This window comes from Eschscholzia californica, unplaced genomic scaffold (assembly GCF_041429995.1).
Source record: "Eschscholzia californica isolate CP2 unplaced genomic scaffold, dmEscCali1.0.p SCAF_1, whole genome shotgun sequence".
In the NCBI taxonomy this organism is placed as follows: domain Eukaryota; kingdom Viridiplantae; phylum Streptophyta; class Magnoliopsida; order Ranunculales; family Papaveraceae; genus Eschscholzia; species Eschscholzia californica.
The window spans coordinates 74912870-75057048 of NW_028238198.1; the positions used below are offsets into that span (position 1 = coordinate 74912870).

Below are 144179 nucleotides of genomic sequence, written 5' to 3' on the forward strand. Positions count from 1 at the left end.
CAAATTCAGATACATTTGATCTTCCCAGATGATGTTGCATACTTGCATATCTCTTCCAAGATGATCCAACACTATTTATCTGGTAACAAAACACCTTCGAACTGTCATCAAATTGGGCTGTCATGTTGTTTCAAGTTTCTGCGTAACCATCAGAATTCTGTTAGCAATTCCGCGTTACCAAGTGGAAGGATAATTTTTCCACTGGCAAGTCTTGAATGATTCGTAATATTTTTTTTTTTTACTTTTTGTTTATTTATCGTGAAACTATTTATACGAGACAAGTTATTTTTGTATCAGTAAAGTGCTTTTAGGGAATTAACGGCTCATTTCACAGCATAAGAAAGAGAACCACTTGCATGTGGAACTTCTTTGTTATTTAGACAAATATGGTGTGAGTGTTCCATCCTGCCATATTATGTATCTTGCAGGCTCTTCGACATGGTACCGTTCAGAGATGACTGGTGAAGTTGATATTCAAAAGGTGTTTGGGATGTTGGTTTTGTGGTGGTGATGGGCTGTGTGCTGTGGGCAAATTGGTGGTGCGGGTTTGATAGGTGGTCTTGATTGAGGGATGGAGTCGTTTGAATCAATATGGTTGCAGATTGTGGTGGTTTTCTTAGCGTTCTTAGTAGCTCTGTTGAATCAATCTATTAGTCTATTGATGTCATTTTTTACGAGAGAAATCAATGTAGAAGGTTTACAAGCGCTGTTGCACGCTTTGTTGGGTGTTACTGAGCCTCTCTCACCTTAAAACTTCGCTCAAGAGGTAAAGGCCTTTGCCACACTTATAAGTTGGCCTCCCACGATTGATGTGGGATTATCCAAAAATGAGTAAGTCCTCCACTTCTCGTCTTCTCCCTTCCTTGCCTTTGAAAATGTATACAATTGATGTGGAAGAAAGTCTTTGGGTGTTAAAGGAGAGAGGAAATGATAGGAAGATATTGATGAAATGGGCATGTGTTAGGTAGGGTTGGTCATTCATGTGCAATGGGTGCCTCCTTAGCTGGTGAAGTTGAAATGATGACATTACCACTAACTACTCCACTGGATATTATTATGAAAAGTCCTATGGAAAGTTTTTCTTTTGTTGAGCTCAAGAAGAAATGCAGGATAGAAGAAAGCAAACATGAACAATGGGAGATGCAAAGAACACTATGATTTAGTTTCTGCATTTTCTTTTTCTAACTTTCAATTGTTCTTCTCTGTTTCTTATAACACAAAATCACTCGTGGGATAATAAATTTCCAAATAAATCTGACACTTTTTATAAACAAATCAGGATCGAACCTGGTTGGTGGTATACATCTCCCTCCCTCTCTCTTTCGAAGAGGAGTTTACAAACAAACAAGCAACTGGAATTATTGCCTCATTAGACTGAACTGAGTTCTTTAGAACAAGGCCACCCACCACCACCACCACCAGGAGCAACCTTTGACAAACTGAACCCAATTAATTAATACGTACGTGTGAAAACCTCTCTATCTTTGATGTCTCTGTGTAAACTTGCTCCCTCCCTCTCAAATCAAATTCAAATAAAAACCCCCACAAAACCACCACTCCTACCCAGATACATATATATATTAGACCATATATAATTATGTATTTACTTCCCCTTTCCAGTTTTTCGCTTTCCCTCAGCAGAAACTGGTTGCCTCCCATTTCGGTTCAATGGTGGACCATACCCGTTTGTTACTTTTCGTGACGGTGATGGACCCGTGGCAATTGAGCTTCTATGTACAGCACTGTCAAAAACAAAACATATAAATCAATTTTACAGAGAATGCTAAGTAAGTCCACCCTTTCGTGTAAATAACAATGGATTGCTGAGTCAATGGCAATGGCACCCCCCCCCCCCCATTGAGACGTTCAGAAGCCAAAACCAATACATAGGGGAGGGGGTTCTAACTTTAGGGTAAGCCCGTCTGTCCCTTCATGTAAATAAAAATGGATTATTGGCCAATAGTGTCTTAGTTGTTCGCAACCAATCTATTTGGAAGTCATAAGTTAGGTTATATCTCTGTGCCCGTCCATTACCTAAATAACAACGAGTTAATGAACCAATGGCCTTTCAGTCGAGATGGTCAAGGCTCATAAGCTAACTAATCTATAGGGAGGTGCAAGTTAGAGCTTAATAAGTAAATGTTCGTTTGAAGTTTCACTGAGAGATGAGAGATGGGCTTACCTTAGCTCTGGACTCTTAGTCATCTTCTGATGGGGTTTCTTGAACTTCGAACTGATTCCATTGGGTATACTACTAGTGACCTTGGGAAGATTGAATTGCCAAAGCATATCTGGTTCAGAAGAGTCACTAGTAGCAGCTTCAAGCTCATCTGAATCATCGGTAGTAGCCATATCAAAACGATTTCTCTGTGTATCATATTCGTGGTGATGGCTTTCCTTTTTGTTTCCTATGAGTTTGCTGTTATAAGGTTGTTCAGGGTATACTTTAGTATCGACTAGATATCTTTGATAAAAGAGCTCTGGTAACTGCCCATTGTCACCTTCCCACTGTCTTTCACTTAATGAATCTTGCTTGTTAACCATAACCTTATCGACCCAATCTCCATTTCCCCTTTCTCTATCATCTTCCCTCTGGAAACTAAACCCAGGACTTTTCACCGAGTTCCAAGTAGGTGAGTTTAGCTCTTGAAGATCAAAAGCTGGCCTCTTTGGTGTAATTGATGTGGAATTACTACTCCAAGACTGCTAGAAAAGAGCAATCGTTAGTAAATATTAGTTGAAGGGTGGTCGAGGTCGAGATTCCGATTTAACATAATGCAACAGAGAAAGAGAGAAAGAAGGTTACCTCTAAGTTGCCTACCTCCTCCATTGGCTGCCTATGGTTGTTGTTGCCACTCAAGATATCTCCTCCAGCTGGTTTATTAGGATATAAAGGTGATGATCCACCAGCCTTTAGGATTCGTCTTTCAGGACTATTGGGTATTGAAAGCTGAGAGTGCTCTGATCCTGCCTCTTTCCTTGCCAAAGCAGCCTTAAGAGTAGCAATCTAAACAAGAACCCAAGAAAATTGAAGAAACATCAATAATAGGTGGAGATTTTTCTATTAGTCAGAGAATAATGAGGCGAGAAATATGTAACCTGCTCTTTCAGCTCCTTGACATCTCCACTGTCTTTGTTTTTCCGGGCAGCACCGAGCTCGACAGTGGCAACCCGCTCAGCAAATTTTAGAGTACTAATTGTTTCGCCAATTGCGTCCATTTCAGGGCTAATATGCACAAACATAAGGGTCTTGGCTTGCCCACCTAAAAATAAAGCATAACATAATAACATTTAGACAATATTTCTGCATAACAAGGGAGAAAAAGAAAAAGGATCGAAAAACTCAATTTAATATTTACCGAGGGAATCTTGGAGCAACTGTGTAAGTTTACTGTTCCGATAAGGAACGTGTGCGTTCTTTTGGGCGAGAGAAGCAATTACGTCTCCTAAAGCAGAAAGTGATTTGTTGATATGCTGAGCCTCCTTAAGTCTATCTCCTGTTACCTCAGATTTGTCGACTCTCTCACTTCCAGCTAGATCAACCAAATGCATACATCCCCTTTGAACACCCCCAGATGTCAAATCTCTTCCTTGAACATGAACAGTCAAGCAACTACAAGTAGAAACAAAATTAAATGAAAAATGTGAGCTCTAATTTAAAAGAAACCAGTCATGAATGAAGTAAACTTATAAATTGAAACTATACCTGTGAGAACGACTACTTCGGTCATTGAGAGCCGTAGCACCCACGGCACGATTTCTATGTCCAATATTCATCAGTTCAATAACATCAGAAGTTGAAGCAACAGGAACAAGGTTTGCATCAGGTACATTAATTCCTTCACGAGAACTGTTACGAATTTCTAATGTGTTTATGAGTTAAGGATCATTTAAGGAATACGAATAAACTGAAGTTACATAAAGTTAATAATGAACTAAAGAAGTGATAAAGGATATCTTCTGTTAAGTCCATCAGTAACAAGTAAATCCCTAACTTGCTCATTATAAATCTCGATCATCTGAACAGACACATCATAACGAAAAGTATCCTTTCTTTGATCTGATAGAAGAAATAAGTCGCTCAATGCTCTATAATTTACACCCAGGCTTTGCTCGGTAAGCTCTTTAGGTCCACTCTGCATATCGATCACAATAATCAACTAGGCGAATAAAAGGATATGCGCCAAAAACGAGATAAGCAACGTTACGAACATAACTAATCAACGTTAATCACACACTATCATTAAGATATCTTACCATGGTGTAAGTTTTTCCTGATCCAGTTTGGCCATAAGCAAAAATGCAGACATTATAACCATCGAGAACAGAACGAATCAGAGGCTGGGTATCTGAAAATACCTCCTCTGCAGAAGAGAAAATACTCGTAGGTTAAGAGAAGACTTAAAGTTCAAAATTAGACCAAAATGTAGCACAAGGGTTCAGCTTAGAAACCTTGAGTAGCAGCTGGACCAAAGACTTTGTTGAAGTTGAATGACTTAGTTCCTTCTTTTGCATATTTTGAAGGAGTAATGATTGAAATAGTTCCTTCTTCTATGCGATCCACATTGCTTGATCGACTTTGTTGTCCGGGCAAAAAGGGTCTTACACGGCAATAAACCCTAATACTTCCTAAAAAAATAAAAAATAAAAATGACGACTGAATGAGTTTTAAGGAACTAGAGCAATTATTTCAAGACATTGGTTTCAATAGTTAGGGAACTAGAAGTTCACCTTTAAGGTCTTGCACTTGATTGTACAGCTTCCGGTTTTCCTCTAGAACTCTGTGATATCCGGAAGCAGCATAAGCTAGACCATGCAGGTGCTTGCCTGTTGACAAAGGGATAATAAGTAAATAATCTGGCTAGGCAAGCAATGGAAACCAAACTATATTGTTTGAAGCCTTACCAAGACTGCTGAATTCTTCATGGTACTTCATCTGCATATACTGCATACCCGCTTTTGTCGTACACAGAGTATGCCGTAATTCCTAGAAATAACTCCTTTCCATCAATACAAACTCATAGTATGAAAAACTAATACAGATGATTTAACAGATAATTCATACCTCAAGATCCCTTTTTTGTTTGTCAAAGAGACCTTGCTGCTTCAAAATCCGGCGCTTTGATTCCTCATGATGGATGGAGATCTCGCGAGCAGATTCCACTTTCTTAAGCTGTATAGCATGTTGTTCTTCTTCTCTCTTAATCTTTTTATCAACAAGAGTAGAAACTTTTGAATGAGATTTGCTGCTATCAGGTGCAGTGAGAACCTTTAGAGATGTTTTCATCTGTTGAAATATGAGGCATGAAGTAAATAAATGTGAGAGTCCATAGGAGATCAGCAGTACTTTTTCTTTATTTTCTTCCTCGAAAATGGGGAGCTATAATTCGGTAAGCACCAAAACAGCTAAAGGAAGCTTACCGATTCATTGTGGCTTGTAAGGCGTCGCTCAAACTCCTCCATAACTTTGCTAAGCATGGATTCCACCAGCTGTAATGAACACAGCAGCAAATAATTAGTGAAAGATTCGGAGCGAACTGCGTTCAGTCATAAAGACCGAAGAAGCGATAGAGAGATAATCAAATCACACATAATAACACAAGAGATTGTCTGATTCAGTCGGATAGACCTACTCCGCAGCGGAAATGTCTAGATGATTTCACTATCTATGCAGAACATGATTACAAAAATTTCTCCAGGACCTTGTTCTTATAAATAACTCTATGACTGTTCTCACCCTCCTTCATTTCCCCAACACCGAATAACAGAATACAACCCTAGACATTGCCAATTGCCCTTATAAGACTAGAGCAATGGAACATATATGGTTTGGATAAGTAATTTGTGCATCCAAGTCGCGATTTCGGGTTTGTGATCGATCTATACTCAGAGACACTTTTTTGACATTCTCAACTGATCTCATACTAAAGCAACAATCATAAGACCATCTTAAAAGTGAAAGTTCATCAGAATCCTTACGACTAGACCGCAAGTACAAGTATGTTTAGTAAAATCCTAATTTGGCTACTCATAAGCTAAACAACCAATTGCAATAATCATTAAGCTGTCTTACCATTGGAACTTCATCAGGATTTTTATCTGACAGAACAGCTCGTACAAGCATGTTTAGCGGACGATTAGCCTACACAAAAGAATTTAAAGAATTGAAACAATCATAATGAATAAGTATCATTACATGGCACTAAAACAGCTAAGGTTACTAACCATTTCAGAAGAATCATCGCTATCCAAATGTTTCTCATTCAGAGATTGGGTCCTTGATAAGGAATTTGAAAAAGGTTCCGAATTTTTTCGCACAAAACATTTTGCAGGGTTAGTTGGTTTTAAAGTACCACCAAATTTCCATGAGCCATTTCCTCCTGTCTGTTTCCAATCACTGTAAGATTTAAGTGCAAGAACACAATTCACAACTCTTGCAGATTTTCCTCCCTGAAATTTGGAAGGAAAAAATTTTTATTACTATAAGGGTTTCATTGTTATATGAATTTCAAAATTACAATGATGAAAGTGTAAAAAGTATTCTCACTGTTAGTCTACCACAAATCGATGCTAACGTACCTGTTCAAGATCAGATGCTTCAAAATTGGGGAGCCCCAATTCTTGCACAGCTACAAGAAAATTCCTCACGTTTTCGAAGTATTGAAATGCCGATAGAGCTGCTCCGTCAGGTACAAGAACAGAATCACATGCACTTTCTACTACCTGAAAACACACATAATTGAAAACAACCACAACATTAATAACAACACCAAAACAAAATTCATAAAAGACAGAAAGTTTTTAAATTTGATTCTTTTTCAAGTTCTAGGGCTTCAATTTCATACCTTTGGCACAGCACCAGGTTGGACCTTGTTGATAACATTGCAAAGGATTAATCCACTTCTCAATCCAAGCCTAAATCCCTCCTCGGAAGGCTCTGCTGGTAAATCTTTAGCTCCAACAACTCCAACCATCTTTCTAAGCCAACCAGCTGCCTCATACCTCCTCAGTGCTGAATAGAAATCCCAAAGTATATCAGTTCTGAATATTTCTACTACTACTAGTATAGAAGAAGGGAATTTCAGATTTCTTGCTCATTGAGCACAGTCTTTTCCTCTTGTTAGTCCATAAACAAAAAGAAAAAAAATTGTACTAACATAATTCTAATAGATCAATTTCAATACATGATCAAAATCTTGGCATATGAATTAAAATTTCATCTTCAAATTTTTAAGATATTGAGTCTATTACGGATCACAAATTTGATTCCAATCCACATTTGGAAACAATCAAAATAGTAAAAGAAGAAAAACTAAAAATCACATTCAGGATCAAGAAAACTACACGATAATTTAGTTAAGATGAATCAAAACAAGAAAAGAAAGGAGAATTTACCTTGAAAATCGATAAAATTGATCAAAATGAACAAAAAAGGAAAGAAAAATAGAAAGATCGTTAAGAAAGTGATCAAAATTTTGATCGTACCTGCTTCTTCTGCCTTCCTTGAAGCTAAATCAATATCACTTAACCGAGTTCCATGTTGTTGAAGAACATCTTCCACAACAGAAGCCATTGAAAACGATAAAAAACTATCCGTCGCCATTAACACACCTCAAATCACAAATTTCTTCAATAAAACAACTTTTATACCAATAAAAAAATATTCAAATATCCTTCATTAAAGCTCCGATTTTTTCAAAAAATCCAGCTTACTCAATCTAATTTGGATTCAATTCTTCCGAAACAATGATCTTTGATTATCGAGGAAAGAGAAAGAAATGATGTCAAGAAAGACTAGGGTTTTAACAAATTAGATCTCAAGATTTTTAAAGTAGGAAGAAAGAAGAGAAGTGCTTTGCTTTGCTTTACACTCTTTTCGCCAACTCTCTCTCTCTTTACTTTCTCTCTCTACCACCCTGTGAAGACTCATCACTCTCTGCTTTCTCTCTTGTTCTAATATCACTTTCAAAAGGAAAATACCGAACCTAAACCCGAACCTACTGGTTTGGAAAACCCAACAGTTATTCTATTTGTATTGGTTCGGAGTAAATAAATACTCGTTAGTTTCCATATTCTGACTTTCTCCATTTTCTTTTAACTTATTTCCTTCTGTGTCCCTTTCTTGAGATGCACAACTATCAGGTTAATGATTCAAATAACAGCCGTTGGATTTGATTACCTCGAACGGGTATATTTGAAAAGCCTTGTGGGCCTTTTTTTTGTTGAAAGGCCTTGTGGGCCTTAAAATCCCACATTGCTTGGTATCATTACTTTTACTTTCAATGAGTACCAACATGTTAATCATATGCCACTACAACCACCATTTTCTTTTGGAATGTCACAATCTACTATTGGTCATACCAACAGTTAGCTGGTCGAATACGACGAAACTTATCGATATACGTAGTGTTGCTCCCTTTCTCGTAACTCTTCTATACAAGAGATTATGTTATTAAAATACTAGATTGAATTTATTTGATTGTGTTCAGAATTTTGTTGTGTACATACTTGTCCTTCAAACAGAGTAATTTTGAAACCTCTAAAAGTAGAACCCAAAGAGGTAGAGATGACAAGGAATCTTATCATACTAAGATTTTATTATTGGATTGCGTGAAGATAATTCAATTACTAATTTTCAGTAAGAAATAACTAAAAATATTCCAATCCCAGCCAACTGATCAGACTAAAGCAAACAAACTATTAAGCTCACTCGCAATCCCATGCATCTCTAGCGTTTGCAAACATTTAATTTATATCTTGGTGGTGTTATTGGTAAGGGACAACTTCGTAATGGAATGTAGAATCTCCTTATTTGTCACTTGGTCTTCCTAATGTGGATTACGATAGATATGTTAAAGTTGGTAATATATTTACTTATAGTCCACGGTCTCAAGAACATTATAAAGATAGTCAAATACAAATAAGAAATCTAATGTTTCTTGATTTTGAATAAATTAGAGGATACTTGTAAAAATTGTCCGAATGAGAACTCTTGGATCTTGTAAAAATGTAACTTTAATATTTATATTCCAATTCTAAATTATTAGTCTATAATTCATTATTTAAGACATGTATTGTTAGATTTAATAAACCAACTGTTTAAGGATGTGAATGAAAAAAATAAAACAAAATAAACAGAGAATAAGGATTTAGTCTTTTTCTAGAATCATAAAATGCTAAATTATTGATTTAACTTTAATGCCCCTATAAAAAGCTGGGTTTATTGACTTTGTGGGAGGTCCCTCACTTTTTGTGTGTATCTCAAAGGTACTTGTTTTCTTAACTTTTCCAACAGTCCCATTTTTCAAATTTTGTTTACGTTATAGTTTTTAGTCAATAATGGCTTATGAGTATGAAGTTTTCTCCTCAAGATTGTCTGATGCAGGCGCATAAACGTGTGGGCCCACGTCCACGCGTGCCCACATCCTATTTGGTTATAATAGTAGTTTATTTAGTATAGGAGAAGTTACTTTAATTTGATATTTCTTTATTTTTAAAGTTTCTATGTTTGAGTAGTTTATTATTTTAGGAATCCTAGTTTGAGTCTAGGGTTTTTTAGACAATGACCCCCATTTATTTAGCAATATTAGGGGGACACCCCTAAAATGATTTCCGTTTAGGCGTTAACCCCCAAAGTCCCTTTTCCGTTGAAACAGCCGTGAAGTAGTCGTCGTGCGAACCGCACGCTCGCCCACTGACCAAAATACCCTTATCCTAATCCGACGGTCAGAAATAGCGTTTGCGATGGAGGGTCCAGATCTATTCCATGTTTTAAACTGTCCCATCCCACTCCTCAGCAAATGAGAAAACGCGGGAGTTAATGCCTTGGCCTTCTTTTTCTTTCTCGATTTCTATCTAACAAAACCAACGAAACCCTAGAAATCTTTCCAACTGTTCGAGCTTGGATTAGGGCAAAATCGAAGGTGGGTTTTGAGCAGCAAGGTTTAAATTGATGTTCATCTCTGTTTCTCTCTCTATAATTGTTGGTTAAGCTTCAAAACCTTCGATTAGCATTAGTGGGTTGTCTTGAACGCCCTAAATTGTTCAGCGAGTAATGGCTTCTCTTCGTGGTTTGTAAGTAGCTCTAAACCAAGCTTTATCATCTGTTTACTTGTCATTTGAGTCATTTACTTCATATACACTCGATATTTGATACTTGTTGTCTGGAATTTAGGGTTTTGTTCATACTTATGTCTTTAACTTTTAGTCTGGGATTTAGGTTCGTGTTAGTGATGTTGTTATGATAGGATTTATGGTTTGTGATCTTGTGCAATGTATAAGATAGTGATTATCAAATGTTATGCCTGTTAGTGATGTTGCTCTGTTGTTTTAACATTACAATGGCATGTTCTATTGTTCCTACTGTTGTGTTAACCTTATAATGCCATATTCTTGTTAGGTTAATGTTTCTTACATGTTATGATTAAGTTATTAACTCAACTTTGTGAATAATATATTGATTATCAAATGTTATGCCTGTTAGTGATGTTGCTCTGTTGTTTTAACATTACAATGGCATGTTCTATTGTTCCTACTGTTGTGTTAGCCTTATAATGCCATATTCCTTGTTAGGTTAATGTTTCTTACATGTTATGATTAAGTTATTAACTCAATTTTGTGAATAATATAGTGATTATCAAATGTTATGCCTGTTAGTGATGTTGTTCTGTTTTTTTAACATTACAATGCCATGGATATTGTTCCTACTGTTGTGTTAACTTTATAATGCCACATTCTTGTTAGGTTAATGTTTCTTACATGTTATAATTAAGTTTCTTACATGTGGTTGCCTTCCTTCTATCTTTCAGGCCTAGGGCAGAACTTGGTAGTAAAACTCTTGTTGTTAACTATGATGGAAATTGGAGAACTTCCCAAAAGAAGGGAAAATGGAGATATGAGGACTATTTGTGTGGGAAGATTGCTATTTTTGAAGGTATTGATGGGGATGAGCTAAACATGCTGGATTTGATTAAAGGTATGGGGTCTAGGGACATGGATTTGGTAGGACACAATATGGTGTTCATGTACTTGAAGAAGGGCAAAATGATAACAATTCATCAAGAGGCTGATTTGTTAAAATGGTGGGCAGAAGGAGATCTTGATTCTTGGGGAAGGGCTAATTTGTTCTTAGATCACAACCCTACATTGAATAAGATCAGAAATATTCATAAGGGTACACCTACTAAGGAGATAGTGACTGAACAGAGCCATAATACACCTATAGGTCAAGGAATAGTCACAGTCAACAGGAGAACCCCATGTCTCCTAAGGAGTCCTACTGTTAGGAAGAAGTTATATGAAGATGGTGAAGTTGAAGAAGTAATAGGCAGCAGCAGCAAGTCCAGGCAAAGTAAGAAAGGAAAGAAAAAAGTTATAGAGATAGAAGCAGAGTCTGAGGAGTTGGGTGATGAAGAGTTAGATGACATGCCCAATCTAGATGGGATTGATCCCACCTCAAATGATGTTCCAATTGAACCTAATGTGGTGCATTATGATTTCAATGCAATTCATAATGAAGTCCAAGTTGAATCTCAACAACCTGAAACTGATGGATTGCCTGTTGGCATAGATGACCTTCCTGTTGAAGAGGAATATTATAGTTACAACTCAGAAAGTGATGATGATTATGATCCAACTAAAGATAATGAGACTCATGGGTCAGATTCTGATGTAGATCCAACTGATCATCCTATACCACCATCTGTAGAGTTTAGAGAATTTGTTAATGAATCAGAGAACTTATATACAAATGAAGAGTCCTTAGAGCATAACAGGGTTGAGTTGGCAAATGATGTGATTTCTGAAGGTATGAAGTGGGATAATGTGCATGAAGCTAGGAAGTTTTTAAGGAGGTTTGCTGTGCTCAATAGATTTGAGTACAAGTTTGTTAAGAATGAAGACTACAGGTTGAGAGTTAAGTGTGTTAATGCAGGTGATGGTTGTCCATGGTTTTTCTATGCAAGAAAGAGTCCAAAAGATAATTTCTCAATTGTCTTGAAGCAGATAGTTAACACACATACATGTGAGCATAATTCTGTTTTGCATAACAGGATGGCTCATTGTTCTTTTGTGGCTGAAGAGTTGGAGGAGATTATCAGAGCACAGAAAAGAAACAACTTCAACCCCAAGAACATCATAGATGCTGTTTGGCAAAAGTTCACTGTCAATATTAGTTATTGGACAGCTTGGAGAGCAAGAGCTATTGCTCTTGAGAAGATTTATGGGAACTATGAAGATGGTTATAAAATGGCACCAGCAATGTGTATGAATCTTTTGACTTCAAACCCAGGAAGTATGGCAACATGTGCAAGGTATGATTCTGACCATAGGTTTAAAAACTTATGTATTTCATTCAAACCATTCTTAGATGGTTTTGTGAAGGGTTGTAGACCTGTAATTGGCTTAGATGGATGCTTCCTAAAGGGTAAGTATGGTGGTGTTTGCTTAGCTGCCACTGCTCTAGATGGGAACAATGGTTTATACCCTTTAGGAATCTTTATTTGCAGCTCAGAAAACTTTGAGAATTGGTATGAATTTCTTAGACAAATCAGTGACCATGTAAAGAAACACCCAAACCTTCTCACAATCATCTCTGATAGGCAGAAGGGTTTGATTGAAGCTGTTAGTCAAATCTTTCCAAATAGTCCACACAGATTTTGTTTCAGACACTTGTACAAGAACTTTAAGAAGTCATTTGCTGGTGATCACCTTAAGAACTTGCATAGGCTAGATGTTAGTTCATGGGCCAGGGCATTCTTTGATGAAAGAACTAAATGTGAACATATCACAAACAACTTCTCAGAGAGTTTGAATAGTTGGATAGGAGATCTTAGAGATTTACCCCTGTCATCAATGGTAGATAAATTCCATTTGATGATGATGTCTCTTTTATATGAAAGAAGGAAGATAGCTAGGAAATGGGATCCAAATGGGATTGTTCCAAGAGCACAGAGAGTGATAGATAACTTCAAGAAGAACATAAACAGGTTTAGAATCCAAGGTTCAAGTGATCATCTTTTTAATGTCTATGAGGTTAACACTCCTAATAGATGGACAGTCAATTTAACTTCTCTCACTTGTACTTGTTGTGTATGGGATCTTACTGGCATCCCTTGCCAACATGCTGTCCCTATTATCTTGCAGACTAGGATTGCATGGGCAGAGTAAGTGTCTCTTCCATTCATTACTTGTGTACTTGTGTACTTGTTTTATATATATTCTGTTTTGGTAAGGTTTTAATGTATTGTACTTTGCTATGACAGATTTTGCTCTCCTTTTCATAGAGTGAAAACATATTTAGAAGCATATGATGGATTTATCACACCCATGAGGCAAATGAAGGATTGGGGAGAAGTAAGTGTCTCTTTTATTCATGAGTTATAATTGTTTTGAATTGTCTTTCATATTTGAATACTTACTAAAACTATTCAATAGTCTGCATATGAGGTACTCCCACCATTGTTAGTAAGGCCTGCTGGTAGACCAAAGAAACAAAGGAGAAGAGACATAGATGAGGGACCTCCAAATCCTAAAACTCAGAAAAGGTGCAATAAGTGCAAAGGGTTAGGTCACAATAGCAGGACATGCAAAGGTCCAAAAGCAGTACCACAAAGACCTACAACCACAACAAGACAGCAACCTACTTCACAAACACTTGGAGTTTCTCAACCACTTGGAGCTTCACAACCTCCTGTTTCTCAAGTAGCTTCTTCCTCTCAGCCATCAACTTCACAATCTGCAGTACAGAGGGAAGGTCCTCTAACCTACTTTGGGAGGAAACCAACTAGACCAATTGCTCAGGTGTTTAGGCCATCCAAGATGATTCCAAGGAAGAAGAAGTAAGGTTTATTGCCATCTCTTTTGTGTTTCTTAAACATCTATATGAAGTTTAAGTAGTTGAACATCTATTTTGAGTTACAGGGTATATGGTATATGTTATTTTGGTATATGGTATAGTATGTTGGTATATGGTATAGTATTTTGGTATGGGTATATATAGTTACCTTCAAAACAGTTGGAAAATTTCAGATTGTTCTTGTGCTTTCATGGTTTGTAAACAGAATACATTGGATACTGTTTCAATTTGGATTGGCTCTGAAATGATATTTTGGTTATAAACATGAGTGTTTCATTTGCATAGGTTTGATTTTGAATTTCTTGATAAATTTGTGTCTCATGGCAGGAACATAAAGCAAAAGACAGTCATGTCTTATAACCATAACATTACTTCACATTTGGAATTTCTTGTTAAATTTGTTACAAAACTCTTCGAGAGTAGTTGTGATTACAATTTGGGTTTGAGACGAGCTAGACGAGCTATTATCTTTGTCTTTAACTGGCATACCCATGGGACAATCTTTCTTCCAATGACCCACCTCACCGCATCCATAACATCCTTGAATTCTATGTTGCCTAATAGGTTTTGTTGCACCTCCTTTGATCGCATCGTCGAGCCACTGAAAACTATCACATTTGAGGTATTGACACCTCAAATATTTTCTTCCTGGGTTTTTTGACGTATTTGACACCATTACTTTACGAATACCATCGCAACTTCCATTTGTGCATGATGAATACATGAAGGGACAATCTAACGCCTCATGACCCTTCAAAAGGCATACCTGGCATTGTGTTTCCTACAAAAACATGTAGCAACTAGAGTTTGGTAAAACACCCCACTGTTAATAAAGTAATTAGTGAAGGCCCCCCAATCGAAATCGAACAGAATACGAATACCTGACTAGCAGAACCTGATTTTGTCCCTCCTCCCATTGTTTTCAGCATGAGTACTTCGACTAAACTTTGCTTCCCAAGATATATAGAGATTTGGCAAGGTGAAGGTGAATGGTTTGGGTTCGGGTTTATATAGAAAGAGGGTTATGACCGTTGGAGATGGATAGGGGTAAAGCTGGAATTATGTTCCAACAGCTATATCAAACATGGAATAGATCTGGACCCTCCATCGCAAACGCTATTTCTGACCGTCGGATTAGGATAAGGGTATTTTGGTCAGTGGGCGAGCGTGCGGTTCGCACGACGACTACTTCACGGCTGTTTCAACGGAAAAGGGACTTTGGGGGTTAACGCCTAAACGGAAATCATTTTAGGGGTGTCCCCCTAATATTGCTAAATAAATGGGGGTCATTGTCTAAAAAACCCTTGAGTCTATCTAGGAAGGTTTATTATCTTATAAAAGGAGATCTAGTCTATGTTATTATTCATCTTGAAGAGAAAAACCATTGAAGTTATTAAGAATTTTAGTTTATTTTATCGTTTCTTACATTTTTCTTTATTGTTCTTAGTTTATTTTATTGTTCTTTATTTATTCCGCTGCGTCTACATCATTGTCGCTTCCCAAAAGATCCAATTCATACTTGGCCTAGATGTATTTGCTTTGTTATGATTGAGATCTGCTTTTTTTTTCAGAAACGATAAGATTCAGACTATTCTGACATTCAAATTTTTTTTCTTGGATTTGCACAAAGCCGTATATACGCACAAGTTTCTAAATCCAGATTCTAGTACTCCATATTTGTGCAAAGACAATGATTTTCTAACTTATGTGTACATTTTACAAACTACAAGCAGCAAGTGAGCTAACTTTTCATCAAAATTTTACATTTTTCGGAAAAGAAAACTTAGCCAGCATGTTAGTTTTTACAAATAGTCAAAATCATAATACCATCTAGTATAACGACAAAATTTTGTTTTGGTAGTAGCTTTTAACAACAGTCATTTGTCAACAACTTATGAATGGAGTTGTTACAAAGTTGGTCTCCACCCTCTAGATTTCGGGTTCAAGACATAGATACATATATTATCTTTCTAAATTAACAACGATCAGTTATATTTGTTATAACAAATTTTAAAGAATCAAATTAATTTGATTGGTACATTAGAAAATATGCAGAATTTACTATAATTTATAGCAAATGTGAACTCTAGTATTACTAGTAACGACGAATCTAGAATACTAGTTGATCAATATCCTTACCTATTTAGCCCCACGTTATAATCGAAGAATTAAATTGAATGTCAAATTGCATTTCTTCTCTCGAACATTGGCATGTAGGTGAGTTTTCCTCCCAAAAGATCATAGGATTTGCCAAAATAGGATTCCTCACTTCAGAAGGAAAAAATACCATTACTATGTTCCTTAGGTTTTAAGACAAACAATAAAAGTTGTAAATTGGAAAAGTCAAATTCGAAGTTCTAGAAGGTTTTTCTAGATTAAAAAGCAACATGTTACACTTCTTCTTCTTTTCTTATATATGCTAAGAGCATCTCCAATGCAAAACTCAATAAAAACAAACTCAATTGTCTAAGGCTCAATTGTGTTTCTCTTTTCTAGATGTTAATGTTGAGATCTTCAATTCAAAAGACATCTCCTATGCAACACTCTAAAAACTTAAGAATAATTTAGGTGTCATTTTCTAGATGGTTAGATTTGCTTTTAATATTGAGTGGTCAATTGAGATCCTCAAAAGAAATCTCAAATATGGAGTTTCTTCTTGGACATCTCAACATTAAATGATGTCATGTCATTTTGAGATCCAAAATAAGTGTTGCATTGGAGAGAGTTCAAAAAATTCTAGGTGACACTTTGAGTTATTCAATTTGTTTGTTGCATTGGAGATGCTCTAATGAACTAGTTATTCTCATTTTGATTAGTATAAAAGACATACACTATTTGAATAGTGAAATATGTGAGAATAGTCCAACAATCTAGACAAAACAATTATATACTAATTAAGAATGTATTGTGCAAATACTCTTATATTCATTGTCAGTTAGTTGTGAATTGGACGTTCACGAACTTAATAGGATACAAAGTGATATTTTATATTTTTTTGAACTAATAGTTAACGGCAATGTGCAATATTTTATGTATCATGTATTTGCGTGAAATTAACAACTATACACGTATCAAATCCAATAAGAATATCACGAGATTGTATAATAGACATGAAACTTAGAATTGGGGTAACTAATTAGATAGAAAGGTTATAATATGAAGTAGGCTATGAATCATTTTCAGTTACTGGGAAATTTGTTAAAATGGTTATTGGTTGTACCAACAACTTATTTGACCTTTGATCCCAAGTTACAGCAACTTCCAAGAAGAAAAATTGGATTCCTTTTGGCCAAAGATTGTGTCATTAGAAAGAGAGGATTATATTGTTAAAATATTGATTCTTGGTAAAATTCTATTTTCTTCTATCTATAAGTTTGCTTTGATAGAGAGAGTACCCAGATGGTCCGGTACTTCGGTCCTTAGGTTTATTCTATATAGAGATAGTTAATTTTAGAGGCTTAAGACTCAAAGACTCATCGACCATTAGTATCTTATTTATTTTTCAATGTACATAAAAACCACATCAATTTTAACTTTGTTCTAGCCTTAAAAGTTACATAAAGACTTTGAAAGGTCATCTCAAAGGTTTTTCAAGCATATCTGCAATACTTTCACTTTTTTACTGCCCTATATTAGATAAATCTTCAAATATCCTATCTCCACCCGCACCCAGATTCACGATCCTCGGACTTACGAGGGGGACAATGCCAACCGCCAGGGACGAAACCAGGTCTAGAAGTCAAGAGGGGCCGATATCAAACCATATTTCTTAATATTCATAGACTCTCTATTTGGTTATATGTCAAAATTGACGATTTAAATGTTACAATACAATTCAATTCAAAACTTGTTGGTCTTAGGAAAGTCGCTCTAACGAACCAAAATAAATAATTTTTTGTTTTATTTCATTTGCCCTTCCAAGAAATTAAAAAAAATGAAATTTTGCATCTAAATTTTTAATTGTATCAAAAGAACATAATCGAAATATGAAAAATTTGTGTCATTATATGAATTTTCATTTATTTTAGAATCAATTCATTAGATAAAATTGATTAATTAATCTTGTGTCTAACAAAAAACTAGATTAAGAAAAAAAATATAAGAAAAGTCACTTTTGTTGGGTTTAACCAAAAACCTTAAAGAAAATTTCTAACCCCTCCAAGGTTTCGAACTCAGGTCCTAACACGCTCAAATCCCCTCACTACCATCCCGCTCCTCATACATAAGTGTTTAGTTACTGACTTGAAACTTATTATTTGATGTACCGAGTGAGGCATCTTAAAAGGAATTGAAGCCAGCCAAGGGGGGGCCATGGCCCCTCTTGGCCTGGCTGTAGATCTGACCTGCCAACCGCTGGACCAAAGGCCCATTTGTTTTCTGTTTGAAATATAGACACCAAGAGTCATTACATGATACGTATATAATCATAAAAGTGTAATGAGGAGATACATCATTCACTGAATAGCCCCTAAACCTAAGTGTCATCATTAAAGATATTTTGGGCCTTGAGACCTATAGAAAGACCTTCAATACCATCTTATCATGAAAATACAATACGAAGATAAACTGAATTGAATAAATCATATAATTAAGTATCATTGTTTACCATATTTGGGGCCTTGAGGCCCATAAAAAGACATGTACAACTATCTTATGCGACCTAAAATCTAAAAATCTATTTATTGTCACATTTACTTTATAGATATCTTAATAAACACAAATCTGTATATAATGGATATTTACTCTCATTGTAAATCGAACGAGTGAGCTCTAAATTTTCTGATTAAATGGCAACAACTGATAGCTCAGTTTGTAATGCACGAACTCCAAAAGCCTGAAGGTTCCAGGGTCGATCCCCATCAGAAGTTAAATCAATAGTTTATTGAATTTGAATTATTCATTTATAAATAAAATAGTTCAATTGAACTTTAGCCCGATAATTTAGTTGGATTTTAGGTTCATTCTTGTAAAGATTTAAATTTTGTATATCGTGTTTATCACATCTCATTGATACATCAATGTCATCTTAATGACTACTGTAGTCGAATCCAAAAACAAAAAAATTGTTTACGAGGGGGCTCATTTGTAACATGAGGTATCATTATGGTAGAGCACATGTATCCATATTTTAACCTATAAAGAATGGGAAAAATGAAAAAGAAAATTTACTTTACACAACGGCTACAATTTGATGTTGGTTAATACCGTTAGTATCCAAGAGAAAAGGTCTCATCCGTACTTTCACCTACTCTGTAATCCCAACGTTCCAAAAGATTCAAATTGTTGGTTCGTTGCCGAACCTGATAGCTTTTGGCAGATTTTGAAAGAGTATTACTCCGGAGCAAAAAAAAAATGGAGGGCCCACGTGGAGCGTTTTCGGTACCGGGCCTACGCGAGTGCAATCATCCGGCATGCGTGAAAGTCAAGCCCGCCGACCCGCATCTTTCCTCCCGGTTTGGGACCCATTTTCTTGTGTGAAAACATAATTAGGGTTTTTAATTTAGAGAAAATACTTGACCGATTAACAAATTCACAAATTCCATGGGACAATTACGCGGTTAAGTGGTAATATGTGATGACACCATCCTTATAAATAAAATATAATTACAGTACCAGTTATAGATTGTGCAAAGTCTGTCTCAAAATAACGAAAACTAATGATTTAAGAGATACATTACAACTTAGTTCATTTGATCTCAAACGGCATGCTGCAGACTTTCACATAATATATAACATAATCATCCTACAACAAGATGTCATGCATTAGCCACAAGCAAATATTAAGACATGAATGAATGAATCAAACTTAAGTATTGCAAGGAACTAACGAAGATCATCTTCTTGTGTAACAAAAGAAAATCAACTTAGTTTGAATTAAAATTTAAATTAGATAACTTTATTTATACAACCATTATCTGTTAACAATTATTTTTTTAGTTTTTCAACAACAAAAAAGACCATTATTTAGTTAGACTAGAAAGAATTTTTTTATTTGTAGACTACCAAGTGCCAATGGACCCAGTATACGTTCTTGCTAAGCAAATACAAGTTCAAAATGAAAGTGCACATAAGTTCATTGCACAATTTGCACCTCCGTTATCTACTTTATTCAATCTTATGTATAGTTACACTCCAATAACACAGGTTAAATTCCTTCTGCGAAATTTAATAGAATGACTTATAAGTTAGCCAATATGCTCTAAATCATCAATCTTATAACGTGGGTCTTAAATTAAGAGTTGGTCAATTTGTTCTAAATCATCAATCTTATAATTTGGGTCTTAAATTAAGAGTCGACTAACTTTGTTGTAATACCATGGTTTAATGTCTGAGAATTGAAATTAGTATATACAACATGCTTACATCAAGACCAAATATAGTGAAAATGTATCAAAATAATTTTGAAACACACACGGCGAGATAGGAAAAAGTGTGCCAGATAATGTATTATCAATTATATGAAACACTTATAAAAAAAAAATCTATTAGAATTGTCTTATTTAAAAATTACTATAAAAAAATATCTTTCACAATATTGTCATTTCTCTATCTTGAATTTGGAGTTAAGATTTCATTTTGTTGGCTTCATCTTTTCTTAAACAAAGGGTCGCATCAACACTAACATATGAGAACAAGCAAACTTGCCAAAAATTAGTTGAAGGTTGAAGCTAAACGCAACCCATATAAAAATGTTTTGTGAGGGTGTTGAATATTACTAATGATTTAGTATTTCGAATTGGAATAGTTCTTTTAAGCTGTGTTTCTTATTACTTTCTATTTTAAATTATTGATACTAAAACAAGAAATGTATAACATTTTATAAGAAAATTCAATAGTAGCAAATTGATAGTTATGAAAGCCCTCAAAATTAGTTTTTTTTTACCTTCTAAAATGGAACCAACTCTATCTGCTCAAGTTATAGATTTGATCTCAAACCAATTTGAGTCCAATTTAGTAGTTCATACTTTCTAAAAATTGAACATATTAATTTCTTTGCAAAATCTTATTAAAATTCTGTATTGATATTGATTTTTAGCATATGTATCTTTCACATTAATATTGTAGTCAACAATCTAATGTTATCATTTTATGGTCATTGACTAATTGACTTTGACAGTCTTACATGTTCGTTTTAAGTTGTTTTATAGTCAATTCGTTTTTTAAACTACTAAATGATTAAAATTATCTGATTAATTATTTATTAAACCTAGAGTCTCACTATCCACCAAAAGTTAATTGCGATTAAACGTTGTTAATTCTCACCGTTCATATCTACAAGCACCTTAAACAATATATATATATATATATATATACAATGTCTTCGAAAACAACATATTTTGAGAGTTGAAAGTGAATAAAGAAACACATGAGAAAAGAAGATTGAAAGAGATGCTAGAGGGAGGGGGAAAAGGAGGAATGGAGACCAGCGATAATGGATGACCTATATGTCATTCCTTTGACTTATAGGTCTACCTGTGGTCAATGGTATCTTCAAATTATTGGTTTACACACTCTCTTCAAGTTAATAAGAATTACTGCCACTAAAGAGATACAAGAAGTTAACTTCAAATATTTTTGGAGGCAAATTATCTAATTAGTGGATCCAAAAGCTTCGATAGGTCGATAGTCTAGACTTTCTAGTCCTTAAGATAGAGAAAGAAAGAAAAAATTATTTAAGTAAATAATAAGTAGTTTACTTTAAATCGCAAACCTTTATTTAATAATCCTTTCAAATTAATTTAAAAAAGTTGATAATATAAAAGAAAAATAGAATAGATATAAATAAAAAGAAAGTTTAGAAAAAAGAAGCCACAAATGATTTGGTGTAGTGAGTGGGGCAATTTTTTCTTAATCACCAAAAAAACCCTGAAAGCCTGCACACCCCATTTCTTTTGCTGGCTCTCAAGTCTTTAGGCCACACCTTCATATTATGAGGCATCAAGATAACTTTGGTCCCTCCTTGCCAACCTCAAATGATATTGAACTTTATTAACATCCCTCTCTCTAGACTCTATCTATCTAACATTTTAGATATTTTCTTGAACCCTATAATGATATATTTTAGAGGGTTAATTAGCAACAAATAACATTGCACTTTCCTATTGATGACTAGTTAAGGTTTAGGTTTCCGATTGAATTATTTTTAGGGTTTTCTAATATTGCACTTTTTGGCCGACTGAATGCGTATATGATACGTAAAGTGGTAACAATTATTTTGTCAAATGGATCGATGGTTTCGAATTACTTTCTTTTTGCCATTTTTGGTTTTAAATTTAGTCATTAAGAAACATGTTAGGGAAAATTGCTTCAACATTGTCAAGATTGTTCCCTATTGATGCATTGAATGGACCTTTGAGTTTTGAGTTGTCTTTAATCACCCATTGAGAAGATAAAGCTCTGAGAACTTTTTCTTTCTTTGTACATTAAGCTTGTCTAGAATTGAAGGTCCTACAACCTTTATTAGTACAATTAACCTATGTTTAAAGAGAGAAAGAGAGGATAATAAACTTAAATCAAAACTATTTTGTTATGGGAAGTTTGTTAAGTGGGGGCATTTATTCTTTAGGAAGCACATGTTGTATTCATTATAGAGATGAAAAATAAACACACACTTTATTCTAAGTGTTTCCAAAACAATGCCCTAATATTTGCTTAAAGATAAAGATTAGGAATAAATATGGTCCTCTAATTAGGTTATAATGGTGTTAATTAACCTAGACAATTTTGGTTTAGCTGTCCACTCAATTTCATTTTAGTTGGACAACTCAACTCACCTAAGAGACTAGAACCCTAGGTGGGGAAAAAGGATTTTTGATTAGTTGTCTTTAAAGAAAATGACTAAACAAAGTAGATAATGGTGGTACTCAAATAACATGACTCAAGGTTCAAAAGGCCCAACATTTAGAGATTAAGATAAATTCCAAAAGAGAAAGCATTTAAGCTAGACAATGGGGAAAGGGGGTTTGTGGGGAGGATAGGAAGCTTTTTTTTTGAAAGGGGAGGATAGGAAGCTTGCACTTCAATTAGTTTGATTATTCATTTTCCTTACGAGTTCGTACGACATCCGACTTGTAGATTGCTAGATCACTGCCAACTTTGATCGTAGCTAGATAGGTTATTGTTACATAGAGAGTTGATTTATTGATGCATATAATATAATGCAAATTCTTCTTTTCTTTTCTTGGAGTAGTCTAAATGCATAGAATTGTAATAAAGGAAAAGTTTATCGGCACACCAAATCTGCCAAGCCCAACACATATCTTATTGCTTAGTATAGAAGGAATTCTATAGACACCTTCCAATTTGGCCATAGGCACCCGAGTGCTTTTGACTTTGGGTAAAAGGCACCTCAAGCACCTTTGACTTTGGTCGACATGGTCAACCAAGTCGAGTCACTTAACTGGACAGGTCAGAAGCTCTGTCCAAGATAACAAATTACTAGGCCTGAATATCTGTCTCAATTGTTGTCAAAAACTTTGTTATTGACTTCAAGGTCAGGGTTCGAGGCGTTATAAGTTTAGACTCCTTTGAAAAGTCTGCTGACCTATCCCAAAAAAAGCTTGACAGGGTTACAAATTATAGGCTCGCCATAGAATTTGTGGGGGCTATGTTGGTGGTGCCTATAGCTCCTTCCTTGGGTTACTATGGTTAAGATTGGGTTGGGTCTGGAATCACCAAAGTCTTATGAAGGCCCCTATTATAAGGTGATATTTGGGGATACATATTTAAAGGATCTTCATATATCATCTAATTCTTGTTGTTTCTTATGTTGAGAACAATTTAACTTCAAACCTACGTTTTTTTCTAGCACAACAATGAAATAAAGAACAACAAGATTAGCATTTCCAAAACACACACAATGGTGAGTTGAAAAGTTAGTACGCAACTGATGATTATAACTACGACTACAATTAACAAGCCGTGAAACGAACATGCCTTCGTGATGTAGTGACCGTGGCAGTAATGAGATGCCAATTGTGAGAAATAATGAACTAAAAAAAGTTGCCATTCTTATATACGGATGCCTTGGTAACAAAAAGGAATAAAATGTGAAAAATAAGTGAACTTTTTAGGACAAAAGTAAAGTATTTGACTAGGTTCCTTTTTTCACTCAAATCCCCAAACCAAGAACCCTAATCCAAGTATAACCAGGAGATTTTCTAGCAAAAATTTAGCATCCTAGATAATATTCTTCATACTTACTCCTTCTATAGCATCACAAAAGACAACTCTTGGAGCCACGCGAATCCTCAGTCCCGAGATCTAAAACCCTAGTAATTGGGCGAATTTGTTGGTGATCTCCACAAAGGCAGAATAATTACATCTGGCTGGAAGTTCGAAGGGAATTAACTACACGTAAAGGCTAATCCCGAAATTCCGTCTGGCAGAACCATCCACGTAAAGGTAAACCCTAACTCTTCATCTTCTGTTAGTGTGGTTTGTAGTTATTCCGCCGGTTTTCGTGAGAGTCTGGTTTTGGGTTTGGTCTTTCTCTCTCTATCTCGATTATGTCCCTAGTCACCAACAACCAGTTTGAGTAGACGGATTTGAAGTGGAGCGGATTCCCGATGATCCCTGCATGCGAAGCAATGATAGTATTTTGGTCGGATATGTTCGTCCTCACTTCCAATTGGATCTGCTACTTAAGGTGGAGGCTCCCCTGGTGCTACTTCATCATCTTCCAGTCTCTGCTCTATTATCCCTGTTCTTCAATGGCTTCCCAATACTCCTTGTCCACGAATGGAAAACTAACCCTCAAGTTCTCTAAACCTTCATCCAGGCAAGAACTTCAACCCATTAATCGTGGTTTTGTAGGCCGTTGGGTTTGTCCATATGATGTTGGACTTACCTTCATCAAAAAAATGCTATTCCCTCAGTCACGCTTCTTCAGGGACTGCGATTATTACCCCTCGAATGGCTCTGTTAATACCTTTATTATCAAACCCAAGAGCCAGTTCGTGTTGGACGCACTAAATTTTGGTCGTCCATGGATTCTTAGGGGTATGATTTTAGTCCTGAAAGAAGTAGACTTTCCTCTCTCTGAGCCTACGGATGATCTCTTCTACGAACCCATGCGTTGTACCCTCTATAAAGTGCCTCAAGCTCTGCAGAACCGTGATGACTTTGATTTCATTTTTGGTTGTATGGGTAAGATCATCAATATCAAACCTAGGAATTTCGGTAGAGTGAATAACAATACAGTTAGGGTCCACTTCTTATATGATATCAGAACTCCTCTACTCTCAGTCATTAACCCTATATTCTCTGATGGTGAGAAAGAAATTAAAATCAGTTATCAGAAGTTTCCTGGTGCTATCTGTCAAATTTGTCGTATCGTCGAGCATCCTATTAGTAACTGTCCCATATTTGCTGATTCTACTGAAGGTGATTCCAATTCCAATCATGATCTAATGGACGACATTTTAGTGGATCATGTTGAAGCTACTGAGCCTCCACTGTTATTGGTTCCTCCTCCCTCTCCTGTTCATGGAGTTATCCCACCCCATATGCTCTTTCCTTCTTCAGGTAAGAGATTGAGAGCTAACACTGGCCCTTCTTCTGAGGGCACTTCAATTCATTCAGGGGATACTTCCAATGGAGACATCACGATGATTGAGAATCAGGAAGTGAGGAGATTACTACATGAGTCGTTGCTTCTAGATCAAAGCTTGAACATCATCACCAATGCAGGGAGTAGGGATGATGCTGCACTCTCAATTTCGTCTTCTCAGTGAATCTTACTGTTGGTGGGAGGGCTGGGGCGGGTGGTCCGTGGTTTTGGGTTATTTTACTTATTTTCTTTGTTGGTTTGCGCTGCTTTTGGGTTTAGTCTTAGGTCTTTCTCTTCAGAACTGTTGGTCCTTCGTGACCTTTTATTTTGGGGTTGATAAACTGTTTTAAGCTCTAATCTTTTTGTATCTGTTGGGAAAGATCATAGTCTGTTTAGTGGTATGCTGTTAGCTCTATATTGTTCACTATATGATATTTTGCATGTTTTTAGTTTATGTTTAATCTCTCCTCTTCTCTTTTGTTTTAGTTATTCTTATACTTCTTTGTTCCTTCATTTCTCGCTGTTCAGTTTGTGTTATTTCTTTCCTTTCTGTTCTAGTAGGTTGATGTTTGTACTGCTCCTCTTAGGCAGCTTGGTTTGTTGTTAGAGTTTGAGTGTGGGTGGTTTTCTTCCTGCTAGTCGATAGGGTTGAGGTCTGTATTAGGTTTTTAGAGGCGTCTGTTAGGTTTTTTCTGTTTGTGGCATCAGTTAAGGTTTATTCGAGTCTGGGGAGTGTGGGGTGCTTTTATAGTGAGCCTGTTAGAATTAGGTTAGAGTTGGGTGAGTCTTTCTAAGGGTTATTACAGTGGTGCCTTTATAGGGTAGGGTTTGGGTAGGTTTACTTAGGGGACGCCTTCTTGGTCGTTTTTCTCTGGGCGATTTCGGTGGCGTGTGCGCCTTTAGATTCCGGCACCTGAGTCTGGTGAGGTGCCTTCTAGTTTTAGCCCTCCTGTGCTACGTGGAGTTAGAGCCCGCGGCTTTTATGCCAAATTAGTGAGTTAGGGAGAGTGAGTGGGCTGACTGGGGGTGCCTTTTGATTTTGGTTTTAGGGGGGTCATTGGAGATCTTGCTTGGCGGTTAGCAAGCCTAGGAGAGGGAGGCTCGGATCGTGTTTCTTTTGGCTCTTAATTTTATTAGGGGACGGGCTGTGCCTTAGTGGGAGTGTCTGGATGGATTTAACTGTGCTGGCCTGGAATGTTAGAGGTTGCAATAATTTTGCCAACCGTAAACACCTTCTTGGGCTTATCAAAACTCATAACCCGGAGATTATCTTCCTTTCTGAGACGAAATGCATGAATGCTAATATTGACAAAATGGTGAATACTAACAATATCTTCAATAAACATGTCATTGACCCGGTGAACAAAGCTGGGGGTCTAGCTCTTTTTTGGAACCACAACCAGGATCTGGAGATCCTTCATGCTGACAATAATATGATACATGTCAAGAGTACCAATATCGCGATGGGTACAAACATCTTGCTGACAGGTTTCTATGGTAGCCCTTATAAGAATAATAAAATGAAACCTTGGGAAGCGCTCAGCAAATTGGCCCCTAGTGATAATACTCCTTGGTTAGTTATAGGTGACCTTAATTGCATCCTTGATCCGTCGGAAAAGTCGGGTGGTCAACCTGCTCATATTCCAACGATTAACTTACACAAAAATATCATCAATAATTTGGGCCTGCATGATTTAGGTTTCATTGGTTATCCTTATACTTGGACTAATAGACAATTTGCAGGTAATATGATTGAAGAACGTTTGGATAGAGCTATAGCTAATTATAATTGGCTTATCAGCTACCCTCAAACCAGAGTTAATCACCTTGATACTCTGGGTTCTGACCACAACCCCATTCTTCTCTCGACCAAAAACCAGTCTGCTCTTGGTCGTAAGCCTTTTAAATTTATTCGCACTTGGATGACTCATCCAGACTGCGCCAGGTTCATCAATGCCAATTGGGTCAATTTCCCTAACCCAATCCAATCCAAACTTAATTCCCTTGCCATTAAACTCTCCAAATGGAATAAAGAAGTCTTTGGTCATCTGGAGACTAATATCAAGCATCTCACTCAGAAACTCCAGAGAATGCACAACGCTGAAGAGTTCAAGAATACTTTTGCTAATATTGAAAACTTACTTCTTCAGCAAGAGAGTCTATGGAAGGAGAAATCAAGAATTACTAATATCAACTTGGGGACAGAAATACCCAATATTTCCATGCCAAAGCCACCACAAGATCCCGCAAGAATAAGATTCTTGCCATCAAAAGGGTTGATAACACTTGGACGAATGATGAAGTGGAGATTGCGTTGATCTTTTCCAATCATATTCAGCAGATCTCCACCACTGCGGGATCGGCGATCTCCTCTAACATTAGAGATTGTTTCTATCCTCAAATCTCTGATATTCAGAATGAGTCTCTTACTGCGATTCCGCAGTACGAGGAATTTCGGAGGGCCACCTTTTCTCTCAAGCCTGGAGCGGCCCCGGGTCCTGATGGTTTTCCTCCGCACTTTTACCAGTCTAACTGGGACACTGTCAAGGAAGACATACAACTCATGATCAATAATTTCTTTCAGAATCATTCTCTTCCTGATAACTCTAACCATACTCATATCTGCCTCCTCCCCAAAACTAAGACTCCGCAATCTCCGGCCGACTACCGGCCTATTAGCCTGCTGAACACCACTTATAAAATCATTACCAAAATTCTGGCTAATAGACTTAAACCTATCCTGGTAGATATTATCTCTCCTTTCCAAGGAGCTTTCGTTCCGGGCAGACAAATCACGGATAACATTATTATCAGTCAAGAGATCATCCACTCCTTCAAGAAAGTCAAGGGAGCCAAAAGCTACTTCGGTTTAAAATTAGACATGTCTAAAGCCTTTGACAGAATTGAATGGAGCTATCTGGAAAACGTTATGAAATGGATGGGGTTTTCTAACACCTGGATCAATCTCATCAGTGTTTGCCTCTCTACTAGCTCCATGGCGATTCTTATCAATGGGAGACCGGGAAGTACTTTTAATGTCAGCAGGGGTATTAGATAGGGAGACCCGCTCTCTCCTTTCCTTTTCGCCATAGCCATGGAAGGTCTTAGTCGGCTTCTCGAGAACAATCATAGTGCTACCTCCTTCATTGGCTTCCCTATCCCGAACGCCAACTTCTCGATTAAACATCTTCTTTTCGCGGATGATTGCATCATTTTCGGGCAGAACTCTCTTGATAACATCTACAATCTTAAACAAATTCTTAAGGAGTTCAGTGAAGCCTCTGGTCAGATGATCAACTATGCGAAGTCGAACATTTTCTTCTCTAAAAATTCGCACCCCAAGTTCAAAAGGATAATCATTAGAGAACTTAAAGTCCATATTTCTTCTTCTGGTGACAAATACCTCGGTACCAAACTCTTTATCGATCGTAGCAAGAAACAAGCTTTCAATTCTATTGTCACTCAAATCAAGAATAAGCTTGCCAAATGGCAAACTCATCTTCTTTCGCAAGCTGGCCGCTCGATAGTTATCTCAACTATCGCAGCGGCTGTTCCCCGATACCAGATGCAGTGCTTTGCCCTTCCTAAAGGCATTAGCAACAGCATTAAGTCCATTCAAAGGACTTTTTGGTGGGGAAAATCCAAAACTTTTCATACCATCAATTGGAATTCTATTTGCAAACCCCGCAAATTTGGAGGTCTTGGGCTTCGTCTGCCTCATCTGGATAATCAAGCCTTCTTACACAAGCTGAATTGGCGTATTATCAGCAATCCGAAGGCGATTTGGGTGCAAGTGCTTAAAGGGAAGTATTTCCATAACTCTACTAACCCTAAACCGCCAAAGAATCACCACTCTTGGCCGTGGAAATCTATATCTAAACACTATCCTCTAAGTGAGAGTTTGATCTTTTGGAACATTAACAGAGGAGATTATATCAATATCTGGACGGACTACTGGATACCTAATCATCCACCTCCGATTACGAACGATAGAGGATGCACTTTAAATCGGGTTTCCCAACTCATAATGAACGGAAATTGGAATCTAAATGTTATTAATATGTATTTCAATAATGATATTTGCAGGGCGATTCTCAGCATCAATCTAATTCCCCAGGAAGAAGATAAACCCATTTGGACACTGACTAAATCAGGTAACTTCTCCCTTAAATCCATGTACAATTATTTACGAAATAATACAATGTTTAACACTAATGACCAGATGGATTGGTTCTTTATATGGAACATGAACACCATCCCTAGAATTAAACTATTTCTGTGGAAATGTTGCACGAATAGCTTACCAGTCAAGGCTAAAATTGGCAAGTTCATTGGTAATAATTACTCATGTTATAACTGTAACGAAGACGAAACTATCGACCATGTTATGCTTCACTGTCCCTTCGCGAAGGCAATCTGGTTTCACTTTAATGTCAGAACGGACCCTATTGCTACTATCACTCTATGGATTCAACAATGGAAGTCACTGGAGGAAGAAACTATTAATCTTTATGCTAAGATTATGTGGTTACTTTGGAAAACCAGATGTGATAACTGCTTTACGACGAATAAACTAAACCCAATCCAAACGATTGAAAGGATAAATAACACAATTACAACCCCGCTCAAAACAGGTATATGCAACAACCCTAAGAGTAAGGAAACTACAGTTAGACAAGCATGGAAACCCCCCTCGGCACCCTTTATCAAAATCAATGTAGACGCCTCTTTTATTAATCTTACTGATACGGCAGGGATCGGTTACATTATGCGTGATGCCGATGCTAATCTGTTGAGAGCAGCAGCAGACTCAGTTCGAGGGCAGAACGCGGAAGAATGTGAAAGCTTAGCGATATTATATGGGCTATTAGAAGCTATGCAGCTACAAATACCTTTCGTGCATCTAGAAAGTGATAACAAGTCCATTATTCAAGCTATCAACGGTGAGGAAGGATGTATTCAATGGCAATCTCAAAGTATCATCCAACAAATCAAGAACATCAAAGATAAATTTTCAGAAATTATATTTTCTCATGTGTCTAGAAATGCTAATGGTCATGCGGATGCATTAGCAAAATGGGGGAGATCTCATGGGTTTAAGAAAACATGGACGGATGTTGCTTCTTTCTTTTCTGATTTCTAGTTGGCTTGTAATAGACGCTTTTTTAATGTTATGTCTTTTCATCAAAAAAAAAAAAAATTATACCAATGATACATGTAAAATTATTTTTAGTGTGGGATTATTTTCTTCAATTTAAAATCTATGTCATATTTGTAAATGAAAGCCTAGTTCAAGATCTACCTATTTGACTAGAATCCAAGCTACCAAATACTAATGACTTTCCTCTACTCCTTTCAGATTTGAGTAACTTGATCACTAAACCACAACTAATTAACTTCTTTATTGAATAATTAGTTGATTAAACCCCACACAAAACCCCACTAGGTATTGAAAATTAGTAATAGCAAACAGCCATAAATGTATTTGCACGTGTATATGACATTGCCATGTCTTAATTTAATCATTGACTCCTATAGAGTAATATTCTATCTTATTAGAAGAAATAAAATAATATTAAAGAATAGTTTTCAACAAAAGAAAAGAATAATTTACCTATCTTTAACTTTGATAAAAAAAAAATTGTAGATCGATCAAACACATCAGGCCCGTACACTAACATTATGGTAAGATGGGGTAAGATTGAGGTCGTAAAGATGTCCTACCAGTATAGATTATTATTTTGTGATAATTTTTGTAAACATAATATCATTATGAAATTGCCCTAAAACATATTGCAACTGCTAAAATGCACACTCTATCGAATAATATGAAGAGATATAAACCAAGAGCTCCCACTAATGCAGTTGAGATGAAGGGCCCAAGCCCTGTAAAGAGAATTTTATGTGTGAATTGGCTCACTCAAGTTTCCTAGCACTTACGGATGATCATCTAATATATTTGATTTCATGCATTAACTTAGAGCTTTTTTAACTCGCTTAGAGTTCGTCAAACTACATATTTAGTTGAAAAGAGAAATGCACTTATGCTTTTACACCGCTTTCAACACAAAACACCCTGATTTGCAATCATAAAGTTTATGAGAATGGGATGGAATTTCCACTATGTAACAAAGGAGTAGTTACTAGAATAGTAAGTAATACTCACATATCAATTAAGAAAACCATATAAAAGGGGAAGTACATGAGAATAAATATGTGGGCAGAGAGGATCCAAATTTGAACATGGGATCCCTACCACAACCTCCAAAAAACCATTTGCCTCGTCTGGGCTGCCTTTCTTTGTGGACCATAAGAAAACCACCAACATTTCAAACTTTGTCTATTTACATGTGATGTCCTCCATCATGGCTAAAATTAATTATATTTTCTTATGCTATGATGCATATAGTTACACTAAATCTTACCTCAGTATGGCCTCTTTTAAGTGTCCCCTATTAGTCAAATTAAGATGGAAATGGAAGGAGAGAAAATAATAATACTAAAAAATTTGGGAGAAACTCGTCCATTTGAAGGACTAACTTTGTAACCTTATTTTGGTGTAATGCATTTTCCGTTCATCAAAAAAAAAATTTGGGAGAAGTTTCGGGAGAAATGGAAGATAAAAAGTCAATTAAGATGGAAATAGATGATAATATCAACTGTATACTGGGTTTGATTGATCGTGTGGATCTAGTTGGTTCAGGGGCGTGTTTGAGGGGGTGCGATCGGTGCCGTCGCACCGGACCCCCCTCAAACCACATAATTTTCTTATAGAGATAGGGGCCCCTAAATTCCGATTAGTTATATTAATTTAGCAGTACACAATGAAACAAGATGGTGATGTAGCTGAATTGGTAAACCTCTTGAGTGTTAACAAAGAGGTCTCAAGTTCAATCCACCCAACAGTCACTTTTTTGTTTATTTTATGAACTCGTTATTATCTCCAACTGTTTCTAACAACAACTATTTTCTTCACAAAAAAATAACAACTATTAGTTATGGTATTAAGTTATGGATAAAGTGATAAACTATTAGTTTAGTTTGTATGTTTATGAAGTCGAATACTTATTGTTCTATCTTTTCGTGGAAGGAGTGTTGTCAAATGTGTATGGTTTTTGCATAGAAGTATTTGGGATGAAAAAATACACAACTTAGAATAAGTATTCAACTTCACGGAAGGAGTTAAACTTTTTTTCTTATCGAACTTAGTTTCTTAAGAGATAATTACTAAACGTATAATGTGTGAAAAGAGTTTACGTTTTGATATCAGTGGAGAAAGGGCCCCAAATATTTTTTTCGCACCGGGCCCCCAAATTCTCGGCCACGCCACTGAGTTGGTTCGAACAAATATGTGATTAGTACACATGAAACTAACACAATAAAGATAGGAAAATTTTAAACGCGCTAACCATTTTTGTTATATACACTCACATCGAAGGTAATTTTTGCTGAAGTGAAAGGAGATACGAGTGTGGCAAGTACATTTCTTATAAAGAATTTGTAGATAAATTTAGAGTTAATTTCCAAACAACCCCCTAGACGAGAACCCATTATAACCCGTTCATTTTCTCTTGAGACGATAACCCATTATAACACGTGAGATGTTGACCAAATCAATATCTTAAAACTTATTGGTTACCTGTCCACTTCAATAACCTAATGAGCCAATCATCTAGACGCGTGAGCCATCTCCGTTAGACATTGCCGTGGGTCTAAAATAGTCTTAACATTCTTCAAATTGACAATCATGTCCTCGTCCTCCTCTTATTTTCCCATGTCCTTCTCTATCTAGTTGGTCCAATCACAAACAAATCATCCTTTTAATTATCATAATTATAATAGAGTGGCAGTGACTACAAAATAAGATAGACCACTAATGATGTACACATAATGATGTCACTCATAGATTTTGGTACATTTCAAATGTAGCAAATAGATCTTTAGTCAGCTAATTTGCATTCTCATTCTAAGTCTAAGGGACCATAGATACGAATCATAGCGAGAGTGACCTATCTGTAAGATTTATTCACTGTAAGTATATGTACTAAATAAAGTTAAAGTAGTGTAGACGATTTTAAGACCCTTCAAGATAATTTTAACAGCTTTTTACATGGTCTTTAAAGATTTACGTGTCATAGTTAATTTGTTTATTCTGTTCATCTATACCAAAATAACTACCTCAAATATTATAATGATATAATTGTATTAATGTGCATATTGAAGAAAGAAATATGATTGGACCATAAAAACGACATGATCTACAAAATAAACGAAATAAATTGCAGATTATCTTAAAAATAAACAAACATTACTCGAAATGCTAGATAAATGATGATAATAGCCTCATCATAAGACAACAAAAAGAGCAAGATAAGAACACAAATAAAAAAAAGGTGTCCACATTTTGAACAATCATATATGATGGAATATCTTCCTTTAACAAAAAAAATAAATATATGATGGAATATCTCAGTATATAGTATATACTTTCAGGACTATTCATAATTGACTTTGTAAAGAAAGTATGAGGGTATTTATGTCATTTACTAACTATTTCTAAATTCATTAGACCGAGGAAAAAGATAACTATGGAGTATTAGAGTCCGTCTCCGATTCATAAACAATCTCTTGTGTTTTCCGAGAAGCGAAGAGAAAAAGGGTAATAGACCGACAAAACAAACCAACCCCTCTCTCTCTCTCTCTAATCCTCCTTATTTATTCATATAATCTGAGATCTTGAAGAGTTCCAAAACCCTAGAAAACCTAAATTATTGACGAATCATTCTATACCTAAATTGGAATTTTGAAGAAAAACGAGACATTCATCAGTCTAATCGATTCTATTCTCTCTGATTTCCACTTGAAATTTAGTTCGATTTCTTCTGTAAAATTTCAGCAATGTCTGGTTCTAGGGGTTTATCATCTGCTCGTAGTCACAGCGGAGATCGATTTTACAATCCTCCTCCCATGCGAAGACATCAACAACAGTTATTGCAACAACAGCAACAAAAACAACAACAACAACAGCAAAAGCAACAAGTTCTTCAGAGACAGATTGAGTTGAAAGAGACGACTAAACCGGATAATCGTACGGAATGTGATGATTCTGCATCGTCCAAGACTTCAATTAGTTCTTCGCCGCCGTCAAGATTAAAGAATTGTTCAAACTTGGATAAATTGTTGGAATCGACTACTCCTTTTGTTCCTGCCCAGTATTTCCCAAAGGTACTTAATAAATTAGGCATCTTTTTTTCTAATGGTTGTGTTTAAAGTTTTCAATTTGTTGGAAAGGTTTAATTTTTCTCAATTTGTTTGTTATTCAATTGTCATGTTTGGGTATTTTTTTATAGACGAGTTCAAGGGGATGGGGAGGTGGAAGTCATGTAGATACTAGCCCAGAGGAGAATCCTTACTTTAATCTTGAGGATCTCTGGGAATCCTACAAGGAATGGAGTGCTTATGGAGCTGGAGTTCCTCTTGTTTTGAATGGGAGTGACTCGGTTGTGCAGTATTATGTGCCCTACTTGTCGGCTATCGAATTGTACGTGGACAAGACGATTTCTAGGTTGAGGTATGGGTTTCTTGTAAAAAAAATTCTAATCTGATTTGTGTTTTATGCTTATATTTTGTTCTAAATTACTAATTTGCCTTGTTATATCTGTTTAAACTTTGTGCCTGCTGCAATGTCGAGGTTGTCTTAGCTTGTTTCCTTTTGTTTCTCTTTCAAGCATCTTAACAATTGAGTATGTGTGTGGTAATGACGTTAGATACTTTCAGAAATTCATAGTGTGATTTGCTGCAGTGTCACTGGTTAAATCTTTTAGTTCCCAATGTTTGCTAGCTTCTCTTTTATGATCTTGCGAATGCCCTTTTTGTTACAATATATGTTTTCTTAATATTTTCGTTATCGTATTTCTGTTTTCTTGCGAATGGTACTCTTATTATTTTAGTTCCCTACACAAATCAATGTAGCATTTGTATGAGAAGCTGCAACTGCTTAACTATTTCGAAGAACAAGTTAAGTTCACCTATAATTTCATAGCATGCACTAAATGGCTATTTAGCGCATTTCTCAAGCAATCTTGCTGCTGCTTTGATGAACCCTTACACATACCTTTGTTGAAATACAAGGTCTGAGCTTTTTTACTGGGTATTATTACATTAGAGCTTAAAAGGAATACAAACAGAAGTTATGGTATCATAGAGCTTGTAGCCTGAGAACATGCTACGTGGAAAAGATTTGATTATTCATATTGTCGTAAAACACCTTGATTTATTGTTATAACTCGTGCATGTATTCTTTACAAAGTGACAACTTATTCTTTTTCCCTGTATACCTTTTGCGTGAAATTTTTCTTGTTTTCTTGGGCTTCCAGAGTTATGTTTTTTCTCCGAGGGCCTGTTTGTGGTCCTTACGGAAAACTGAGGTAATATTTTCATGGGCAGTGTAGTTACGATACAAGGTGCAGTATGTACATGCCCCCGAGGCTCTGTACTCCAACTCATGTTACTCATCTAGTATCTTTGTTGAATACAGTTTGCTATCTACTATTATATACTATATTGGATCACTATATAATGAGCATTTCGAGTGTGTGATGTTTTTTTAATCTGGTAACTGGAACCAAATTAGAAATAGGAAAAAAAATGTTCACAGCTTTGAGCAAATTCCATACCTGGTGGTGAGAGGGTTCTTGGTCCTCTATAAAAACCATGTGTTCCTTTCCAAGAAAAGAATATGTTCTTGGTATTGAGCTGAATCTAATTGAAGACTATTAAATCAGTTGCTCAAACCAGCAATTGTCTTATTCCTCTTTAGCCTATACAGCTAGAGTTAGGTTGCCTGTGATATTGAGTGACTGGCTTAACTTGATAGGATATGTCTAGAATTAAGCCAAGTGTTTGTTATGCAGGCAAATTGGAATCAGAGAAATCTATTATGTCTTGGCATAACTTTCACTTCCTCGAGTGACCCTTCGTTAAAGTAGCCCTAGTCATTTTCTTGATACCAGATCGAAACAAAAAGTGCCTTCTCCTTGACACTGTTTGATTGTTTCTATGTGGTATTTAAGTAGCTTCTTATCAGTCCCAACTCAGGCTTTAGTTATTTTAAAGTTGTAAAAAAGTGAATCTTGTGTGTGTGTGTGTCTTCTGCGAGACTATATGAGCATTTTAGAAGTGGACTTATTAGGTTCCTCTTGCCAAGTACAGAGTAAGTCGTGCAGATATGATATTATATCTGAAATGTTGCTTTTTGGTGATGTAGTACTTTATGGTGTTTGGTCTACTATATTCTACATAGTTCCTAATATGCTAGTTTTCTTGGGGCAGGCGAGCTGGAGAGGAGAGCGATGCCGAGTCCTCTAGGGAGTCAAGTAGTGATGGGAGCAGTGACTATATAGAGAGCCGGTCAAAACTTTCGTCACATGAACCATGGAATAATCAGAACAACTTGAATATTAGTAAACTATCACTGAGAGATAAACCTCTTGTGGGTTCTTCCAGCGATGAAGGAGATGTTTCGGCCCCTCCATGTCACCTAAAATTTCAATACTTAGAGAGAGCAACCCCATATATCCGAGAACCTTTGGCGGATAAGGTAAGTTCATTGTCATGTGTGAGTTGGAAATAATTATATTACCATTGTCCTCATCATAACTTTCTCCCGACATCTTATTACACAGATTTCCATTCTCGCTTCACGGTTCCCTGAGCTGAAGACATATAGGAGCTGCGATCTGCTGCCTTCGAGTTGGATTTCTGTGGCTTGGTATGTTAGATTCATGTGCTGAGGTGGTATAATTCTAAATATTTTTGTTTTTCTTTCACTTTTTTGACGTTGGAACTTTGGTTCAGGTACCCAATATACAGGATTCCCACTGGGCCAACCCTACAGGATTTGGATGCATGCTTTTTAACCTTCCATTCACTCTCAACGCCTTTTAGAAGTATGTTCTCTCTCTCTCTCTCTTGCTCTCTGAGTTTTAATGTTGCTAACAAAGCTTAATTGTAATCTAAGTCCATTGCATGCCCCAAGAAAGTTTAGGCGAGAAGCGCTTCCCCTGGAGACTTTCTTTCTCTCTCTATCGTGTTATTAGTTTCTCAAGTACTTTCATTATAGAATAGCACCAACTGTACTAAAAGAGTAAAAGGATAGAAAGAATAACATACAACATTGTATTATAGGCTAATAGCAGCACAAAACTAGGTTGTGAATACCTTCGAGACCCACAATCCCTAAAGTAAGTTTTAAAGTAGTTGACACAATGATACAGTCGGCACCCAAAAACTTAGAAATCAGCCTTCAAACTTAGCAACAAAGAATACAGTCTTCCTTGTTAAACTAGACATTCCGCTTGCCTTGTTGATTGTAATCCTCTGGTATCTTCCTTCGCGGATCTATTAGAAACCTGCAGAAAAAGACTTTGCTTGAAAGGAAGAGAGTGAGCACACACGCTCTTTGTGAGTTTTAACTCTAGATTTTTTCTTTTTCCTATTGAAGGTATTGACTGGTTACATTTTCTTTGTCTTACTGAAGGTATTGTAAACGGCCAGGCGGAAGCCCTTGGACCCAGTGCATGTGAGAAGCTATCCTTACCTGCATTTGGGCTTGCATCTTACAAGTTCAAGGGTTCAGTTTGGACTCCTAACGGACTCCACGAACACCAACAAGCAAGTTCACTATTCCAAGCTGCTGATAACTGGCTCCGAAGCATGCAGGTCGAACACCCAGATTACGATTTCTTCATTAAACGCAGCACATATAGAAGGTGATTGGGGCAAAATGGCGGCTGAAGGGGGCAGATGAATTTTCTTTACATGCTTCTCTCATGGCAATAAACAAAAAAAAAAAAAAAAACAAGAACTCATGTGTCTTCTCTTTATGATGCTTTGTTTGAGAGGAAGCTCCGAGTAATGGTGAAGGCGACCATAGCTTTCGCATCTTTCCTTGGTTAAAAGTTTCCGGTAATCTGAAATGCTTGAAGAAACTGTTTTTATATGTATCTAAAACCTAAAAATCTTTGTTAGAAAATGCCCATCTGGTATTGAGGAAAATCTAGGTTTGAATCACCATTTTAGACGTTTTATAGAGGTTAAATTTTATAAGTTGTTTCTCGGGTAGATATTATAAGTTATAATATGTGAATTCTGTATTTAAATACCTAATAAGGGTATTGTTATTTAAGTAATTTAAATGCAATTTATCAATAGAGTTGTTCATACTTTTCGCAGTTTTGAATGAAATGGGTTGAATTTTATGGTGTCAGGTCGGGTAATAAAAAGACCAGAACTTTAGTTTCTAATCTCTTCTCTGCAAATTTAAAGAAGAGATCTCGGGTCAAAGATCTTGTTAAGGATTTTGCCATTATAGTACTCCCGTTTCTTTTATACCTTAATTCAAGCTAATATGCTCCTCTAAGACCTACTTGTAGCTCTCTTCCTCTTTATGGAAAATAATGTTTTCTTGGTTCTTGGTTCCGGTCAAACAAAATAATACTATACTACCTAGATGAATGTGTGAAACGCATGTTTTCTTTTATCAACTTCTACTATAACGAGGGTTGTTCATACATTTTACTCTCCAAGTACTAATTGCATGAACATTCTACGATAATGTTCATTTTCCAATTAATTTCAGGATTTTCTTTTTAAAATCAAAAACACTAGAGAAAAGTTATTTTTTTTTTCAGTTTTACAAAAACTAATCAACTTTTTTGTAAATTGACCTATCATGTAAATTTGAAACAATGAAAAAAGATCACTTGAAGCTCTGGTAGGTTGAGTAGTACCCTAGATTTTTAGGCTATGGTTGGAAATTTGGAATCTTATTGCATTTGGGAGAATTGAGAACCAACCTTACAAAATTTAGGTGTAATTGGTAAACCTTTGGGGCAGAAATATCCCATCCATAATTCCAAATTACTGGTTTTTTTTTTTTTGTGTTAAGGAATTACTGGTTTTAATTGTGCACTAAGAAATGGTTCTTTTCAATATATAGAATAGAATAGCTAAATTGAATGGTCTAGATATAGGACCTAAATCTAAAGTCTAGCTTTAACCCTAATGAGAAAAATGGTTTCCTTTTCTGGGGCTATTGTTTTGTTCAAGGTAGAATAGGTTTCTACTTATCCCGGGTTGATGCCTATCCTCTTCATCTTTTTCATTCTTCATTTTTGGCAGATCTTGTCAGTGCTGAAACAACACTTCCATTTCTCCTTATAGAAGAAGGTAACCTTCAATCTTTCATTTTATGTTTGTTTCTTTTCTGGGTTATTCTTCTTTTTTCATTTGTATTTCTAGGGTTTTCTTCTTTGGTGTCTTAGATTTAAGTGTTGTAGTTGTACTTTTGTTTTTGGTTCTTTTCCTTTTTGGGTTTATCATTTATTTGCCTTTGTGCTATCTAATTTAGGTTTAATTTAAGTTGTAATAATCAATTCATATAACATCTTACTTGGTTCTGGATAACTACATTTTTCTGAGCAACACTTGTTTAAGTACTACTAGTTAATCTTAGACACCCAAGTTCTTGTTTCACTAGAAGTAGAATTCTTTAGTACTTAGGGGTTGTTTGCTTTTCTTTTTAGACTTCTTTTTTCTGAATTAGAGATGACAATTTTGATGCTTTCTGCTGTCTTTTTTGAATTTTCCATGATACCCAAGTTTTCATTTCATTCGAACATAAATCAAATTTAGTACTTTTGGGATATGGGTATGTTTATTTTCATAGACTAAGCTGAACCCTTGACGAGGGAGATGAAGGAGATAGATAAACAAGAGAGGGGTGGGGCGGAGATAGCTGGTTGGTGGGTGGTCGGTGGTGGAGAATGGTGACGGTGGTCAGTCGTGGAGGATGGGGGCCAGTGTCCGTGGTGAAGAAGAAAAATTGGGGGGTTTCAAAATAAATGGCTCTCAAAACATTCCAGTATGCATAGAGTATGAGAAATTTCACGAAACTACTGTACCCATAGTAAAGCCTTATGTGCTTGTGGTTGTAGTAACCAAAGAGAGAGATGTGAAATGGTATGAAACTTGGGTTTGTATGAACTAATTCTTCTTTTGTTAATTAGGAGGAATGGATAATTTTACACCAGATATAGGTGATCGTCCGAGGACTATCTGGACAACATCAATGAACAGATTTTTCATCGATCTTGTTGTTGAACAAGTTCGTAGAGGGAACATGATTGATCATGCAATAAGAAAACAAGTATGGGCACACATTACAGTAATCTTCAATCAGAAATTTGGATCTCAATATGACAAAGAGATTCTAAAAAATCGATACAAAAGTTTGAGAAGGAAATATAATGAGATAACAACACTACTTAACAACGGATTTCAATGGGACGAAACTCGGCAAATGGTTATCGGTGATGATAATGTTTGGGATCAATACATCAAGGTGATTTCTTCATTAAACAAATATATTAACTTGAAATATTCTACTTCGGTTGTTATCTTAAGTATGATATAATGTTTATGCAGGCACATCCTGATGCACGATCATATAGAACTAAGATCACACCATTCTATTCCGATTTGTGTTTGATATATGGAGATACATCGCCGGATGGAAAATATACTAATTTAGATCACCATGAAGATTTTGAGGATGATTCTTCTAGAACGAAGAGTGGTGAAGCATCAGAAGAAAAACTTGCCATTCATAGAGATTCAATTGATGATTTCGAGAACTCGTCAGAGTCGGAAAAAATCACTAGTGTGATGAATAACCTTTGTGAGATAGAAGCAACCGGTCACTCTCTACCAGTTACAAATAACGCGAGTGAAAACCTTTTCCCTGTGGAAGTGATGTTAGCAACCGAAACAGAACCAAGTATATTGCAAAATTCCGATGGTTGTCGTTCTAGGGTTAGCTGGACACCACCAATGGATCGTTACTTCATTGACTTAATGATTGACCATGTCCATCAAGGTAATAAGATCGGTCGAACATTCTCTAGAGAAGCATGGATGCATATGATTGCATTATTTAGTGAAAAGTTTGGATCGAATTATGATAAAGATGTCCTATATAATCGTTTCAAAACACTTAGGAAACAATACGGTTTAATCCATAGCCTTCTTACGCATGTTGGGTTCGAATGGGACGAAACACTACAGATGGTTAAAGGCGATGTTCATGTATGGGACGAGTATATCAAGGTTAAACTTTTCTCTCGTTTAAACCCTAATGACTTTCATGTATGATACTTTTTATCGGTAGTAATTTGAATCGGGTGTATATGCAGGAACACCCCGACGCACGTCAATATAGAGTCAGACCTGTGCCATATTTCAAAGATTTGTGTATAATATACGGAGGAACGAATGTAAGTGGAAGAAATGGAAACGGAAATCACATTTCAGAAAATGAACGGAGCAATCGTACAAGCAATGTTGAGGAAAATTCTGCTGAGTTTAGTGGCGAATTCGAAATACTAAATCAACTAAATAAGCGACTATTTACGACTCCATTGATTCCAGATCATTCTAAGAGATCAAGGAGGGTAGATGAAGGTATGGCGAATGCTCTTCGTGAGATGGCAAATGCAGTTACTTCATTAGCAGAGAAGAAGAAGAGTGAGAAGAATAATGAATCTGTTTCCATAAAAACTGTCATGGATGCACTTCAGGCACTCCCTGATATAGATGAGGAGTTATTTTTAGATGCTTGTGATTTGCTAGAGGATGAAAGAAAAGCGAAAACGTTTTTGGTTTTAGATGTTGGGCTACGAAAGAAGTGGTTGATGAGGAAGCTTCGACCTTCTTAGGAGTTGTGGGCCGAAAAAATGAATGATAAACATGTATAATCATATCTGTAACTCTGGTTTTAGATAACATAATACATTATTACATTTCTTTAATTTCTCTTTCTATTTGTGAGTCATTTAACTCATTCGAAGATAAAATAGTAATTAAACCAAGTATTTATCGCTCACATTATGAAGTTAAGTATTCGACACATGAAATCTAAAGAAATAATATTTGATCTATGCTGATATGAATAATTATCGTCCGATAAGAGAATTTGTTTTCGTAACTTGTAGCTTTAAAAAAAAAATGGCATTCTAAATTTTTCTACAATCATGGATCTATTTTGCCCTTGATGTAAATGCAAAAAAACAACTTTCTAAGCTCCAACTTTCTTGCATTCTATTTTTTATCTTCCTCCAATAGAGCAGTCCTGTTATAAAATTACCAAACCAGATGAAGAAATCCGACTTCAATTATTTTAAATGTTGCTAACTGAAAACCATAATATGACAACCCTAATCATTTTCATATTCGATAATAAAAGTAACCTGAATTGGATTTTTTTGTCTACCCATAGATCATCAAATAGAGTACTTCTAGGCTTCTGGTTGCAAGATAATGATATGCAATAGAATGGAGAGACTATATTTATCAACTATATTCAATTTAGATGGTTTTCTTTTTTCATATTTCAAGTCTTAAATCTGACTTAAGGTCTGCCTTTGGCTCGAAACAGACTTTAGAATGTTTGTTTTTGTCTGACTTATATTTATAAGTCTTGAATGACTGACTTGTTCTGATCTTTTGTCATCAAAGTAGGCAATAAAGTCGGCCCAAATTAAAAGTTTATTGTCTCATATAACATGACGTGACTATTGTGACTCTGATTACCTCACGTCAGACTTAGATAAATCGAAATTGGAGAGGTCATGCTGAGGCAAGTCCGATTCAGACATCTTAAAAATGCGAACACCGACAAAAAGATTTATACCTTTCTATAGCATGCTCATCCGCAGTTTCATTGATTTGATCTGATTCTTGTAGATCTTTCCTCTTCAGAAAAAGAGGTATCTGAGTTCCAGCATCACGGAAAGAAGATCTAATGTAAGCACTAATTAAGGAAATCAGAACAGAGTATCAACTCCAAATTGCATCAAATTTACAAACTTAAATGACTGAAATCTAATAAGAATTTGAAATTGAAAAACACACACGAGGGGTCGGTCTTCATCTACTAGTAGACAAAATTTACATAAATGTAAGCTTCAGCCAAAATTCCAAAGGGTGGCCCTAAAATGTTCAATCTATTGGATAACATTTACCTCCCAATAGGACCAATGTTCAATCTACTGAAATCTACAAATGTACCTTTCTACCATGTCTCAAAATCTCTTATAACTTTAAATGTATGAAACAAATGCTATAAAACGCCCTTGCTAAGCCATGGCATGTCTTTTCAACAAAAAAACCATGGCATGTCACATGCAAGAAAACTTGTGTGAGAGAAAAAAAGAATGTCAAAAGGCCCACGGGCCGACCAGCCCAACCCATTTCTAAACAGGTTGGTTGTGGGCCCAGGGTAAGCCACCACATTTACTTCACGTTCGAGCATGACCATATGTGCAGACGAACTGGACTGGGTCGACCAATATGACCAAGTTTTAAGGTGACGTTTGACAACCGTAGGGGTGCAAACAGTAAATCACTAATCACAATTCTAACACAACAACTACCTAAGAGAATTAATTAAAAACGTTGTTAAAAGGATATAATAAAGAACTCTTCATGCTCCTCAACAAAGTGAGACATCATATCACGCCTCACCCACACACCACAAATTGGACATGACTGCAAATATGAAAAAATAAAGTTACGAATGTATGCCAAAAGTAAGTTTAAGCATATAAGTTCTAGACATGTTCCAGCATCGTATCTGTGGCCGCCATTAAACTGAAAGAGTTTCTATTTCTAAATAGAGAACTTTTGCTATCTCTAAAACTACATTTTAAAACTACTGATATAGTTTATTTTAGCAGTAGTAGACATCGACAAGGCATACAATTTGTAAAGTGGGTAAGCGGCACACAATCCTTTATCTGCAAACAGTTGTCTTACAAGTTACAAGGAGCTGAAAACCTCATGGATTATGACATGCCGTGGTGGACTCATAAAATTTATTTTGTGGGGGGCACAATTAAATTAAATAGCAAAAAACGAATACTATCGTTAATGACAAATTGCGTCACTTCATTATGAACCTCTATCAAAATAGTTATAAGTGTAAATTGCGAAAAAATATTTTGTGTCGTTCAAACCAATGACCTTTATATGTCATAACCACACTCTTGACTAATAAGTACAAATTATATGTTAAAAAGAATGAGAAAGATCTTTTATCTTGCAAACAAATCCTCGTAATCCACATTCTCTAAAGAAGTTAAGGAAGTGGAGGAAGTGAGATGAAAATGACTTTAAAAGAATATTTTTAAGAAATATACATAAAAATGACGGATGAATAAGGCATAAAGGTAATATGGAGATGCAAATAATTATATAGGATGTTGGATGAATTTTAGGTGAAGAAAAAGTCAAACTCGAATTTACAAAAGAATACAAGCTAATTTGATCAGAAAATAAGAGTTACAATGAAATTTTGAGGTGTCAAGTAGAAAACTACAAAGAAAAGAGGGGCCAAAACAAATCAAAACAAACATGAGAGGAAGGTTGTGAAGATGGAGACTCTTTTAACACTAAACAGAGGTGGCTTCTAAACTTTCCAAAACATATTACTCAAAAAAATCTACAAAAAATATTGATGGTGGGATTAAGACATTATTGCAGTCAACTACTCCCAACGCAATTGAGCCAGATGTTGTTTTGTGACAGAGTTTAACAATTACTTTTATCTTAAAAGTAAAAAAAGATCCTACAATTTTTGGACAAACCTACGTCTTTAACTCAGGGCACGTGCCTCCATGGGTCTCAACGTAAGTCCGCCCATGGTATTAGAGCTAGTGTTTCGGTGACGTGAAGTCCTAAAAGGACCCCTATAATTCAATAATTGCAGTAAACACCCTATAACACAATTTTTTGGGAGTATGGAGGTTTATGAGGGAAAGTTTTAGCAATGATGGGAGACGCTTTCAGAACTTCCTTTCCAATTGGTTGGGATTTCGTAACTTCACCCCTACATGGTTATTTATTGAATTGTGAGCGTGTCTCGAACCCTTGACTTCTAAGGTATAAGACTAAACCTCTTACTACTCCAATCAAGAGTTGTTGGCTTCACCCCTGCACAGTGGGGGACGACTGCAGAGTGCCTCCAACCCAAATATTGTCAGCATAAGAGTTGGCAATACTTTTTACAAGCCAATTTTCAAGGAAATCTAGTCTTAATTGACTCTATCAGTTTTATCATGTAAATTAGTCTATCTAAAGGCTCTAAAACACTATTCTCATAGTTATCTTTCCTGAAAAAGGAAACAAAAACCCTAATTCATCTACATCAAACAGATAGAGAAAAGCAAAATACCCCATGTTTGGTCCGAGAGCAATGTTTAAAATGGTAGCACATGCGGCGAATCTCAAAATTCTCTGAACAGAATGGGCATGGATATTTGGACTTTAGGCGATCTTCTTCCGTTTCGAAGTCCAAATCTACAAAAGAAAAAAAAAACACAATGTTCAATTAGCAATGCCAAATAGAGAACAATAATGATTGTAACTCGACTTCAACCATCAAGGCATTAAAGGAAAAGCAAATCAATATGTAGCCTAGTTTGTTATGGGCCAGTCTATAAGAATCTTTGCTTAACCTGTCTACGGTTCATTCAGATGTCTTTTAGGGCAGTTATATACTTATTCAATCTTTACGATGTATCAAAACCATATAATATAAATCATAATTCTATAACATAATCTTATGTATATCTCAGAAAAAAAATTAAATTAATTTTTTTTTTGTTTATATTCACCTTTTCGTGAAAGACATCGCTTGGAGGTAGATAAACTATTAATCCATGAATCATAATCCATTGAGTCGAAGCTGTTAGAGAAGAAATACTCCAAAGAAAACCAATTTTTTTACTCAAAGTTCTACTAAACTACTAGTTTTGAAACACTAAAAATTGATTAGGGATTCTTAATCCCCCGCCACCCTCCCTTCTTTTATACATAGAAGTAGTCCGATCCAGTACTTCGGGATTATGATACAATATCCTAATCTTGTAACGATTGGCTAAAATTACATACGTGTCAAGATCTAAACCGTTTGCAGATAGCTTGATCTACGAGTTAAATTCGATTTCCGTATTTGTGTAGCTTTCTGAGTGTACCCCGAGATATTTTCGGGACATTTATTAGTACGAGATTGTCGGGAGAAAACAATGATCATCAAATTTCTCTTGCTTGCTTTTTTTTTAATCCAACGGCCCTCTGGAAACGGAATTGAGGTGATTAGTCGGTGCACCACCATAGCCACACGATTGTTTTTATTTAGGACTATGTCTCTTTTTAACCCTATTCTGAGACTAACTTCAATTTTAGGGCTCATGTTCCCATAGATGAAAATTTAGCCCATAAGTTAGGGTTTGTTGTCCCTATGATGACTTTACGTTCAATGATTTCTTATTGTAGAAAAGGAACTTACATCAACGATAAGTTTATTTCTCGTTTCAGTAGAACGAAGGGGATTAGTTAGACGTTAGAATTTTAACGACCCCGTTGAAACTTAATTGATCTAGACTAGTTACTTTTTCCTTCTCATTTCCTAACTACTCCCAAGGATTTCATGTGTATAGATAGATACCTTTTCTCCTTTTATCAATTTTTGTATGCATAGAAAAAAGTCAACTGATTATTTTTCATATACCAAATATGTGAAGTTAACCAACCACTTTGTAAATCATTGCAAGAAAGAACATGCCCATCAAACACAACAATTAACAATTCAATAAACCTAAAAACAGAATCACTCCAAGATTTGAGAATTTCAAATTCAATTCATCAAATTAAAATAGGTTTATTGATGAATTAAAATTTATACTCACAAATATTACAATTTTTTTCTATAACTAACAATATAGAATGGAAAAAACAGAGTAAAACAGCAAACTATGAATATGATGAGATAAGAAAAAACAAACTACAAAAGCTTTTCGTGGTATTTTAATGGTGGCTTCAATAACTTAGTTCTTGGTTATTGCTGGATCAATCTGAGAGTAATAACAGATATAACAAAGACCCAAATGCCCGAAAAAGATGAGTCGAATCTATGGCCATTGTTCATAGGGATAATTGAAGGAAGAGAACATTCTTCACCATTAAAGAACACTTTTGTTGGAAACCCATCTCCACCAATTATATCTATTCCAGGAGTAAGTTTCTTCGTAAACGAAATCACCGATTGTTGTTTACCCGGTATTGGCGGGTTCTTTAATGTAGCATTTGCCGGTAGTATGGGCATAAGATAATTCAAACCCGGAAGACCCGTCATAAAAATGGTATTATTTGCAGTAATATTAAGAATAGTACCGTTGAATGAATACATCGCTTCAAAGCCCGGGACAGCCTTCTTAAACTCCATTGCAGTAAACCAGTCAGGGTAAACAGTTTCGGCCCAATTGAAGAGAGTGACTCTTGCTGTCCAACCTTTGGTAAAATCTGAGTTTAAGTGCCAGTTAATGCTAACTCCACAGTTATCCGGACACGGTAATGGGCTTGGAATTTGCCGGTGTTTAAGAGATGCCCAAGCTACAGCCTTGGCTGTCCTGTTTACGAATGGAACAAGAAGCGCATCGGGTGGAAGAATCATGGCTTGTGAAGTGGCACTACATGTTTGGGATGGGTTTTTCGGGCAACCACACGCACAAGTTTCGCAAGGAATAACAGAATCGTTGTAAAATGCTGAAAATGAAACACAGCATTTTGGGCTTGCTCCAGTCGGTTGTGTAATGTTGCAGACTACTTGCCAACTAGCTACCGCCGTTGTATTAACCGATAGTAATCCGTTTGGGCCCGGGTACTGACTTGCACTAACACGGATCGGTGGGCCACATTTGTAATTTGGGTTAAGTGAACTTCCACTAATCTTCCAATTCTGTGGTGGAAAAAGTTCAGTCCTATTAAGATCTGGTGGCATTTTCTGTACTTGGATTTGGAATGCTGAAGATGACCAACTTGGATTCATTTCTTCTGGCAATATTGTACCATTTCTGCAACAAAATGGAATCATTCCAAGGTTTGGATCATTCGCTACGGTAGCAGGGAGATCGATGATGGTGGGCCTTTTCTGACAGTTGAGGACAGTTGAAAAATCTAAGTTCGTGTAATGGGCCCCTTGAGGCCCATATATGCAGTCCGTTGAATCAACAATAGATGGATAAGCGCCTTTCATTCCCAAAATGAATTCATCTCTCATCCAATCCCAAGTCAACTTCCAATGGTCGAGTCGACCAAGTGAGTTGTGCATTGACATCTTCACTTCGGCAAAATAATTAGCGTCGAAGGTTTTGATTACGTCATAATCGATAGTAAGATCTCCGTTTTGGCGAGGTAGAAACTCGACTTCTGTAGTGGTTGCTGTAAAGTCAGGGTCTTTAACACAACAAACTTGCATCACATTCTTACCTGCATATAAATAGGTTACGATGAACATACATTAGGGCAGATTCATATAGAAAAACCCAACGAAAAACTTTATTATCGATTAGTCTCTTAAAATTCATAGAAAAATCGAAAAAAAAATACCCAAATACCCCAAAATAAAGAAGAGGATGAAGAATGAGTTGAATTACCTTGCATGGTGGGTTGAGGGCAAATATAACCATCATTAAGAAGAGATATATTAGAAGGCATAGGAATGGAAGGAGGTTTAACACCAAATTGGGTACCCACTAATTTAATCTGAAGTTCCATTTGAGTCAAATCACCAGCAGTATCAATAGCTGTTTGAAGATCAGATGATGGAAATCCAGCAAAAACAGTACCATTACCAACTGGTGCAGGAAGATTAGTTCCATCAGCTAATACAACAGAAGTAGCAGAGACTAAAATTTCATCATGTTGAAAACCCACAAATAATCTCCATCCTTTAAATTCATCAACCCCATTGTTAAGAATTGTAGCAATTGATTTAAATTTGTAAGCTTGGTTTGTTGAGTTTAATGGAGGAAGTCTTTTACCAGATATATAAATGTATGATAAGAAAACACCATTACAAATATCAGCAGCTGGTGCTGGTGCAGGGGCTGGTACTAGTACTGGTAATGGTGGTACAAGTTGAGAGAGAAATTTAGGTAGAGATAGAAAGGTGAAGATGGTGAAGAGAAGGAGATGAATCTTTGGGAAACCCATGGTTTGGGTTTTTTTTAGAGAGATAAGAAAGATGCTTGACATTTGAGAGAAAGAGATTTTAAAGGATGGGAGAAGATGAAGGAAAGGTAGGAGACGTGCACAGAGTAACAGTTAAGCTAAAGCTGGATTTGAATAAAACTCTCATTTTGAATCTCAAATCCTCCTTTTTTTTTTTTATTATTGTCATTGAGTCGTTCACCACTACTATTACTAGTATATAATTGGGTTATTTCTCAAAAGCCTCAAACTTTGTGACCAGTTTCCTGCCTAGCCCCTACTTTATCAAAAATACTCAGAAGACCCACGTTTTTCGGTTACCGTTAAATGTCCGTTACTCTCTCTCCTCCATCTCATCACCTCTCTCTGCCACACCATCTATCACACCACATCATCGTCTTCACCGGCGAAGGTTCCAACAAAATGACGTGGCAAGATATTTTTCAAAGTTGGACTGAATCTGGACCGTGCTCTTTATAAGCAAATTATGTTTTAACAGTCAAGATTCAGTCAAACTTTGAAAAGAGACTTGCTAAGTAATTTCGACAAAAAGTCAAAAAATTTGTTCGGTAATGTAATTTTCTTTTTCTCTTACAGATACTTGATATCGATAACTTATTTATGATTTTCATGATTACTCTTTTGGAAGAGTCGGTGGTGAAATTAGTGGTAGTGGTGGTGGAGCCTTTGAAGTATGGTGATGGAAGTTGTGGTGGTTGTGATGTGATGGTGGTTGTGATGTGATGGTGGTGGTGGAGGGCGCGATGGTAGGGATATAGTGGGAGTGGAGGTACGGTGGTATGGATATGGTTGTGGTGAAGGTATGATGGTGGTGGCGATAGTGGTGTTGGTGGAGGTATGATTGGTGGTCATGGAGGTATGGATGGTGGTGGTGGTGGATGTATGGGGATGAAGGTGGTGGTGGTGGATATATGGGGATGATGGTGGTGGAGGTACGGTGCTGTTAGAAGTATGTTGGTGGTGGTACTGGTGGTGGTGGTGGAGATACGATAATGTAGGTACGGTGGTGGAGGTGGTTGAAATACAAATGGTGGTGGTGGAGGGTATGGTGGTAGGGATATAGTGGTGGCAGAGGTACCGTGTTAGGGATATGGTTGTGGTTGGGGTATGATGGTGGTGGCGATAGTGGTGATGATGGTGAAGGTATGATTGTGGTGGTCATAGAGGTATAGGATGGTGGTGGTAGATGTATGGGGATGGTGTTCGTAGAGGTATGACGGTGTTAGAGGTATGTTGGTGGTGGTGGTGGTGGTGGAGGTATGTGATAGTGGCGGTGGATGTGTGGTGTTGGAGATATGATGGTGTAGGTGTGGTGGTGGTGGTTGAGATACAAATGGTGGCGGGGGTGGTTGAGTTACAGTGGTGGTTGAGAAGTAGTGCTTGAGGTGTGGTGGTAGAGGTACGGTGGTAGTAAATGTGTTGTGGTGGTGGTGGAGGTTTGAAGTGTGGTGGTAGCGGAGGTTTGAAGTATGGTGGTGTTGGAGGTGTATATAGTGGTGGTGGTGGTACAACAGTGTGGTGGAAGTTTAGTTGTGGCGGTGCAGCTAAAGCGAGGAGTTGGAGCGGAAGTAATTAACAAGAGCAATGAGCAGCTGGAAGCAGAGAACCAGAGTGCAGGAGATATGAGCAAGCGAAGGAATCATAAATCAATCAACAGAATATACCATCATAACGGAGGTTGTAATGCATCAACTTCTTTTTTCATGCTGATCTAATGGAAGACCATTTTTTGACATTAGCAAATAGTAATTTTGGAAGAGTGACAACCACAACATACGTAACAAGTAAATGATAGGTAGCTCTTGTAGATTGTGGTAACCTTACAGAAGAATAAACCATGCCGCAGTAGAGACGAAACTCTTCATTACGAGCATTGGTCCTACCCAACTTTACATAAGAGTGACAACCACATGACACCTGACTGGTAAATGATACGTACAACCTTTTAGAATGCGGTAACCATGTATCATACTTATTTAATAGTTTTAAGCATAAATTATATTTGTAATAATTTTTAATGTAAGATTCATAATGAAACAAATAGTATTATGTCAAAAAAATTTACGTATTTTTTATAACTGATATTTTGAATTAAATAATATAAATTGTTTAAACAATATAACACATTTTCTAATAAAAAAACTTTTTAATAGATTTTAATAAATTTATTTTCTAATAATTTGTTTCTCTTTAAAAAATAAATTAGACACATATCGCGAATATCTTTTATATTATGCATATCACATATATAACGATAATTTCGTCTGGGTTGACGAAAGTATTAAGCTAAAGATAGAAAGAAATTATAATTAACTTAATAAATAATAAAATAATTATACTTTAGTGCTCGTTGTTGTGTCAGTTAATCATCTCATGTGTAGTATAATTTATGTAATAATAGTTAATAATCGTAGATACCAGAAGAATAAACTATCCCGCAGTAGAGACACTTGACTAGTAAATGATAGGTACACTCTTGTAGATTGTGGTAACCTTTCCAGAAGAATAAATCATGACGCAGTAAGAGATCAATTACAAGATACCTGACTGGTAAATGATGGTGACACCCTTGTAGAATGTGGTAACCATGTATCATGATTTATAATGAAACAAATAGTATTACGTCAGAAAAAATTAAGTATTCTTTATAAATGATATTTTGAATTAAATAATATAAAATATATATAAACAATATAACTCATTTTCTGATAAATTAAACTTTTTAATAAATTCGTTTTCTAATTAGTTATTTCTCTTTAAAAATAAATTAACAAATATCGCGAATATTATATATCATATGTCACATATCACATATATAACGATAATTTTGACCGGGCTGACGAAACTATTAAGCTAAAAATAGGAAGAAATTAAAATTAATTTAATAAATAATAATAAAATAAATATATTTTAGTGCTCATTGTTGTGTCAGTTAATCATCTCGGGTGTAATTTATGTAATAGTAGCTAATAATGGTAGTACTAGAAGAATAAACTATGCCGCAGTAGAGACCGTGACTGGTAAATGACAAGTATACCCTTGTGGATTGTGGTAACCTTCCCAGAAGAATAAACCATGCTGCAGTAGAGACGCAACTCCCTATCACGAGCATTGGTCCTACCCACCTATACGTAAGAGTGACAACCACAAGACACCACCTGACTAGTAAATGATGGTTACACCCTTGTAGAATGTGGTAACCATGTATTATACTTATTTAATAGTTTTAAGTATAAAATACGTTTGTAATAATTTTCAATATAAATTTATAATGAAACAAATAGTATTATATCAGAAAAAAAATTACTTATTTTTTATAAATGATATTTTAAATTAAATAACATAAATTATATGAACAATATAACTCATTTTCTAATAAATTAAACTTTTTAATAAATTCATTTTCTAATTAGTTATTTATCTTTACAAATAAATTAAAAAATATCGCGAATATTTTTATATATCATATATCACATATCACGTATCACATACAAGCAATCTAAAAACTCTTTAGGATAATTTAATCAACGATTATTGAATCAAGTATGACATAAATAAAAGCAGACTAGTACGTTGACCAACAATTAGATGTGCGAAAATCATAAACATAACAAATGTAAAACATTGTCAACAGTTGGTAGCCCACGTGGTTCCAAGGTGTTGACATAAACTCCAGAAATCCCTAGAGGTCTCAGGTTCGAATCCCAGAGAAGGTGGAATCTTTGGTTATTTGATTTGGGATTATTAGGGTGTAAATAATGTAGTTGGGCTTTAGGCCATTGTCATGTTGGGCTATAGGCCCGGTCTTGTTTCAGTTTGAGTGGGCAGTTATTGAGCGTATCACATCTTTGATGTATCAATGCCAAATGTAACGACATACGTAAAAAGAGTTTTCACTTGAAGAATTTTAAAATAAATTAAGTTTTACAGGAAGGCATTCTTAACATTCGCGTAAATTCTTTACCATTGTGTCAATGTTCGTTCAAGATCTTCATAATTCTGAGAATTCTTGTGGACGTTAGATAGTGTAGTTGACCGGGGATTTTCAACCAACCATCCCCAAGCCTTGTTGTTTCTCACTTCGTCTTCCTATACAAATGGGAGCAAAAATCAGTTAATGTTCTTTATTAAAGATTAATAAACAAGTAAATTAACAAGTAACTAAAATTGACTACAAGTAGAATAAATAAAAACCCTCATTGAGAATACAACAAATAAAGAAAGCTCCCACCATCATATCACCATGGATCATAGGCTGAATGATTTTATATATATGTAAAATAAATAAGTAAACTAAACAACCAGAAACACGTCTGCAAGGCACAAAAAGAAGATTTATAAAACAAAAGAAGCAGTTAGCGCATGTGAGACAACAAAAATTTGCAGAACCCTAGAGCGAGAAATATGACTATGTTTAAGACTTAAGAGGAAGGTGTCACAGAGTAAAAATACAAATCAGATACTCGATTACGAAGTACTATTTCTTTTTAGCATTTCTACGAAATATGCGGACAACAAAATAAGGTGAGTGGGGAAATATATTTGGATAAGAGCAAATGCGGATTGTGTTAAGTTTTGTCTACATACGAAGCACTGTAAGATCTTTTTCCGCATTATTATTTTAGACTGAAGTTTCAAAATTAAAACACGTTCTTGGTTGAAGTCATTTATTAAAAATATATATGATATTCAAGTACAAAATTTAGTAAACTAACTATTGTAGGCTCAATAGCATGAATGGGTCTACAAAAACAGCTTGTTATTGGTTCTCCGTCCTCGGTGAATGTAAACCAGATATTATATCCGAAGAAGATTTAATAAAAAAAAATACTTAGATGTAAATTCTTCATTTCATGATCGTATTAATAATAAAGCAATGTCATATAGAATTTACTTGATCAATTGCAAAAACCACATGAACATCTTTTGCCCATGCTAACTTTTTCCTTGGACATTACACCAATTGGTAGCATTGGTGTGATAATTTCTGTTTGAATCAAGTCATAAAAAGTGGACATCATGCATAAGTGTCGAGTCATCCTCTCTTGGCCATACAACACGGACACCCTCTCCCAATGGAATAGGATCAAGAGTTTCGACAAAGTAATTGTCTTGAGTGGTAAATTAAAAGCATTATGAACAGTCAATATTGAAAGAAATTAATCCCTCTCCAAACCTTCCTTATATTGACCATTATGATACTTAATGGAGTTCCAAAATGATGTAGAGGAATTGGCCGAGAAATACATGGATGAGATCGAAGCGGCCAAATACAAGGGTGACAGACTAAAACGGCCAAAATCGAAGCTAAGGGTGTCGGAATTGGACGAAATTTTGAGGGATGGTGTGAAATAGCGTTCCGGTCATTCGTCTAGGGCCCACTTTGAGGGACAAATTCCATCGTTTAGGGCCTCAAAACGGACTTTTACTAGTTTTTTTTCTATTTTTGGTAATTGTTTTCAGTTTAGGATTTCTACTATTCTAGTATTTTATTTTTTTAGGAGTTTCTATTGGAGTTTGACCAAGATTAGGAAACCCTAAGTCTATATAATGAGGGCTTAGAAGTTGTTTCAGTCATTCATTCAATCAATAAAATTCAGTATTTTTAGTATTCTTGTTATCAATTTCGGTTCAATAGTCTTTAGACGGAGTTCTAAGACTTTTTATCATTTTTCCGCTGCGTCACAAAACTCCAACTTACCTAAAGGTTTACATTCTTATTCCAAGTTATGAATTAGATTTTTTGCTCATCTACTCTTTCATGCCAGAAGAAGCCATCTTTAACTCTGCGGTATTAACAACTCAAACAACCCAAAACCATCTACCCTACATTTTAAATCTCTTTTGCCTAAAAATAAAAGCATCAGATCCATAAGTCTAGCTAGATTTGAAAGGAAACCCCAAATTCCAAACAAGCTAATAAATTTCAAAAGTTGTAAATTGAATCCTCAATAGATCTTTGACATTCACACTATTGTTAAGGTTGAAAAAATTAGGCGAAACAGTGAAAGAAAACGAAGATGAACCTAGATAAAATAGCTGGTACTAACATCAAGAAGAACTTTATCGGTGTCACCAGATTTTGGGTACATATAAAGATGCAGTAAGTTGAACAAAGATTTTCATTAAAACCGTAATCAAAGTAAAGAAGTAAAAAAAGGATAAAATACCTCAATCTGGCTGGAACCAGACTAAGCTTCTTATTCATGTGTCGAGCTTTTATGATGAATGGCATCAGAAATGTAAGCAACTCTGGATGAGCACTTAAATGAAATTGATTTTGATTCCTCTCAACTCTAACGACCACCATTGATTGTGAAGGACGAGGAAGGAAGGTAATGCAGGCTTCAAGGAGGTAACTTGTGTCATTTCAATTGAGTTACATTTTCTCAAGGAGGTGTCCAAATGCAGAAGAACATTCTTGTTCATGAAGATGATATAAATTTTGGACAAGAACAATATTAGAAGTGGAAAGAATATTACTTTCAGAATAATTAATAGGGACATGGAAGTCGAAAATATACACGTTTGTGGATTGAACAATCAATTTGTGGCGACACTGAAGAACATATAACATTATAATGTCAATATTTACGTTGGTGTATGTTGGTTCTCAAATCTAACATCGATTTTGTTAGTATCCCATTGACTCTAATATAATATAGTGTAAAGATGCAGAAAGGTATTGTGCGGTTTTGTGTTGTCCAATTAGTTTGTAGCAGAACTTGCAACTCATATCATGTTCCACCGTGAAATGGCACTGGGAGAGTGATAAAGGGACGGTGGGTTTAATTGTGAAACAAGCATATAAGGTTAGTTGGCTTACCACTCCCTGAGTTTATCCGATTTTAATGGAGTGTATTCCAAAATGTACCACCTTGTTAAGCATCGGTCTTGCAATACTCAAGGCACCCAATTTAAAAGAGATCACGGTATACGTTTCACATCCTATGTCGAACACGTTTAAACTACAACGAGAAAGTATGATTAATATATCATCTTCTTAGTGTGGGAGAATACTGGAAAATAAACATGAATGAAAGACATCTAGAGAATTACAATTAAGAACTTGTGAATCCTTAACAGTGCCAATATATTCATCCTTTGAGTAGTACTATAATCAGAATTCGAATTTTAGATATGAGCAAATGTTTTATTTAACTGAAGAACACAATAGTTGCTTAATAAATTAAAAAAAAAACTCACTTATGTTATGTTATATGGTTACCTAAAGATACCCAGAGCATATATGACAAGTGTCTACAGGAAGTTGCCTCTTATAACAACCAATTAGCATGTAAGGATAAGATGTCCAATCAAATCATTGCTTTGGTTGGAAGGAAGTGGCGGTTTTAGCATATAGATTATGGCGGTTTGTATTGGGACTACATAATGCAAGAGTGGCGCATGATTTTCTCCATGTCATCACAGCTGAATCTTGGCCAACGGATGGAATGAAGATTGTATCTAAACTGTTATTATTGTATTTCACTTTGACTTATTCAAATTAAATTAGGTTAGATTAGTTTTGGTTTAGATTTTAAGTTATCTTATGTAACGATACAGAGAGATCTCTGCACTCCATGTATCTATATATACTCAATGAATTATTCAATCTTCTCTCAACTTGAGGAAGAATTTTATAGTTTGGCTGAGGAGTAAACCGACTGCATTCCAATTTCCATCGTATCACTTCCCACTCTTACCCTATAAATACCTTCTTAGACGATGAAATGTTGAAGGAAATAATGCCGATGAAATGTTGCGGGTTCATGCTTTAAGTTTTCTTAGACGATACATACATGATGATCTGAAGTCATAATACTTGTATGTGGAAGAGCCGCTATCTTTATGGAATATTGGATCGGTCTTACCAACGTGTCGCCAGTTGGGAATACCTCGAGTTGAGGGACGACTGGGTCAGTCTGTTGAGGAAGGTGGTAAGAGGTGAATATTCGCCATAGGTAAATATGTCAATCAAAGACTACTCAAACCAATCCATGATTGGTTGATGTCTGTGTTGAAAATGATACCCATGGATGGTACATTTCAACAAGAACGTCCTCTTGATCGACTAGTAGGCGAGCGTCATGTGTACTCATTTGATCTTAAGAGTGTTACCGATAGGTGGCCGCTCTTACTACTCTTTGAGGTACCGTTTGTGAAGAAGCTGACTAACGTCTGCTTTGTTGCAGGACAACCCTTAGGGTATTACTCTTCTTGGTCGTTCTTTGCACTGTCACATCATATCTTGGTGTGACATTGTGCAGAACAAGTACATCTAGGTTTGCGCTTTGATAAGTACGCAGTACTTGGGGATGATGTTGTCATTTCTTTTTTCAAAAGTAAGTGGGTCCGATTTATGAGCAGGCTCTAATGCGTCCAGGTGTCAAAATCAGTTACCAAAAGTCTCTGATTTCTAAAATGGAGTGGGAGCACAAGAATGGATTAATCATCCTAATTACATTCGGAAAACGTGTCTCATGGCCACTTGATGAGTTACAACTGAATGGCCTCGCTCAAATAGATAAAAAGTTAATCATTTGTCTTTGACAGTTGTACTCGGGATAAAGAAAGTCTGAAAGACGTGACGTATCAGATGGGATACAAATTGACACGGGAATCGAGCAGTTTACTTATTCTAAGTACAAGTGGGAGTCTGAAGGTGAAGGATATTTCTTTGTCAAGGAGATGTACTTTGACCATGAATGCAATGCGAGCAATTTGTCGGATAGGACAATTGATGAGAAGATCATCAAGTCCGATTGATTTAGGGATCGTAGTGTTTTGCTAGAAACCAACTACGATCGTCGAATTATGAAATAATTCGCGACTAACTTCGACTGGATCCTACATCGGGTTACATATAAGAATGACTATTTAATCGGATGATATGACTAGTGGGAATGAGATATATTATCATGGGAGAGTCCTATAAATATGTGTCATAGGCCTAAAAGAAGTTTAGGCAACGATAGCACAAAAAACCAGAAAAGGGGGATTTTGGGTCAAGACACCGAAAGGGTGTTTTGGGAATAAAAAGGTGCCCGACCATGATGAATGGGGTATCCTAAAGGGGGCGGCCAGATCTGGACTTTTCCCCTTTTAGGAGACGGCCACAACTAAGGGTAATAGAGAAAATAGCAACTAGTTTCTATTTTCGACTATTTCCTTAATCTTATTCAAAAATGACTTTTTAGGAATTGAATTAGGGTTGGACTCTAAGTTAGAACTATATATAAGGTCTCCTAGGGACTTCAATAAGGTGTGGAATTTCTCTAAGAGCTTTCTAACTCTACACCATTAAGTAGAGAGGGGAAAGAGAGTTAATTCCCAAAAGTTATCAACTAATCAAATAAAGAATAAGTAGTTCTTCTTGTAATCAAACTACCATTGTTATTCTAGCTAATAAACAAGGTGTAAGATTAAGTAGACCATTCGGTGCCCCAAGTAGAGGAGCTACAATTGAAGCTCTTGGTCTTCTCAAAAGCGATTGGAAAAGTTCGAGGAAAAACTAACGATTAAGGTAATTTCTAACTCTTAGTTGATTATTAGCTTATGCATGATGATCCATGGGACATACTAGTGTTTGAAATTAGATGTCAAAGTAATCCGCATACGACACTAGTACAAGTAGACACCACAACCCAACAGATATATGTAGTCCCAATTATACTTGGATCGACACAAAGGCAAAAGACTCTAGGAATGAGAACTTGGGTATGAATACCTAATGTCTCGAGGACCTGCAACATCAAATTATCAAAAATCTTGAGAATAAGACTCTCTTCATACCCGTAACAGTCGTATATCAAGTTACGAGGCATTTCAGATAACAATCATAAAATATACTAAACTAAACATTTCAATCACTACATTGACATTTAGCTAGAACTTAATTTTACTAATTATATAATTTCATCTTCATCTCTTTAAATCACTACGAATTAAAGAAAGAAACTCAAATTAGTTAACCTAATACTGTCTTTCGACGGCATGAGCACATTGAGAAATTTCGTTGGAGTCTTCTTTCGTAGAACGTAACGCTTAACTGAAGCTCCTGAACTAAGTAACTAAAAAACCTAATTAGTGACCAAACTTAACCACAAAAAGAAATCCTAATTAATGAAGAAGCAACTGAAACTGAAATGTCAGCTCAGTGACTCATTATTGGCGAGAAAGTTAAGGCTCAATGGAGTCAAAGTATATCTTACTTCAATCGAATGAAAAATAACTTAAATCAGATAAGCGAATCCTGAAGCACATCGAAAATTGTTAATAGAAATAATTCATGAATATATTTTATATATCTTCAACCTCAGGAAAGTTATGTCTTGCAAGTAATTTAGATAAACAGACCATAATTGATAGTAAATAAGAAAAAAAAATCATAACAAGTATAGGCACTCCATAAACCTCATTTTCAGATTACCTAGCTTACAATATACCGACAAATCGAATTGAAGAAAGAGATAATATTTGGAAGCCATTGATCCTAGAAATCAACAAAAGTGAAACAAATCAGTAAATTATAATACCATAAAAAAAGTGTTGAGGATGGATGATGAAATTCTTTGGTTGTTCTTACCTATGTTACATTAAAATCAAACTTCTATTATTATTCTGTCTTTCTCTAACTCTTTCTCTCTGTAAAAGAAATCTAGACAACCCTTAGAGCATCTCCAATGGGACACTCTACAAAACACTCTAAGAGTCTTAGTTGTCAAGTGTCAATAGAGATTCTCTTTCCTAAATGTCAATATAGAGACACTCTAAGTTTTATTGGTCTCCAATGGAGATCTCTAAAGTCTCTATAATTTAATATACATGTCCCTCTTCAATCCAATAGGATAAAAAATAGTTGAAAAGCAAAGTTTTCTATTGGTTAGAATTAAAAAGCAACACTTAGAGAGTCTCAAGTAGACAGTCTCATTTTAGAGTTTCTCTCTCTAAACACTCTATAATAAATGTGTCCACCTCATGTTAGAGTGTCTAACAAAGTGTTCCATTTGAGATGGTTTTTTAACAAAAACTACAAAAAGTCATGTGTGGCTCTAAAAGTGTTAGAGATTGAGTGTCCCATTGGAGATGCTCTTACATTGAATGGGTGGAAAACGAAAGGTTTGGAAAGAAAGTTGGAATTTAGAGAAAGAATGGGGATGAAATCTGTTTGAGAAGATAGGGGGTGTGCGTTAATTGAGGAGAGTGTTCGGGATTCCAATCTAGTTGTCCGTCAGCTTGTCTTAGTTGTATAGATTGACAAATTGAAATACCAAACATAAGAACAAGAAAGAACAAACATGGCGAAATTACGGCTTCGTTTTCTTCATAAAAGAGGGAAAATGAAGGTAAAATGAATAGGTTTTGTCTGAGAAGAGGAAAAACGAGATACGAAAGATGAAAAGAACGATGGGAGATAGAGAGACGTGTTTTCTTTTCTTCAAGAGTAGACGGGTAGAAACGAAGGGTCTTTAAAGGGAGGAATATCCAAGTGAAGGGTAACCATGGATGGATAAACTTGGACGGCAAGATTTATACTCCCTCCGTCCCAAATTAAGAGTCCCATATTGGTAATCCAACTTATTTTCATAGTTTTTCTTCTTCCAAGTTTACCCTTATTTATTTGATAACTTTTGTTAGAGTAATTCAAAGATTATCAATCAAATTTGACCATTAGTCATTTAAAGTAACTAAATTAATCTAAAAGAAAGAATTTGTTGCTTGGAAAAATCAATTTTTGTATTGGAAAGTGTCAAATGTCTTAATTAGCTTAATTAATGCACCATATATGCAAATATTAAAGAAAGGGTATTCATGGAAAAGTAAGAAATTTTATGTGATATATTAAGAATGAGACTCTTAATTTGGGACATCCCAAAAAGGAATAGTGGACTCTTAATTTGGGACGGAGGGAGTAATATAAATGTCCACGTGGATATCCTAGTCATCATTTAAGAACAATTATTATGTCCTAGTCACATTGATGTGTTTTGTAATATAGATATATAACATATATATGTCTATTTCCACGCCATCGAACATTACCGAACATTATACATTTTAACTTTTCCATTCAGTTGTTCATATGACCCGTTTCAATGCTTTCTTCAGAGTTTCTTTTAACTTTGTAACATTTTAAGATAGAGTTTTGTAGGCGTAGCTCATTGTAGTACTAAAAGATCCTCCTTTTTGCATAAATTTGTTAGAATCGGAGCCAATTTCAGATTGGTTCTACTCGTCAAACTGAAGATATAGATGAAGCATTGTGTTCGTCTCGTCGAACTCTTAAATTTAGAGCTAATAATCACTCAAATACGATTCTGGATGAATGAGATATTCCAGCTTAAAAGTTTGGATGATGTTTGGTTAATTTAGGGACCAAAAGATAAGACGGAAAAGTTTGTCTGAGGGCCATTTGCGCAAAACGAACACGCCCAGATCGGACGACTCTCGTTCTGTACGCGCAATAGGCCAGATCTGATGCATGGGGTTAGCCCCGTGTCGGGCATGGAGTGGGATAGTCCTGAAACTCCATCTAACGGTCATCTTGACTTCTGGTGGGCTAAATTCATACGAGATTGAGTAAGATCTAACGGAGGGAGTTCCTCCCGAGATTTTGAGCCCCAATTGCAGTCGACAATAATCTGTTGTTAATTGAGTGTTCCGTCCTTTTTCCTTCTCAACAGATGTGTCCCTAACGCAACATATGCGTCCTAAATGAATGCACCTAATCGATTTTTATTTATAGGACCCATATGAACTCCAAATTAGAATTCGTTTTTCCAGTTTTTAGACCATGAATAGAATATCATTTCAGATTAGTGATATTGCACTAAATTTCAAAATTACTCCAGAAAAATTTACTCATAAATTTCATTCGTTTTATGGTCATTTCGAAATTCTGAAGTTCATAATACGAGTCAATGTTCGTCGTGTTCTTCTTCAACGTATATGGGAAGGAAAACGACGTCATTGTATTCTGGAGGCAAAACGTCGTTGATCTGTGGGTACACCTACAAAGCATTTCTTTTTTGACACTTCTTACTATTAGATAGTGTCCATAAATCTCATGATAGGTACCAAAAGAGTCATTCGTCTTAAATCTAGAGTATCTCGCCTCAGCTTTTTCTGTGTCTTTATTTATATAGAAAGATTTTCTTTGTTCGACAATTAAGAGGTAAGAATGACTAACTCTCCTCTTAATTTTATATTTCAACTAAACTCGTATCCTACAAAAACACTTACAAATTTGTGATCCCAATGGAATAAAATGATCTTCAAAACCTTCAAAAAAATTTTGTTATTCCAGTGATCCTGTAAAACTTTCACTCAATTATTGAACCTATTTATGAATGTATGACCCAAAACCTGATTGTATGCCTGGCAAGAATACGTGACAGGGACAATTTAGAAATCGAAAGTGAAAATTTTGTCTCTCTCTAAATTGTAGATGGCCGCTTGCAATTCAGCCAGACATAGAAGTCATTTTTCATTAAGGAAACTGCATCCTATTGAATTAACATAAAATGTGGATTGCCTTGAGATAGCTCTCCTAGTGAACTACCCAAGGAAACAAAACAACAAATTCTACCAAATTATAGTTCTCTCATTGTTTCTAAGGTATTTGATGAACACTCAAGGAAGTAGTATCATCTCTTAATGCCTATTGGGGCAAGAGAATATAGTACCACTAATATCTATATGCTCTAGATATGTTTTTTTTTGGTGATTTTATATGTGAAGAATGGTGGAGACCAAAGAGATCTAAGTTGGGACTAGATGGTGGTACCTACACCAAAATGTGCGCATGCTTTTTTAGCTTTATAGGTTGTTTTTAGCTGTAAAGAGTCTACAATCTTTTCTCTTTTATATTTTCTTGGTACATAGTGGGGTTCGGATTGTTTTGGACAAGTTGAGCCATAGTATTTAGGGCACCAATACTACTAATATTGTCCCTTATAATGTATCTATCTCGCTTTACTTATACATAATTGCCCGCCGTTACATCTCATTTTCTTATGAATTTTGCGACCCTACAACATACATGAGATCACGATAGAGGAAGCTAGTATCAGTTAGGCAGGTGTTAATTTTAGAGCGGGTACGAGAACAAATATACATGAATATCGACTCTCGTAATTGCCTTGCTCTTTAAATTTAGGCAGAAATTTCCTAATGAGACCATGATGACCCAAAGTGCTTCTAAACAAGCTTGACCTTCGAAATCCTGTCTAAGAATCTCTTACAAACGTTGAATAAGTTATAGGAGAAACTAAAAAGAGAAGGGTAGGCACTCATTTTATAAGCATGGGCTACCAAATCATCTCTCACAACAATTGATGAAGGAGTAACTCTTTTTTTTTCAGTTCAACAAAAAAAAAAAGAGTAACTCTTTTTTTTTCCTACCCATCCAATTTCTTGCATTTTTTATTTATTTTCCATCAATAACAAATAGTAATATAATTATAGGATCCATTTCGTACATTTGTATTACGAAATTTCGGGAAATGTTTTACACTACATATATTATTGATGGATTGTGTCGTACTCACTTACCAAACAAGTATTTTTTCATACTAGGAGACGTCTAAACTCAAATATAGAGTCGTATCAATTTGTTGTCTTTTATCATTTGAAGGAATTGAGAAAATTAGTAAACCAACTAAAATTTGTCTAGAAATTCTCATGAAGTATTATTTATCGCTGAATTCTAACATTAATCACCTACAAGTATATGGGGTCGTTAAGCTATCAATTTTGAAATCACCTCCTAAAATGAAAGAAATGTTTATGCCAAACCTAGCCATTCGATTTATTTTTCTTTGGAAACAGTTCCTCTTCACCAACTATTAATCACAACAACACATATATATAGGGTTCCGGAAAAATATAGTATGTAGTTATGTTTTCCAATAATTTCAATTGTATACACTAACTAGAAAAAGCCAATTTCAACAAAAAAAAAAGCTAGAAAAAGCCGTGTAATAGTCATGAAAGTATAAAACGGTTATAATCATTGAAATATACTGAAATCTTTTTTTTTTGTCATCTATGGAAGTACAGTTCCAAATCTTGTTGACAAATCTTGATGAGGGTCCTAATTGTGTGTGTTTGTGTATATATAAGTGCCATATCAAATTAGCCCTCACAGCTAAGATCAATGAACAAGTCAAAATTAGAAAAACAACAAGACAACAGAACCAAACCATGTGAAAAACTATTAATCAAACAAAACACAACACCAACCACAATTTTAAATATACATTTTTTAATATTTATTCCCCCATCGTCATACGAAAAAAAAAAATACTCTACTAGCTACTGCAATTAATTCAACAAAAAAAAAAAAGCTACTGCAATTGTTTTGATCTTAATTTTGCAATAATACTAAGTAATATAATGTCATACAATTAACTGAATTACTAGCTTTACCCTTCGCCTAGTCAAGTTTAGGGGGATGAACTAAGCTTTCGAGTTGACTAGCTTTCGAAAGAACCTTTAAAAGTGAACCTCGTTTTAGTTAGGTAGTAACATGTGGAACTTTACAATTTTAAAAGAGCGAACTCAAAATGAGTCTACACGAATTGAATTTGGAACCTAAGTAGGCGAGTTTGTTACGTTTGCTAGGCCAAACCAGATTAATCCTATTTATTAGTATTGTATTGTATTCATAATCATTAATATGTGATAATTTGAAATAATTAAGTAAATGAATGATCTAAAATCTTATATACTTGGGGAAAAAGATAAAAGAAGATATTAGGATTAAAGGAGGGAAGGGAAGAAGGAGGTGGTTCACAAGAACTTGGCCGCTTTTGCCACAAAAAGCATAGACCTATTTTCCATCGGTTTCATCTTTCACGAGCTGACAACCCATGTAGGACCCTACCCACTACTACTACCCCCATTTTCTGTCAATTCTTTCTCAACTCTCCTACTACCCACCTGGCGTATTTTAGTACTACCGAAAGTATTAAAAAAATCACCGACATATTTAATTAGAAAAATAACGTTTTATTAAGAAGCTAGTGCTCTAGTGTAAGTCAACTGTCAAAGGGTATAAATTGGAAATAAACCGAAAAAACAGTATTTAATAACACTGACATAATCTGTAAACTGACTTCAACCAACTTGACCGACACCTATTCTGAACAGTAATTATTTATGTTTGATTACTTGAAATATTTTAATAGATTGACATTGTCAGTCTTTTGTCATTTCACCCTGAACTAACAAAAGATCATTTAGACTTAATTCAACCCAACCCAATGCCACTTTTTTGTGTTATACATAAACAAAACTCACCCATTTATGGTAGTAAAACCCTATTTCATTTCAAGTATAATTTCCACACCCTTTCAACAAAAAAAAAAAAAAAAAAAAAAGTATAATTTCCACACATTATATATTGCTTAAGAATATCATTTAAACAATATTATAAATAAACAATTTTTTGCAAAATTTCATTCCTTCCGTCTTGTATAAAGTAAATATTATTTTATATCATTAGGTGAGAAACACTGTGTAATTTGATTTGCCTAAAAGGGTTGCATAATCAATCATTAACCAAATGTTGTAAACTCAACCTCTATACATATTGTTTAGTTAGTATTTGTAGATACCTAAGTGCCTGCTTACAAAAAAAACCAACACTTGCGTATCTAAAATTTTTATAAAACGAGTTTGAGTTTACCACATTTGTTTGAAAATGAACACTCCACAAAAGTAAACAACTTAGAATCCATGAAATTTTGATAAAACGAGGGGTGAAGAAGACCAATCTCAGGCGAAAGTTGAGTCTCTTCCCGTGATTCTTCTCCATTAGACTCTCCATGTCTACCTACAACTGCTATTGGAGATATTTTCACTATCTGTTCTAAATCGTTGTCTTATAACAAAAATCTAAAATAGATGAACATAACTAGCTCAACAATTTGTAACCCAAAAAACCCCCTCTAAAGTATAGGTAAAGAAGTTTTTTTTCAATTTATTTTCCGGATGCATGAATAGAATAAAATACAAATCATCTAAAATAACAAAAAGGAGAAGTAGAAGAATAAAAGTAAGAAAAAAGAAACTATGAAAATTTGTAAAATGACACATCAAAACAACAAATTAATTTCTAGAGAGAGATTGAGAGAGAAATATAGAGTATTTTTTACCGGTTCATGGAGAAGGTCCATAGAGATCATAAGGAGCCCATAAAGCATCAAGTGGACAAGGCCGATTCAAATCGAGTCTAAACCAGGGCTTACCACTACCGCTCCAATGTAATAAACTAACTGGACCGGGATGAAGATCACGACAGCTACCTTTAACATTATCCCCACCGAGTCCATGCTGATTCCACCTGTGTTCAATCGGTGCCACCTCACCGGCAAATACTAACAGAAACGGTGGTAACGATCCCAACTCATAAATCCGACCGATTTTCTGAATTTCCATCCATTTCTCTATCTTCTTCGTGTACCCAAATCTTCTCCATTTTACCAGATCTATCACCATTACGCCGGTATTAAAGTAACAAGGTTTCCGACCATTAAATGTACCGGAAAACTGCTTATTTGACCAGAAACTAGGTGTGAAGTATTTAGTGAAATTAGCATGGCAGTATTCCGGTGCACCGACCGTTCTTGAACTTAAATTCGTTAACCATAATTTTGATACATCATCAACAACGATTAGATCTGAATCAAGATAGATAACTCTATGAATACAAGATTCAAGTAGATCAGCTAAGTAATTTCTTGCGTAATTTAATGGTTGTTCTAATGCTTGTCTAACTGATGATGAAATTAGGTTTTTAACGATCTCAGAATCGAAATAATAAACTTCGAATTTCAATTGGGGGAAAGTTGAACGAACTAGGGTTTGAAGATTTGTATCAGAGACAAGAAAATGAAAGAAAATGTTTTCAGGACAAAGAGAATGTTGAAGAACAGAATGAACAGCAGCGATTGAACCTCGTAAATATTCAATATCAAGAGTAATAGCTATATGAACAAGATATGGATTACAAACTGAAAAATCGCCATTAATAGTGCCACATTCATCGGCATTACGAAATACTGAAGATTTTCTATATGAAAATGGATTAAATGAATCAACACCTGAGATTTGATGGCTAGGAAAACGAAGATAACTTTCTAAATGTGAAGATCTGATAGCTTCAGCAGGTGGAAATGATTGAAGAGATGGAGATAATACGATTAATAACATTGCTGCTGAAATAAAACCTGAAAATTTCATGATCCAAAGCATTTTTACTCTGTAATAATCCTTCCTTCTTTTTCTTCTTCTGGATTTAAAGTCTGAGAATCGAGAGAAGAGAGAGAAAATAGAGAAGGTTAAGAAGGTATTCTTAATGACTGCCAGTCTGAGAAGAAGAAGAAGATTTCAATACCTTTTATTTCACACCCAATCGTATTCTATTGAGATGATGAATCTTACCTTGAGAAAAAGGAAAAACAATCGAAGAAGAAAGGAACTTATTAAAAAACCGAATTTGTGCTACTTTTGTTTCTCTCTCTCTATCTCACTGTTCACTTTCTCTCTCTACTAGACCCTGGAAATTTGTTTCAGTTGGAAGTCGGGAAGAGAGAGAGAGAGGAAGGAAGCGGGCGGGCATCGATAACAGAGAAGGATTGGGAATTGGAATAGCTACTACTACTAGTAGTACTACTTACTTTACTAAAACTTCTTCTTCTTCTTTCAATATCTACCGTTTAAAACTATTCCTTTTGCACCGTAGAATCCACGGTCTTAGTAATTTCCAAGTAATATACTGTATACAGTATTTCTCTCTCTGTATATATTGTATTTGTTAGAGAATTTAATATTAGAAAAGGACGAAGATATATATCTATAATTGTTTATGTTTGTGAGTATATTGTATTTTTTTTTTTAAAGTGAATGAGTATATTGTATTTGGAAATTAAATTAGGAAAAAGAAGAATTAAGAAGGGTTGAAACCATTGACGCCAATATTACATCAATATAATGTCCTAAAAGATTATAGGTTTCACCTAGAGATTTGTTATTTCTTAATAAATGAAATTGTATTCTCTTTCTCAGTCGTTATATTAGAGTTCACTCTAATTCATCTTGGTTTAACTAGCATAAATTTTGAAGTATAAAATTGTAAAGTTTGAATTGAGATACATTATAAGTAGTGGAAAGAAAGCATTATAAATTGTGGTATATATCGCCGAAAGAAAAGTAACGGATAAATTTGACACTGAAAATTCAATAATAATTTAATAATTAAATGTATCCCACCACAATATAAAATTCTGATTATTATTTTTTTTTTTGAAATTCTTTCTTTATTTTATGTTGTAATCATCTATGTCAACAACCATTGTTTTTCTTAACCAAATTGCATTGGATTAAACCAAAGGAACATTTACAATATTACCATCTGTAATCAGGTATGGCCTTTGAGAAAACCATTCTTTAGCAAGTTTAGAGGTCCTAATCTGCTTTGTTAGATCATCAACTTTGCTATTTGCAAATCTTTGTTAGATATATTTTATTGGTTAAGTAATTAGAGTCTAGAGAGTTAATTTTAGTCGGGCTAATGTACTAGTTAGTGGAGTTAATGTACTAGTAAGTGGGTTAATATGCTAGTTAGTGAGATGATTTTAGTAGTGGTCTTAGTTAGTCCTTGAAGTTTTAGTCTATAAATAGACAAGTCTTTGTAGTAATTTAATTCAGTTAAATGTCTTCTTTATTCTTCTTTGTTTGTACAAGTTATAATTTCCTTTATCATTCGAAAATTAAACTCTTTTAGTTTTCAACAAGTACTCGATGGATGACCATTATTAACAAACTTTGTTGTTTCAATAAAAATGCAGAGTAAAAATTAAGGCCAGCGCTTTAGGGAAAGCTAAATAGTTTCCGGGGTGTGAAGACTTGGTCAATTTTGTTTGACAATTTTATTTAGGGGGAAAGCAAAATAGCTTCTCCACCTCAGCTCTCTCTCTCCACCTCACTTCTCTCCCTCCACCTCATCTTCTCTCTCCACCTCATCTTCTCTCTCCACCTCATCTTCTCTCTCTCTTCTCCAATAGGTCGCCGGCCGGAAAATTTTCCGGCCGGCGACCATGAAAAAAAAAAAAAATTAATTTCTCTCACATCTCTCTCTCTCTAAACTCTGGCGAAGGGAAACCCCCTTCGCCGGAGTTTAGAGAGAGAGAGAGAGATGTGAGAGAAAATAAAAAATAAAAAATTTTCATGGTCGCCGACCGGAAAAATTTTCCGGCCGGCGACCTATCGGAGAAGAGAGAGAGAAGATGAGGTGGAGGGAGGTGAGGTGAGGTGGAGGGAGGTGAGGGGGAGAGTTTTTTATTTTGAACCATATTCCCCATAAAATATGTTTTCCCGGAAACTTTTCAAAATTTTGCATATTCCCTTTAAAATTTCACACCTCGGAAACTATTTAGCTTTCCCAAAGCGCTGGCCAAAATTAAATAGTACACGTAAGTAAGTCGATCATTGATAGTGTACCTTGTGTACGTACCAGACTACCAGCGAGTGTTTTTCAGGTTTCATTAAACTCGAGGCATCCAAAATGCTTGCTAGCTAGGGGTCCAGGAATAAAAAAGAGGAGAGAGAGAGAGAAAATCCAGCTGTTATTTGTCTATATTATATACAGTGACAAGTCTGTCACGTCATTACTTTAAATGACGTATCTAGATATTGCCAGATAATATATTATGTGGCACTTGTCTTGCTAATTTATTCCAAATTCAGTCAACTCTTCATTTCTACTAGTCAATTTGAAAATGGTCATGCTAGACTGGTTAGCTCTCGATGATGACTGAGTTGAGTTTTGATTAGAGATTAAAACCTTTCTACAAGAAAAAAGATATTAGGGGATTAAAACTTAAAAAGATAATTTTAGCATCATCAATGATGTTATGTCCCACCAATATGGCAATATCCCGACCGAATTCCGATCGAGATACTTGCTCGGTTTAGATCTAGTGAAAGAAAGTGTTTGACCTTCTATCTCTTCTCTCACTAGATAATTTTTGTCAAAGTACTCCGATTAGGATTCGATCGGAATATTGGTCGGGCACATCATCACAGTTCTTTTAGGGTAGGGGATGCATTTCAGATAAAAAATTCTAATAATTGATTGGACAACTAGTTAACTGGAAGTCTTTTTCAAATTATGAATAGTGTGCAACTTGTATAAGATCAGATCCCATGCTTCTCCTTAATATTAAGGAGTGTGAAATAGGATTTGGATAGGTTGTAGATTTTGAATGAGATAATTTGACGATAAAATGATAGGAGAATTATCTATATGATTAAAGAAGAGAAAACTCATATTTTTTGTTATACACATTGTATAATAATACGATAGTTCAAAATTTTGTACCAGTGATGAAAATAAAATAACGCGATCATTCAGTAAGTTTTTTTTTTCTCATTTTCAATGGTGCCCCATCATCAGTTTCCATGGGATTTATATTTCAAATCAATCTAACTTACATATAAGATGAAACTTTTGAGTTCTCTTCACTGTGAGAGACTCAATAAAATTCCTTTAATTTATAGATGATTAGACTCATTACATAAAGAAGGAATACAAAGATCAATGGACTATACAAGGAAATTGTGATACAATGGAAACAAAAATATTCTTGCATATATTATATTATTTGGTATGATATCAATCAAATATCCACCATAATCAATTAGTGGCTTGATGGGTGTCAATGATATCTTGGATTGATCTAATATGTCCCCTCAAGTTAAACGGCCTCTGGAAAACGTTGAACTTGTCACGTAGTAAACCAAACCGAGGTGTAGATAATCCTTTTGTAAAAATATCGGCCAATTGATCTTTAGTGGAAATGAACTTGACTAGAAGATGCTTTTGTTTTACCATTTCTCGAACAAAGTGAAAATCAATTTCGACGTGTTTAGTACGTGCATGAAAATTGGATTCGAAGTTAAATATGTAGCACCAATATTATCACACGATAAGGTTGGTGGAGCGAAAATTGTCTATTAAAATAATAAATGTCTATCAATGTCAACAAATATTCACAGATGTCTACGAAAGTATAAAAAATATATTTTTGAAATGTTCATACAAATATATTATTTCATGTGATTAAACAATATTAATAATATAAAATAATAAATGTCTATCAATGTCCAAAAATATTCACCGATGTCTACGAAACTAGAAAATTATATTTTTGAAATGTTCATAGAAATGTATTATTTCATATGATTAAACAATAATAATAATATTAAAATAATAAATGTCTATCAATGTCCACAAATATACACAGATGTCTACGAAAGTCGAAAAATATTTTTTTGAAATGTTAGTACAAATATATTATTTAATGTGATTAAACAATAATAATAATAATATTAAAATAATAAATGTCAAGCAAATGTCCATCAATGTCCACAAATATCCACAGATGTCTACGAAAGTCGAAAGATATATTTTTGAAATGTTAGTACAAATATATTATTTCATGTGATTAAACAATATTAATAATATTAAAATAATAAATGTCAAGCAAATGTCTATCAATGTCCACAAATATCCACAGATATCTACGAAAGTCGAAAAATATATTTTTGATTAGTACAGATATATGCATTACACATTTTGTCAATGGATTCAAGATCTTGAAATCTCCGCATGACATTTTGTCTATGGATCAAATGTCTTGAAATGTCTGTAAAGACATTTTGTCTACAAACTCATTGTCTTGAAAATGTTTATGAAGACACTTTGTCTATAATAAATCACCCGAAATATCTATGAGATATTTTGTCTATAAATGTCTGTGAAAGTCCCCCTCCCCCTAAGTCAATTATAAACACATAATATGTAAGAAAATATACAAATTTTGTAATGTACTTAACAAGTTATTTTTGCATCATTATTGATGTTATGCTCGACTGAATCTCGGGCGGGGTATTTGGAAGGGCATGATCTAGTGAGAGGGCATGATCTACTGAGAGAAAGTCAACACTTTCTCTCACTAGATCTGAACCTGCCAAGTACCCTGTTCGGGATTCGGTCATAGCTAGGGGTGGGAATCGGGCGGGCTCGGACGGGCTCGGACTTCAAAGAGCCGGGCTCGGGCGGATCGGGCTCGAATAAGCCGAGCCCGAGGTAGGGAGTCGGGCGGATCGGGCCGGACGAAACACTCAATCTAAGTGCCCGTAGCCCGTCCGAGCCCGGATGCCCGAGCGGGTTCCAACGGGCTCGGACCGGACGGGCTCGGATTTTTGGGAATTAAAAAATATTAACAAAAAACATTCTTTAATAAAAAAACAATTAATCATTCATGGGATACACAATAAAGTTTTGAACCATATTCGCTAAACAAACTGAATTAGGTTCAAGTTCATCATTTCCGCCATTATTATTTGACTGAACTATTTCCGATGATGATATTTCCGGTGATGAAATTCCTAAAACACAAGGTAATTGTCTTTCAATAAGTCTCTTAAGCCTAGATTTCACTACTGGTTTAACTAGATCTTTAGTTCGAAGTGGTTTTTCTTCTAAAAATGAATCAATCGGTTGAATCTTCATCTTTAGTAACATAAAAAACCAGATCGGTATTAGAAATCACAGAAATGAACTATTCCTCCATTTTTCACCTTCAAAACACATAATCATACTGATTTCTCGCCTGAAAACCTAAAATCACTAAACAAAATTAAAGAACTAAACATCTTCAAGCAATTAAACTTCAAAATCACAGATTTCACTCTTTTAAACTTCAAATTACTCCAAAAAAACACAAAAAGATCACTCCGAACTAAATAAAACTCATGATTTCAACTGAAGATTCATCATTCATGCATGATGATAGAACACTACTAGCCATATTAGAGTTACAATACATATAAAGAACATATAAACAAAATTACTACATTACTATTAAATCACAAGAAAAAAGTTACAGTAAATCTAACAACAATAATAAATCTAACAACATTACTATTAAATCGAAGAAGATAATGAAGAGGGCTATGATTTTAGTTCATCCTGGTCTCTTAGTCGTATTCTTAAAGATTTAGGAAGGGAAAAACAATACTGGAATACTGGTAATGGAGGTCAGAGAGAGAGACGGAGAGAGAGAGACAGAGAGAGAGGCGGAGGCGGATTAGGGTTAAGAAGGTAGCTGTTGAGAACCTATTTATAGGCTCAAAGGGGCGTTTTCTTTTAATCCAACGGTTGATGTTAATTTTGAAGGGACGCCCAACAGTAGCCGTTGGATCTGAAGGATGTACGCGGATCTGGGTGCGGGACTCTAGCGGGTACATGTCGACGGGCAGGTATCGGGCGGGTCTCCATCGGGCTCGGATGTCGGACGGGCTTTTCGGGCCGGGAGTCGGATTTGAGCCCCTGTCCGAATCCCGGCCCAATAAGCCCGAGCCATCGGGCCGGGTAAGCCCGGCTCGGGTTGGCTACGGGTAGCGGTCTTCAACGGTCCGGGCCGAACGGGCCGGACCCCGGGGTCCCGGACCGTTTTCCCAGCCCTAGTCATAGCATCACAGCTCTTTTTGCATATATATCAGTTATTGAGTTTCACAAAAAAATCATTTTTGTATGATAATCTTACCTTATTAGATTAAACAGAACGTAATTAATCCTATAAATTTTATTGTTCAATTCACGCAATTTGAGACTTTTTGTCCGGAGACTCTACAGTAAACGGGTCTTTCATCAAGTATTTTGGATGACGGGTTTGGATTTGCCCTAAGCACACCTGCCATGTAAATTCAGACATTAATAAAGTAGCATAGATATTAAAGTTTTTTTTTTGAACAATGATATTCATGTTTTGTGCCGTTTGGTTATATTTATATTTTTATTTTTTTGTTAAGGAGTGCTGTTAGGTTATAGATAGGGAGTAATTATACGGCCATCTCGTCGGACTGTGAATAGAAGAGATGCACGGCATCAGTGGAGGAAATCGAGGTCCGTACTTCCACGTCAGAATCCAGCCTGGCATCCAGTTTCCCCGTACCACTCCTCTCTCTCCTATTATTATTTTTTTTTTCTTTTGTATCCTTATAGAATCCTATGAGCAACCATTTTGTCCTTATAAAAAAACAAGAGCATATTTATCTTATTCGTGCTCTTATCTTATTGTATTTTTAGCATAAAAAGAAAACCAAATGAGTTCCATGATCCCAAAGTTAGTTTGTTACGAGAAATAACGATACAGATATGTTAGCTTCAAAACGACCAACACTGCATAATTTGCACAAAAGAAAAACCTAAAACCGCATTAAAAATCATAATACATTTTCGGTAGTAGCTTGATTCTTTAGAAGAAAGCAAATAAACAAGGCACTCATTAGTCATTAGCTTCAATGTGAGACTCCTTTACATGAGATGATAAAGTATACTTTTAAAATGCTCGACAGACTGGTTAACAATCGAGATGGCTTTGGCTGTGAGCCCGATACAGAAAACAACACCATATAAACAAGTTTGATTTCTCAATAGAGACATTTTCACGTTTGAAAAGACCCTAATTTAGCCAAAGTGAAAAGTTTAATCACTCGAACAAAATGAGAGAGTAAAATAACAAAAAGATAGTCGTAAAAGATTACACAACTAAGTAATATAATACTCTAAATCACCAAACTCCAATTAAATGTTGGACAATACAAGAAAATAAAATAAATTGTGTATTTTCTATTTATTCAATCATTAAACAAGCTCTATAATGCGGAGGTCGTAGGTTTGATCTACTGAAAGTATAAATACAGGAATATTAAATTTGAGTTATTAAAAGTATAAATAATGTAATAAATTTGTCGGACTTTAGGCTTCTTTCATGTTGTTGGACTTTATGTCTCTTTCATTTATGGGTTTAACTTAGCCGGTTATCGTGCTTATCACATCTTCATGCTGTATCAATATCTTGTAACGACTAACTTAGTTAATTTCTAAAAAAAGATATTTTAAAAAATATAGACCAGATGAAAATATTTGAACATAAAATTAATATTACAATTGTTAGTTGGTTACTAGGAACAAAATATAATATCTCAAATTAGTTGAAATCTCCAATACTACGAAGAAAAACTTTCACAAGAAGAAAAACTTTCACAAGATAACTTTTTATATTCCTATTTATGTATTTTAATGGTGAAAGCGTGGAATGTTAGAAAAGGTGTCATATTTGAACAAAAAATGCATCCATTGGCTTCAATAATCCTTAATCCTTAAGGGAAGAATTATGTCAAGTAAAGAACAAGTTACTTTCTAGTGATACTTTTTAGTTATAATTAATTTACTTTTGGGATTATGAGAGTTTAAGAATGATTAGGAGAGGATTATTATCCAATCAAATTGGATGAAGATCAATAAAGTTAGCAAGGTCCAACTTTCCATCTAGGCACTTCTTGTTTTGTGTTCATCTCGATATTTTACAAATAAGAAAAATAATACTAATATAAATTAGAACTAAGTTCGGTAAAATTTTTGTATATATGAAATAGATAAAAATTAGTTTGTCAAGCTGAGTCTAACGAGTATTTAAGGACTACAAGGAAAGGTGTAGTCGAAGAGTTATTATCTCATTGATGGCGAAAGGGTAATTAGGATGTCTCATTCGGTTATTCAATATACTACTCTAAATTAACAAAGTGACTTCCTAGCTAATCGAAAATTATTGTTAATAAAAAAGAAACGTTCAACTCCATAAGAAAATTCCTATTTTCAAATTATTTGATTTCATAATGGAGTTGTTTGTGTATAAAAATTGGATAAATGTTTGTATATATATGTATATTTTTTTTTTAAAACGGTACACTGAGAGAGGGCTCAGACCCAATTAAATAAGAATAAAAGAGACTACTTAATTCTTAAATACAGTTTTCCTTCTTTATCCTCACGAAGGATAAATGTTTGTATAATTAGCATCACCCAACTAAATCTTTTACTTTTCTATGTACATGTCAACTGTTACGTGTTATTAAACGGTTTTATATTATCTGGACATACGTTGACCGGTGGAGGTGATCCGTTGGTCATATTTCCCTGGAGCAAGTTATATGCGACGTCAATGAGATAACTATTTGACTGATCAACTAAGATTCCTCTCCTCTTAAGTATGTTAGAGACTTAGAGTGGTTTCATACCTCAATAATCTATTTCATGGAACAATAGTACTTGCACTAGCTTTAAGATCCTAAGATTTTTAAAGGCACTACAAGGTTCATTGACTACCCACAAATTTTTGCAACCCATTCGGAACCAAGTGCCTATAAATACTAATGACGGGCGTCTAAAGGATTTATCCTAAATTGAATAATCCGTGTAGGTTAAAGATCGAGGTTACCCAAAAATCTTTTGATATATGGGCACCACGATTTACCATGGAGACCAAATACTAGAGCACCCCATCCATATTGGGGGTTTACAGGAGCAACCCCCCTTGAAAAAACAAAACCAAATTAAATGAGAAGGGAAAGGATGAAGATGTTCACTTTGTTTTTTGTATTATTAGGGTGCCTCAAACTCATGACCTAGAAGGTGGACGACTAAATCTCCTACTACTCCAACAAAGGATTGTTGGCGAAGATTTTGAGCTTTACCACCACCATCTTTATTTATCGTTTCTCTTACATCTTGCTACACTCACCATCACTCAGCACCACGCCAACATCTTTCTCTCAAAAGTCCTGCCGAAAGAGAGATGGTGATGCCGTGAGGCCCGTGATGGTGAGCGGAGATGGTGATGTCGTGAGGCCCGTGATGGTGAGCGGAGATGGTGATGTCGTGAGGCCTGTGATGGCGAGCGGAGATGGTGATGTCATGATGAGGCCCTTGATGGTGAGAGGAGATGGTGATGTCGTGAGGCCCGTGATGGTGAGCGAAGATGGTGACGCCCTGAAGCCCATGATGGTGAGCGAAGATGGTGATGCCCTGAAGCCCATGATGGTGAGCGGAGATGGTGGTGGTAAGATAGATGCGAGAGGTTGAGAAGAAAGATCTCGTTAAACTTAATGGACCAAGTCAAGAAGGTTTAGGAGTTGGGTGAGATAGGAGTTGCCTTTTATTTCCCATTCATCTCTTGTAATTCAAAATATGGTTGATGCTTGGATACATCAAAAGATATTATCCAGTCTTCAGAAAGTATTCTCCAACAATGGTAGTTTTGAATATTCCAGTGGCGTGTTAAAATATAAGTTTCTCCTCAAATATTAGTTACATGCAACGCCCACTATCTTTAATTGGAGCGGTAAGAGATTTAATCTTTCACTTTAGATCGAGACACGCTGACAATTCAAAATAATAACATTTTCATTAAATATTTTATGACCCCTATTACTGTTCCAACCAGTATTTTAGCCCATATATCCATCTTAATGTTGATAAATAATAAGTATGTTTCTTCTGTTGAAATAGGTTGGTATATTGCATGTCAAATCATACCTCCAACTTCTTAAATTAAAAAGCAGATGAAAGCATCTCATCATCAATTAACATCAATTAGTCCACTACCCAACCCTAAAAGTAGGCTGAAGATAAGGATGGGACCCTAATTGTTCTACCATTCTTTGCATGTGAAGCCCCTAACCCATTCCTCTTTTTTAAATCAAACCAATACATTTTACATTGAAAAAGATCCATGTGTCCAATTCCCACCCATATCAAGAAGATAGATCAACAATAGACCAACTATTAATAAAGAGCTTAATGCTACTTATTATCATGTATTAGTACATTATTGTCAAACAAAAATCCATACAATACATATAACCTCAATCACATAAAAGTGGGTCTCCCTGTTGTGCACTTTCTTTAACAAAAATCCATAGTGTATATATATCCTCAATCAAGAAATTAATGATTTATGTTATCTAGTTAACTCTCTTTCTCTTTATTGATTATACCATCTCTTTATTGACTTATTTAAGAGTGAATCATTTGAATCAAAATGTATCCAGAATCAACACAAACAACCACATAACCTAATTAGACATATCACCAGACAAAGACAATCATTTTAAAACCAGTCTCTTAAGTAAAAAATGACTTGGAGAAAAAACACGAGTATAAAGTATAATAAGCTAGGCTAATGTCAATAGTTGGTAGCCCAAGCGGTTTTAAGGTGTTGACATAAACTTAAGAAATCTCTAGAGGTCCCAGGTTCGACTCCCAGGTGTTGACATAAGTTTATCGCATCTATGATGTATCAATGCTAATATCACGACGTACGTAGATTCATCTTCCAAAAAAAAAAAAAAAGCTAGGTTAAGAGAATTGCATAATAAGTTGCACTATTTTCACTATTAAAAAGGAGAGAATAAAAGGGTACATGAAAATGAAAGAGAAATTGATCTAAAGTAAAGGTCTTCGACAAAGGATCAACCGACCATCATTAACAATTTTTGCTGCATCTCGAGGCATCAAATGACCTTGCTCCATCAAATTCTTGTAAACTTCAACAATCACCTTCTCATCATACTCCTTCAAACCCGGTTTCCCAAACTCATACCCATAACTCACCGCCGGATACTCTACTCCCGGACCCCCGTACCCGGAACTAAAAACACTTGAATTCCCAAATTTGATCATCAAATTCACGTACGAATCTCTAAGATTTTTTAGTATTTTATTTGGTGATATGATTCTTCTCTTCTTGAATAATACTTTTAGTTTCTTACTGATCTTTATACGCCAAAACCATCGTTTCTTTGTGTATTGACCCGATTGATCAGATCCGCCTGTTGCTAATTTGACCCGATTCTTCTTCTTTGGCCGGAAACCGGATCCGTCTAGCCGCTCGTACCCTTTTCTATTCCAGTACCTTCTAAAACCTTTGAGCTTGTTCATATCCTTCTATACAGAAAAGAAAATCTAGACAGAGAAAATGTAGAGAGAGAGAGAGAGGAAGTGGCTTAACGGGGGATAGATAGTGAGGGAAGAATGGATGATTTTAATGGGTTATAAATGCGAGAAGGTTGGTGGGATAACGAGATGGGTGTTGTTCTCTAAATATTTCAAGGCTTATTTCCTATATGCTACCTCTTTATACCTAGAGTCTCTTTTTAACCCCTATCGTCGGCAAAGATTGCCCAAATAACTCTTTTTTTTTTCGATATGAAAATATGACTCATTAGTCATTATTATTTACATGACACAGATACATCATGAATATATTAACATAAACTGAATAAGTTCTATAACTACCATCACAAAGACAATTTGGACCCTAATGACCATATAAAGACATTTAAGACCATCCTATACGGTTTGGAAGTCAATTCATTCCTACATCTACTTTATTTATACCCTTGTTAAAAAAATAATGGATTTTCACTTCTGTGAGAATTGAACCTGAAAAACCCGAGATGCAGAGTGGTATCCAACCACTAGATTAAGGCCTGGGAATAGAGAAGGATTAAGAAGGGCTTGCTACCCACGTTGCATCATGTTAAATTTTGTGGTGATCATGCAACTCAAAATCAAATGACAATGAGTGAAGATGAGTTATACACTAGTGTTCTCCCACATCCCCTCACAAGTGTATATCAAACATGTCTTTCTTATATGGTGTTATGAAGCACGTGCGTGCATAGTTCTGATAGTTACCATGTTAACTGTTGTTGTCATCCACCTCTCTCTAATAAATAAAGATAACATATACATAACATTTTTTTGGGTTATTTTATTATGTGAAACTATTCTGGCACGCACACGTACGTAACCTCAAAGGAACTCTGCAGTAAGAGAAAGTTAAATTATTCAACTTCATGAAACAATCCATCTACATCGAAGAAACTGCATCGCTAACCCATTAAATGAACACACACTTCCATAGTCAAAACAAAAATGACACCCAATCACAACTATCCAAATTGCCATTAACAACTCAAAGATAATACAAAATTCTGGTGTTTGAAAAATTACAAAAACATCTCTTTCTGATTTGCAAAACTATGCTTTCTCCAACAACCATTTTTTTCTCAATCTCTCTGTTTAACAACCTAATGAAATAGCTTATTTGAAAAGCTAATGAATTTTGCATTGGTATGATTAAGAAAAATAAGAGAAACTGCTTCTAAAAGAAGAAAATTTTAAAAGTTGTAAGTTACAAGATTGGTAGTATCAAACTTGATGGCTGCTGTCAAAGTTTAGGTTGAAAATTGGAGAATCCTTTTTTTTTTTTTGTTGAAATTGAAAATTGGAGTGTAGATATAGGGAGTTTTGGACCCTTCAAAATGGGATATGTCATTGATTTTCTGACTAATATAATCCCTAGCTCCTAACTATAATATGACACAAATAAAATTTTCTTAATTAACTACCTCCAACATAAAACTATGATAATAATTATAAAATTGTTATAATAATGATATTAATAATAAATTATTCGTCATGATTTAGAGGAAATAATGGCTTACCAACAATTGGAAAAAAATATATAATCTCCAGTGGCTCTTTGCTTGGTCTGTACATATGTTTATTCCAAATTTCCAACCTATTTGAAGTTTGATTTTTCTGGAAGTCACTAATTTCATACCAATTTTAGGGAGTTTAGGAGCAACCACACCCAACTAGTTAAGTTTGGTACCCTTTCTTACATAATTTCACGTTGAAATAATTTACATGTAATTTGTCTTACTTCGGTATCATTAAGTACTGATTATATTCTCCAAAAGGGTTAAATTAGAGGCTTATAACAAAATATAACATTAAGGGTTTTTTGAGCTTACCCCCTCATCATTAATTGGTAATTGAGTTTACTCCCTCCAATAATGGGTAATTGAGCTTACCCCCTTAGACTTACTATTAGTGACAAAAATACAAAGTTTATGTTTGGCGTACGTAAAATACCTGCGACTATCAAGAACAACTATTCTTCAATATGATTCTTAGTAGAGATTCTACCTCATTTTATTGTTTGATTTGGTCGGGAATATAATTAGTAAAGATTGATTTTGTTTATATATTATTTACTTTATGGTTTTATTATCACGTATCAAATATATCCTTAGTAGTTTTGACAAAAAATCTAAATTGAACGGGGTAAGCTCAATTACCAATTAGTGAAGGGGTAAACTCAATTACCAATTAATTTTGAGGGGGTAAGCTCAAAACACCTAACAGTTATAGTAATTATTTTTTGATAAAAATAGGCCTTGCGTATACTTTATTAAAGCTCAATAATCAAAGATATGTTAATTTGATCAGCCATCAATTGGTTTACAATGTAAAAAGGAGGAACATAAAATTCTAAAGGGACGTCAACAGTGGCGTGATCGAGATTTCCGGGACCCGGTGCGAAATTTTATCCTGAGCCCTTCTTATGATGCTGGAAGAACTAAAAAAAAAGTACGTGTAATATAATAGATTGATATTTTGTCTAAAACAATTTTTTTTATAAAATATTATGAAATACAAATGTTTATGTAAAATAAAAAGTACTAATATCTCAATAATTGCGTAACTTAAAAACTCTTTAAACTATAGTCAAGTCTTAACAAAACAAATTAACTCACTATTTGGAAGATTTTTGTTGCAAGACTCACTATTTGAAAGTTGCAAATTTATAAATTGTAGCAAATATGCACAAGTAAATGACATAAACAGGGGGCTGGTCCTGACTTTTGGTGGTCCGAAGCGAGGTCTGAAAATGTGGTCCCTTTTATCAATTTGTAAAACGTATAAATCTATATAATAAAACAGGTGGATGGGTGCTGACTGGGACAAATCCCTGGATAAATCCAGTCGTCCGTCCCACATCAGCATTCGTACAGTCCGTTGGATTCATGGTGGCGCCTATAGACATATCTTCTCAACAGACATATCTTCTTAGGATCCCAATCATAATCGCCGGACATATCTTTTTGTTTTTGATTTCCCCTAAGATTGACTTCTTCTCCTTGTGAAAGATTGACTTCTCCCTCTGTAAAATTGTTTCTCCCAGTAGAAGAAACCCTCAAACGAAGTAGGCAAGGGAAAGGGTTAGCCTGGAAGAAGAAGAAAAAATAATGTCTGTAACTGGAAGAAGAATAAAGAGTCTTTACAACTTCTTCTCCTTGTAAATGGCGGCAAGTCTCAGCACCGTTGTGTATGCGGTTAGTATCAACTATCAACACTCTCTCTCTAGATTGTACTTCTTTTTTCTTTTATCCCCTCTCATCAGGTTCCAATTCATGATTAACTGAAGATTAATTTTTTTTATTTTGGGCAGTTAGAAATATCTCTTATTATACCACTGAAGAACAAATTATAAAGATTTGGGAAGAGCCCCGATGTACAATTTAGGTAAAACTAAAACCCTAAAATTGTTACTATTATGTATTTTCTGTGATTTGATTTCCATCGGGTTTGGGCATCAAAATCTCCCCTTTACAGTTTCTTATAATGCATGACCTATGTTCTTAGTCTAGAAGCATCAATGCCTCATACGTAGATGAAGCAAACAGATTCAATGGTGATTTGATACTGAGACAGAAATCTATTTGATTCGAATTGATTGAGACATTATTTAACTTGGAGCTTTTCTCCATCACTTTCTCTCTTTCCCTCCCTCTTTCTCTCTCTCTCTCTCTCTCTCTCTCTATATATATATATATATATATATATATATATAGACTCTATATATATATATGTAGATAGATAGATATATAATCTCCATTGTTCTTTATTGATTTGCTTTTTTTGAAAGAATTGTGAGATATATACTCTATTTCCTACTGTTTTCAATCAAATGGATGGAACTTTACAGTCTCTCGGTGTCCAGTTATGTTCTAATATCGAAGTCAATAGATTAGAACTCATTATTCCCGTCAAAGTTTTTGAACTCTAACATGTGACCAAGTCTTCTGAAGATGGTTCTTTATCTTTTGTCTCAGTATGTACTAAAATTACGTGTAGGATTTATATGTTCATCTACGGTTGCATGGCTGATGGGTTAACAGTATACGGTTGCAGTAGTTTGGTTTAAATTTTCTCCAAGCTATTTTAACTATTTATTTTGCCAATTAAACTGGTTTATCTTCTGATGTTCTCGTGTTCTTAATATTCTAATCAGCATTTTTATGAGTGCAACATGGATGGAGAGCCTGCAATGCTTACTTGAGTAGTGGACAATATGACGGACAACATTTCACTAAGTCTTGCAGAAGCAACCAATGTTGCTAATGTTGTACTGGATGGCAAGAAGATAATTATTTGATAAGTAAACCAAATTGAATATGTTGAGGTAATTGTATTGATACCATCCCTCTGAAACGTTACAAATTTATCTTTGCTATTAGGACGTTATCTTTTATATCTTAAAAGTTTAAGTTGCGTGGTGTTATTTTTTTCTTATTCTTTCAACTTGATTTCATATTGTAATTCTTGCTAGAGTTTTGGGATTTCAGTTTGAAGCTTATGTTACTCTTCTTTGACGACGAAATAAATGGTTGTTTTTTTCTCTGTCAATGTTTACATTACGGTGGAAATTAAGGTTTCCGTGCAAGTTTTCAACTTCTACATTCTGATTGGATTGAATTAACGGAAATTTTAATGCTCTAGGTAAGAAAATCAATTATTGTTATTTAAAGTAATCTTTTTCCTTTTATAATTTAGTTTTCCAAAGGATTTTATCGAATAAGAAGACGCTGTGAATTTCTTAAATTTCTGCAATAACATCTTAAATGAAAATTCTCTTTGTTTCTTTGGTGAAAGGACTGTGGTGAAGTATTTCAGGAAGATACGATCTTATTAAGTGTTTGTTTTATATCGTAAATAGCTTTCTCAATTAATTGTTGTTTATTACTTAGCCAATCAGTTTTTGCATATCTTCCTTGGGTAGAGAATAATCGTAAGTGTGCAGTCAAACTTCATATAACTTTTATTTTGATTTTTATTCCAGACTGCATACATCCAATGTTTCATCAAAGCCTTTGATTTAATATATACTTAGTATCTAATTGGAACGATGTAAAGAGGCTGAAATTGTATTAAGCATTCCCTGATAGTGTATTTCCAGATTGTAATAATTGACCCTGAAAATTTTAATGGCAATCTTGGACAGTTGCAAATTTATCCCAACATTATTTTCTGATTTTCTCAAAGAAATAAGTCTCTCTCTGCGTCTGATTCTCTAATTTATATATATTCAAACGCGTTAAGTGTTTCAAAATAGTTCCGTGCCGGAGGCACGGGCTATACCCTAGTATATTACATGAAAATCGAAAGTATCGCAAGTATTTTCATCACATTTATATAATAAAATAGTTTTTTTGATAATTACAATCACTGAAATCTTGTTTTTGCTTAAATTTTTCGATACAAAGTCACTAATAATCGTCGAATAATCAAGACTGTTAGTCATATCCTTCTCAATAGATAATATAGCTAACCCGTTTAACCTTTCTTGCGACATAGTAGATCGAATATAAGACTTAATCAACTTTAACTTAGAAAAATTTCTTTCTACAGAGGCAACATTAACTGGTATTAGTTAACCAAATTCTATAAGAAACCCATGTGTTCGGGTAACAAACTTTCATATCTTTCAAAAAAATCTAGCACTTCAATTAGTTTTTTTTATCTCGTTTAGTAAAAGACGCTTCAACACTTTCAGTTCAGAAAATAAGTCTAGTCCGTCTATGTCATATAACTCATTATGCTTGAAAAGGGTTTCATGGCGACCACATGAATCTCTCAAATCACCATGATCTTGGAAGTTTAACTTTTTTAACTCAAACAGAAAACAAAATATTTCTTTGTACTTTTGAAATTGAACAACTTACAACAAAAAAACAATAGACCTTGTTTCTAGAAATTGAATAAACAGTCTAGTTTGTACTTTGACTTGAAGAAAGGAAAGGATATTGAGATTTCATGATTTGGATATTTAAAAAGCATTTTTCATAAGCAAACAAACTGTTAGGCACACCTTTCATTTAAAGATCATCAAATTTGGTGGCATTTTTTACTTAAAATTTGTTAAATGTTTTTAGAGGATTAAGCTCCTTTTATATTTCTTAAAGAAATTAATGTTTTGGTGGCCCCTAAAAGCCGGTGGTCCGAAGAGACGCTTTGTTCGCTTTGGCCCAACACCACCCCTGCATAAACAATTAAATGCACATAGAAATTATGTATATTAGGGAGGGAGTACTAAAGTGAAATTTGTATTTTGGATATAGGTCACGTATAGAGCATAAAGGTTGGAACGCATTAAACTTTAAAATGACATCGAACGCCTACAGGGACTAGTGGTGGAAAGTAGAAAATGGAGACACGGTAGTAGCAAGGTTTCGAACCAACTGAGCTACACCTTATGTTGAGATAAGGATTGACCTATATGTTATAGTACTCTTGCCTACGACTACCTAAAATGGGCCCCTTGCATAAAGGGGTGCCCGGTGCGACTGCACCAGCTGCACCCCCTCAGCCACGTCCTAGACGTCAATAATAATGTTTAATTGCGAGTGCGACAAAATATGAGCAACTTGATTTGCACTCCTCGAACAGAAAGAGAATTTGCAATCAGGAATCTCTTCTACTTTCTTCTTTGTGTCCAATACTAGGACTGTAATTGGTCATACTAATTCATATTTATTTAGATTAGGGTTGGGAATTAATTAAAACTCCTTAATTAAAAAAGATATTATTAACAACATCACTGCCTTTGACCCAGAAGTTTAACTAATATCTGGTATTAGATGGTTATATATTATGTTTGAAGCAAACCGAAGAAACATTTGAAGACTACATCTCTCTCAATGGTCTGTATTGTTCTTTTATATCGTAGTAAGTTACTATATGTGACGTTTTACTGTAGTACAGTGGTACTTATATATTAATTCCGAAAAAATTTAATTCTAAAGAGAAAAATGCTTCCTCATAATGTCAGGAGGCGATTTTCTTACCCACAATCCTAATCATTTTATTTGAGAGTGTTTAGCTCATGTTTATCTCGATAAATGTTTGAGATTGTATGTTTATCTTTTTAATTCATTCAAAAGAACTTTTCGTGTCCCACAGACACCAATTATATGTATATATATTAGACCAGTATAATTATAGAAATATACATTTTATTTTAGTGAACGTTAGACCGGTAAAAAGAGAAAAATGGGTATCATGTTCTTAGGATTTACACAAAAAGTAGAGGTCACTAAGAAAAGTTAAAGGAAATTATTGTGAATGGGGCTCTGGATCAATTGTTAGTGAAGAAGGTATATGCATCTCATGATTGCATCTTCATATTAGTGCCTTATCAGACAAAGTTTTCATCATTTTCTCCACCACCTATCTCATGCTTTAGTTTTTGTTAATCCAACCTTTTCAGAACTCCTTAAAAGCACGAGAATAAACTTTTTAAAGGTTACAGTTTTGAGACATCTAAGATATTTTCCGAAAAATAAAGGCTTAGTTAATTTCTTGTGTTCAATCTAAAGACAAATTTGTTTGTATCTTAATCTTTAATTTAATTTTTTTTTAATTTTCGAGAGTCAAACGAACTGCCGGACACTTATAAAGGTCAAAACGGTGAGTTGGTCACAAATTAGACCAAAACAGATCTTCAACCCTACAAATTCCAATCCATGTGGTGGGAGTTTTGACTGGGGTGTCAGCACCGGACCCCCAATTATTTAGTGATATTAGGACTTCACCTTCAAAGTCGAAAGTGTTCTGGCGGACACTCCCAATTGTCTTTTTTCCGTCAAAACCCGTCAAATGGTAAGTATTAGAGAATTAGAGGTTATATAAGCTAATAAGAGGTCTGACTGAGCTGTCTAGTCTTAGCTGACTCAATAAGAAAGCTAACTCAAATAGTTAGTTTGGTTAAATAAGAAGTTAGAGAAGGTTAGTTATAATTAAAGTAGTAGTTAGAGAAAGTTGTTATGATTAACAACTTAACTAAGTATTAAGAAAGTCGATTAATCTTTCTCTCTCTCTCTCTCTGTAACAAACTATTTCCTTCTCTCTCTAGATGATATAAATTGAGATCATCCTCTTTGTAATAGATGATTGAAAAAGAGAATTAATAAAATTACAGAGTTTTATCAAAGAGAATTAGATAAATTTTCATGGTATCAGATTTCTAACCTAATGAATCCCACAACCAATTCCGCTGCTTCTGCTTCTTCTTCTTCCAATCACCATCACTCGATCTCCAATATAGCAAATTTCGTATCTGATAAGCTTGATGGATCGAATTACCTAATTTGGAAGGATCAAGTTGAATCGATTTTATATGGTGCTGATCTAATAGATTATGTTGATGGCTCCATTGAAATACCAGCTATGAAGATTGTTGAAGATGATAGAGAAATTCTGAATCCCGAGTATAAGAAATGGAAGAAACAAGATAGTTTTGTTCAATCTTGCTTAAAAGCAACTTTTTCACCTGAGATCAAATCAGATGTTCTTGGTTTAAAATCGGCCTATGAAATCTGGTCTTATCTTGATATCATATACACAGAAGAGTTCGAAGCTAAGAAAGATTTACTTCGTTCACAGATTCAATCTATAAAGAAAGGAAATTCAACTATTGGGGAGTATATCAGGAAGATCAAATCTCTTGCTGATGCCCTAATTGCAGTCAATGATAAGGTAACAGACAAAGAACTTTGTAGAATTACTCTTCTAGGTTTAGGGAAAGATTATAGACAATTTGTTATTTCTATGAATATTATAGAAGGACGAATTACATTTCCTGAACTTAGGTCAAAATTACTACACCATGAGCAATGGTTACTCAATGAATCACGAGGAACCTGAAAATGCCTTTTTTGTTCATAGACAATCACAATATAGACAGAAGAATGATAATAGGCAGAAACCTCAGGAAAAACCCTATCAAAATCATTCAAATTATAGTAAGACCACACATGATCTTCATCAAGATCAGGTCAAATTGAGCTACTCCAACCCTAATAAGGGTAAGAACATCACAGAAGGTCCTAAGTTAGGTCCAAAAGCTGAAAATTTTGATTTTGCTACAGTTCCTTGTGGAATCTGTAGAAGATGGGGTCATATGGCTGCAAATTGTTTCTTTAGATATGCTCACCCTAAAGCAAACAAACCATATCACCCTAAGTTTGCTGGTCTTCATATTGAGGAAGAGGAAGATGATAATGATACAAAAGAACTTGAAGAAACTTTTTCAGATGATAATGATGAGGACATAGTGGTTGCTGAATGTAATATGGCTATCTTATCTGGTTCTTCTACATTTGATGGAGATGATTCAATTCAAGAATGTCATTTGGCAGTATCAACTCCTTGGTTGACTGACACTGGGGCCTCCAGCCATATGACAAACAATAAGTCTATCATATGTGAACCAAAAGACTATAAAGGCAAAGAAAGAGTCATGGTTGGAGATGGAAAGTATTTGCCTATAATGGAAACTGGTAATACTACTCTATCTATTTCTTCTCATCCTTTTAAACTAGAGAATGTTCTTCATGTATCCAATATAAAGAAGAACTTGTTATCTGTCTCCAAGTTTACAAATGAGAATTTTTGTTCAGTAGAGTTCCTTCCATGGGGTTATAATATCAAAGACCTTATGTCTGGTTCAATTCTAGCTGAGGGTCCTATGGTTAATGATCTATATCCTATAAATTTTACAAAACACAGTACTCCTTTAGAGGCTCATAGTGCTATAAAATGCTTAGATCCTCATCTATGACATTCAAGGTTAGGACATCCATCAAAAGCTATATTGCTCCGATTGAATCATGAAGACAAGATCAAATTTAAGTCTCAGCAACTTGAGAATGTCTGCCATTCATGTCAACTAGGTAAAAGTAAATGTCTTCCTTTTACTTCTTCATCTTCAAAATCATCACTCCCTCTTGGATTGATTCACTGTGATATATGGGGTCCAGCACCAATTCCCACATCCTCTGGAATTAGATATTATATTCTCTTCATTGATGATTATAGTAGGTTTTCATGGATATATCCATTAACAGTAAGATCAGACAGTCTGAATTGCTTTAAACATTTTAAAGCTTCAAATGAGAATCTTCTCTCCTCCAAAATTAAGAAGTTTCAAAGTGATGGTGCTCCTGAGTTGGCAAAGGGTGAATTCAAGAGATTTCTAGATGATAATGGGATTGTATTCAGGTGTTCTTGCCCATACACTCCCCAACAGAATGGTAAAGCAGAGAGGAAGAACAGACATGTCACTGAAATGGGTAATACTTTACTTATTCACTCTTGTTTACCTAAAAAATTCTGGTTTGATGCATTTTATACTTCAGCATATATCATTAATAGGTTACCTACACCTATATTAGAAAACATATCTCCTTATGAATGTCTTTTTCATAAAGCACCAGACTATAAATCATGAAGGTCTTTGGGTCTACATGTTATCCTTATCTAGCTCATTCTAGAAAAGATAAACTCAGTCCTAAATCAGCACAGTGCATCTTCTTGGGTTATAGTTCTATACATAAGGGTTACAAATGCTATGATATTAGTTTAGATAGGATGCACATCTCTAGACATGTGATATTTGATGAATCTTCCTTCTATTTTAAAGACCATTGCCTTGACAAGTCTAAATCAGTCTCTGTTCCACTACCGAAGGAAATTACACTTTCTATTCCTATGTTTACTACTCACTGCCAAAATCAGGCACAACCTTTACAACTACCAACTATTTCCACTTCTGGAAATGGGTCTGAACAACCTACTCAGATAGCTGTGTCTTCTCTTAATATTGACAGTTCAACATCTTCATCTCAATCACTTCATCCTATGACCACAAGGTCAAAGAGTGGTATTTAAAAACCAAAGTCCATTCCTGATTTTGTTGCAAATTATTCCATTTATCATCCTCTTTCATCTGCTTTTGTGGTTGTTCTTCAAAAATTTCATGAACCAACTTCATTCAAAGAAGCATCTAAATCTGTGGAATGGTGTAATGCTATGAAAGATGAATTTTTAGCTTTACAAAAGAATGATACTTGGTCTTTAGTTCCTAGAGACTCATCTATGAATGTTCTAGGATGTAAATGGGTTTACAAAGTGAAACAGAGGGCTGATGGGTCTTTAGAAAGATATACAAAGCTCGTTTGGTTGCTAAGGGCTATCACCAACAAGATGGGGTTGACTTCAATGAAACTTTCAGCCCTGTGGTCAAATCTACAACAGTGAGACTCATTCTAACCATAGCTGTTACCAAGTCTTGGATTATCAAACAACTTGATGTATCCAATGCTTTCTTACATGAGGCTTTAGATGAAAAGGTTTATATGGTTCAGCCACAAGGATTTGTTGATAAAATTAATAGGAATCATGTGTGCCTATTACACAAATCATTATATGGGTTAAAGCAGGCACCTAGGGCCTGGTTTACTAGATTTGCAAATTTTCTTCTCAAGTATGGATTTGCTAAGAGTACTACAGATCATTCTATGTTCTTTCTTCTTCAGCAAAATGAGGTATTGGTACTCTTACTATATGTGGATGACATTATACTTACATGGTCATCTTCAATTTTGATTGAATCTCTCATCAAGACCTTAAGTTTAGAATTTGCTATGAAGGATCTTGGTTAAATACATTATTTCTTGGGGATTGAGGTGCTAAGAAGAAATGGTACTGGTTCTATTCTACTCACTCAGAAGAAGTACACTCTTCAAATACTTGAGAAGGCTTCAATGTTGGATTGTAAAATCAGCAAAACACCTGTTGCTAGTGGGTCAAGAGTTTCAAAACTAGATGGTGATATCTTATCTGATCCTTCTTCCTATAGGAGCATTGTGGGAGCTCTACAATATCTCTCTCTCACAAGGCCAGACATCTCATATGCAGTTAACTACACTGCTCAATTCATGCAGGAGCCAAGATCATCTCACTTTATTATTGTCAAAAAGATTTTGAGATATTTGAAAGGGTCTCTTGGCTCTGGAATCACCATTAATCCAGGTAACTTAACTACTCTTCAATCCTATTCTGATTCAGATTGGGCAGGATGCCCTGATACTAGAAGATCAACAACTGGCTTTTGTATTTTTCTTGGTTCTACCCTCTTATCATGGTCTTCAAAGAAGCAACCAACTGTGGCCAGGTCTTCTACAGAGGCTGAGTATAAGTCTCTAAGTGTGGCTACTATTGAAATATTATGGATTAGCTATCTCTTAGATGAGCTTCATATGCCATTATCTAAACCCTTTCTCATCTACTGTGATAATCAAGGAGCAAAGCATATTGCCTCTAATCCTATATTTCATGCTCGCACCAAGCATATAGAGGTGGATTATCATTTCATCAGGGATCTAGTTGCTAATGGTTCACTTCAGATCAAATATATCCCTACTCATCTTCAGCTGACTGACATTTTCACCAAAGGTTTACCTTTCCCAAGCTTCACCACTCTTAGGAACAAGCTGATGCACTTTGAAGAAGCATAGCTTGAGGGGGGATATTAGAGAATTAGAGGTTATATAAGCTAATAAGAGGTCTGACTGAGCTGTCTAGTCTTAGCTGACTAGATAAGAAAGCTAACTCAAATAGTTAGTTTGGTTAAATAAGAAGTTAGAGAAGGTTAGTTATAATTAAAGTAGTAGTTAGAGAAAGTTGTTATGATTAACAACTAAACTAACTATTAAGAAAGTCGATTAATCTCTCTCTCTCTGTAACAAACTATTTCCTTCTCTCTCTAGATGATATAAATTGAGATCATCCTCTTTGTAATAGATGATTGAAAAAGAGAATTAATAAAATTACAGAGTTTTATCAAAGAGAATTAGATAAATTTTCAGTAAGTGTGCGGAGCACACGCGTGACTTGTGACAAAACTGTCCTCCATCTAATCCTACGGTGAGAATTCTTTCCCATGATCAACCGTTGATCATGACCCATAGCATTCATCTCTCACTGGTTCTAGTGAGAGAAACTAAAGAGAGAAAAATATGAAAGACTAGAAAATATGTTTTCGCCTTCTTCCTCAACTCGCCGTGAAACTACCTCGGTTAACCATCAAACCACTAAAAATGTTGATTATATGTCTGGTATTTTCCATCTCGTTTCCAAGTATCAAAACCGCCGTAAACTCCTTACTTCAGGTATAATCTCCCTCTCTTTGTCCTTCTGATCTCTATCTTTACTTCCTTTCTCTACTTTCTCTTTCTTCTGTAAGATTAAAATTAACTTCAAATCACATATTTCACAATTTCAGGGAAGCATCAAGAGAAAAACACAAGCACAATTTCATTATCATCAACTCCTAATACAAAACCTGAATCATCAGAAAGTAAATCACTTTATGGAGAAAACAATTTTGACTACATGGATTTCAAGAGATTTTCCTGTGAAATATCACGGAGTCCGACTATTCCATCAGAGATTCATTTATCCAGAACTTCAATTGGAGAACCAGCGGAAGAAACTCTGCAACGTTCTCCAGCGCTAATAGCTAGATTAATGGGACTAAATGACTTACCTCTAACACCTCATCTCCATCACCGATATCATCATCTGAGAAACGACGGAAGTTAATGGTAGCGTTAGAGAGAAATGCGATGAAGATCTTAAATCTCTAAAAAGCATCATAGAATCAATACAATCAACAAAGATCAATCATCATCATCATCATCATAATGATCACCATCACCGTACGTCTCCGCCGTTACCGGCGAACAAGAAGAAAGTCAATAATCGACGGATTATTGTTAAGAGTAGAGTGAGTTGTTATGAATAAGATCCGATTCGGAAAGAGTTGATCAAGGGAAAGAATTCTCTGGGCCATGATCAACACCGTTGATTATGGAAAAGAATTCTCACCGTAAGATTAGATGGAGGGGAGTTTTGTCACAATTCACGCGTGTGCGTCACACACTTACCATTTGACGGGCTTTTGACGGAAAAAAGACAATTGGGAGTTAACGCCAGAACACTTTCGATTTTGAGAGTGAAATCTTAATATCACTAAATAATTGGGGTCAATGTCAAACTAACCCTAATTCCTCAATAACTTATTTTTGATGTGTTATGGGTAAGATGAAGTCGTGAAAACACACAATAGTTGTTTAAATGGTTCTTCTTTTGGATCTTGTGGGAGATCTCTGTAAGTTCAATTGCTATTATTGTCTAACTAGTTCTATTTTTTTGTGGGAGTACGTGCTTAGTCAATGCTCCGAGCCTTGTATTTACCATATGTTAGAACTGAAAGTCGCGGAAGCTATCGAACCTATCCTAGAAATTGATCCGATTATGAAGATTAGTCGAAAAGCTAAGTCAAAATCTAAATATGCAAACAGAATTTACGAGGTTCGGCTTTAAAGCCTACGTCCTCGGGCGAACAAGAAATCTTTATTGAAGGATAGATGAAGACGACTCACACACCCTCGGCCATAGCCATATACTCGACCTCCGTAGTAGATAACGCAACTGTAGATTGTAACATCGATCGCCAAACAACTGGAGCACCATGTACCCTAAATACATAACCAGTAGTAGATCGTCTTCTATCTAGATCGCCAGCATAATCCGACTCAACATAACCGCTTACCTGACATGTGTCTCCACCAAAGCACAAACCCGTATCAACAGTACCCTTCAAGTACCTCAAGACCCACTTCACAGCTTCCCAATGTGTCTTCCCTGGGTTTGCCATAAACCTACTAACCACACTGACCGCTTGTGAAATATCCGGACGAGTACACACCATAGCGTACATCAAACTGCCAACTGCACTAGCATACGGTACAGGATCCATATGATCCTTCTCCACCGTAGTAGTGGGAGATTGTTTTCCCGAGAGCCTGAAGTGTGGTGCCAAAGGTGTTGACACCGCCTTCGCATTCTGCATCCCAAATCGAGAAACTACTCGTTCGATGTAACCTTTCTGATTCAAGTACTGTTTCTTACTTGACCGCTCTCTCTTAATCTCCATTCCCAGTATCTTCTTTGCAGCGCCCATGTCTTTCATCTCAAACTCTTGACTGAGTTGAAATTTCGACTTATCTATCTCCACCATGCTTCGAGAAGTAATAAGCATGTCATCCACATACAAAAGGAGATAAATAAAGTCACCTTCGCGAAGCTTCTTGATGTATACACAACAATCATAGTCACTTCTGCGAAAACCATGCTTTAGCATGAAAAAATCAAATCGTTTGTACCATTGGCGAGGGGATTGTTTTAATCCGTAAAGAGATTTCCTCAAACGACATACTTGATTTTCTTTACCCTCAACCTTGTATCCCTCAGGTTGAGCCATATAAATTTCTTCTTCCAAATCCCCGTGCAAGAAGGCGGTTTTAACATCGAGTTGTTCCAGCTCAAGATCACTGTGAGCAACAATACTCAATAACACCCGAATAGAAGTATGTTTCACGACCGGGGAAAAAATCTCATTGTAGTCGACCCCTTCTTTCTGGCATAACCCTTGGCCACTAGTCTTGCCTTATACCTTGTACCCTTGATCTCGGAAGAATCCTCTTTCTTCTTGTACACCCATTTACAACCAATAACAGACTTTCCTTCGGGCAATGGGACAACCTCCCATGTCTTGTTCTTGTGAAGAGACTCCATCTCTTCTTGCATAGCAACCAACCAACTCTCTCTTTCCGCCGCGGTGATAGCTTGTTTGAAGGTGACCGGCTCGTCGTCTTCCACCGAGAGTGCATATTCAACCACATTTGCGTGCCCGTAATGCCTAAGAGGTTTGTCTGACCCTAACCTCTGTACCGGCTTATATAACCGTTTCGGCCTAGTGTGTACCGAAACATCCTGCTGTTGTTGTTGTGAAACTTGTGTACCTTCTCCTTGAACCTCCTCATGATCGGGTTCATCAATTTTCTCATCCTGAGTACTATCCTGATGCTCCACCTGATCATGATTCCTAGAAACCCGTTGGTCTTTGATGGGTCATGAAAATGTCCCATCTGAGTCGTTTAATTTAGTCGAGTTAGTTCGTTTCGAGTCTTTATTATAATAAAATGGTTGGTTTTCTTGATTAGGTGTCTTTTGGAGAATTAGGTGTGAAAAACGGTTAAAAATGAGAAAAAGATGCATAAAGGGTATTTTGGTCATTTGGAGTCAAGGACATTCTAGAAATTTGGCCAAGGTCAGTGCGTGGTTGAAAAGTAGAGGTCGAGACGAGTCCGTAGGAGAAAACGGAAGTCAATTCGGAGTCCGGACGAGTGAAAAATGCAAAGTCAAAGTCAGGTCAACATTTGGTGCACATTTGGTCACGTTTCGGGACACTGTCGGGAAGAATTATGTCGCCCGGTTTACCGACAGACACGTGTCTTGGTACGAAGATAGGAGCATCCAGTTACCTTATTCGCGCTGAGCAGCGAAGTTGGGCCATCGAGATCATCCAGTGTAGCGCGTTTCAGCGAGCTTCGGTAGTCCCGTGCCCACGTTCTAATCCTGTCCACACGCTTCCGCGTTTTCAAGATCTGACGGCTTCGGATGATCTGTTCTTTTTGTTGTAATCCCGTGTTGCCCGAAGCTTCGTATTAAGTTAGTCCCGGACGCGTGTCAACTTCCCGGCCGCCCAAGATCCGCGCGTCTTCTAATCCGACGGCTCCTGTGCGCGCAGCAGATTAATTCCATACACCCGGGAGTACCTTAGCATCCGAAACCCAGTATAAACCCTAGCCGCCGACCAGATTGTGCTTTTAACCCCTAGAATTCCAATTTTGACCCTCAGCTTTCCACTTTTTACCAATTTAACCCACCAAAAACCCTAACCCACCTATAAATAAGAGTCTTTCTCCTCCATTAAAACCTAGACTTGCAAACCCTCTCAATCCCTCTTCTCTATATCCTTCTTCTTTCTCTATTCCCTTACCTTCTCTTCTCTACTTTTATCCCTCTTCTCACCTATTTCTTTCTCTCTTTTCTACTACTAAATCTATCTTCTCCATTATTTTTCCATCTTTCTCTACTACTACTTCTTCTATACCACTATTCTTTCTTCCATTAATAGTCTTCTCCTTCTTTCTTCCATATTCTTCTATCATCTTTATCCCCTTTCATCTCTTCTTTCCAACTTCTTTCTAGATCTAATTTCTTCCTTCTCTTTCTTTTTCTTATTTGGGTGGCAATAAAATAACTATTACTTGGATTTCTTGGAGTAAAATTCTTGAGCACAAATGGAGCAAATCTTGGATAAAATGGAGATATATGGGAATATGGATTTTGAACATTCTTGGTGATTTCTTTCCATTAATTTCTTAGTATTTTCATTTACTTTATAAATTCAATGAATGTTACTCTAGATTTCATGTATAGTTGATTTAGCAATCTAAGGTTGTGAATGAAACCCATTTTGGATCTTTATAGTACTTGTTCTTGATTAATTAAATCCCTTGATGTGCTTTAATGTCTATTGATTGTTTATCTATATGGATTGGATTTTCTTTCCATTACTCATGCCTCATAATTAGATATTTCATACTTTCGTTAAGTTGTTAGATGGAGTATGCTTTTTAGATGATGAATAATAGTTAAGTGATCCGAATCTCTATAAGGAAGACAATTAGAATTAGTAATTATAAAATTGTTTTATCTAGAACATCATCCGGAATCCAAATAGTTTATTATATTGGATCCCGAGTAAATACAAAAGAGATTTAAGTAATTAAGTGCTTGTTTATAAAGTGAAATAATGCGGTGGATTTTATAACCTTAGATATCCTCTTACCTCTCACTTAGATAGTTTAGTTAGTTCTTTTTGTTTTCTTATTTCTTGCAAATCAAATCAAATTTATGAGTGGGGTGTGTGTGTTAGTCTAAGTTAGCTATTGACATTTTGATTATTGGGTTAAACCCGCATTCAATATCTGAAGTTACCTACCTATCTCTTGGGACGATACTCGATCTTATTTTCAATACTATAACTTGACCCCGTATACTTGCGGGAATAGACCTATTTTCGGGCCTATCAGTCTTCGGCTTCTACTTCCACTACTTGAGCTTTAGTAGACCCAACATTACCACAACTAGGCACCGTAGCTTTCGCCGTAGCTACAATAGATGACTCATCAAACACCACATCTCTGCTGATTACAAACTTCTTGTCTTCCGTACACCATAGCCGATAACCCTTGACTCCTGTAGCATATCCTAAGAAAATTGCCTTCTTTGCTCTATTTTCAAGTTTGTTACCTTTAACATGGTAATAGGCCGTACAACCGAAAACCTTAAGTCTCTCGTAATCTGCATGTTCACCTGACCACACCTCGTAAGGTATGCCGCCATCTAAAGAAGAATGTGGAGACGTATTCACAATATAACAAGCTGTAGCAACAGATTCTGCCCACCATTCTACGCCTAATCCCGAATTGGAGCGCATACATCTAGCCTTCTTAAGTAGTGTACGGTTCAATCTCTCTGCGACTCCATTCTGTTGAGGTGTGTTTACTACTGTCCAGTGCCTCACAATGCCTTCCTGATTACAAAACTCCTTGAATGCCCCATCCGTGTACTCGGTTCCATTATCCGATCTTAACGTCTTCAGCTTTCGACCAGTTTTGTTCTCAACCATTGCTTTCCACACCAGGAATGTGTTGAATACCTCATTCTTATGCTTCAGAAAATAAAGTCAGACAAATCTCGAATGATCATCAACGAATGTAACAAAATACCTGGAACCACCCTTGGAAGGTAACTTTGCCGGTCCCCAGACATCGGTATGTACGTAGTCTAATACCTCTTTGCTCCTGTGCTTGCTTGTAGAGAACGTCACCCTGTGTGCCTTCCCGAACACACAATGCTCACAAAACTCCATGCAAGGCTTCTTCATGTCCTTCAACAAGCCTTTCCCGCACATCAAAGATAGACCCTTGTCTGACATATGCCCAAGGCGCATATGCCAAAGCCTCGTACTAGTCGTTGGATCCCTTCCACTGATTCCTACTGTTACATCTCCAGTAATTGTTGTCCCCAAAAGTTTGTATAAATTACCGTAACGAGTACCTCTCATTACCACCAAAGAACCCTTAACGACTTTTATGGAGCCATTCTCTATAATTATCTTACAGCCGTTTTGCTCCAACACACCAAGGGAAATTAGATTTTTCCGCAAATCGGGTATGTGTCTTACGTCCGTCAATGTTCTCACCACTCCATCGTGCATCTTGATCCGTATTGTTCCGAGTCCCACAATTTTACATATACTATCATAACCCAGTATAACTGTACCACCATCTATACTCCTATAGGTAGTAAACCACTCCCTATTTGGACACATATGGTGTGACGCCCTTGAATCAAACATCCACTTATCGGAGATCTTCTCAGACACCTCTGTCACCGAGAAACATTCGTCAGGGTCTTCTGACGCATATCCCGCCTCTTGCATCTCTTGTTTCCCCTTGTAGTCTTCGTTCTTTTGCTTCAACTTTCTCTTTGGACAAGTCGATTTAAAGTGGCCAAGCTCACCACAACTAAAGCACGTTTTCTTGAAAGAGCCTCTAGATTTGGATCTAGATTTCCCGCCCTTTCCCTTTCCCCTTTCATTACTCCTCCCCCTCGTTACAAACAACCTTTGTGCTTGATCCTTGTCTACTCCACCTGACTTCATACTGCTAGTAGCAACCTTACGAAGGTCATCCGCTAATAACGAATTTCTCGTCTCTTCCATGGTTAGACAATCACCAACAAGCATCAAAGTTTGAACAAGGTTCTCATAGGATTTCGGTAATGAAAGTAACAATATGAGGGCTTGGTCCTCATCCTCAACCTTAACATCAATATCCTTCAAATCTGAGATAATCCTGTCAAACCTATTCACATATTCCTGAATAGAAGAACCCTCTTCCATTCTACATGTGAATAATTTGGATTTTAAGTAGACCCGATTCGTTAAAGTTTTCGTCATGAAGTTGTTTTCTAGCTTTAACCAGACACTCGCCGCCGTTGTTTCTTCGTCTACTAGGAACGCCACGTCCCTCTCAAGACACAACATAATGGTTGCCCGTGCTTCGAGATCTAACTCCTCCCAATCCTCATCTGACATATCTCCTGGTTTCTTTCCCGTCAACGTCTTGTGTAATTTCTGCGAGATTAGCAGATTCTTCATCTGCATTCGCCAATAAGAAAAAATCGTTTTTCCCATTGAACTTCTCTATCTCATATTTCCCTGATTTGACCGTACCACTTCTCGATCCCATCTTCTCTTCGTTCAATCTCAACAAGGCTCTGATACCAATTGTTAGAACTGAAAGTCGCGGAAGCTATCAAACCTATCCTAGAAATTGATCCGATTATGAAGATTAATCGAAAAGCTAAGTCAAAATCTAAATATGCAAACAGAATTTACGAGGTTCGGCTTTAAAGCCTACATCCTCGGGCGAACAAGAAATCTTTATCGAAGGATAGATGAAGACGACTCACACAACCCGCAAGTTCGTCCCAAGATGGTACCGTATAGTAATAACCTTCTATACTAAATCTTCGACGACCGAGAAATTTAGCACCGCTAAAAAACTATGAAAAATTTCTCTCACTCTTGCTCTCTCTCTAGCTCTCTAAAGAAGAGTTGTTGTTGCTTGTGTTGGTGTGGTTCAAAGCACTCAAGTCCTCTATTTAAATATTAGTATAAGCCGACCATCTCCAAATTGGATGCTCACCACCGACTTCAATTTTTGAAAACCAAAACCGCCTTGAGTTATTGGAAACTGCCTACATGCATCCAAACTAAACCGCCTATAAGCAATTGCTAAACCGCCTATATCCATCGTATTAGAAACTTTAGGAACTGCCTATTACACCATATATAATTTAGTATCCTAAAAAAGCAACTCATTTGGTACGATATTTACATAACAAATAAGATATTGAGAATATGTTAATCTCGTTTTTCAATCTCTCATATAACCCCTGTCTTCATCTCCTTTATCTCCTCTCACCCTTTTTCTCGCAATCTCTCATGATTTTTCTTTTTTGTCTTGGTCAACATATTTTATTTTCTCGCATTCTAAATAATACTCTGTGAAACTAAAACTTGCAGGCGGAGGAAATCTGCGTGGAAAATAATATAACAACTCCATATTTGAAACACTGATTCATGAATTACTAACTATGTTTTTATTGTTAAATTATACTGTATCAATTCTCTCTTACTTACTGCTACGTACACAACTATGGTTGGAATAACTTATAGGCTAGTCAAAAAGAGGGAGGACTAGGTATTCGCAATATGAGATTGGTGAACAAAGCTATGGTTGGGAAGTTGGTATGGAGGTTTATTACTGAACCTAATGCATTACGGGTTAGACTTTTGAGAGCTAAATACCATAAAAATTCTTGCGATTTTTGGTTACATGAGTCTAAAACGTCATGTACTCAAACGTGGAAAGGTATGTTACTAATAAGAGAATTCATCAAAGAAGGTCTATGTTGGTCGGTTGGAGATGGTGCATCTATTCGTATTTGGGATGACAATTGGGTTCCTAACTTAAGGGGCTTCAAACCAGGAAAAAGGTTAGAAAACCAAGACATCCCAAATTTATTTAAAGTCAAGGATTTGATAACTTCTACCGGGGAGTGGAAGAAGGAAATTATAGTACATGTTTTTGACGAGTTATCCGCAAAGGGTATACTTCAAATTCAATTGAATATCAGAGGCGGTGAAGGTAGAATCATATGGGTGCATACAGAGAAAGACAATTTCTTGTTACAAATCTTTAGAGAAATCTTTCCCAACGACGTCACAAAGTGGTAATACAATATCGAACTTCTCTTGGCAATCTTTTTGGACAAAGTTACATGTATTGCCAAGAGTTAAGTATTTTATTTGGCGGTTACTTCGACAAACTCCTCCTACAAAAGATAGAGCATTGAGATTTGATTTTGTGGTCTCTAAGTTATGCCCTTGCTGTGATAGGGAGGAAGAGACTATTGCTCATTTGTTTAGGAGATGTAGAATTGCAATGGAAATTCGGAGTTGTTCCTTATTGTCCCTTAGATTTGATGGAGATATAAAGTTCAAAGAAGTGTTGTTGGAATGGTTAAAGAAAGGAAGTAATGTCAACAAATTGAAGTTGAGAATATACACCATTTGGTGTTTATGGAAAGCTCGAAATAAACGTGTCTTTGATAATACCATGTGTAAATGTCATTGTTCAACATGCAGTCAAGATGTTAAGTGACGAAGAGAATGAAGGTTTGGAAACAATTGGGACTGACCTACAGTTGGAAGTGAAGGATTTATCCGTTCGGTCTGAAGGAGATGTCCTTCCGAAGGAGTGTCCTTCGACCAAGGTGGCAATGCGATCAATTTGTCAGTTAGGATAACGATGACCACACGTAAAGATCATCCAGTCCGGTCCAATTAGGGGTCGTAATGCTTTGCTAGAAGCCAACTACGATCATCGGATCAAGGAGTTGATTCGAGGCTAACATAGACCGGATCCTACAACGGGTTACACATAAGAGTGGTAACTTGATCGGAGAGATTTGACTAGACGGAAACTGGCTAAAGTTGGATGGGATTCAACTGGAAAGGCCGAAAGGGTCCGAATGGAGATTCGGGACAAGATAGAAAGGAGGCTCTTTGGGCCGGCCATGAGATGGCCGACCAGAGTAAGTGGGCCGGCCATATAAGGCCCATAGTGGGCTGCCCTGGCCGGCCACACTTAAGGGGATTATCAAAATACCCCAAAAAGGGTATTTTGGTAATTATCTTTTCTGTGACCCAGAAAATAGAAAACCTAATCTGAATGAGATTCTAATTAGGGTTTGTCTATATATTGGGTCAGTTGAGAACAGAAAAGGTGTGGATTTTTCTCTAAGGAAAATTATACAGCTCTCTCTCTCTCTCTGAATATACAGCTATTGGAGAGAGAGGAATATAGAGAAAAAGTTCCCATTCTATCAATCTAGTCAAGAAGAAGAGTTCTTCTCAACCTTCTACTAAGTCCTAGCAGTCTGAAGGAAGGGAGATCAAGTCTATTCACTCGGTGTCTCAAGTAGAGGAGCTACAGTTGGAGCTCTCGATCTTTGCATGCGATTGGAATGGTTCGAGGGAAAAACGCGTTAAGGTATTTATCCCTCTCTAGTTCATTGATTAGTTTATGCATATAGGTCCTGGGCAATCTAGTGTTAAACATGAGATGTTTGAGATTCCGCTTACAACACTAGGTAGTGTATAGGATACACCAAAACCCTACAGTGGCATCACGAGCCGGTTGCATGAAACTATCTCTGACTAGTCGAATTAGATTCGAGCTTGATTGATTAGATGATTTTATGTTTAAATAGGGATTTAGACATGAAATTGATTAGTTTAAATTAGATTTAGACTTAATCGGATAGAAAATTGAAAGAGTTTCAATGGGAAATCTTTAAAATTTGGTGTTTTTGAAAAGAGTTTTCAAAATAAAATTTTAAAGTGGATGGTTTTTTGAAAAAGAGTTTTCAAATTGCTGAGTTTTGGATGAAGAATCATCAAAACAGCAGCAAAAAGTTGGAGTTTTTTCGAAAATTAGAGGAAAACAGGGTGCTGTCCAGAGACCGGACTGACCAGGACGCGTCCCAGGACGCGTCTGGCCAGTCGCGGACGCTCAGGACGCGTCCCAGTCCTTCCCGGACTGGGAATCCGAGAGCGTCTCGGATTAGGACGCGTCCGAGCTTCTCGGACAGAAGACGCGTCCGAGAGCGTCTCGGACAGGGATCCCGAAGGATCCGCGTCCAGCACCTGAGGTCGCGTCTTCCAGACGCGACCACAGAGACTAGTCCGGACGCGTCTCGGATTGGGAATCCGGACGCGACCAGGACAGAACCTTCCAGAACGCGTCTGGGACGCGTCTGGTGAGACCAGAAGCTGTCTCGGACTGGGAGTCCGAGAAGCTCGGACTTGGGCAGAGCGTCTAGGACGCGTCTGCAAGGTCAGGAAGCGTCTGGCCTAGGGCCAGGACGCGACCACCCGAGGGACTTGGCACGGTCTGGAACGTGCCAATCCGGGTCCGACCTTGGTTCGGACCTTGACCGAGACTTGACTAGGTCTAGTCAAAGGGTCCCTTGACCAAGTTTGACTTAAGTCTTTTGAGTTAGACTCGGGTCTTTTGGGCCTTGACTTAAGTGGGAGGGTTCGGTTTTCTTCTTCCGACTTTGACCATATTTTTTCCGAAAGCGACCCGGGCCCACCAAAGCCCGAATCGGAGTTTTTCCAAAACGATTTCAAAATCTTTTGAGATAAAACCAAACGAGCCATTAGTGGGACTTAAGGCACGTTAGACATAGAGATGTCGGTAGTATCTCCCGAATAGCTATCTAGAACATAGCAAACCTAGATTCGACCTGAGTAAGCGAATCTCATACATACTTGGGTGTTTTATGAATGTCATATTATTATGTGTGTATGGATGTGAATGCGGGTTCTAGTATGGCCATAGAATTGTTCTATCTTGTTTTTAAGCACGGATGGGTGCCCGTTGTAATTAATTTAATTTCAAGTTTTATACGATCTGCGAATCGTTGAGTCTTGTAATTAGAGTTTAAGGGAACAATTGAGTCCATTGAAGAGCCAAAGGATGAGATCGTGGTTCGAGTGGGAGAATTCAATGGATGTTCGAGGATGGAGATCCAGGCGAACGGAGGCTAAACAAGCAAAGAACCTAAGAAGATTAGATCTTTTAGGTTAGGGGCCATACTAGGATCATATCTGCTTGATTTATTTTCTCGCGCGCATTTACTTATTTACGTTTTGTGTGGTGTATGATTATGTTAGAGTTCACAGTAATGCATGCAAACAAAAACGTAAGAGTCCCCAAAAAGAATTTTGAGTAATGCCTACCCAGATTAAGACACCTGTTGCGCCCTTGTTCATCGATGGTGGGTCATGCCAAAGCAGGGTGCCATCTTTTACCTCGGGACAATACGGGTAGACCTATGAAGAGGTCTACATGTCTAAATGGTTATTCTCAAACGAGTCAGCAAAAGAGTTTTGGATTTCGAGGCAAAAGGATGAATTTAACACATAAGTGTTATTCATCAACCAAGAGTCATATGAGATATGATCAGTAAGGAGTTACTCACCCAGGAGGGTGAAGTTAAGGGCAGTGCCAAAGTACGCTTAGCTTCACAGGAATGGGGTCTTGGAATCGTATTATTCATAGGGGGACGTTTTTCATTGAATAATATGGCAAAAAGTGTTTTTGCAATGATAATAAGTTTTAGGATTTTGTTTTATTTTCTTTTAAAAGTAGAGGATATATGACTATTAGAAAATAGTTTTCCAACCTTCGTTCATTCCTTCAGAAGGAATTAAACGAAAATTATTTTCATGATTGGAAAAGAATCCGAGAAGCGTTCTCGAATTCGAAATAAAGAAAACGTCCGAGAATATATCATTCCTAATGTTCATTAGTTCTTCAGACGACTGAGGATATGATTATCCAAAGTCTTTTGTGAACATCCATAAAATTCTTCTCTCACGAAGAGATTAATGATATGGATGCATACACAACCATTCGACAACTAAAGGAAGAGTTCCACTAGAAGTCGTGAATGGAGAGGATGGTGCCTCTAAGTAAGTCGTCTTGAAAAGAACATTGAGGAAAAGTGAATCTAAGAAACGTTCTTAAGATTCAGCTACCGAAAGAATATAAGAAGAGTTCTTATGATTCAAAAGGTTAAAGGGTCGTTGTAAAAGTTTGGCTAGGCCATTCAAGGAAACTACCCGGAGTACCTGGAAGAGAAAAGAAAAGGAATTATGAATTCCGATTCTTGTATCTTTGTTAACTAAGTTAGTTTAGCAAGTTTTGTAGATTCCCTTTGTGGGAATTACATGCTTGACTAAAAGAAGAAAGGATCCAAGAGGGAGCAGAAGCAAGAGTTGCTAAGGATGCTGAAAGGGATCAAAGTCTTCTTTTAGACACTAATCTAGGTAGAACTTAATAAGAGTTATTATGTTCTTCTAGAAACATCAGATGTTTTAAAATAGTGCTAAATTAACGAAAGGTTCTTAGAGAACCAAGAACATTAACAATGATACGATAGGCTATAATCAAAGGATTCGGAGAGGTCAACTCATGATTTGTCATTGGTCAAATTGACATAAAACACATGAAGAAGATCCAATGGTATGGATTTCTAAGTCTAATGATTTTGAATCATACGACACATGTGAATTTTGTTCAACGTGGCCATTTGACAAAGTCACCTTTTAGAAAGGGAGAAAGGGCTAGTAAACTAATAGTTTTTTTTTTGTACATACAGATGTACGTAAAACTATTGGTACACTAACTAGAGTCAACCTGAATCCACTTGATGAAAATATAAGTCATTCGATTGGATCGAGATGATGGATATTTGAATCAGAAATTTGATGACCATCAAAAGAAGTTGAGAAATAGTTTCTCACCTTGCTCCACAAACACATCATATGGATGATGAGTTTAGTGGGAGTAATCGAACATGTGAGACATGGGTCGATATGTGATGGGTTAAGGCCAATCTTCCGAACACTTTGTAGGATATATTCTCAAACACGGTCGTTCTTCCTAGCTAACCATATTCCGTCAAAAGCTGAAAAGACACCATAAGAGTATGGGTTTGGAAGGGTTCCAAAAGTGGTCTTTTCTAAAGGTCTATAGATATGAAACGTAAATGGTTTCCGAGAACCAAGTTTGCATATCAAGAAAGAATATTTATTTATGGGATAAATAAATATTGGGGATTCTTCCACAAGCAATCAGAGAACAAGGAGGTTGTTGCTCGTGATGGTGTCTTCCTTGAAATAAGAGTTATTTCAAGAAGACAAGTGGGAGAAATATTAGAAATCGAAGAAATTCGATCTGAGCAACAAACTGACACCGTTGTACCGATGTCAGAAGTCGCGATTCCTAACTATTCTGAGCCGATAGAAAAGGAAAGAGAGGAAGAGATGGTAGATCTCGGAGATCCTCCCGCGCAGGGCGAATGTGATTCGCAAGAGAACCCTCAAGGAGTTGAGAGTGTCTCGAAGTTGTTCAAACCCCTTATAGACCTTGAAAGCTCATAAATCTGTCTCAGAGGATGGGGATCCGGCTGAAGAAGAAAATGAGCTAGGTGTGACGGAATCACTCCGAAACATGGCTTGGAGCCATATGATCAGAATGGTATCCATGTCTGAAATCAAGTTTGAAACTTGGTCTATTTTGCTTAAAGGAAGGGTTCCTGTTAAGTCCAAATAGGTTTTTCAAAGTGAAAAACAGACAAGGAGGGAAACATTGGTGTTTCCCAGAGCATGACCATAATGATCTATTACTAGCAAAGGAATGTGTACATGACACATTCAGGAGGAAGTTTACTCTTCTAAAGCTAGTGAGAATGCAAGCTTCAAAATCCATCAAGGGATTAAAGCGAACAAGTAGGAGTTGGAATCTTCGATTCAGCAAAGTAATCAAGAGTTGGTTTCTTTGGGAATGAAGAGAAATCTTGAATTTAAGAAGTTCAAGAAGGTTAGTGGGAGTGACCCAGTTTTCTTTGGTCCGGTATGTAGAAGACATACTAGAGATTGAGAACAACATTCTGATGTTGAAAACAGTTTAAAACTGACTCAATAAAAGGACCACATAAAGGTGAAATGCTTTTGGGCACCAAAGATTTATGGAGATAGATCGAGAAGGTGATAAGACTTGTTCAAGAAAAGGTCTTGAAAAGTCCAATGTGAAACACTCAAACAGAGTATTTCTACCCAAGTCTCATGGCACACAGCTTAGCAAGATTTAGAATCTGAAGGATTCTGATGAGCAAGCACGCATGAGAAAGATGGTTATGCAAAAGGCATAAGATCGGTCATGTGGGACATGATTAGCATTCGCCTCAACGTCGCAAAATACTTGGAGTATTTATGGTCGTCACCAATCAAATCCAGATGAGCTGATCTGGATCACACAATGTACTTGAGAAGAACTTGTGAGATCTCGGTATGAAAATAAAAGGTTGAAAAGTCATATGTTGCAAACTTCCAGAATAAGATGACAATCTTGACTTGGAGGAACAGTAAGCTGGAAGGGTTCCAGGCAGAGTCTGTTGCAAACTTTACAAATAAAAGAAAGTAGTTAAAACTTGGGAAGTTTTAATTCGGTATAGCGATACTGAAGATTATCATCGGATGATAACAAGCAAAATTCATATAGATTTGATCTATTAACTAAACTGTCACCTTGACTAAGTATGGTGGTAATACTAAGGTCGTAGGCATTAAGCTTTCCTGAAAAGCTTAGACTAGTAAACTTGGGGGTGTAAGGAGTTACGCGGGAAGGCTCAAGATTTACAAACTCTTATTATCAGAAATAAGTTAATTATTTCGTCGTTAAATCATGGTTTAGTGTTTAATGACAGTCCAAAAATAATGAGGAATTCCAGGTAGGTTTATCAGATACGTGATCTGGTAAATGGAACCCTACTAAGTGAACATGGAATAGATTCATTATTGAGTCCCTAGTCCAGGTCATTGCATGGACAACAATGACTCAAGAAGACTAGCATGGGAATTGACTGATAGCGCAGTTCCATGGGCTATAGGAATATAGTATTTAAGTCAATTACATGGATGTAGATTGGGGAATCTACATTGGATTAACCCAAAGATGAGAGTTTTTTCAAGAAGTTGAAAAAGGCGTCACAAACTCTCATAGGCAAGATTGGAGAGATTCCGTAAACATGAGTGCTCCACTCATCTTATGTAAGGAATGTCGAGCTTTGGTACTGTCAAACGCCGCCGTAAAAGGAGGTTATAAAGGCAGCATACTGGGGGAGACAGGATAGACATGAAGTTAAGTGGGAGTACAAGACTGGATGATGTCCTCCTATTAAGTTAGGAATAAGTATCTCCGGGCCACTTGAGGAGAAGCAACTGTGAAATGTGTGACCGCACTCAAATGGATTAAGAGTTAATCATTTGAATTGACAGTTGTTCTCTGGATCAAGAAAGTCTGAAACGTGTGACGTATCAGATGGGATACTAAGCGACATGGGAATCGAGCATTGCACTTGTTCTAAGTACAAGTGGGAGACTGAAGGATTTATCCGTTCGGTCTGAAGGAGATGTCCTTCCGAAGGAGTGTCCTTCGACCAAGGTGGCAATGCGATCAATTTGTCAGTTAGGATAACGATGACCACACGTAAAGATCATCCAGTCCGGTCCAATTAGGGGTCGTAATGCTTTGCTAGAAGCCAGCTACGATCATCGGATCAAGGAGTTGATTCGAGGCTAACATAGACCGGATCCTACAACGGGTTACACATAAGAGTGGTAACTTGATCGGAGAGATTTGACTAGACGGGAACTGGCTAAAGTTGGATGGGATTCAACTGGAAAGGCCGAAAGGGTCCGAATGGAGATTCGGGACAAGATAGAAAGGAGGCTCTTTGGGCCGGCCATGAGATGGCCGACCAGAGTAAGTGGGCCGGCCATATAAGGCCCATAGTGGGCTGCCCTGGCCGGCCACACTTAAGGGGATTATCAAAATACCCCAAAAAGGGTATTTTGGTAATTATCTTTTCTGTGACCCAGAAAATAGAAAACCTAATCTGAATGAGATTCTAATTAGGGTTTGTCTATATATTGGGTCAGTTGAGAACAGAAAAGGTGTGGATTTTTCTCTAAGGAAAATTATACAGCTCTCTCTCTCTCTCTGAATATACAGCTATTGGAGAGAGAGGAATATAGAGAAAAAGTTCCCATTCTATCAATCTAGTCAAGAAGAAGAGTTCTTCTCAACCTTCTACTAAGTCCTAGCAGTCTGAAAGGAAGGGAGATCAAGTCTATTCACTCGGTGTCTCAAGTAGAGGAGCTACAGTTGGAGCTCTCGATCTTTGCATGCGATTGGAATGGTTCGAGGAAAAAACGCGTTAAGGTATTTATCCCTCTCTAGTTCATTGATTAGTTTATGCATATAGGTCCTGGGCAATCTAGTGTTAAACATGAGATGTTTGAGATTCCGCTTACAACACTAGGTAGTGTATAGGATACACCAAAACCCTACAGGAAGATAACTCGAGTGGTTGGTGTCCTCCTTATGTAGGTGATATTAAAATAATTTTTGACGCTGCATTTAATCAAGGGATGGCAGCAGTTGCTGCTGTGGCCAGGAGCCATGAATGATCGTTTTTAGCAGCAAAAAGTAAAGTTATGGTGTTGTCGGATGCAGTAGTGGCGGAAGTCATGGCAGCAAAAATGGCAGTCCGCTTGACAACGGAATTGAAGCACCAAAATGTTATTATTGAGGGGGATTCATTGCAAGTTATCTCGGCTTGTATGGCAGTAAACGAACAACCACCATGGAGGATAGAACATACAGTTTCAGATGTTCAATTTGCGTAAAATTTCGATAAATTAGAGTTTGGGTATTGTGCTCGAATCATGAATAATAGTGCTCATTTACTTGCAAAATTTTCTTTATAAATAATGTAACTCAAAGTTGGGTGTATCCGAACATCCCTTCTTGCATTGCAAGTCAATTGGCGACCGCTGTAGCCAATATTTCGTCTTAATAAAATCAGGCCAAGGCCTCTTCCCATAAAAAAATGTGTACACAGGGCCGATCCTGACACTTTGGAGGCCCGAAGCGAGTTATCAAAATGTGATCTCTTTACGTTTTTCATGATTTTTACACGAACGTATATTTACAAGATTTTTTCGGTTGTAATGGAGATTATCTATTGTTGATTCCAAGTGACGATATTCTGATTACCATCTCAGAGACCTAATAAATCTTACAATCTATCTAACGGTTAAATAATTGCATTTTTGTACTTGTGTCAAACTGAGTAGACCAAGTCGATCCACCTAATTCTCATAGTAAAAAATTTCTAAGAAAGAAGGAAGGTTGATTCCATTTAAAAACTCGATTTAAAAAGTTTTAAAGTCATTACTAGATTTGCAACTATTGTTTGCGAATGACCTATGCCTAGATATGTCTAGGGATACAGAGTTCGAAGTGTGACAAGTCCCAAGCCTGTTATGTTCTGTTAAACAGATTTTCACTCTAAAAGTCATACATGCATTGCTCCCTATGCTTTTCTGCCAAATTCTTCTTTTCTATCTATGTATATTAATATTGCAAATGATAACAAATTCATAATAACAATGATGATAATCCTATATATTATAACACGTCAGTCAGTTTTTTACAGGATAAAAAAGAGAATTTGATCTAACTTATTGATTCCGTTCATAGATTGTATCTTTCACCAACTCTTTTATACTTATAATGATATTAACCAAAAGATATTTACTGAGTTCGTACGGTGCGGTGTTCACCTAGTCTTAATTTGCAACAACAACAATTAGAGGCACAAATAAAATAGATTAAAAGCAACACTTAAGAAAGAAAATTAATTAATTGCACACCATTAGAGAGAGAAATAACAAGAGTTAGTGATTGGCTGCTTGTGTTGTGGGATGATTTGGCACTTTGCTTGGTAGTTTGTCGTTGGAATTGGAAGAATAATGAAGAGAAGATTCAACGGTGGCTTGAACAATCGGCTGGGGTTTGGTCATTTGGAAACTCGATGTTGAAAGAGAGGATAAGGGGAAAAAGAATAAAAATTGGGGCAAATATTAGGGTTTAATTAGGGAGATTTGCTGTTTGGACCCCGTTTCATATAATTGACTTGCAGTTTGGACTCCCTATTTTCAGAGTTGCATTTTGGACTCCCTTTTGACGGAATCACATAGGCATATTCTGTCTCTAGAATTATATTTTCAAAAATACCCACTTTATCCTTGTATAATCAATATTGCAATCTGGACCCCTTTCTTCTTTTAACTCATCTTCTTCTTTTATTCAAGGGTTATTTCCCACCTAGCACTTTTCTTAGTAGATCATCTATTATTTTAACACCAAATCTCACACCTTCGTAGGACATGTTCTTGACTCAAATATCCGATTCAATCACTTCGTTGCACCATCTCCACCACAATCACCGCCGTCGCCGCTGAATCAATCAAATCGCCTACCAAATAATTAGACAAATAGGGTCAAACTCAAGAACTTCTTATGCTTTAATCACTGAGGGAGAAACAAGATTGCTTTATTTATCTCAGATTTGATGATTTCAACCATTAACATCTCAAAATTATGAAGAAATCGAATAATCATCGGTGGATAGATTTTTTCTCTGTCCAAATTGAATCTAGTATACATTGTTGAAATCACAAAGAACAAATTAACCGATTACAGAAAACACGATTTGTCAAAACCCTAAAAAGTTTGTTCATTTCAATTTTCATATGATTCAGATATTAGAAATTCCCTTTGATCCCGTCGAAATCACTTCGGATCCCAGCAATAGTTGTGGTCGAGTAAGAGGTTTCTCCAGAAACAAATTGATTAGAAGATGAAATTTTCTTGTTAAAAATCGAATTAAAGTTATATTCTTTATAAGAAGAAAATCATAAATTAAAGATTTTGATCAAAACTAATGTTTTAAAATGGGAAGTATTTCAATTAGGAATATTTGCAGTTTAGTGTGAGAAACTAAATTAAGCCCTAGTCTTTGGGGATTTCCGTTTTGGGTTATAGTAATACTACTTACTACTTTTGCGTTAATGGTGGGATTTTCCTTTTCATTTAAAACTCAGAACTAGGTTTTTTCATTTTTGGGGTTGTATAGATTCCATATGTAGGTAGGAGAAGGTGGGTGGGTGGATGGGCAGAGATTAACAGTGGGTACCTGGTTTTGGAGCTGAAAATGGAGTATCAATGTTCATCTCTTCTGTTTCTGAAACCTTTTCCAAATCTCCCAGCCTTTCTTCTAGTTTATTAACCATTGGAAGTGATCAAGAGAAAGAATCAAATTTTGTTTCTTTCATTCCCAACACTTTCAATTCTCTTGATAGACTTTTCTAGTTCTATCTTCCGCCATTGACAGTGATGAAAAGAACAATTGTTCTTCTTTTATTCCATTCCAGGGTCAGCTCGCGGGTCAGTACTCGGGTTTGGTTAACCTGTGAGTTAACTACCTAGGTTGGGTTAGGGTAAGTAGAGGATAAAATAGTATTTTTTTTTTTATCTCTGATTAGGGTAAAATGGTATTTTCATGTCCCATTTATTTTTAAACTGTTATATTTAACGGTTTATTTGAAAAAGGGAGTCCAAAGTGCAACTCTGGAAAAAAAGAGTCCAAACAGCAAGTCATTTATACGAAAGGGGGTCCAAACAGCAAATCTCCCGTTTAAGTACTTAACGTATTATGTTGTTTTTTTTTTTTTTTGAACTAACATATTATGTTGTTGGGTCCACAAAATATAAAATGAGAATGGGCCAAAGTGTGGCCCCATTGTATTGTTTTAATACGTGTGGAGGCTCTTAAAATCTGTTTTGAAGAGATATAAAGAGTTGAAACTTTTCTAGGTTATAGGCCCAAATTCGGGAGGCCCGGATTAAGGCTTTGCCGGCTTTGAGTTCAGGGCTGGTAACATATAAATTTTTCTTTTCCCTTGTACGAAAAACGATCATGTACCACTACCACTATTTTTCTTCCCAATCTCTTTTGAAATCTGCTGGAATTTTTAGAGAGAAAGAAAAGCAAAAGAAAAAGAGAAATAAAAAAGCAGAAGAAAAAAAACAATAGAAAGTGATTAGAAACAGGTGTGGCTAATACTTTTTTTGTTTTGTTTCGAGAAATCCATTACGATCTATGTTAGTGTTTACAAGGCATTGATACATTATGAAGATGTGATAACCACGATAACCACGATAACCGCATAAGTTAAACCAACAATGAAAGAAGCCTAAAACCCGACAACATGAAAACGACAAACTTATTACTTTATTTATACCTTTAATACCTCAAACTAAATAACATTACATTATCTATGCTTCTAATAACAATCCATCTTTTCCGGATTTCGAATTTTGGAAACTCATGGATTTCACCTTTTTAGATTTTGAAATTTATCTCAACACCATCAACCATTTGAGCAACCAGGTTTTTGACTGGTTCCGAATATTAAAAACCACCCCCCACCTTGGTATATTAAGTCCAAGTATAATATGTTGATTTGTATTGGGCCAGAAAAAAACAGGAGTGTAGCTGCTTCTACCATACTATTGTGGCCGCGCTTAGTAGATCTGAAGGTGCCGTTATAATTATAATCTCTCTCCTACAACTTCCGGGATGAAATGAAAAATTATGAAAAACTCCCTATACATATTACTACAAGCTTTTACTCCCACATGTTATAGGATGGTGCGTGCCAAAACAAACATTATCATTAGCAGTCCGAAAAGCTGATTCGCGCCATCCTATAACACGTTATCATGACAATTTACACAACTGTGATGTGTCTTGGGAGGGTGTGTTGTGACAACAATCTCACATTAGTGGGAGACGGAGTGTGGTGCTCCTCTTAAGAGGTTAAGGACCCTTTCGAGGCATTTTAAAATCGTGAAGTCTAGGTGTGCCAAAGCAAACAGCATCACTGGTCCGCACCATCCTATAACGCCACTAAAATTCACATTTAATTTCACTTTCATTAGTACAATTTCTCATAAACCCACATCCAGAATCTTACTACTACATCAAACCCTTGGAGGATCAAACTCTGATAAACCTAATTTAGCTCTCTGTTCAATCATAGCTCTTCTCAAAGCCTTAGCTTGAGGAGAATCAGGATCATCTCTCATTGCATTTTGCTTCCATATCAAAGTTGCCCTTCTCAGTGAATCCTCAGCTGTATCTAACTGTTCTTCTCTCCACCCAATTACATCTGGGTCATCACCAAAATACCCAGAACTAGCTCCACCGTCTGTAGCACGAGTAATCGGTAATCTTGTTTCTGCCATCTCCATTTCTGCTAAAGGTGATGGCTTTCTATCTTTATAGTACTCTTTGTTATCTTCTTGATTCTGGGTTTCATCATTTGGTAGAGGAGAACCATCAATACCCACACAGCTAACTTCTTCTAGTACTGTCTTCTGTTCAATTGAAGAAGAGGAATGTCTTTTCTGTTGGTTAAATGGGTCTAATGGCGGATGAACTCCTGAACTTTCAATTTTATTAGTTTGGGTTGTTGGTTTTATTGTTTGATTTCCTTCTAGTACTGCTGGTGATTCCTTTGTGGTTATTTGTTTCTTTTCTTGTTCTTTTTGAGCAGCTTCTGATTTTGCAGCTTCATCAGCATCTATACCCTGTTTCAAATCAATTCAAAGAAAGATTATTCAGAAGAAATAGCCAACAAATTGAGGAGGAAGAAGGATATTGAAGAGAGAGAGAGAGAACCTCAGGATCACTAGAGTGAAGAGAAGGATCGGCAGTTCGATGAGTAGAGCTACTAAAACTTCGAACAGCCCAAAGAGGATTGATTCGATTGTGTAATATTGAGCATACCAATTTGGATGTGTTTGATTTTAGGGTTGTGGCTAACATTTTGTCACTCAGTATAATCGATATGTTATCAATCAAAAACAGATACTAATGTATAGAGTATAAGGGAAGAGAGAGAGAGAGGGTTACTTATGGTGGTGGTATAGGTGGCAATGGAGGTGCTTCTGATGAATTCTAGGTTCGTCTTCGTGTCATTCGGTCATCTTTTCTGGAACTTACACGAATATGTAGGATGCATTAAACACGTGGCATTTGGGTAATGAAAGAACACACTCTCTAGAATTTGATATGCCAGCATTTGTGGGGGGTACTCTTTTTCTATTCTTGGCTCACACTCTCTCTTGTGGCCATGTTAGAGCAAGTCCAACCTCTGCCCGCCTTAGCGGGGCACTACAAGTCTAGTTGGGGCTAAGTTCTGACTGGACACTTCAGTCGATTCTAAGATTATGGTCGACTGAAGTTCCCAACTGTCATGTGAGGGTTGATTCTATTCGTTGGGTGCAAACACATTTTTTTTAATTAGTTTTAACATTTGTTAGGCTAACAAACACCCATACATTAACTATTAAAATGCATTTCACCAACGTATCGGTCTCCGTATAATTCTTCGAATTTGAGAAAAAATATTATTTCGAAAATAGTCCAAACACATGTTTCGCACATACATAAGATCACACATGTTTCGCACACCGACAAACACCCATACATTAACTATTAAAATGCATTTCACCAACGTATCGGTCTCCGTATAATTCTTCGAATTTGAGAAAAAATATTATTTCGAAAATAGTCCAAACACATGTTTCGCACATACACAAGATCACACATGTTTCGCACACCAACAAAAAAATCACGCAAACGTTTCCCACATGCGCAAATTTTTGACTTTAAGAGAGGCTGATATCGGTGTTGAATTTTTTAGGCTGAGCTGGTGCAGAAAATTTTAGGTGAAAAAGTGATTTTATCGGCCTAAGACAGGTTGAGGTTGGTGTTGCTCTTAGTGGCAGTTCACTCGGACCCGACCTAACTCCTAAGTAGATTTGATCATTTAAACAACATAGACTAGGTTCAGTAAGTGTTTCTCTGGACTGCCTTTCGTCTAGGCAGAGAAGCAAGCCAAGAGCATATACATGGCGAGGCACACATTTGATAATCTACACTTGTATTGCTCTATGGGTAGCCGTACATGGTGAAAATCTACTAACTAAATATTCAATTTTTGGTTTATAAATTATCGGTCTAGTTAAACAAAAATTCCATAAATCCCACCATTTTGGTCCCTCTCCAAGCCCCCCGCTGATGTGGCGACACATCAGTGAAGTATATTTTTTCACCAACTCTCTAATTGCTCCACACTCAAGTGATATGTCGCCACATCAGCAGAGGACTGAGGGAGGGACCAAAATGGAGGGATGAATAAATTTTCTTTTCTCCTAGCCAAAAGCACCCGACGACATTGCTATTCAGGCAAGGTGCCAACAAGCATCCAGCCCCACCTTTCATTTGCCCTAATTTTGTTTTTTTCCATTCTTCTTCGAACCATCATCGGTACGGACTGGGTTTCTATTCGTGATCTTATTGTGATTTTAGCTTGGATGACCTTATATCCCATTGAAGACAGGAAGAACGGATGGAAGGAGGAGCAGGGCAAAAGTGCTTGAAAATAACCTACTTGACCTCAGTGAGAGCATCTTTGTTGCGCTTGAGAGGTTTGGTTCCATGAGCATTGACATCCCTAGAGTTGTATATAAACATGAGTCAGAGAGGTGAACAAGTTGGTTAAAAAGAAAATCTAAGAATCTCTGTTAGAAAGGCTGGGTGCTTTGAGAGAATTGGACGCCTATAAAATTTTAGACTTTTGACCCACTTGCTAATAACCCCGTCAGCTTATAGAAGTTTGGGCAGATGCTTTTAGCAGCGCCCAACTATCAATTGGGATTAAAAACAGTTGAACACTTGTGTAATGTGAGATGCATTTTGATTGAGAGACTCCTAAATTCCAGTGTTACCCATTTTTAAACAAAAAGGAACTTCCCATTATGTCCTAATGATAAGGTGAATCTAGTTATAATAGAGATTCTAGACAATTGGCATAGTAATCATTTTAGGGAGATTTTAAGGCAATGCCTTTTGTTGTTATAGGCAACCTATTTTACAAGTTTTGACTTGGTCAATCCCTTCTGACCAAACTTGGTTAAAGACAATATTGCCTTTAAGAGTTATCTTCACCCTCCGACAGAAAGTCGTCGGCCGACATTCTCCAGTCGACGACCTTGATTAAAAAAATACTTAGTCTTCTTCTTCATCCTTCCTTCTTCTTTTTCTCTCCTCCTTCCTCTCTCTACTCTCTTTCTCTCTCGTCTCTCTCAACAAAACCAGACGAGATCCGATTTCAAATCCGATCTCGTTCGATTTCGTTTTCAAACCAAACCTTCAAAATCTAGTTCGTCTGGAAACCATACACTCTCGGTGAAGAGGGTCCTCCCCTTCGCTAGAGAGTCGTGATATAGAGTAGAGAGAAGGAGGACGAGGACGAGGATAGATGGAAGGCGAAGAGAGAAGAAAACAAAATTCTATAGCCAGCCTGCGGCCTAACGACAACTGTCGCAGTTAGGTCAAATATTGACTGAGGCATTGCCTCCTAAACGCACATTACCTTTAACCAAACTAGGAATTAGCCTTCAGCAAGATTGTCTTTAACAACATTGAGCATTGCCTATAAAATCTCCCATCATTTTAAAGGTTTTCACTCTCTAACTATTAAGTATCATCACCAAAACATTCCACAAAATTCCATCATGAAACAAAGTTATATATTAAGATTACTAGAAAATTCCTCATATATCTTAAAGCAAATATTATACATCATAACCAAAAGGGAGGTCTTCTTTTACTTGATTGATCAAGTCATACCAACCCTCAAAATATAAAAGAACACATTAAAATCACTAACTACCTCATATGAGAACACTAACCAAGTCAAGTCATATAAAAATGACCAAGAATTCAAGTCTCATTTTCCTTGATTCCATTGATCTTTCATTCTTACAACTCCTACTAGTTAAAATACTTCCTTTCTCTCTAAAACTAAATCCTTCCTAACAAAAGTTAAAAAAGGGTTACAAAAAGATGGTTAGAATAGATGTGTTGGTTAGGGAGAACTCTTGTATTATGCATAAACTGATCCACAAGAAAGAGCCATCAATAGAAAAGCTGCTTGTTCTTCCTCTCCTAATTGTATATGTGATTCCATTGTTGATCTTTTTGACATCATTTCTTTTCTAGAATTAAGTAATCTAATCTTCAAAGATGAATCAAAATCAGTATTGTTGATGTTATTATTGCCTGATATTATTCTCTCTGTTTTTCTCTTATCTGATCCTTCTTTTTTCTGACTCAAATTAGCTCTTCTTCTCTTTCTATATCTGATTCCACAAGCATTGCACAGAGACTAAAAAAAAACAGAGAAATCAAAATCAGAAAACAACCCATTAAATTTCTTGCCAAAGGGTTGAAGGAAAATGGTTTTGGGTTCTGAAATTCACCTTAGGACCAGCTGGACCACCTCTCCATAAAGGGGTTTTTGATGTTTGACAATCAGCACAACTCTTCTTGATTGTTTCAGAACCTGAACTTGAACCCTGATTCAGAATAAAAAAAAACAGAGGGTTAAAATTTCATAATCAATTGAAAAAGGGTAACTATTAAATGATTGATTAGATGATGATTATATCAATTAAAGAAGATTTCATGATTGATCATTAAACCTCAATAAAGAAGAAGTCACGATCACTTACTTTTTCACATAGATTTGTCATAGCTACTACTATTTCTCAGCTAACAACCCCCCAGGTTTAAACGGAAACAGAAAGAATATGAAGCAAAAAAAGAACTAGGGCACTTGAGTGTGTGTGTGTTTTAGAGAGAGAGAGAAGAAAAGATAAAGAAGATATCTGAGAAAAATAGAAGAAAGAAAACCGACATATAAACATTAACCGACACAGCCTTCATTTTATAACCTCCCAAAAATTATACTCCGTAACACAATACGGCGGGCGGTAAGAGTTCGTCACACTGTCTCACAGATACACGAAACCCTAGCTTTAATACCCTATAAATGACGAAAGTACCCTTCATTCCCTATACAGCTTACCCGCCAAAAAGGCAAAAACACAGTGGTGGTAAAGAGCCAACTCACGCAACCAATCTCACGAAGAAGCAATTCATTTTCCTTTCACAACACCTAAATATATTATCATAAAAAAAAACACCTAAATATAAGAATTTGAAGTGAAAAAAATATACACTGAGTAGTCATATTAATTTCTTTTTTTATGGAGAAATGAGAGACCGAAACTCTTCGTTTGAATTTCTTTTTATAGAACTAGGTTTGCGCTGCATCCGACCCCTCTTGACTAACGTCCTAACATTCTCAAATTCTTTCTTGTAAATTAACAAATTCAATAGAAATTACACTCAATGTAACTTCACTTCATTGTTACAAAAATTAACTTTTTGTTTTTCGGAAGAAAGTAGAATTGTATACAAGAATTGCTAAGGTTGCAATTACAAAAGGAAAAGTAAAACACAGAAAAAATAAAGGAAAATTACATGAGTTTTTGCATCCTGATTGAAAATCCACTCCACGAAAATGGTGTAAGAGAACCAAGGCTCGTTAATACTCCAATAATGCACAAGTCCTTTGATGGAAATTATAACATTTGCAGCGAATTTATCCCCGTCCTCCAAAATTCTTCTATTGCTTTCATACCAAAGGCTCCAAATAATGGCAAAAGGAGCAACAAACCTGATGAAGCTATTTATGGTTCTTGTTGTAGGAATAGTTAAGTTGTCGAAGATGTCTTTGGTAAGATTAACATGTAGTCAAACACTACTAAGTGAAGGAGTAACGTCTTTCCCAATATTTACCGAGAACGAACATCTGAAAAATAAATGTTCTAGAGTCTCTTCCTCCATCTTGCACAACGAACATCGATTTGGAAACGAGAAACCTCTTCTGAAGATCACAAGTTGGGAGAGAGTTGAGATAGTCTGCTCAAATGATAAAAGAAATTTTTGGAGGGACAAAGCTATTACAAATAACTTTGTTGGGAAATTCTCTGAGAAGATTACCTTGGTTGCTACCATAGAAGAAGTTGTTATGATGATGGTAAAGTGAAGCTACTGAGAATTCTCCATTAACACTTGGACTTCATTCTCTAGAGGAAGGGTCATCATTAAACGATAACATGGGGTTGGAGATTCTATTTAGGAGATTTGACGCCTCTATGGCTTCTTCTTCTTTGCAAACTCTGGATAGCTTGAGATCCCAATCAAAAGAATTATTGATACTAACCCTCATATCCTTAATAGAACAATCTTTAGAATTTGAAAATTTCTAAATGTCATGGAATTCTTTTTGAGAGAAGAAGAACCTGCCCATTTATCTTTCCAAAATGAAGTTTTTTCACCATTATTAATGTGGACAGTGGTATATTTCTTCACAAGCTTTGCAACCGATAATATTTGTTTCCAAGGCCTCCCTTTTTTGTTTCGATTCAGCTCTTTCGGGGCCACCAAGATGGATTCCCCTTGTATCACTCTCTAATCATTTGACACCAGAGAGTGTTACTTTCGTTTCCATACCTCCAAATCCATTTTGCAAGAAGGGAGAGATTAGTATCTTTTAGCTTTTTGATGCCTAATTCTCCATGACAATGATGTTTTGTGATTTTGCTCCAAGGTACCTAGTGCATTTTCCTCTTGTCTTGGCAGTCTCCCCACAGGAAAGATTTTAACAATCTATCAATTTGGTTAGCAATGCTGCTCGCAATGAGAAAAATGGATGATAAGTAGAGAGGCATCGTTAATAGGGTCGATTTAATGAGCACCAATCTGCCACTTTTAGACAAAAATCTCCTCTTCCATGGAGCTAATCTTTTCGCTATTATTCAATAATGGGATTCCAAAAGAGTTTTGATCGAGTTGAGATTCCCAATGGCATCCCCAAATAGGTTAGAGGAAAGGTTCCTACCTCAAATCTTAGTTTTTTTTGCTGCTAGATTAGTAAATGATTCCAATAAACCGATGCCAACAATCGAGCATTTTTTTTTGTTGATTTTGAGGTCGGTTAACGATTCAAGAGATTCTAATACTGCTGAGAGCTCGCCCAAGTCATCCAAATTTGGCTCCATGAATACTATTGTGTCATCGGCGAATTGGAGATGAGTACAAGGTTTACCTTTCTTTGAGACTTTAAATCCTTTGATAATCTTGCCTAATCTGACTGCTTCTGCCATTAGAGTACCAAAAACTTCTGCAATAATGAGGAATAAAAATTGGGATAAAGCATCACCTTGACGTAGACCTCTTGAGTTCGAAAAGAAACCTTCTGGTTTTCCATTTATAAGGATAGAAAAGTGTGGTGAAGAGATTAAATTGTAAATCCATCTTTGCCATCTCCAGCCAAAATTCATAGATTTGAGGGTCTTCATAAGAGCATCCCAATTGACACTATCAAAAGCTTTCTCAATGCCTAGTTTGATGACCAATCCTTTTTCTTTGTGTTTGAGTTTATAATCTATGGAAGCCATTAAAATAGAGTCAAGGATTCGTCGATCTTTAGTAAAGGCACTCATGATCAGTGTGGTTGGTTATTTTTACCATCTTAGGGGGCCTCGCGAGGAATCATATCGACATGGAACAAGAGGTCTTTTATTTTAGAAGACTCATTGATTCTCAACTACTCCATATCCATCGAAGGCAAGATAACTTGCAATGGTTTAACTTGTGTCATTACAAATGTGTATGGACCTAAAAAAGATAGTGAAAGAAGTAATTTCTGGTCAGAGCTTTCATGTATCGAAAACAAATGGAATTTGCCTTGGCTAATTGCGGGTGATTTCAATGTGTAAGAGGCGGTTTCCAAATTGGATTTAAGAGACGGTTTCCAAATTTGGATGGCGGTTTGGGTTGTGGCGGTTTCCAAATTGGATGGGTTCCAATTTTGGATTCAATTAGTCGGCCAAGTCCCTATTGATGTCGGCTTATATTATTATTATAAATAGGGGTTGAGTTCCACCACTAATCAACATCAACAAACACATCAACAACAACTCTTTTTTAGAGAGCTAGAGAGAGAGCAAGAGTGAGAGAAATTTTTCATAGTTCGGTGTTAAATTTCTCGGTCGTCGAAGATCTAGTATAGAAGGTTAATTTCTATACGGTACCATCTTGGGACGAACTTGCGGGTTGTGTGAGTCGTCTTCATCTATCCTTCAATAAAGATTTCTTGTTCGCCCGAGGACGTAGGCTTTAGGCCGAACCTCGTTAATTTCTGTTTGCATATTAGTTTTGGCATAGCTTTTCGATTAATCTTCATAGTCGGATCAATTTCTAGGTAGGTTCGATAGCTTCGTGTCCTTTAGTTACAACAATTGGTACCAGAGCCTTGTTGAGATTGAACGAAGAAGAAGATGGGATCGAGAAGTGGTACGGTCAAATCAGGGAAATATGAGATAGAGAAGTTCAATGGGAAAAACGATTTTTCTTATTGGCGGATGCAGATGAAGAATCTGCTAATCTCGCAGAAATTACACAAGACGTTGACGGGAAAGAAACCAGGAGATATGTCAGATGAGGATTGGGAGGAGTTAGATTTCGAAGCACGAGCAACCATTATGTTGTGTCTTGAGAGGGACGTGGCGTTCCTAGTAGACGGAGAAACAACGGCGGCGAGTGTGTGGTTAAAGCTAGAAAGCAGTTTCATGACGAAAACTTTAACGAATCGGGTCTACTTAAAATCCAAATTATTCACATGTAGAATGGAAAAGGGTTCTTCTATTCAGGAATATGTGAATAGGTTTGACAGGATTATCTCAGATTTGAAGGATATTGATGTTAAGGTGGAGGATGAGGACCAAGCCCTCATATTGTTACTCTCATTAACTAAATCCTATGAGAACCTTGTTCAAACTTTGATGCTTGTTGGTGATAGTCTAACCATGAAGAGACGAGAAATTCGCTATTAGCGGATGACCTTCGTAAGGTTGCTACTAGCAGTATGGCGTCGGGTGGAGTAGACAAGGATCAAGCACAAGGGTTGTTTGTAACGAAGGGGAGGAGTAATGAAAGGGGAAAGGGAAAGGGCGGGAAATCTAGATCCAAATCTAGAGGCTCTTTCAAGAAAACGTGCTTTAGTTGTGGTGAGCTTGGCCACTTTAAAGCGGCTTGTCCAAAGAGAAAGTTGAAGCAAAAGAATGAAGGCTACAAGGAGAAAAAGGAGATGCAAGAGGCGGGATATGTGTCAGAAGAGGCGGACGAATGTTTCTCGGTGACAGAGGTGTCTGAGAAGATCTTCGATAAGTGGATGCTTGATTCAGGGGCGTCACACCATATGTGTCCAAATAGGGAGTGGTTTACTACCTATAGGAGTATAGATGGTGGTACAGTTATACTGGGTGATGATAGTATATGTAAAACTGTGGGACTCGGAACAATACGGATCAAGATGCACGATGGAGTGGTGAGAACATTGACGGACGTAAGACACATACCCGATTTACGGAAAAATCTAATTTCCCTTGGTGTGTTGGAGCGGAACGGCTGTAAGATAATTATAGAGAATGGCTCCATAAAAGTCGTTAAGGGTTCTTTGGTAGTAATGAGAGGTACTCGTTACGGTAATTTATACAAACTTTTGGGGATAACAATTACTGGAGATGTAGCAGTAGGAATCAGTGGAAGGGATCCAACGGCTAGTACGAGGCTTTGGCATATGCGCCTTGGGCATATGTCAGAAAAGGGTCTATCTCTGATGTGTGGGAAAGGCTTGTTGAAGGACATGAAGAAGCCTTGCATGGAGTTTTGTGAGCATTGTGTGTTCGGGAAGGCACACAAGGTGACGTTCTCTACAAGCAAGCACATGAGCAAAGAGGTATTAGACTACGTACATACCGATGTCTGGGGACCGGCAAAGTTACCTTCCAAGGGTGGTTCCAGGTATTTTGTTACGTTCGTTGATGATCATTCGAGATTTGTCTGGCTTTATTTTCTGAAGCATAAGAATGAGGTATTCAACACGTTCCTGGTGTGGAAAGCAATGGTTGAGAACAAAACTGGTCGAAAGCTGAAGACGTTAAGGTCGGATAATGGGACCGAGTATACGGATGGGGCATTCAAGGAGTTTTGTAATCAGGAAGGCATTGTGAGGCACTAGACAGTAGTAAACACACCTCAGCAGAATGGAGTCGCAGAGAGATTGAACCGTACACTACTTGAGAAGGCTAGATGTATGCGCTCCAATTCGGGACTAGGCATAGAATGGTGGGCATAATCTGTTGCTACAACTTGTTATATTGTGAACAGGTCTCCACATTCTTCTTTAGATGGCGGCATACCTTACGAGGTGTGGTCAGGTGAACATGCAGATTACGGGAGACTTAAGGTTTTCGGTTGTACGACCTATTACCATGTTAAAGGTAACAAACTTGACAATAGAGCAAAGAAGGCAATTTTCTTAGGATATGCTACAGGAGTCAAGGGTTATCGGCTATGGTGTACGGAAGACAAGAAATTTGTAATCAGCAGAGATGTGGTGTTTGATGAGTCATCTATTGTAGCTATGGCGAAAGCTACGGTGCCCAGTTGTGGTGATGTTGGGTCTATTAAAGCTCAAGTAGTGGAAGTAGAAGCCGAAGACCAACGGGTTTCTAGGAATCATGATCAGGTGGAGCATCAGGATAAAACTCAGGATGATGAAATTGATGAACCCGATCATGAGGAGGTTCAAGGGGAAGGTACACAAGTTTTACAACAATAACAACAGGATGTTTCGGTACACACTAGGCCGAAACGGTTATATAAGCCGGTACAGAGGTTAGGGTCAGACAAACCTCTTAGGCATTATGGGCAGGCAAATCTGGTTGAATATGCACTCTCGGTGGAAGACGACGAGTCGGTCACCTTCAAACAAGCTATTACCGCGGAGGAAAGAGAGAGTTGGTTGGTTGCTATGCAAGAAGAGATGGAGTCTCTTCACAAGAACAAGACATGGGAGGTTGTCCCATTGCCCGAAGGTAAGTCTGTTATTGGTTGTAAATGGGTGTACAAGAAGAAAGAGGATTCTTCCCAGATCAAGGGTACAAGGTATAAGGCAAGACTAGTGGCCAAGGGTTATGCACAGAAAGAAGGGGTCGACTACAATGAGATTTTCTCACCGGTCGTGAAACATACTTCTATTCGGGTGCTATTGAGTATTGTTGCTCATAGTGATCTTGAGCTGGAACAACTCGATGTTAAAACCGCCTTCTTGCACGGAGATTTGGAAGAAGAAATTTATATGGCTCAACCTGAGGGATACAAGGTTGAGGGTAAAGAAAATCAAGTATGTCGTTTGAGGAAGTCTCTTTATGGATTGAAACAATCCCTTCGCCAATGGTACAAACGATTTGATTTTTTCATGCTAAAGCATGATTTTCGCAGAAGTGACTATGATTGTTGTGTATACATCAAGAAGCTTCGCGAAGGTGACTTTATTTATCTCTTTTTGTTTGTGGATGACATGCTTATTGCTTCTCGAAGCATGGTTTGAGATGAAAGACATGGGCGCTGCAAAGAAGATACTGGGAATGGAGATTAAGAGAGAGCGGTCAAGTAAGAAACTGTACTTGAAACAAAAAGGTTACATCGAACGAGTAGTTTCTCGATTCGGGATGCAGAATGCGAAGGCGGTGTCAACACCTTTGGCACCACACTTCAGGCTATCGGGAAAACAATCTCCCACTACTACGGTGGAGAAGGATCATATGGATCGTGTACCGTATGCTAGTGTAGTTGGCAGTTTGATGTACGCTATGGTGTGTACTCGTCCGGATATTTCACAAGCGGTCAGTGTGGTTAGTAGGTTTATGGCAAACCCGGGGAAGACACATTGGGAAGCTGTGAAGTGGATTTTGAGGTACTTGAAGGGTACCACTGATACGGGTTTGTGCTTTGGTGGAGACACATGTCAGGTAAGCGGTTATGTTGACTCAGATTATGCTGGCGATCTAGATAGAAGACGATCTACTACTGGTTATGTATTTAAGGTACATGGTGCTCCAGTTAGTTGGCGATCGATGTTACAATCTACAGTTGCGTTATCTACGACGGAGGCCGAGTATATGGCTATGGCCGAGGGTGTGAAGGAAGCATTGTGGTTGTGGGGTCTTCTGGATGATCTAGGGATTAAGCAAGAGTGCGTGGATGTATGGTGTGATAGTCAAAGTGCGATCCACTTGGCGAAGAATCAGGTTCATCATGCTCGCACTAAGCATATCGATGTTAGGTATCACTTTGTACGAGATGTCATAGAGGAAGGTGATGTTTCTCTTATGAAGGTACACACAGATGAGAATCCCGCGGACATGTTGACTAAAGTGGTGACGTGTAGCAAGTTTCAGCATTGCCTGGAATTGCTACAAATCGGCTCGTGTTAAGTTGCCCGAAAGGGCGTAATGGCGACAAGGTAATCTCTATGCGAAGGGTTGGTAGAACTACGGTAGGCTTGATCCTGTAAAAGGGTACGTAGGCAGCCATGGTCATATGGCTCAGTCGGATGAAGTTATAAGAAGCAGATATATCTTACAAGGAGTATCCTGGTGTTCGTCCAAAATTTGAAGGGTATCAAATTGTGTACGAGGTGGAGAATTGTAAGAGGCGGTTTCCAAATTGGATTTAAGAGGCGGTTTCCAAATTTGGATGGCGGTTTGGGTTGTGGCGGTTTCCAAATTGGATGGGTTCCAATTTTGGATTCAATTAGTCGGCCAAGTCCCTATTGATGTCGGCTTATATTATTATTATAAATAGGGGTTGACTTCCACCACTAATCAACATCAACAAACACATCAACAACAACTCTTCTTTAGAGAGAGAGAGAGCAAGAGTGAGAGAAATTTTTCATAGTTCGGTGTTAAATTTCTCGGTCGTCGAAGATCTAGTATAGAAGGTTAATTTCTATACGGTACCATCTTGAGACGAACTTGCGGGTTGTGTGAGTCGTCTTCATCTATCCTTCAATAAAGATTTCTTGTTCGCCCGAGGACGTAGACTTTAGGCCGAACCTGGTTAATTTCTGTTTGCATATTAGTTTTGGCATAGCTTTTCGATTATCCGTTTTCCATCAGAGAAAAAACCTCCTTCAAGAGCATACCCTAGAATGGCCAATTTCAATGAATTTATTAGTAAAAACTTTTTTTTGACTACCCCCTTGAAGGCTGTGATTTTACTTGGTCAAACAATCAAATTCCTCCAATTTTATCTCGGATTGATCGATTCTTGGCATCTTCCTTTAAGCCCCCAAGAGATTACCGATAGAGCTAATATGAAGATGGAAGTTGATAAGATTAACAGAGTACATGGGGTCTAAGTGGCAACAAAGATCTAAATCCATTTGGATCAAAGATAGAGAGAGAAATACAAAATTTTATCACAAAATAGCTTCGGCCAAAAGGAGAACCAGTCAAATAACTTCTCTGATAACCCAATCAGGTATTACTCAAGATCCAACGAAGATTGCTTTGGAGTTTGTCAGTTTCTTTTCATCTTTTTATACAAAGCATAACCCATCAAGAAACGGTTTTGAAAGTCTCGAATTCAAGAAAATAAATGCAGAGATGAAACAGAAACTAGAAGACTATTTACAGGAGCAAGAGATTGAAGAAGTTATCAAAGCCTTACCTAAAGGAAAATCTCTGGGACACCATCAAATCAGATTTTTGGAGATGGTCAAAGAATTCAATATAATTGGTTTCCTGGATTGGAGAACTAATTGTACATTCATTACTCTTATTCCCAAGAGAGAAGAAAATTTGAGTGCTCGAGTACAGTCCTATCAGCCTTATAAATGGAATACAAAAATTAACCTCAAATAAATAATTTCATTAATCTTAGATCATTCTAATAGAGTAACTCTAAATCAAACTTAAAAGAATCTATACAAGATGAGAAAACAAGATGAGAAAAGATAAGAATTATAGACAAACAAAGAAAAAGAAAAATGTGATGCTTAATAAAACATTGAAAGTGTGATTATGATGGAACAAAGAGAAACAAAATAGCAAAAAACTAACTTAAATATGCTTAGATAGTAGTTATGAAAACTAAACAGAGAAGGTTGGAGATAATCGGGGAGGAAGGGAGGGAAATAAGGAATGTGGGTGGAGAGAGAGGAAATTGACGTGGGCAGTTGGTTGTGGCCTTGCTTCCAAATTTACCCTCTTAGCATATGCCTAATTACACACATTATGTACCGTTAGATCTGATATACAATAAACTTAAAACACAAATGGACGACCAGACTTATATCTTGAATAACTGACTGAGTTGTTTTAATACATAAAATTAGTTAATTTACACTATAGACCTCTAACAATATAATTTTTCATAATAGAAGGATACAAACTCACTTAGATATAAGGGAATGAGACCGTGTGAGCTTGAGCTTTTGATCGTTGGATTGTTGAGGATCAATCCACGTCACAGCTAACTTCCCCTTGGTTTAAGGGACAAGTAAAACGGGTATAACATAAGTCACTTAAACACATATAATTGCAAAACTGCGGTTATCACTACTTAACAATACTAATCTATTTACAACACTATAAACAAAAAAACATATTGACATATTTATAATTATTTAGTTTTACGCTAAAATTGAATGTACCAAACCTAAAAGATCTAAGTGGGGGTTATTCCTTCAGAACTTTTATCAGATCTTCAAAGTCCTTAAGACTTTTGTTTAGTGCATACATTACGAAGTCTGACATGAGAATATTCGATCTAGTTCCGATGTTTTTCTTTGAAGAAAACTCGATGACTAATGCCAGTAGTAACTAATAGTCTCTAACCTTCTTAATATAAAATTCTACTTTCTTAGAGCGAAAACAAATAATAAGCATCGAGTGAGATGGATATTCATATGAATGCCAAAAATACCGAATTTTACATTATTTTGTCATGGGTGTAAATTCTACTTAAATGAATCCCTTGACTAATTCCTATGTTCCAACCACATGTGCAATTTGCAAACATGACAAAACTTCTCATCTAGGATTTCTGATTCGTCTTTAGTAATTTCAAAAATAAGCTTTCAAACCCTAGTATTTCGAATATCGCAAATTTGTGAACTCTTATTTATGGTTTTGTATCTTTTTGTGAAACATAGTATTTTTAAAAATAACTGGATAAAAATAAGGAGAACTGCACCTTAAATCAGGAGTTTGCAAAAAGAAAAAAAATAGAAATTAATGTTCGTAACATATCTTTGAGTACAAGAATAAAAATTATGGTTAGTACAAGTTTCTAATGTGTTAAAAGGTTTGTGTTAAAAGGTTTGTTATGACGTGACTTTCGAAATGATTATTGGAGCATTTTTTTTTCAAAATCGACACTACATCAACTCCATAAGCACTAAAAAATCTTATAAATTGATAGTGGTATATGTTCGTATAAAAATCATGAAAACAACTAAATAAGTAGAGGCCACATTTTAATCACTCGCTCCGGGCCGCCAAATTGTCAGGGCCGCTCCTGCAATAAATATTAAGTTATCAGAGACTCTAGTATCCAATAAATATCAGGTTTTATCATCTAATCTAAATTCAAAGTACTATATATCCCATATCTGAAAAGCTTATCGAATTTGAATCCAAATGTAAAAAAAAATACGCATTTAGTATGACGAGACAAATAACTCGGTGAGGGCATGTTTATGAAAGATGGCATGAGTTCGTGGAGGAAGCCTAATTGGCGTACTTATTTACATGCTCATTGTAAATAGATTAGTATTGTTAAGTACTAACAAGGACAGTTTTGCAAGTATATGTATTTAGATGACTTATATTCTACCCATTTTACGTATCCCTTAAATTAAGGGGAATCTAGCTGTAACCTGGATTGATCTTCAACAATCCAACAGTGAAAAGCTCGAGCTTACGCTTCACAGTGTGAGCTCGAGTCACGGTTGTTTTTCAATTCTTTCCTTCGAAAATGAGGAATGAAGTGACAAAAAAGACTTTGATTGTATTCTGATTTGGTTTGAATATATCTTTTACCTTATATTAAAAATGGGCTTTTGGTATAGGAAGAGCACTATTTAGTAAAGGCAGTGCGTTAGAAAGGTCAATTTATGTATTTACCCTTCCTTTACCAAATTAGTTTAAGGAAGACGTTATAAGGATCATTTAATAAATTGTGCCAAAATAGAAGGACTTAGATAAAACTTAATAATAAATCTAATATTTTATTTACTCACTTGTAGTTTCCCTCACATAAACAACTAAAACCTAATATCGTCACTACTATCAACATCACCATTAGTATTAAAAAACTTGCAAAGTTTACCATCACTATAATCTTAGTTTCGAGCTTTTAATGATGCCTCAAGATCTCATGGACGAGGAACCATCGTTAATGAAGGAGGTAACCTACATCAAGAAAGAATATTCCTTTGACTTAAACATAGACATCGACTTAAATGAAACCATCGACTTAAATGAAACCATCGACTTAAACGAAGTTATCGACTTAAACAAAGACATTTATAATGAAGATAATATGTATCAGGTAAAGAAATATCATTTTCTTGTCTTCTTCTATGGTTGAACAAACGTTTTAAGGTTTTAGGACGTTTTTTTCGTAAAAATTTTTCAGTTGGATCGACTGAAAAAGGCAACAAATTTCAGTAGGATCGGGTGAAAAAAACAACAAATTTCGGTGTAACGGCTGAAAAAGATGAGAAGTTTCGGTTGGGTCGATTGAAAAAGATAACAAATTTCGACCGGTCCCGCTGAAAATAGTAACAAATTTCGGCTGAGATGGCTGAAATTAGTCTGTTTTTTCAACCGCTCTGGCCGAATTTTTTTAAAATTTTTAGTTGGTATTCATGAATTTTTATTTATGCTAAGCGAAATTTCTTTTATGTAAACGTCGCTTATATATTTTTCGAGTTACATCCTTGTTTGCATTCTTCATTGCAACATTGATACTTGAAATCTTCAAAAATTGCTTTAATTAGTGTTAAAACCCTAAAATTCTATGTAGAAATTAAGCAATAACAAGAATTACAAACTCTCTATGGAGATGAGTATCGTGTTAGTCATCTAGGGTTTAGATTTCTATCTCTATATCTTTTTTTTTTTTTATAGAATCAAACAGATTTAGGGCTTTTCTCCTTTTCAGGATGTTTATCTCTCTTTTCTCTCTTTGATTTGATCAAAGATTTTAGGTCGAACAAAATTCTCTCTTCTCTCTCGAAGGTTTTTAGTCGAACAGGAGGATACTCTCTTCTCTCTCTCTTTTGGTCCAAAATAGTTTGATGGGAGGGACCAAAGTATAAATTTGGGATATTTAAAAAAAAATGCTTATCCCTCCCTATTCTAAAAAGAGTGCTCTCTCTATCTAATGCACTGCCTTTGCTAAAAACTGCTCTTCCTATACCAAAACCCTAAAAATATCAGTACGGTTTAAAAGTTTGGTATGAATTGGCTACCTATTACCCAGATAATTAAAGTCATCATATAGTTTGTTTTTTCCCACGAAAAAGTTTGGTATGAATTATGGCATAAATTCTTGTCGTAATTACAAATAATCACTTACCGAAGTCATCATTCTTTGCTCACTGTGAGAAACTAAAAGAAAGATAAGTTAGTTAGTAAATAGTAATCAAAGATTCACCTCTTTTAATATCTTGAATTTGTTCAAGAATGAGATCTTAGTTCCATGCTCTTGAACATATTGCATAACAAGGAATTTCCAGATAGCTCTTGATGTTGTTAAACCTAATACATCTGAAAAAATTGATCTTGTAAACGTCGCTTTCATACACGAAATGACAAAGCTATCTGCTTTTCTGTAGTGAATGAAAGCTGGATTAGGAATTTCAATATCATCTTCAACTATTGTCTTTGACGGAGCATTAATGGAGCCATCAATATAACTTAGGAGATCAGTAGTGATCAATATGGTTTCAAACTGATCTTTCCAAAGAAAAAGATTTGCTCTATCCAGTTTTCAGAAACAAATTCGGCAATATTAGAGATTAAAGTATAGGAAGATCAGATATTTGAAGAATAAGAAAATGTCTGAGAAGACGACACCATTAACAGATGAGAATTTGCAAAGTTTTTTTTAAGTAGGTAAGCGGGGTATAATAAGAAAATAAAAGGAACCAAAACATACAATCTAACTCATTACAAAGATATAATTTGAAGAGTTTCATAATTTGATTTCAATTGGATTCCAAGATAACTGTTGAGCTCTTTATATAGTTCATCATATATTCATTTGTTAGTAATAGAGAAGAGAAAGAAGATAAAAGAATTAGTTATTCTCAAATCTCAACTACCTTAACAGATATTTCTGTTAGTATTAGAAAGACACTCGGATAAAATCAAACGGCTACCTTAACAGAAGAATAAGATTAATTACATTGTATAAAAGGAAGTCATAGAAAATATTTTTGACAGACTTATCATGTAATGCAATTTGGCAAATACCCTTGAGCAAAAAGTCCGTAGTCGACAAGATCGTTTGGATTCATACAGAGAAGGGAAACTTTACAACTAAATCTTTATAAAGGTCCATTGAAGAAGAGACTCCAAGCACTTCTTTCAACATAGAACTGTCAGGTGGACTAACATGACATATCTTTTGGAAGAAGGTAAGAGTGGCGCCAAGGGTGAAATTCTTTCTCTGGAGGCTAATTCATAATGCCCTGCCAACAAAGTGTAAAGCTCTACGATTTAATGACAATATATCTAAACGTTGTTCATGGTGCAATGAAGAAGACGAAGACATAGAACACATATTTAGAAATGGCGAAAGAAACTTGGAACTCCTTGGCAGTCCGACTGGACATGGTTACTAACTTTCTTGAACTGTTATGTGAATGGATCGAGAAGGTCTAAGAGGACGACGCAATGATTCAACGATTGTATGCTACGTGGTTTCTCTGGAAAGCACGAAGTAGATGGTTGTTTGAAGAAACCAAGCCAACAAGTACAGGTATTATCACTGAAGCATCAAATATGTGTCGGGATTTCCAAATTTCCGATGACTTCAATAGTAGGGAAGATAGAGAGGAGGAAACAGAGATTCCTCATGGATGACAGCCACCGCCAAGAGGTAGTCTAAAAATAAATTTTGACGCTGCATACTCCATGGGTAAGGCCACTGCTGCTGTAGTGTGTCGAGATCACAAAGGAGAATTCGTTTTGGCGGAGACAAAAAGTATATTAGCATCAAGTTCACTTGAAACAGAGGGGAAGGCAGCTAGACTAGCTGTAGAAATTGCAATGAAAGATTATGATACCCCATTTATTATTGAAGGAGATGCGTGGGGGGTGATCAAATCCTGCTCGTCGGTTGAAACACAACCACCCTGGAAAATAAGGTCTATAATTACCGAAATTCATGCCGAATGTAGTGTACGAAATGATATTATGTTCTCAATCTAAATCGTGCGGCGCATATATTAGCAAAAGAAGCTATCATGGTCGGCTTGTTTAATTCGTGAGAATTTAACCAGGTCCCAAATTGCATTGTAAGCCAGTTGGTGGCAGATAAACCGACATTTATTTTGATCCAATCAATGAATAAATGTTAAGGTTGTCGCCTTATTCATAAAAAAAATACACTTGTAGATTCTCGAGATCATAAAGGTTATTCTGGACTGCTAGTATAATTTGAATTAGTAATTTCATTTCTAAACTTAATCTGGTTCTTAAATTTTTGATGTCATTCTTAAATTTAATCTGATTCAGGATCGGATTCAGACTTTGAACTTAGACAAGGCTAATTTAAAGTTACACATCAGTGAAAAATCTGATCCTTATAAGATAAAGATGGGGAATTCATCATAAATGTCAAATAATGTCATAAAAGTTTAACTTCATGAATCTAACATTAGAAAATAGAGATTAAAGATCCTAATGTGTTTATGTATGAAGCTTAAAACTTATATTAAGGTACTAGTGCCACAGCCTAACAAATTGCAAACTTAGATTATCATTGAAATCTGATTGCATCTCGTTTTGATTTTAATCTATTGTTTTACTTACATTAAGAATATCAACAAAGATAGTATGTGTCTCTATAAAAGTTAGGCATGAATTGCTCCACCTACCTAACTTGTCTCGTTGAGTTATTCTTTTCTAAATATTTTAATATTCATAAGTTACAATTCCTAAATAATAATAATAATAATAATAATAATGAGAGTTAAGAACAAAGATACGTAAAGAAAAGTTTCCATCGTCATAATATTTCTGTTCTTTCACATAGTTTTTCCCGTTTTGAAGCACTTATTATAACATCAATCCTTCCGTGACAAATTTTTACAAATAATTTATAACAAATATGTTCAAATAAGTATTTTTATTCTTTAAATACTAGTTTTAGTATTGACAGATTGCTTTGAAATGAGAAATATTAGAAGTAGAATTTTATTGATCAATAATCAACATTCAACAATTACAAGAGAGCCTTCATATACACGCATGAAGTTGAGACTTCATTAGGCTTTAACAAACTTCTTAACTAACTAAAGAGTTCTTAACTATCAAATAACTTACTTACAACTAACTAATCTGAGGTAGATGAGTCAGACAAGTCCACAACTTCGGATGAATGAGCATCAACGCCATTATCCTTAGCACTTCACCTTTAAATGACCCTTGAGAAAGCTTCTAAACAACATCTTTAATGCCTCTTTGTCTGGCCCACTTGCCTCTACAATAGTCTTTGCCTTTTCAACACGAAAATCCTATATATCATAAAAAAAATTCTCATGTTATATAACATAACATAATTTATTTGATTAAAAAATCTTACAAAACATCTAAATTCTTTACCAAAGTATATATAGTGAATTGTTGAGATAACTTTGAAAGTCTTTTAAATCTCATCAATATATACCTGAAAAAAGTTTTGTTAGAGCAGACGATCCAATAGGTGAAAGAGTATCTCCTTATTGTACTCTGGATGACCTTGAATACCCATGATGTGATCTCCATACCTAAACATTTCGATTGGAGTCTTACTAAACCACGCCATCACTTCAACTGATGGTAGCAATTCCTTAACCTGTGAGGGGGATAAATGTGTTTCTTTTGAGTTTCTTATCGATGTTTAGTTGATTTAGCTACTCAAATAGAGAAGATATAGTGTGGTAGAGAGTTACATGTAACTTTTGCTTTTAGAATAGCTAACCTCATCACGATGAAATTCAACTATCGCTAGTGTAGTAGGTAATTCTAGAGAAGTCAATGCAGTATTAGATGGTAAAAGATTGATAGTTGTCATGCCAATATCCCACTCTGAAATTGCTCGCCCTGTCTTTCCCCCTAATGCACGGCATAATATCTGCATCAATATAAACATATGAAATAAGACATATTTTGGGTTAATAACCATTTCAAAAACATATATGTATCTATACGGTAATGTTATTATAAAAACAAGTAAGAATTTAATATAACTCTACAGAGAGGATTACAAGTCTAAAAAGAGTTAGTAAACGTTACTGGTGACCAAAACAAATGTCAAGAACTTGTTTCTTCAAATAATTCAATTTCTTCAACAGATTAACAAGTTTACAAATTCATAAATCACTCCCATGAGCATCGCTACAACTACCAGTAATTACAAATCCCTCAAACCATTCAATTTGTTTCTCATCTGGGAATTCACCACAAAATACTCTATAAGCTTCCCAACGTTCTCCTTCTTTTCCTAACATTTCTCCAAATAACCCAAGATATCCACCATAATTGTTCTTCATGCTAGAACTCCAAATATCTTCTCTCCCTTTCTCTAACTCTCTCTCTCTCTCTCTCACACACACACACACAAACTAAGGGCTCTTTTCTCCCTCTCTACCGTTCATGATTGACATGAGAGGAGTTGTATTCATAAAACAAAATGACATGTTTTTTTTGTCATTTCAAGCCAACACAAGGAAAGGTTTATCTTTCTCTTTTGAATCATTTTTATGGAGGTGGAATCATGTAAGTTAAAAAGAAACATGTGAAATTAAAATTTAGTTTGTTGCCATCGTCGCATGCTGCATCCCTTCAACCAACTGTGAGGGTAAGAAATCGCAGGTCAAATAGTCAAGTGGACCGGGCCGTTTACCGGAAGTCGCACCTTCACCTGTGTAATATACTTGTGGGCACCGACGACGTCTGTGGGCACCGACGACGTCTGTGGGCACAGACGACGAAAGAGACAAAACAAACGTGACCGTAAGATCCTAGGGGACACCGGGATGGTGCCGGCTTAAGGGGACTCCGACGGGCAAATCAGTAAACTTGACAAATAATAAATAAGAATTATAAACCAGAGTTTGAGCTATAGAGTTAAATATGTCTAATACGTTATCTGAATAAGACGATCGTTGGGAGAGAAGGTGATACAACCGGCTGTATACTTGCCTAATTCTCTGGTCGCCGAGTAGGATAAAGTGCTTGCACCTCTTGGTCGTGAGGAGAAAGAAGGACCAGTTGTCTTCCTTGATCGGGCGGTCGTCAAGAGAGAGAAAGATCACTCGTCAGCTGCTTGATCAAGTGGTCGTCAAGAGAGAAAGATCACTCGTCTTCCATGATCGGGTGAAGAGATGCGGGTAGTGGCAGTCGTCGGTCGCCTGCGAAAGGTTTGGATGGTCGAAGCGAGAGAGAAAATAAGTGGTTAGTCGATTGCGAGTGAATTTGAAAGTCGGGTGTTCTTATCCGTAGTCGGATTTCTTAGTTGATAATCAGATACCCCGTATCATCCTCCTCTCAGTCGTTTTATAGCATGGGTGGTCGACTGCCATCCGGTGACTAGCTGTCCTCTTTAATGTGGTAACGCCCGGAGTTGTTACCATAAATACGAATATTGTAACCTCCCAATGGGCGTATTCGAGATATATTCGTCTTAGATGACTGTAACGTCTCCTTGACGAATGTACGGAAGGAGGTCGGCCTAGGAGGTGGGGACTGACCCCTTTATCCAAGGTTTGATGCTCTTGTTCCTTTGGTGTGCCTGAAGATAAATGGGTCGGGCCCATTCAGCCATTAATTCATGGGTTTGGCTACCGTGTAAGCCCATTAACCATAAAAGTCTAGGGGCGCTCCTGGCAACGAATTTTGGCCCATACAATTTGTCCCCCACTCTTTAAGTCGACGGAGTGCGGAGACTTGGAAAGTAGTCCTTCAGAGTCGTGGAGACTGGTTCGGAGTTTGGTGTTGTTGTATTCACAACCCGACATCTGTCCCGCAGAGTCGTGGAAGGGAGAAGGCTCGCATTCGATGAAGAAAACATTCTTGGAGACTCGATAGACCATGTCAGACTTATCCGACGTTTTGTTTAGGTTCTTTGGATATCCATGTGTCTTTCATCTATAGTAGCAAAAAGGGTAGTAAAGGTGACAAAAGTCATCCTCCAACAGATCGAAAATATCGTCAAAGGCGGGCGTGGGACGCGGTCAACCTAGGTTGGTGAGCCACGAGAGTCGGTTACGATCGACTGAGTTGAGGTCTTATTGGTCGTAGGTCAAGTGTACGGTTGGTGCACACTGATCGTATGCCAAGTGGGCAGTCCTAGATCTTGCGCGGTCGAACGATTGAGGCCAAACGCGCGGTTAGTATGCGCTGACCCGCGGTCAGCGCGTGTTGGACGCGGTCACGCATGCTGTATCGGATGCGCGGTCAGCACGAGCTGACTCGCGGTCAACACGCGCTGACTCGCGGTCAAGCTCGCACGCAACGCGTGTTGACCCGCGGTCAAACACACAGTTTTGGTCTATTGACATAGTTTTTGAGTTTTGCTGACTCGCTCTTGTCTGTTGACCCGGGGTCAAATGCACTGACTGAGTCAGCACGCATTGTCCCGAGGTATAAATTCAAATATCACTTGCTTTTTCCTTCTTTCTTTTCCAACTATTAATTACTTTTGACTACCTCTTTTTCTTGGTTGCTAGTTAATGACTTGGTAGGTGATTTCTTTTATTACCTTGGGGGTGTAAGAAACCAATAGTCTTGGAAGACAAATTTTTGTTTGCAACATAACCTCCACAAGTGACAAGTCATTTAATTATACCTTGGGTAGGGTTGTTCAGCCTTACTCTCTCCTTTTTATGTAAGTAGGGATGCCTTCTACTCTTTCTTTCTCAAGTGCCTTTAGGTGTGGTAGTGTTGGAAGGAAGGGAAAGACAGGTGACATCCTTCAAGCAAGATCTACACAGTAATGTTATTATACAAACATGTAATAATTTAATATTACTTTAGAGAGAGGAGGACAAGTCTAAAAAGAGTTATTAAATGTTACCTAGTGACCAAAACAAATGGCAAGAACTTATTTCTTCAAAGAATTCAATTTTTTCAACAGACCAACAAGTTTATAAATCCATATATCACTCCCACGAGAATCACTACAACTACCAGTAATTATAAATCCATCAAACAATTAATTTTGTTTCTCATCTGGAAATTCACCATATAATACTCTATAAGCTTCCCAACTTTCTCCTTCTTCTCCTAACATTTATCAAAATAATTCAAGATATCCACCATAATTGTTCTTCATCTACTGAGAATCTTCAGCACATGCAAGAACTCCAAATATATTTTCTCCTATTTCTCTAACTTTATCGCTCTCAGACACAAACTAAGGGTGCTCGTTTCTCCCTCTATACTATTGATGATTGACATTAGAGGAGTTGTATTTATAAAACAAAATGACATGTTTTTTTTGTCATTTCTAGCCAACACAGAGGAAAGGTTTATATTTCCCTTTTGAATTATTTTTATAGAGATGAAATCATACAAGTTAAAAAGAAACATGTGAAATTAAAATTTATATAGTTTCTTGCCACCGTCGCATGCAACGTTTGTTGTTGCATCCCTTCAACCAACAAAATGAAAAACTCATCTTTCTCTTGTGCCATTTTAACAGAGTATTTGGAACCATGAGAGGACATTTAAATCTAAGGAGAAACATTAATAATACATTTCTTTTCTCAAAATTGTCTCCTACTATTTCATTTGTTTGTAACGTAGCTTATAATAAACAATTTTAATGTATATTTTAACACAGGTTTGGTTATGCAATAGAAAATGATACCTCGATTGAAATTTCGTGTCTATATAATATAATTTGGCGCCTTTATGAAAATATGATAGTTATCATGGTTAGTTCTTATAGTAATCAGATTGCTCCAAATATATAAAGACCAGTTATAATATTTTTACTTACTTTAGTTGAAATGCTATCAAGTGTCTTCTGATTTCAGACATTATTATTTTAGCATATTTTAAATATTTCCAGAAGTCTAGGATATTGGTTGTGACACAATGTCCTCAAGCATTAAAGACATCTTAATTTTATTGAATTTCAAAGTTATTTCATAGTTTTTTCTTTGAATATGGCTAGAGAATTTCTTTTAAAACATGGAGGACACTATTGAATATACTGATTTTGCAATAGGAAAAAAACATTTATTGACTAAGACAGAATATATTTATTAAGAAATAAAATATTGACATTAATTAATAATGATGACGATAACAATAATAAATGTATTATTTTATACAACATAGGATATATTATTATAAAACAATATTTAAGTACAATATATGTATTCGTAACCCGGCATGTGTCCCGCAAAGTCGTGGAAGGGAGAAGGGTCGCATTCGATGAAGCAAACATTTTCGGGGACTCGATAGACCATGTCAGACTTACCCGACGCTTTTGTTTAGGTTCTTTAGATATCCTTGTGTCTCTAAGCTTTAGTAGCAAAAGGGTAGTAAAGGTGACAAAAGTCATCATCCAACATATCGAAAATATCGTCAAAGTCGGGTTTGGGACGCGATAAACCAAGGTTGGTGAGCCACGAGAGTCGGTTACGATCGACTGAGTTGAGGGCCTATGGTCGTGGGTAAAGTGTAAGGTTGGTGCATACTGATCGGACGCCAAGCGGACAGTCCTAGATCTTGTGCGGTAGAACGCTTGAGGCCAAACGCGCGGTCAGCATGCGATGACCCGTGGTCAAGCGTGCGGTTAGCGCGTATTGACCACGGTCACGCCTGCTGTCTCGGACGCGCGGTCAGCACGCGCTGACCCGCGGTCAATCGCGCTCCGTTAGCGCACAACCAGCACGCACTTACTCGCGGTCAAGCGCGCGGTCATCACGCGGTCAAGGGCGCGGTCAACAAAGGCTGACCCGCGGGCAAGCGCGCACTCAGCGCGTGTTGACCCGCGGTCAAACGCACAGTTTTGAACTATTTACTTAGTTTTTTAGTCTTGATTACTCGGTCTTGTCTGTTGACCCATGGCCAAATGCACTGACTGGGTCAGCACGCATTGTCCCGGGGTGTAAATTTAATTCTCACTTGTTTTTTCCTTCCTTTTTTGTCAACTATTAATTACTTTTGACCACCTCTTTTTCTTGGTTGCTAGTTAATGACTTCGTAGGTGATTTCTTTTATTACCTTGAGGATGTAAGAAACCAATAGTCTTGAGAAGACCAATCTTTGTCTGTAACATAACCTCCACAGGTGACAAGTCATTTAATTTTACCTTGAGTAGTTGGGTAGGGTTGTTCAACCTTACTCTCTCCTTTTTCTATAAGTAGGGATGCTTTCTACTCTTTCTTACTCAAGTGCCTTTAGGTGTGGTGGTGTTGGAAGGAAGGAAAAGACAGGTGACATTCTTCATGCGAGATCTACACGACAATGTTATTATACAAACAAGTAATAATTTAATATAACTTTAGAGAGAGGAGGACAAGTCTAAAAAGAGTCAGTAAATGTTACTTCGTGACCAAAACAAATGCCAAAAACTTGTTTATTTAAAGAATTAAATTTCTTCAAAAGATCAACAAGTTTACAAATCTATAAATTACTCCCGTGAGTATCACTACAACTACCAGTAATTACAAATCCATCAAACAATTAAATTTGTTTCTCATCTTGAAATTCACTACAAAATACTCTATAAGCTTTCCAACTTTCTCATTCTTCTCTTAACATTTCTCCAAATAACCCAAGATATCCACCATAATTGTTATTCATGTACTCGGAATCTTCGGCACATGCAAGAACTTCAAATATCTTTTCTCCCATTTCTCTAACTCTATCGCTCTCAAACACAAACTAAGGGTGCTCTTTTCTCCCTCTATACAGTTGATGATTAACATGAGAGGAGGTGTATTTATAAAATAAAATAACATATTTTTTTTGTCATTTCTAGCCAACACATGTGAAAGGTTTATCTTTTCCTTTTAAATTATTTTAATGGAGATAGAATCATGTAATTTAAAAAGAAATATGTTAAATTAAAATTTAGTTGGTTGTCATCGTCACATGCAACGTTTGTTGTTGCATCCCTTCAACCTACAAAATAAAAAAAAACCCATCTTTCTCTTGTGCAGTTTTAACAGAGTATTTGAAGCCATAAGAAGACATTTAGAACTAAGGAGAAACATTAATAATAAATTTCTTTTCTCAAAATTGTCTACTACTATTTCATTTGTTTGTGACGTAGCTTATGATACACAATTTTAATGTATATTTTAACACAGTTTTGGTTACGGAATAGAAAATGATATCTCGATTGAAATTTCGTTCCTTTATAATAGAATTTGGTGCCTTTATGAAAATATGATATTTATCATGGTTAATTCTTATAGTGTTCAGATTGCTCCCAGTATATAATGACCAGTTATAATATTTTTGGTTACTTTGGTTGACGTGCTAGATCTTGTGCGGTCAAATCCATGAGGTCAAAGGCGCGGGCAGCATGCGCTGACCCGCGGTCAAGCGTGCGGTCGACGCATGTTGATTACGGTCACGCATGCTGTCTCGAACGCGCGGTCAGCACGTGCTGATCCGCGATCAAGAGTGTGCAGTCCGCGTACGGTCAGCACGAGTTGACCTACGGTCAAGCGGGCGATCGTCACGCGCTGATTGCGGTCAAGCGCGCGGTCAACACGGGCTGACTTGCGGTCAAGCGCGCACTCAGCGCATGTTAACCCGCGGTTAAACACACAGTTTTGGTCTATTGACTTAGTTTTTGAGTTTTGCTAATTCGGTCTTTTCTGTTGACCCGGGGTCAAATGCGTTGACTGGGTCAGCACACATTGTCCCGAGGTTTAAATTTAATTCTCACTTGCTTTTTCCTTCTTTCTTTGTCAAGTATCAATTACTTTTTCTACCTCTTTTTCTAGGTTGCTAGTTAATGACTTGGTAGGTGATTTTTTTATTACCATGGGCAGTAAGAAATCAATAGTCTTGGGAAGACTAATCTTTGTCTACAACATAACCTCCACAAGTGACAAGTCATTCAATTTTACCTTCGGTAGTTGGGTAGGGTCGTTCAACCTTACTCTATCTTTTTTCTATAAGTAGGGATGCCTTCTACTCTTTCTTTCTCAAGTGCCTTTAGGTGTGGTCGTATTGGAAGGAAGGGAAAGATAGGTGACATTCTTCATGCGAAATCTATACGGTAATGTTATTATATAAACAAGTAATAATTTAATATAACTCTAGAAAGATTAGGACAAGTCTAAAAAGAGTTAGTAAATGTTACCTGGTGACCAAAGCAAAGGACAAGAATTTGTTTCTTCAAAGAATTCAATTTCTTTAAAAGATTAACAAGTTTACAAATCCGTAGATCAGTCTCATGAGCATCACTACAACTACCAGTAATTACAAATCCATCAAATAACTAAATTTGTCTCTTATCTGGAAATTCACCACAAAATACTCTATAAGCTTCCAAACTTTCTCCTTCTTCTCCTAACATTTCTCCAAATAACCAAAAATATCTACCATAATTGTTCTTCATGTACTCAAAATCTTCAGCATATGCAAGAACTCCAAATATCTTTTTTCCCATTTCTTTAACTCTCTCGCTCTCAAACACAAACTAAGGGTGCTCTTTTCTCCCTCTATACCGTTGATGATTGACATGAGAGGAGTTGTATTTATAAAACAAATGACATATTTTTTTTGTTATTTCTAGCCAACAAATGGGAAAGGTTTATCTTTTCCTTTTGAATCATTTTTATGGAGATGAAATCATGTAAGTTGAAAGGAAACATGTGAAATTAAAATTTAGTTTGTTACTATCGTCGCATGCAACGTTTGTTGTTGCATCCCTTCAACCAACAAAATGAAGAACCTCATCTTTCTCTTGTGCCATTTCAACAGAGTATTTAGAACAATAAAATGACATTTAGAACTAAGGAGAAACATTAATAATAAAAAAAAATTCTCAAAATTGTCTCGTACTATTTCATTTGTTTGTGAGATAGCTTATGATACACAATTTTAATGTATATTTAAAACAGTTTTGGTTACGCAATAGAAAATGATACCTCAATTGAAATTTCGTGCCTTTATAATAGAATTTGGTGCCTATATGAAAATAAGATAGTTATCACGGTTAGTTCCTATAGTGTTCAGATTGCTCCCAGTATATAATGATCAGTTATAATATTTTTGGTTACTTTGGTTGACGTGCTATCAAGTGTCTTCTGATTTCAGACATTATTATTTTAAGAAATTTTAAATGTCTTCAGAAGTCTAGGATATTTGTTGTGGACACAATGTCCTCAAGCATTAAAGACATCTTAATTTTATTGACTTTCAAAGTTATTTCATTGTTTTTTGTTTGAATTTTGATAGAGAATTTCTTTTAAAACATGGAGGAGACTATTGAATATACTGATTTTGCAACAAGAAAAAAACATATATTGATTAAGAAAGAATATATTTATTAAGAAAGAAAATATTGACATTAATGAATATGATGATGATAAGAATAATAATAATAAATGTATTATTTTTATACAACATAGGATATATTAGTATAAAATAATATTTAAGTACATTATATGTATTCACAACCCGACATGTGCCCTGCTGAGTCGTGGAAGGGAGAAGGATCCCATTAGGTGAAGCTAACATTCTTGGAGACTCGATAGACCATGTCAGACTTATCCGAAGCTTTAGTTTAGGTTCTTTGGATATCCTTGTGTCTCTCAGTTTTAGTAGCAAAAGGGTAGTAAAGGTGACAAAAGTCATTATCAAACATATCGAAAATATCATCAAAGGCGGACTTGGGACGCGGTCAACCTAGGTTGGTGAGCCACGAGAGTCGGTTACGATCGACTGAGTTGAGGGCCTATTGGTCGTGGGTCAAGTGTAATGTTGGTGCATACTGATCGGACGCCAAGCGGATAGTCCTAGATCTTGTGCGGTCGAACGCTTGAGGCGCGGCCAGCACGCGCTAACCCGCGGTGAAGCGCGCGCGGTCACGGTCAGCACTCGTTGACTCGCGGTCATCACGCG

General features: G+C 36.3%; 10 protein-coding genes, 1 long non-coding RNA gene and 2 pseudogenes across 15 annotated transcripts; 5 read left to right on the forward strand and 8 right to left on the reverse strand.

Annotated features, from left to right (window-relative positions):
- Positions 1-1141: 1141 nt before the first annotated feature.
- LOC147569119 (kinesin-like protein KIN-14I) lies at positions 1142-8124 on the reverse strand. The gene is made up of 18 exons (XM_086655569.1): positions 7486-8124; positions 6846-7012; positions 6580-6723; positions 6226-6450; positions 6074-6142; positions 5422-5490; positions 5066-5287; positions 4906-4987; positions 4732-4827; positions 4453-4629; positions 4258-4364; positions 3958-4136; positions 3707-3868; positions 3360-3613; positions 3100-3263; positions 2807-3007; positions 2183-2703; positions 1142-1742 (listed from the first exon to the last, which is right to left on the reverse strand). The coding sequence occupies exons 1-18, from the start codon at positions 7601-7603 to the stop codon at positions 1604-1606; spliced, it is 3096 nt and encodes a 1031-aa protein (XP_086511695.1). The 5' UTR covers positions 7604-8124; the 3' UTR covers positions 1142-1603.
- Positions 8125-26719: 18595 nt separating this feature from the next.
- On the forward strand, positions 26720-27724 carry LOC147569120 (uncharacterized). The gene has a single exon (XM_086661983.1). It carries the CDS (start codon positions 26720-26722, stop codon positions 27722-27724), a length of 1005 nt encoding a protein of 334 aa, XP_086518109.1.
- Positions 27725-33913: 6189 nt separating this feature from the next.
- Positions 33914-38615, forward strand: LOC147569121 (uncharacterized). The gene is made up of 6 exons (XM_086655570.1): positions 33914-34631; positions 34757-34977; positions 36738-37005; positions 37091-37176; positions 37263-37354; positions 37945-38615. Exons 1-6 carry the CDS (start codon positions 34305-34307, stop codon positions 38178-38180), a joined length of 1230 nt encoding a protein of 409 aa, XP_086511696.1. The 5' UTR covers positions 33914-34304; the 3' UTR covers positions 38181-38615.
- Positions 38616-39064: 449 nt separating this feature from the next.
- LOC147569122 (L10-interacting MYB domain-containing protein-like) lies at positions 39065-42284 on the forward strand. 2 transcript variants are annotated; one of them, XM_086655571.1, is made up of 4 exons: positions 39065-39635; positions 40475-40809; positions 40893-41573; positions 41660-42284. In XM_086655571.1, the coding sequence occupies exons 2-4, from the start codon at positions 40480-40482 to the stop codon at positions 42179-42181; spliced, it is 1533 nt and encodes a 510-aa protein (XP_086511697.1). In that variant the 5' UTR covers positions 39065-39635; positions 40475-40479; the 3' UTR covers positions 42182-42284. The 2 variants fall into 2 exon arrangements, with proteins under 2 accessions (XP_086511697.1, XP_086511699.1); XM_086655573.1 differs by lacking the exon at positions 39065-39635 and having other exon boundaries at positions 40363-40809.
- An 84-nt stretch (positions 42285-42368) lies between these two features.
- LOC147569123 (protein DEHYDRATION-INDUCED 19 homolog 4-like) lies at positions 42369-46303 on the reverse strand. Its single transcript, XM_086655574.1, has 5 exons — positions 46139-46303; positions 45697-45821; positions 43935-44012; positions 43156-43268; positions 42369-42594 (listed from the first exon to the last, which is right to left on the reverse strand). The coding sequence occupies exons 1-5, from the start codon at positions 46197-46199 to the stop codon at positions 42564-42566; spliced, it is 408 nt and encodes a 135-aa protein (XP_086511700.1). The 5' UTR covers positions 46200-46303; the 3' UTR covers positions 42369-42563.
- An 841-nt stretch (positions 46304-47144) lies between these two features.
- LOC147569124 (COBRA-like protein 7) lies at positions 47145-49710 on the reverse strand. Its single transcript, XM_086671649.1, has 2 exons — positions 48959-49710; positions 47145-48791 (listed from the first exon to the last, which is right to left on the reverse strand). Exons 1-2 carry the CDS (start codon positions 49557-49559, stop codon positions 47362-47364), a joined length of 2031 nt encoding a protein of 676 aa, XP_086527775.1. The 5' UTR covers positions 49560-49710; the 3' UTR covers positions 47145-47361.
- Positions 49711-66503: 16793 nt separating this feature from the next.
- Positions 66504-68232, reverse strand: GATL7 (galacturonosyltransferase-like 7). Of its 2 annotated transcripts, none has more exons than XM_086655576.1 (2): positions 67986-68232; positions 66504-67846 (listed from the first exon to the last, which is right to left on the reverse strand). In XM_086655576.1, the coding sequence occupies exon 2, from the start codon at positions 67794-67796 to the stop codon at positions 66702-66704; it is 1095 nt and encodes a 364-aa protein (XP_086511702.1). In that variant the 5' UTR covers positions 67797-67846; positions 67986-68232; the 3' UTR covers positions 66504-66701. The 2 variants fall into 2 exon arrangements, with proteins under 2 accessions (XP_086511702.1, XP_086511701.1); XM_086655575.1 differs by having other exon boundaries at positions 67939-68232.
- A 10587-nt stretch (positions 68233-78819) lies between these two features.
- Positions 78820-79509, reverse strand: LOC147569126 (uncharacterized). Its single transcript, XM_086671660.1, has one exon. The coding sequence runs from the start codon at positions 79390-79392 to the stop codon at positions 78898-78900; it is 495 nt and encodes a 164-aa protein (XP_086527786.1). The 5' UTR covers positions 79393-79509; the 3' UTR covers positions 78820-78897.
- A 2888-nt stretch (positions 79510-82397) lies between these two features.
- LOC147569127 (uncharacterized) lies at positions 82398-84514 on the forward strand. The gene is made up of 3 exons (XR_015238555.1): positions 82398-82640; positions 82757-82830; positions 83600-84514. It is a non-coding gene; the product is annotated as an uncharacterized LOC147569127 (long non-coding RNA).
- Positions 84515-92411: 7897 nt separating this feature from the next.
- LOC147569128 (uncharacterized) lies at positions 92412-93232 on the forward strand (annotated as a pseudogene). The gene is made up of 2 exons (XR_015234718.1): positions 92412-92597; positions 92711-93232. The product of XR_015234718.1 is annotated as an uncharacterized LOC147569128 (transcript).
- A 20691-nt stretch (positions 93233-113923) lies between these two features.
- LOC147569129 (uncharacterized) lies at positions 113924-114910 on the reverse strand. Its single transcript, XM_086671677.1, has 2 exons — positions 114706-114910; positions 113924-114614 (listed from the first exon to the last, which is right to left on the reverse strand). Exons 1-2 carry the CDS (start codon positions 114850-114852, stop codon positions 114006-114008), a joined length of 756 nt encoding a protein of 251 aa, XP_086527803.1. The 5' UTR covers positions 114853-114910; the 3' UTR covers positions 113924-114005.
- A 2712-nt stretch (positions 114911-117622) lies between these two features.
- On the reverse strand, positions 117623-118794 carry LOC147569130 (GATA transcription factor 15-like). The gene is made up of 3 exons (XM_086671689.1): positions 118608-118794; positions 118356-118451; positions 117623-118261 (listed from the first exon to the last, which is right to left on the reverse strand). The coding sequence occupies exons 1-3, from the start codon at positions 118626-118628 to the stop codon at positions 117980-117982; spliced, it is 399 nt and encodes a 132-aa protein (XP_086527815.1). The 5' UTR covers positions 118629-118794; the 3' UTR covers positions 117623-117979.
- Positions 118795-134345: 15551 nt separating this feature from the next.
- LOC147569131 (gamma-glutamyl peptidase 5-like) lies at positions 134346-142722 on the reverse strand (annotated as a pseudogene). The gene is made up of 4 exons (XR_015238560.1): positions 142414-142722; positions 135058-135210; positions 134764-134931; positions 134346-134611 (listed from the first exon to the last, which is right to left on the reverse strand). The product of XR_015238560.1 is annotated as a gamma-glutamyl peptidase 5-like (transcript).
- Between the last annotated feature and the right edge of the window lie 1457 nt (positions 142723-144179).

Coding starts and splice junctions, on each gene's coding strand:
- LOC147569123 (XM_086655574.1), bottom strand. CDS start 46,199: ATGGATTATGATTCATGGATTAATAGTTTATCTACCTCCAAGCGATGT. Junction 44,013..45,696: donor GCTCTCGGACCAAACATGGG/GTATTTTGCTTT, acceptor TCATATTTGCAG/TCATGTCCAATTTGTGGTGT. Junction 43,269..43,934: donor AGCATGAAGAGTTCTTTATT/ATATCCTTTTAA, acceptor ATTAGTGCTTAC/ATTAGATCTTCTTTCCGTGA.
- LOC147569121 (XM_086655570.1), top strand. CDS start 34,305: ATGTCTGGTTCTAGGGGTTTATCATCTGCTCGTAGTCACAGCGGAGAT. Junction 37,006..37,090: donor GAGAACCTTTGGCGGATAAG/GTAAGTTCATTG, acceptor CTTATTACACAG/ATTTCCATTCTCGCTTCACG. Junction 37,355..37,944: donor ACTCTCAACGCCTTTTAGAA/GTATGTTCTCTC, acceptor GTCTTACTGAAG/GTATTGTAAACGGCCAGGCG.
- LOC147569126 (XM_086671660.1), bottom strand. CDS start 79,392: ATGAACAAGCTCAAAGGTTTTAGAAGGTACTGGAATAGAAAAGGGTAC.
- LOC147569129 (XM_086671677.1), bottom strand. CDS start 114,852: ATGTTAGCCACAACCCTAAAATCAAACACATCCAAATTGGTATGCTCA. Junction 114,615..114,705: donor TTCACTCTAGTGATCCTGAG/GTTCTCTCTCTC, acceptor GATTTGAAACAG/GGTATAGATGCTGATGAAGC.
- LOC147569120 (XM_086661983.1), top strand. CDS start 26,720: ATGGTGAATACTAACAATATCTTCAATAAACATGTCATTGACCCGGTG.
- GATL7 (XM_086655576.1), bottom strand. CDS start 67,796: ATGCTTTGGATCATGAAATTTTCAGGTTTTATTTCAGCAGCAATGTTA.
- LOC147569122 (XM_086655571.1), top strand. CDS start 40,480: ATGGATAATTTTACACCAGATATAGGTGATCGTCCGAGGACTATCTGG. Junction 40,810..40,892: donor TTTGGGATCAATACATCAAG/GTGATTTCTTCA, acceptor ATGTTTATGCAG/GCACATCCTGATGCACGATC. Junction 41,574..41,659: donor TATGGGACGAGTATATCAAG/GTTAAACTTTTC, acceptor GTGTATATGCAG/GAACACCCCGACGCACGTCA.
- LOC147569119 (XM_086655569.1), bottom strand. CDS start 7,603: ATGGCGACGGATAGTTTTTTATCGTTTTCAATGGCTTCTGTTGTGGAA. Junction 6,451..6,579: donor AAGCATCTGATCTTGAACAG/GTACGTTAGCAT, acceptor TCCAAATTTCAG/GGAGGAAAATCTGCAAGAGT. Junction 6,143..6,225: donor GCGATGATTCTTCTGAAATG/GTTAGTAACCTT, acceptor TCTTTTGTGTAG/GCTAATCGTCCGCTAAACAT.
- LOC147569130 (XM_086671689.1), bottom strand. CDS start 118,628: ATGACAAATCTATGTGAAAAA. Junction 118,452..118,607: donor TGACAAATCTATGTGAAAAA/GTAAGTGATCGT, acceptor ATTCTGAATCAG/GGTTCAAGTTCAGGTTCTGA. Junction 118,262..118,355: donor GTGGTCCAGCTGGTCCTAAG/GTGAATTTCAGA, acceptor GTTTTTTTTTAG/TCTCTGTGCAATGCTTGTGG.
- LOC147569124 (XM_086671649.1), bottom strand. CDS start 49,559: ATGTCAAGCATCTTTCTTATCTCTCTAAAAAAAACCCAAACCATGGGT. Junction 48,792..48,958: donor CCCTCAACCCACCATGCAAG/GTAATTCAACTC, acceptor ATTTATATGCAG/GTAAGAATGTGATGCAAGTT.